This window comes from Ascaphus truei, unplaced genomic scaffold (assembly GCF_040206685.1).
Source record: "Ascaphus truei isolate aAscTru1 unplaced genomic scaffold, aAscTru1.hap1 HAP1_SCAFFOLD_556, whole genome shotgun sequence".
NCBI lineage: Eukaryota > Metazoa > Chordata > Amphibia > Anura > Ascaphidae > Ascaphus > Ascaphus truei.
This window is the reverse complement of record NW_027456888.1, coordinates 1-107,500: the sequence shown is the minus strand read 5'-3', so window position 1 is coordinate 107,500 and position 107,500 is coordinate 1. Positions and strand designations below refer to the sequence as shown.

The 107,500-nt window shown below is 44.8% G+C and overlaps 1 protein-coding gene across 1 annotated transcript; it reads right to left on the bottom strand.

The window, feature by feature from the left end:
- Positions 1-4,363: 4,363 nt before the first annotated feature.
- On the bottom strand, positions 4,364-62,981 carry LOC142485322 (uncharacterized). Its single transcript, XM_075584371.1, is given in 7 exon segments — positions 4,364-4,915; positions 4,917-5,077; positions 15,261-16,753; positions 45,924-46,200; positions 59,781-59,970; positions 62,156-62,519; positions 62,896-62,981. Coding segments are annotated over 3 exon segments (1,896 nt in total). The 5' UTR covers positions 16,647-16,753; positions 45,924-46,200; positions 59,781-59,970; positions 62,156-62,519; positions 62,896-62,981; the 3' UTR covers positions 4,364-4,566.
- Positions 62,982-107,500: the final 44,519 nt, after the last annotated feature.

Genomic DNA, 107,500 nt, shown 5'->3' with positions numbered 1-107,500 from the left:
AACCACTATCAAGACCATCAATCTGGCTAAGGAAGCCTGTACTAGAGACTGCCTTGTTGGTTTACGGTAGTTTGGACTTTTTTCACAGCGCCAGGAACGATTAATTTGTATGTTTATTTGTATTTACAGATTTGGAATAGTCTGTTGTTTTTTTGTTCCATTAGGCTGCTTTATTTATTTATATATCAATTTATTGTTAATCACATATTTTGGTATCACCTTTTCACAATTGTTTGTGTGTAGGTCAGCGCTTTTAAGAGGGCTTATAATTGTTTGTTTGTCATAGCGAAACATATATTAATACAGTACAGTATAATAGTGCTAATACCAATAAATAGGACAGATGGATATATTCTCCATGAGATGTTATATGGTATAATAGCTTTGTTTACCCCATTGTGTGTAATTGGCACATAGAGGTGTTGCATACATTGATGTTGGTTACTCCATAATTACAGAAAAGCTGTGTATGCATACCCTTCATTAAGACCTTGGGGGGCTAAGGTACCCAAAGTATATATCCATCTTGCTTCAGATTTAAGAAGAGCGTTGGCTAAGTCTCCTTTCCTGATTCCTAGTATAATATGGTTAATCCCTTGAAAGGATAGACAGGATGAGTTGCATCCATGCATTGCATGTATATGTCTGACAATTGGTGTATCATTATGATTTTTGATGGTGCTGATACGTTCTAATATCCTCCTCCTAAATTCTCTAGATGTCTTGCCTACATATTTAACCCACAGCGACATGTTGCTAAATACACAATTCCTACTGTTTTACAGTTTATAAACTTCTGGATGTGAAAAGTTTTTGAGTTGTTCCAATTTTGGAAAATCTTGGAGGTGTTAATCAAAGGACAAGCCTTGCAGGTACCACACCGGTAAGTGCCTACAGTTTTAGACTTTAACCAAGTGTCTTTCTGTGATCCCTGAAAATGACTGTGTACTAGGGTATCACCTAGATTTTGGGGTCGTCTATACGTAATAGAGGGGGTTGAGAGGAGAGATGTTCTTAAATCCACATCATCCAATAAAATGTGCCAATGGGTATTAACTACAGTTTTTATCTCTCGCCATTGTTTGTTGTATGTTCATATAAGACGTATAGGATTTTGACCGTTATTTGGGTCCTTTTTATCATACAACAAAATAGTTCAGTTTGTAGTTTTGGCTCTTTTATATGCTTTTTCTATAGTACTGCGACTATATCCCCTCTGTTTAAATTTACGGTTCATTATTAGGGCTTGGTCCTCAAAATTGGTGGAGCAATTTCGCCTTGCTCTTAGGAATTGTCCCGTAGGCATTCCCTGTATTAGGGGTTTAGGGTGGTGGCTGGTTGCCATGAGTAGGCTATTTGTTGCCGTTTTTTGGGTATGGACCGTGGTTTGTATTAGTCCATCCTTGTCTTTCAAGATCTCCAGGTCTAAAAAGACTATTTTGTGAGAATTAATCTCACTAGTTAGTTTTAAATTAAATTGATTGTGATTTAATAATTTTACAAAAGTCTTCAATTGCAATTCTGTGCTACTCCACAACACCAACACATCGTCAATGTAGCGTGACCACAGTTCGATGTGTTGGGTGTGGAGTGACATCTCTTGGCAAAATACATGAACCTCCTCCCACCACCCTAAATAAATGTTCGTGTATGTTCAGGCGCATGTTGTCCCCATGGCCGTTCCCTGGAGTTGATGATAATATTTGTTTTGGAACAGAAAATAGTTATGGGTGACAATGTATTGTAGTAGATCCATAATGAAATCATTATGATTAGATGCTACTAGTCCCCTCATCTGCAAAAAATAGTAGATCTATATATATATCTGTGTTTTATATCAATGTATTTTTAGTTAGGGTGAACTGTATTGTATTGTTTTGTTAGGCCTGTAAAAAGTACAAACCTTATAAGGAAGTATATGTAGTATTACCGTGTAAATTGTTATATTCTGTTGTTGTTCTAATAAATATTAATGTTTACTTAATTGGATCGAACTCTGTCGTGCCATAACTCTCATAAATCAAGGTCTTGCATGTGCGAATGTGTTTCATATTGGAACACATATCTACACATTCATCTCCCTAAATAATAGTTTGCCATATAATTATATTAATTATTATAAGCCAACAATACTTTTATAGATGAATACACTATACATTCATCTATATTTCTATTTCTGGATAAGGCTAAACATTATCGGTAACATTTAAAGGGAAATGCGTTCTGCCTGGCTTGTCCGAGAACAGAACCCTATGCTGTTCTAACCTAGCCCTGACTTCTGCTTGCGGCTGCCTACCTAACTGAGACCCTATTCTAGTGAGGATGGCTAACACTGTCTTAGCTACCCTCTGGAATAATTCACGATTACCAGTAATGGACTCAGGGGTGCCTTCACACAGTCACCCGCCTTACCCACTTGCTAGCAGGCATCACCGGACTGGCAAAAATCTGCCACAGGCTCTGATGCCCCCGGCCAATAGTAATGCTGCAATAGCCGGGCTTTGTGTGAGTGACCCCCTGATGCCCCGCAAGTGGAATGGAGTGGGCTACCTGTAATAATTGCTGCCTATACTCCCTGGGTACCACTAGCTGTCTTCTACTTGTCCAGACTCTGTCTAACCCGGTAGATCCTTGCTCCCTATACAGAAGCCCGCGATGCCACAGAAAGTGGTCTGACCCCTCACTTGCCTTAGACTCGGACGCCCGAAGTCTCATGCCTTCTAAGCTGGGGTCAGCTTTCACCGCATCCCTGAACTTTGTCCCTAACACTGGCCCCCTCAAACCGCAGATCTCGGTTAGCGCTGTGCACGCGCCGCCCCCCCGCCGAGCGCGCGTGTCACAGACATGACTGGGACCGCAGCCTAAGTTGTCCAAAAATAGCAACAGAGTGTATAAGCAAACCGTCAAATGTCTCCTCCTTCCTCACTGTGAGACGTTATTTCCCATTGCATTGTATTTTCTTTCATTCCAGTTTACCTATGCTTATATTAAAATTATTTACTATTCTGACCTTTTTTCAGTAGATTATTTAGCTTTTAGACAGTGAGTGCCGGTACTTTGATAGCTGTGTTATAATTAGCTGAATCTTTGTTACGATGTTACGAATCTTGTTACCTTGGATGAATCTCTTACCTGGTGACACTCAGGCCTGGCCAGCCATCTTGCCCATCTGCCAGACATTACGCAAGATGGAGAGTACTCTATATCTCCACCCAACTTCACACGTTACACTGTCTGAGTCTTTAAAGCTCTGGGCCTCTACAGACATTGTGGCATCTAGCCAGCAGGATGCCTTGGAAGAAGGAATTTCCTGCTATGTATTTCTAAACAACAGTAATTACAAATCAAGTGTTTTCTCTGTCCCTGTTATTTGAATGAAAATCCCCATATACCTAACATGTTGGAACAATTAAAATAGGGGTACTTTCATTCACCAAACTTTCATATAAATGTATAAAAATTGCACGATATGACTTTTCCTGTTTTCATCTGAAACGCTCTCCGCAATTTGCAGCGCGCTAGGAGATTCCTAGCCAAAGTTAGCAAAAAGCCCCTTCCTTTGCTGCCAAGCACTGGGTTTTAAAACCATTTTTCCTTTGCACGGTCACAGGGAAACACTGCTACACATATATTTTACACTTAGAAATGAATGACATTATTCTCGCCACCTTATACCTGGTGGGAGATACTCTGAACCCCCCCAGGGTTCTGGGCCATATACCAGGGAACCTGAATATTCATTCCCCTGCCCGGTCTTAATATTCTGGTCTGTGCTGAAGCAGGAATTTGTCCGCTGCTTGACACTCCTGGAATAGTAAGACACAGTTTTTATCACAGTTACAGTGTTTCAGCCATGCTTGGGTTGAAGAGCTGACAATTCATAATTCCCCAATATAGCTCACGGGCACCCAGCCGGACATAATACCTTTATTAGTGGCCTGGGTACCCCTTCCCATCACAAGTATGTAAAGGCGGCTGCATTAATGTCCCTCACTGGGGACGTTAGTCTGCATCACTGTCCTCCACCTCAATATTCACAGGACATTTGGTCGCAGCCACTTCGTCACTAAGATAAGTGCCTAAAACCCCTATATCCTAAGATCCCTATTACCCTAAAACTCCCTACCCCAAGCCCTTACCCTAAACCCCCTTAAATGAACCCCATACCAAAAACAGTAATAACACTTACATTAGAAGCGGCTGGTGGTGGACAGTCTGTCTGCGGCCTAATGCCTGCGGCCACTTGGTCGCGGCAAAACGATTCCAATTCACAGCTAAGTGAGACTACAGACAGCTTCAGCATAATGGGGAACCCACATTTTATTAGAATCAAAAGCATGGAAATATAAAACATTATTAAGAACATTTTTGTTTAAATAAAACTACAATAAGAATTATACAAATAACCTACATTAAAAAGTTATAATTTTTTTACCCTTTTAAAATGCTCGTTTTATGCACCATAAACCAAAATCACTTTTCATTGTGATTTAGCGTAACACAGATACATGTGTGCACTTATATGTGAGCGTCTTAGTCGCTGGTTATCCATAATCATGTCTGGCTTTAGGGAAAGATATCTCCCTTGTGTTTCCTCAGGCTGGATAAATCCCTAAATCCTTTCCCACATTCCGCACATACATGCGGTCTCTCCGCTGTGTGTGTCCTCATGTGTGTGTTCAGGCTGGATACCCAAATAAATCCCTTCCAACATTCCCCACATACATGCGGTCTCTCCCCTGTGTGTGTCCTCTTGTGTATGTTCAGGCTGAATAACTGACTAAATGCCTTCCCACATTCCATACATGAATGGGGTATCTCTCCTGTGTGTGTCCTATTGTGTCTGATCAGGCTGGATAGGGCACTAAATCCCTTCCCACAGTCCCCACATACATGCGGTCTCTCCCCTGTGTGTCCTATTATGTCTGATCAGGTTGGATAAGTCATTAAATCCCTTCCAACATTCCCCACATACATGTGGTCTCTCCCCTGTGTGTGACCTCTTGTGTGTGTTCAGGCGGGATAACACACTAAATCCCTTTCCACATTCCCCACATACATGCGGTCTCTTCCCTGTGTGTGTCCTCTTGTGTGTGCTCAGGCTAGATAACCGACTAAATCCATTCCCACATTCTCCACATACATGTGGTCTCTCCCCGGTCTGTGTCCTCTTCTGTAGGTTCTGGTCTGATAACATATATGTTTTGGAATGAGAAGCAGTTACATTGTTTATTAAGTGACTTGACTGGTTGAAAGATGCATTTCTGTAATATTCATTGGAATATTGCAAGATTGTTCTGTCCACATAGATGTTTGAAAGAACTGCTCACCTATTAAACATGATGTCCTAAAATGTAAAAAATCACTCTTTTCACTATAAGATTGTTCTGTCCTCATCATTTTCATATTCTCATTTGGGTGTTTGAACAGATGTTTGAGGAGGTAATCCTGACTGTTAAAAGTAACCTTGCAGTGCTGGCATGGGTGGATTATTGGTGCTTGGCTTTGTACTAGACGAGACAAAAAAGTCACTGTTACACAAACTGTCTTACAAAAGGCCATGAAGGAGAGGTAAGTTGGCATATCACAAAAAGTTCAGGCTAAAAGTAAACTGTAGATGTACATGGTAAAAATGAAGGGTTTAGCACAACATGCAGCATTAGGGTTGGGAGAGTAGATGTAGCGGATCATACATTTAAAGTGGATCATAATATTTACCAATTTAAAAGGAAATCTAACTAGCTGCAAAACACCAATTAAAGTGGCAGAAATCTTTTCAAATCCTTTGATAGATAGTAAGTCGATAGTAAGTATGGGGGGGGACATACTGTTAACCGGAGTAAAAGTGCTTTTAATATATTACATGTTTTACGTTCCCTGTTCCTTGTACAACCAGCCCCACACTGATGAGACTCAAAAGGTCGAAACAGCTGTCTGAGAGTGGTTTTACTGGCTTTGCATCTAATCGTATGCTGTGCTTAAAAGCTGTATGAACAGTGAGCCTTGGCGTATAAGGGTTCCATATAAAAATGGATTCCAGGCAAAAGTTGAGTGCTCATTTATATGACATTTCCCAGAATCCCTTGACGCAGTGGAAGCACTGTATACTAGGTAATAATGGTGAAAGGTAGGGTTGCAGACCTGTCAATGTGCTCAAGTGTGTGTGTGTGTGTGTGTGTGTGTACAGTATGTATGTATGTATAAAGATACATTTATATGAGTTCATTTTCCAATTTTTTGTAAGTACACATACACACATATATTATTATATATATATAATAATATATGTGTGTATGTGTACTTACAAAAAATTGGAAAATGAACTCATATAAATGTATCTTTAGACTGTGTTACTGCATGTAGTCCCCGTCAATTGGGGAATCACCCGGTGATCAGCTGTTGGTCCTGCCAATTATTTTCCGCTGCTGAGCAGTGAGATTCAGTTGGTATTTTTCTATAAAATCACACTGTTCATTAATCAGGATCCTGAGGAAGTCAGCTGATGCTGATGTGACTGTTGATGTCGGAGGACTTCAGGAAGCTTGACTAGCAACCCACAGAGCAGGAGGTGCTTGTAATAGCCATCCACAGAGCAGGAGGTACTTTCGGAGCAATCAGCAGACCAACAGTTGATCACTGGGTGATTCCCCAGATGACGGTAACTATATACAATAACACCGTCTAAAGATACCTTTATATGAAATCATTTTCTAATTTTTGTAAGTGGGCATTTACCCCTTTATTTTATTAATAAATTCTATTTGTGGTAATACACCGGGGTGTGCATCTCAGCCACCCACCCCAGTGTGCATCTGCGTTGCCCCAAAGGTGCACAGCCTGATGGGGCTCCACAAGAGCGCCACCCCTCTGCAAAGGACCAGCGTGCTAAGGGTTAACATTTGCTTGTTCTTTGTGGAACTTCAACCCCACCCACTGGAATGTTAATGAGGACACAAAGAGCTTTTGTTCACAGCTGCATTGCATCTCAGCCACCCACCCCAGTGCATCTGCGTTGTGTCAAAGGCGCACAGCCTTTGGCACAGCCAAAGGGTGTGAGCCGTTTGCTGATGTCTGGTGATGTTAAAGCTGCTCTATTTCAATCTGAAACTCACAAGCCTTTTATCCCGTTCCCATTTTTCCAACTCTATCTGTACGTGATTTGACTGTATAACCCCTGTTCTTTTAATGTAACCATGTATTTTTTATAACTTTGTGCCCATGACATACTTGGAAACGAGAGGTAACTGTCAATGTATTACTTCCTGGTTAAACATTTTTATAAATAAAAATAAATAAAAAATAAATATATAGTTATATATATTAAAAAACATTCCCAGCTAGCTCAAACTCCCACACCCACCACATCATGAATATATATTTATGTCAACAATAGAGCTACTGAGCGTGGCAATTGTATATAACAAGAGACAGGGGGTGCCCAATGCTACATCCCATTGACAAAACATATATGGTAAAAAGTATAAAGTTAAATACTTCAATAATAATATTAAATACTTGGTTATTTAGTTAACCCTTTGGCCAAAGCGTCATAAGCCTGCATACCAACGCCAAGGTATAACCAAATTAATGCAGGTCTTACACTACACTGTGAACCCTTCCTTTTACCTCTGTAAGAGGTAAACCCTTTGGCACTTCTGTGCTACTGCGCTACTTTGTGTTTGTTGCGGCTGAGTTTCACATTCTCCGTCTACAACGGAGATCACACATTGCACTGTGCAACTTTGAAAACTCAGATCTGTGGCAGGCTGGGAGATAGATGAAGCAGAAGACCGTCTCCAGTGTTACCCGGATCAGCATCACGTGGTCACCTTACAGCGTGCTTTCGCTGGTGCAGCTGACGGAGGGACGCAGGGACCCTTGGGGTTCATCGTGGTTACACAATCTGGTGAGATCGTTCCTTTATTCCCTACATCTGCCCTTGCCTGTTACCTTTCAGCAATCTTTCCATACAGAGGAAATTTATCAGCCAAGCTACGGGCACTTCAAAACTAAATACACACAGCTACTTTACTCTCATCACTTATAGCATAGACCAATAGCAAATTGATCTATCATCTGCATCACTCATCACTCCTCCACAATAGGTCTATTGAACATTAACTTGGTATTATACCATTTTACTTTTGTCTTGGAATACCCCCCTATTTTGTGTTTATCATTTTACCTTGATTGTCTGTGTGTTTTTTAATGTTTATGTCTAGCAACCAAGCTTTTGTTGTTTTACAATAAATTTTCCAGATATTTTTTCAATTGCTATATGGGATTGCGCTTTTTTCTTTTCTAATCCGTACTGGATAGGCATATCCTAATTAGAGCTGCATCCTATAGGTACAGTACCCTCCTTCACTACTTGTTTTGCACTATATTATTTACAGTATATTCACATTTGCACATTTTTTATCATAAATTCACACATTTTGTTAATCCTAGCGCTGATTTATTTTTGATTTTTGTGTATACACACACACACACACACACACACACACACACACACACGAACGACCTAGGCTCAAAAGGGGGGGGGGGGGGGGGAAACATAGGGTATTATGTAATGACTCTTAGAACCTATAAAATGGTAAGATATGCACTCACAGTCGGTTAGACAATTTAATGCCTTTTATCCACCTTGGGATCTGAAACGTTGGTACGTCAAACACTTCACACAAATCCGCTGTAGTTTCCCCACCGGTTCGTTTATAGGTAGATGTCCTCCATTTTAATCATACACATGTAAAGGAAAGTGAGGGACACAAATATAGTGTAACTCCGTTTTAATAATAAAAAAGGTTAAAATACCATGATTAGTAAAAATAATACACTCACATTCTGTGAGTTTATAAAAGGCAGTTGAGTGAATTCTGAGTATCTCACACTCGTGGTTAACTCTGCACCAGCGTTTCTATGCACTCACGACACTTGCTTATCCTTGAGCATGCGTCCCGATACACTCTCAGCACTTCCATGTCATGTGATTGCACTCCGGTCTCGCGAGATCTTTGCGCTTCTCCGCTGTTGACGTCACAAGTACCGGTCGCGGTGCGTGAGATAGGGATGCGTCTTCTCCCTCCTGCATACAGGGGCACAATAGACCACCACACAAATATATATATATATAGTAATATACCTGCACTATTGGTCAAATGAGGAGTGGTATAGGGTGAATGCAAGATGCCACCATCTTGAGAATGAGCCTCCATTTTGTCTGTATGAAGCTGAATGAAATATTTGCTGCATGCAAGAACTGAATGCTGTTTTTCGCTCTCGGCAAAGACCAACCCCCACTAATTTTCAGAATAAACTATTGCAAATTGTCTGTTGAAATAAGAACCATTCCCCTGTTCTAGTATGTTGACACCCAAGGCCAGATGGTGTTTTGATGTTTGCTGTCTACTCAGGAAACCACATTCCCCCAAATAGAGACAGAAATATATAGAGGAAAGGTCAGCCTGTATAAGATAAGGTTTTTTTTTAGCTTGCACAAGTGTTTTTAGACTAATTGTATAAAAAAAACCTGTATTTCTCCACTTAGTAAGCCCACCCCTTAGGGGAGGGACAAATGTAATAGAAAATATGTTTTTTAGTTATACGGCCGAGTTCAGGGTGGCTTCTGCGCTACATGTGCGTGCGTCCGTCACAAATTTGGGTTGTTCGGTGGGAGTGTTCAAACTGAACACTCCACCGGCGGCAAAGTGCAGCGTTGTCGCTGCGACATTTGCCCGTAACAACCCAATTTGATATTTGGGACGGCAGTCGTGTCGCGTGAGCTGGTTCAGTGAACCAGCTCCGTGACACATTCGTCCCGCACGCCGCGATCCAACTCCTGCAGCCTGGGCACAGATTGCCGGGTTGCAGGAGCACGTGGGGGAGGTGCGCATGGAAGCTCGCATCCGTAACAGCCACCTGAGCTCGGACTAAGACAGATCAGCTACCTGTAGCGGTCTCTTTGTGCATTCAAATGCAATAAAACTAATTTCATATTCTGAACTCTAATTATTTACTTGTATTATTTTACCCACACATACATCTACATATTTAATTTTTTTTCAAAAAAGGAATGTGGTTCCAAAAAAAAAAAAAAATGCAGTTCCCTCTATTTAAGGTGACATTCGAGCACCCAAAAAGGGGCATTCATCACATGGTACATCCACCAATTCCCTTCATTAACTTAGCGGTTAGCAACTAAGGTAATGAAGGGGGGTTATTAATGTATTTTAATATTGTTGATGTATTTATTACTGGGTTACCATTTATCGCTAATGTAGATATCTTGCTTGCGGGGGGGGGGGGGGGCTCGGCCCTCACCACATGCCTCCCATGCGCCAGCTACCTTCATGATGGCGCAGCCGCCGCATGAGGTGGGGGGATGTCGGCCTGGCCCCCCCCCCCCCCCACGAGATTCATGCCGCCGCGGGCTGGGGGAGGAGAAGCAGCCTGCAGCTTGGCCGTGCACTGTGACATGCCGGCGAGGGGAGCAGGGCAGTGGCGGCCACGGTGGGGCTGACTGTCCCCTGGGGCGCTCGGTGGGGGATACCTCGCAACGTGCCTCCCACCAAACCTGCTGATTGGGGGGGGGGGATGTCGGCCTGCCCCCCACACGAGCGGGAGATGGGCGCGGGTGGGTGGGGGAGGAGCGTGGAGATGGGCGCGGGTGGGTGGGGGAGGAGCGTGGTGCTGGTCGCGGCCTTTCCTCCCCTGTGTGTGTGAGAATGTGTATCTGTGTGTGTGTGGGAGAATGTGTGTGTGTGTGTGTGTGTGTGTGAATGAATGTATGGGAGTATGTGTATGTGTGTGACACCAGAGGTATCCCCCCAATCAGTAACCTCCCCCCCAATCAGTAACCCCCCCCAGTCAGTAATCCCCCCCAGTCAGTCACCCCCCCAGTCAGTCACCCCCCATGTCAGTCACCCCCCAGTCAGTGTCTGTCACCCCCACCCCCAGTCAGTGTTAGTCACCTCCCACCCCCAGTCAGTGTCAGTCACCCCCACCCCCAGTCAGTGTCAGTCACCCCCACCCCCAGTCAGTGTCAGTCACCCCCCACCCCCAGTCAGTGTCAGTCACCCCCCCACCCCCAGTCAGTGTCAGTCACCCCCCCACCCCCAGTCAGTGTCAGTCACCCGCCCACCCCCAGTCAGTGTCAGTCACCCCCCCACTCCCAGTCAGTGTCGGTCACCCCCCCACCCCCAGTCAGTGTCAGTCACCCCCCCACCCCCAGTCAGTGTCAGTCACCCCCCCACCCCGTCAGTGTCAGTCACCCACCCACCCAGTCACCCCTGCCCCACCCAGCCACTCACCCAGCAAACCACTCACCCAGCCAGTCACTCACCCAGCCTCTCTCTCTGTGTATCACCCACCCTCTGTGTGTGTCACCCACCGTTTCTCTCCTCTGTCTCCCCCACACTCTCTCTCCCCCCACACTCTCTCTCCACCCACACTCTCTCCCCCCACACTCTCTCTCCCCCAAACTCTCTCTCTCCCTCTCTCCCCCACACTCTCTCTCCCCCACATTCTCTTTCTCTCCCCCACACTCTCTCTTTCTCTCCCCCACACTCTCTCTCTCTCCCCCACTCTCTCTCTCCCTCTCTCCCCCACACTCTCTCTCCCCCACACTCTCTCTCCCTCTCCCCCACACTCTCTCTCTCCCCCCACACACTCTCTTTCTCCCCCCACACTCTCTCTCCCTTTCTCCCCCACACTCTCTCTCTCCCCCACACTCTCTCTCTCCCCACTCTCTCTCTCCCCCACACTCTCTCTCCCTCTCTCCTACTCTCTCTCTCTCTCTCCCCCACTCTCTCTCTCTCTCCCCCACTCTCTCTCCCCACACTCTCTCTCTCTCCCCACACACTCTCTCTCTCTCCACACTCTCTCTCTCCACTCTCTCTCTCTCTCTCTCTCTCTCTCCCTCCCCCACTCTCTCTCTCTCTCTCCCCCACAATCTCTCTCTCTCCCCCCACACTCTCTCTCTCTCCCCAACACTCTCTCTCTCTCCCCCACACTCTCTCTCCCTCTCCCCCACACTCTCTCCCACACACTCTCTCTCTCTCTCTCTCTCCCCCACTCTCTCTCTCTCCCCACTCTCTCTACCCCACACTCTCTCTCTCCCCCACACTCTCTCTCTCCCCTACACTCTCTCTCCCCCACACTCTCTCTCTCCCCTACACTCTCTCTCTCTCCCCACTCTCTCTCCCCACACTCTCTCTCTCTCCCCTACACTCTCTCTCTCTCCCCTACACTCTCTCTTTCTCTCCCCCACACTCTCTCTCTCTGTCACTCACACTCTGGATCTGGATCTCTTATTTACCCTATATATCTTAACTGCCCTATACTACACCAAAATCTTAACTACCCTATACTGCTTTCTTCCAGATCTGGCTCAAGCTTCACACGGAAGACATCGGAACCCCCCCTAACCCAGAAGACAGGTAGGGAACACCTCCCCAATGTATAACATTGCGAGAATGAGCGTACCTGGACATTGAGGGACTGCGGATCAGGTAAGATCCCAGGTGGGATTGCTGCTTTAGATATTGTGAAGCGGGGGCATCCAGACACTGGTTAAGGGGTTCTGGAAACTAGTAATTCACACCTGGCTTTTAATTCTAGATCCGACATTTACACACACACATGTAACAAGGACTAATTGTAGTATAATGTAATACAATAAATACATTTGTCAAAAACGAATGTTGTTCTGACTAGGAATTTATTAAATGTATTTTATTTATATATTTTATTTTAAAGCGGTGTTGGGGGCGGGACTAGGGGCGGACTAGGGGCGGGGATGGGGGCGGGACTAGGGGCAGGGTTGGGGCGGGACAAGGTGGCGAGTAGATTTTTTGGTTGGGCGAGTAGATTTTTGGGTGATTTGTCGAACACTATATATATATATATATATATATATATATACAAAACAAGCAGTCAGCACTCTAATGTAAGCCAAAAGGCAGTTGCTAGTCCCATAGGAATCCACATAGCATTTGAACCAGCCCAAAGACCAGTAAAGAGACAGCAACCAGCAAGGAGTAATCCAAAATAATCTGTATTGAAGTAAACAGATACACGAAAGCCAACGTTTCGGTCTCACAGGGAGACCTTCCTCAGGGCCGTGCAAACACCAAACTAACAGTGACCATACTTATATACCCACACCCCAAGTGCAAACAGTTAAAACTTAACCAATCACCAACAACCTGTCATTAGACACCTGTTAGGCAGCTGAGCACCACACATAAGCAACCAATACCTGGACCAGGAAGGAGCCATCTGGATCCACGAGCAGGGGAAATCAATCACGTGATCAAGGGCAGCCAGCTCTGACGTCCGCAACTAACGTCCTAAATCCACGAGCAGGGGGATCCCTCTCGTGATCAGGGCTGCCTGCTCTGATGTCCGCAACTTGCGACCGGTGTCGGGAGCTGCAGCGCGTCACCTGACCAGCCTGCGCGTCATAGGGCAAAGGGTGAGCCGGGGAGCCAATGGGAAACAACATTGCGCACTGTCAAAGCACACAGAACCCGTATGGAGTAACCCTGGCAACCTAGGACGCCAGCACACAGTCCGCGCAGGCGCAGTAGTAAACACTGTTTGAAAGGGCGACGCTGCACCCACGGCACCAACACAAGGCAGTCATACATACACAGAAGCCTGTGGCTAAACTAATATTAAATAAAGCCACTAGATACAGTAATAAAGGTACCAGGAGCCCCAGCTGCACCAAACATAATAAATAATGACAATAAAGAAGCCATGGGAGTGACAATGTGCAAGGGAAGTGAAGCTATGGAAGGAAAGTGACCACACACAAAAAATTAAATAAAAAAAAACATGATCAAACATCAAAGCAAGTAATATTCAATATGCAAGGTATAATAAACAATTTACAAAAAAACAGCTCAGTTTTAACTCTTCGTTCAGTCCTACTGGTGCCAAGGTACGCAGTTCATAAATGAGTCTGGCCTCCTGTTGTAGCAAGATCTTGCCCCTGAACCCACCACGCGTAGGAACAGGGACCTGAAGGATAGGCATGCATCTAAGCGTTGCCAAAGAATGTCTATGTTCTTTAAAGTGTCTCGCGACGGGGAGACATTTAAGGTCCATGTCATCACCACCACTCACTAGGGCTTTCCTAATTGTAGTGCGGTGCATGGCCATCCGCTCTTTCAACATCCTCACAGTTTTACCAATATACAGGAGTCCACAAGGGCATCTGATGTAATATACAACGAATTTAGAATCGCAATTAAGTGCCTGTTGAATTTTGATAGGAATGCCACTGTGGGGATGATTGTAACTGGGGCCCAATTGCATGAACTGGCAATTTGTGCAGCCGTGACAACGATATGAGCCTGGTTTCTTGGCCAACCAGGTTTTGGAGGTGGCATATTTCTCTATTGGATCAGAGCGGAATATATGCCACATTACCATGAGTGTATCCCTCTAGAGCGCATTTACGCTTAGATACACTCTAATAGAGACAGTCTCTTTTCAGTGGGTATTCTTTGGCTCCTCTCCTATATTTTAGGTCGCTATAATTAATAGCGTTTGATCCCTAGTACCAATCAGGGATCATACTACATCTACCCACCTATACAAGGGTGGGTTACAAAAGGATACAGTCACGTGCTGTTCTACATATTATTTAATCATATTTTAACACCCTATTTTTTATTCATAGTTATAAATAAAGTATTTTAAACTTATCATTATACAATTGTTGTGTACGAGTGCTATAAGACTGGGTTCTTTTTCTTTCATCGATATTATCACGTCTCCATCCAGTCAGCACCTCACAGGTTAATATCAGCAGTGCGGGTTTTCTGTACGTGTAGCAATGGGAAAAGGGGGCAGGCCTGGAGGACTGCAAGGAGTCCTCCCTGATAGGAGGGAGGTGTTACAGCCCAGCTGAGTGTAATCCTTGATTTGCATGGAACTGTGTGATGCTTGGGGGCGACGCCTCACTGCAGGAGCAGTGGTTAAAAGTGCTCTGTTAGGCGTGTGCTCTGTAAGCTGGGAATGCATGCACATAACATCTGGGGCTGGCGTGCGTGTAGGTGTGCGTGCAGGAGGGCGTGGGCGCGCCCGGCGCTGAGCAGAGGAATCACCGAGGGGAGTGATCCCACGACGGCAGCAGGGGCGAGGAGCCGTGGAGGCCGGTAAGGCAGGATTGTTTTGTGTGTCCAGGGGCTCCCTGCGGAGAGGGAGTGCTCTGTGTGGGAAGCGAGGAGAACGCCGATTCCTGACATGTGTGTCCTCTTGTGTTTCCTTAGATTGGATAAGACACTAAATCCCTTCCCACATTCCCCACATACATGCGGTCTCTCCCCTGTGTGTGTCCTCTTGTGTGTGCCCAGGTTGGATAACTGACTAAATCCCTTCCCACATTCACCACATACATACGGTCTCTCCCCTGTGTGTGTCCTCATGTGTGTGTCCAGGTTGGATATCTGACTAAATCCCTTCCCACATTCACCACATACAAGTGGTCTCTCCCCTGTGTGTGTCCTCATGTGTGTGTTCAGGCTGGATGACACAATAAATCCCTTCCCACATTCCACACATACATGCGGTCTCTCCCCTGTGTGTGTCCGTATGTGTGTTTTCAGGTTGTATGACTGAATAAATCCCTTCCCACATTCCCCACATACATGCGGTCTCTCCCCTGTGTGTCTCCTCTTGTGTATGTCCAGGCTGGATGACTGACTAAATCCCTTCCCACATTCCCCACATATATGCGGTCTCTCCCCTGTGTGCGTCATCATATGTGTGTTCAGGTGGGATAACTGACTAAATCCCTTCCCACATTCCCCACATACATGCGGTCTCTCTCCTGTGTGTGTCCTCTTGTGTTTCCTTAGATCGTATAAGACACTAAATCCCTTCCCACATTCCCCACATACATGCGGTCTCTCCCCTGTGTGTGTCCTCTTGTGTGTGTCCAGGTTGGATAACTGACTAAATCCCTTCCCACATTCCCCACATACATATGGTCTCTCCCCTGTGTGTGTCCTCTCGTGTTTCCTTAGATCGGATAAGACACTAAATCCCTTCCCACATTCCCCACATACATGGGGTCTCTCCCCTGTGTGTGTCCTCTTGTGTATGTTGAGGCTGGATGACACACTAAATCCCTTCCCACATTCCCCACATACATGAGGTGTCTCCCCAGTGTGTGTCCTCTTGTGTGTGCCCAGGTTGGATAACTGACTAAATCCCTTCCCACATTCCCCACATACATACGGTCTCTCCCCTGTGTGTGTCCTCTTGTGTTTCCTTAGATCGGATAAGACACTAAATCCCTTCCCACATTCCCCACATACATGCGGTCTCTCCCCTGTGTGTGTCCTCATGTGTATTTTCAGGTTGGACGACTTACTAAATCCCTTCCCACATTCCCCACATTCATGCAGTCTCTCCCCGGTCTGTGACCTCTTCCGTAGGTTCTGGTCTGATAAACAAGTTAGACTCTTCTCTGTTTCTCCAAGATCTTTTCCTGTGGCAGCTGCTAATATATATTTTTGGGAATGAGAAGCAGTTACAATGTTTATTAATTGCCTTGATGGGTTGAAAGATGCATTTTCTGTCATATTCATTGGAATGTTGCAAGATTGTTCTGTCCTCATCTTTTCCATATACTCCTTTGGGTATTTGAACTTCAGATGTTTGAGGAGGTAATCCGGACTGCTAAAAGCAACCTTGTAGTGCTGGGATGGGTGGATTATTGGTGATTGTCTTTGTACTAGACGAGACAAAAAAGTAACTGTTACACAAACTGTCTTACAAAAGGTCATGCAGGAGAGGTAAGTTGGCATAATCACAAAAAGTTCAGGATGAAAGTAAACTGTAGATGTACATTGTAAAAATGAAGGGTTTAGCACAACATGTGCAGCATTAAGGCCCGGAGAGCAGATGTAGTGGATCATACATTTAAAGTGGATCATAATATATAACGATTTAAAAGGAAATCTCACTAGCTGCAAAACACCAATTAAAGTGACAGAAATCCTTTCAAATCCTTTGGTAGATGGTAGATATAATCGATAGTTTCAGTTGTAAAGGTATAATTAAAAAAATGTTTGTACAATGAATAGAATACGTGTCTCGTTAGAAGCTCACATATCAGTCACCGGGTGTTCCCGTTACCGCACCATGTACCATGTAGCAGAGTCTCTAAAAGTTATAGGATGACCCAACTTTCTGCTAAACTGTGTAAATGTTTTAATTGTTTAAAGATTTTTTTATTAAGGGAACAAGGAGTCTGTACTTGTGTTACTGATTCTACCCCATAAAAACATTGCATTTTATTGAACAATATGATATGTAGATATAGATAGATAGATACAGTGTTCGACAAACCTATACATTTGCACACCCCGGGCGAGTGGATTTAACATCGTGGCGAGCTCCTATTGGCCCAAGCAGCACACGTGTGGTACTAGGTGGCGATTAGATTTTTTGGTGATTTGTCGACCACTGGATATATATATACACACATTGGGACAAACGCCCCTCTTTAAGTAGCACTTCCGCTTGCCCAGGCTCTTCCTGACAGTCTTCTAGGGTTTGTTTTGTATAAAGCGAGAGAAACACGTGTATACACAAGGTGCACTCAGCCCTCAACCTTCAGCAGTTTATTTCCCCATCAGTGGCACTACACACATTTAAACACTGTCACTTTAAGGCAAAATAAAACATGAAATAAATTCCTATTCCCGTTAGGGAAACTAACTCAACTTCTTCAGCTCTATCTACCAGGCAGCCAGCTAATCTTGTTCTCTACCCCCAAAACAAGTGTTCCTCATGCAAAGTACAATAACAAAATCTTGACTAAAATTGCAGCAGCAAACAGACTTTTAACATTGCAGAGTGTTATTTATGGCTTATCTGTTTGTAGGGGATTCCTATCCCAGGGTCTTTGTGTCGCTCCTTCAATCCTTTAGGAACGCCGGCTCTCGGGAGCAGGCTGTGTCCAGCTCATAGCAGTCTTTTATTCTGGGTTGGGGGCCCAGCTGGTCCCAGCAGCAGAGCTCTTCGCAGGGCTGGGGGACCAGAGCAACAGCCAGGGGCTTCCTGGCTGGCAAGCACTTTTTCTGTCCCCTTCCCGAGATAAAACAGTCTCTCTCTGGCTCCCAGTCTGCCAGCTTCCTGTGTCTTTTGAACCTGCAGTCTCTCAGGAATTCTGCTTAATTGGGCTGCAGGTGCAGGCAGTATGTTAACTGGTTGAGTGCTGGAAGGTACACTGGCACGGGAGACCAGGACTAATACCAGGGATCAATATCGCCAGACAGAACACGAGAGTTTATAAAATTAATTTATTGGAAAAAAATATCCACAACTATACAAAACACACAAACATCACACATACCCAACTGGGGAACTGGGGAATAATAAAAAATGGGGGAAGAAACAAGTGCAAAAAACCCCCCAAAAAATGTGAGCTAGAAGGATACGTTATAGTCCAAATGTATGGATTTCCTTGATGGGTGCCGCACCGGATAACAAATGGGTTCGTTCTGGGCCACTTGAGTAGTTGAGGAAGAAGGTTCCAAATGCGCAGAATCTCATCAGAATTGGAAATATATATAAAAAAAAAAAATTGGGGAATACCCTGCCTAACTAGTCGCAGGGACCTACTTGCAGAGATTTCCCTGTTCTCTCTTTGCCCAGTGCCTAAAGGACTGTTTTTTCAGGCCTGAGACCAGCACTGGATTGGACACTGCAGTTTCTCCCTGTCACAGCAACACCTCTAACTCTCTGCAGGCTCTGTCTGCTAAGTGTATCCCTCCCTGTCTGCTAGGGGTCTCCCTCCCTGTCTGCTAGGGGTCTCCCTCCCTGTCTGCTAGGGGTCTCCCTCCCTGTCTGCTAGGGGTTTCCCTCCCTGTCTGCTAGGGGTCTCCCTCCCTGTCTGCTAGGGGTCTCCCTCCCCACCTTTTTACTACTTAAAGCATAATATTGCAACACTCAGAGCCAGGAGCTGCCTACCTGCCCGGCCCTGATTGGTGGTTAGAACTGCAACATAACATTTGCAACAATTCTATGCAAACATATTAACCCCTGAATCCTGAGATGCTGGAACCAAGCAAAGACATACATATATCAGAAGAATGACCTAGGCGCACGGGGAGACAAAAGAGAGAAAAAAACATAGGGTAGTATGTCTTAGAAGTTTAACCAATAAATGGTAAGATATGCACTCACAGCGTGTTGAATTAATTCAGGGGTTTTATCCACCCTGGGATCTGGAACTCTGTCAGTATATTAGGAACGTCTTTGAATCTGTGTCCTTGGATCCTACGACACAGATTCAAAGACGTTCCTAATATACTGATAGCGTTCCAGATCCCAGGGTGGATTAAACGCCTGAATTAATTCAACACGCTGTGAGTGCATATCTTACCATTTATTGGTTAAACTTCTAAGACATACTATCCTATGTTTTTTTCTCTCTTTTGTCTCCCCGTGCGCCTAGGTCATTCTTCTGGTATCTTTCCTTTACAAGCTTGTGGAGCTATAGACCTAATTGGCAGCAGACAGAGACAGGGACAGGTAGATTGTAAGGGTTAAATACCCCCTACTATATCAATATGTGGTAATAATTGGTTAGATATCCCTGTGTGATTGCGCTGTATGTTTCTTTTTTCTAAAGACATACATATATACATAACATATATACATAGCATATAAAACAATACCAATGTATTACTGACAGGTAGGGGTAATGGCAGACTTAACCTTTATTAACAGCAGCCATATGTCCCCGTACCGTCACATACACATATCCTTCATTCCAGCCTACTGAGTCAGTGACTGTCACATATCCTCCTCCCCAGCTCATTTCTACTGGGGTAAGCGACCAGTGCACAATTACCGTGCACCCACACCAAAGACGTCCTCTCTTTCCATCTTTTCCTAGTCTTTCAGTTGAAACTTTTCTCTTCGGGACAATTGCCAGGCCTTCTGGGCCTGCAGACTGGTCCTTCGCTACCTCTTTATCTTGTGCCGGCCTGAGTCTAGGGTTGAAGCTCTGCCTTTGTTGTGTCCCCTATTGCAAAGGTTTCTGAGCATCCTGCTGTCTATCTGCTCTGTCTGCCAGGACCCTATGCCAATCTGTGACCTTGATCTGCATATATGAAGATGCATCTTTGTCTTCTTCCTCTTGTGCTCAGAGTCTCTCTTACCCTGTAGAAGAGCCTTGACCTCAGTTATCTCACTGCTTTCACTCGCCAGTGACTGTTTGGCCTTCACATGTGAAGACAGCAACTCTGCTTTAGTGGTGATGGCTTTTGCACCTTTTTCCATCAGTGTACCTTCAGTGTTGGGTTTCACACCATTTATCTTCAGAAATTCAACTTGGGCGGGATTCTTATTAACCCCAAGTGCACCCCATGATGCCTCTATTACAGTCAGCAAATTCATAGGCGTGGGCCTTTCTGTCTTGACTCTTTAACTTACTCCATTGGGAGTGTTGATGGACAATCTATGAGGTCTTTCTCATCTTAGGATCGTGGACACACTTCAGTCCCAATCTCGACTGTCTCTTCACAGCGTCTGCCTTACTGGCAAGGAATCCAATTTGGGTCCCATGGGCACTGCAGTATGACTGGATTCTGTGTTACTCCATCGCAACTTGGCCTTTCCATTCCATGCCTTGTGGAAAGTAGAATGTAGTACTGCAAAGGTATTGCAGTCACGCTTCCTGGAACGTCTCCGTGTCCCTTGTCTTCATGGGCATTAATTTCTGTAGGATACAGACGCTTGGGCTTGGAGCCTTTTTCTCCAACTTCATCTGAGGAACATCCTGCTGGACAGCAGTAGAGTCCAACGTAGCATCTCGCTCATTCTTCAGAACCTCGAGCTCCTCGTTAAGGTCATGCTTTTGTTTCTCAGCCATCTTGCGGCCAGTATGCTCAGACACCAGGTCCTTCCTCAGGTCTTGAAGCTGTCCTTCTCTATTTCTTTTTCTACTCAGTGCGGCAGTGACTTTAACTTCTTTGGAGTGGAATCGCGACTCAACATCTGTCAGCTGGTTCAGAGCAATGTTTAACTATTTCCTTTTTTCTATTCTTGACCTGCAGCTGCCGGTGCTCCTCCCGGACCATGTCCAGCTCCAGCTGCAACCAGGCCCTCTCATTGGCCGTGTGGTCCAGCCACTTGTGGATATCAGCCATCTTGGTTTCATAGTGCAATGTCGGGTAGGCCACCTGATGGACGGACACCTCCTCCCTCTCAGTGAGCTGTATCTAGCACTCAGAAATTTGTGTCTGCAGCTCTTCAATTTGATCCTGCAAGTCCCCTCTCAGGGCCTTCACCTCTTCCCGGTGCTTGCTCTGAGTTTGCGTCAGCGCATCCTTCATACTACCTAGTTTTACGTGAGAGAGCGTCTTGGCCACACTTCTGTATGAGACAAGTATGTTAGGTCTACAGCTACAGTGGGATATGATTTGCGGGGTATTTTTACCTGTTTTTGTGTGTGTCACTTTTCTGGTTTGAGGGATACGCATATTATCCCCGGTTTTAGACTAAATGTTTTTATAAATGTTTTATGAAAGACTTGTATAATTTTGAAAGGAGTCTACGCACATTCAATCTCAAAAGGGAGTTCTTGTGCACTCTTCAAAAGGAGTTCATTTGTTTTTGATTTTTTTGTTTTGTAAACTTGTTTTTTATTTGCATTTTTTGTTAAGACCAATGGGGAGTGGGGTACAGAACATAAAAAGGGGAGGATGTTACTTTGGAATTACATATCTTTGTATCAGGCATATAACATCTTTTAGTGGAGAGACAATAATGACATCACTGTTGTGACAGCGTATAAAATAACTATATAACTTAAAAAGACTAGAGGAGGGAAAAGGAAAAGACAAGAAAAAAGAGTGGCATTTTCCACTTGTCGGTGTACCCTCACAGTACTACTAATATAACAGTATATAAACACACGTACCTTTGTGGACTATTGAGTACTGAATACCCTCCAGGCCCTCCTCTTTGTTTTAGACCGATACGAAACATATCACACCAATTTGTCCTCAGGAGTTATGTGTTTTTCCCCCCACCTATCTTTAACTCATGTGTTTTTAGGGTACTTCTATTATGTGCTTTTCAGATTTGGAGAGTTTCCCTAGTAATATATTGTGACAAACACCCCTCTTTTGTAGCGCTGACGTCTGTCTGGGTTCTTCCTGACACAGTCTTCTAGGGTTATTTATACAAAAACAGGATCATGCAAAGTATTACGTTGCTTAACTCAGGCTTCTGCCTGCTTTATTTTCATCCAAGTAAGGGACTGCAGCTTTAACATAGGCAAGAGGCACTCAGATATTTACATTCAGCGGTTTACTCATATCAGTGTTATAGTATTTCCCACACTGTTATTTCAAGAAACCAAAACCAAATTATATAAAAAAAAATCCTATCCCATTCAGGGATCTAACTACACATGTTGAATCGGACTCTCCAACTGCTGCTGGGCCAACTAACCTGGTTCCCCAGCTTAAAATAATGCCCTCTCATTTAGGGTCACTAGATACAGTATAGTCTTTTAGAAAAAGCAATACATTTTTGTTTGGCTTATCTGTTCGTGGCGGGAACACTGTCCCAAGTGTCCAGGCAAATCCTCTGGTACTGTGATACTTGAAGGGGCCGTCCACCCCGAACTGGATGCAGGGGAGCAGCGAAACCCCTAGCCTCCAGGCTCTAATGAGAGAGACTGAAAAGCAAACCTCTCTGCTCTAAATACCTGTGCTAGTGATTAGGAGAGCAGGTGAGGGAGAACTAGACCCATTGTAATCTGAGGTCTGGATTTTCCATCCACCAGCCTGAGTTAAAATGAAGCTGTGGAATGGATCATTTTGAACTATTCCTGCACTTTATGACCTAAAACGGGGCAGAAAGCTGCCTAACATCTTTGGACTATGTCACATATCCCCCTCCCCAGCTCACACCTACTGGGGTGAGCGGCCATGGACCTCACTGGGGTGAGCGTCCTACCTGAAATACTTGAGCTAACTCCCCAGTACAATTTTAAGCATTCACATGACACGAATATTAACTTTTTTTCAGGGCAATTATGGACAATAGTTTGTCATAAGAGACTATACTTGGCAAACATATTTTGTTGCTCTCTATTAGGGAACTATTTTGAAAAATAAATGTCTAGCACAAATTCTTATAACCCAGGATATGCTAAATATACTCACAAAACCAGAAAGTTTCTATTACCTCCCTGGGTTTTTCTACTCTAGAATATGAACCCCATTATATATTTACCAACCGAAAAGGGCATTTTTTTTTCTATATTGTAAGCTACCAATATTTTTTTTTTTTTTTTTTAACTACAGCCTTGTAATCTTAAGGGGGCCATCAACCCAGTATATTAATTTGTAGTTTTACCTACATTTTCAATGAAGAGAAAAAATAACATTGCAATATTTCAAAATGCTTATTCTAGAGGCCTAATATAGCATAACTACACTAGCTTATTTGCAAAGTTAAGTGACATAGTCCACACGTATAACATAAAAATCGGTCAGTTCCCAAACATTTTTTCCTTTTTTTTTTTTTTCTTGACTTCCAGTCCATTACATCCTCTGACTTTATTTCAACACAGCTGCAACCTGCAAATGACTGGACTGTTTCTTCAGCCACTGACGAGACACTCTGACCAGATTCTCCTTGGCTCCACACTGTGGTCCAGAGTAACGAGATCTGGAACTATTCAGGCGTAGAGTTGACCTTAGTCGCTTTTTCTTTTCAATCTTTGAACCTTCTAGGCTCTTCTTACTGAGATGTCTCCTCTCATCAGAAATCTTTGATTTCCCTTTTGGGTCCATTGCCAGGCCTTCAGGTTTTGGAGACCTAATTGCCTCTGTATAAACGTAGTCCATATTAACAATGTCATCAGGATTTTTCATCAAGTTTGTGTTTTCAGGAACTGCCACCCACTTGGCTAAAACATCTTCTGTGGTGGCCTGGGTGTGTTCACTAGTTTGATAATCATCTGGACAACATACATGAAATTGAGGATCTGGATTTTTGAATCCCAGATCAGGAAGTATATTCTCAGTATTCTCAGGAGGGTGCCTATCTGTTTCTGGAATAACAGCAGCACAATCAAAGTCAATTCTTTCTCCTTCCTCTTTGTCATCAGTGAGGGCATTGAGTTTACTTTCCCTGGTCTCCTTTTGTAACCGTGTCTCTTTTAGCCTTGGAATCTCTTTCTCCAACTTCATCTTTATAGCAAATTGTAACATTGCAACAGCATTGAAGATATACGTATAGGAACGTACAGCTTGCTTGGTTAGGAGGTAGGATTGATAGCCCGACTGAACCACTCTGGCAGCTTCTCCCATGTCCTGGTAGCGTCTTTGTTGCTGTCCTTCTGTATTTCTTTTTCCACTCAGTGTGGCTGCTAATTGAACTTCTTTGGAGTTGAGCACGATTCCATGTCTGTCATCTGTTTCAGAGCAAGGTTTAACTCTGTTTCCTTTTCTCTCTTCTTGACCTGCAGCTGCAGGTGCTCCTCCCGGGTCTTGTCCAGCTCCAGCTGCAGCCGGGCCCCCTCATTTGCCGTGTGGTCCAGCTGCTTGTGGATATCAGCCATCTCGCTTTCATAGCGCAATGTCAGGCAGACCACCTGACGGACGGACACCTCCTCCCTTTCGGCGCACTGTATCTCGCGCTCAGCCATCTGCTTCTGTAGCTCTTCCTGCATTTCTTACTTTTCCTGGATCAATTGCTTCTCCACTTTTCCTGCTTGTTGAAGCTTCTTATCACCTTCACTGATCTGGTCAGTCAAGTCTGAATTTTTCTGTGTCAGAATTACATTCTCTCTCTTTATAGTCTCTAAATTACTCATGGCATTCTCTCAGGTTTCTTTCAATATTCCCAGCCCTGTGTTCAGACCGTGGCCCTCCAGGCGTAAGTGTTGCACCTCTGTGCTGAGCGCTTGAACCTCTTGTAGAGCTTCCCCGTATTTCTGTTTTAGGATAGCAATTGATTTGTCAGACTTAATCTGTTTTTCATCCATGGTGGCAATTATGGTGTTGGCCTTTTCCAGACTAGTCGTCACCTCTTCTAACTCACTCCGTAAGAGAGACTCTGTTTTCTTCAAAGCCTCGTACTCCTGTAAAGCTGGAAGTATACACCTCTGTAACTCGGCGTTCGCTTCTCGCTCCTTATTTTTAGATTCTCGCTCCTTCTTCCAACATTCTCGCTCCTTCACCAATCCCTGCCACAGGACTTCATAATCATGGCGGGCAGCTTGGAGTGCAGAAACCAAAGCCTCTTTATCCTGGTTCAAGGATTCAGCTTCCCTTTGCTCCTCCTTTTCCTTTGCCACTGTTCCCGTGACAATTCTGCCGGTCACTCCGGTCTGCAGCACATCTCGGCACCTTTCTGACGCATGTCCTGACAGCGCAGGTTCAAGTGGCTCGGTCACTTCCCCTGTGACTTGAGGAACACTTTTCTTTTTCTTCTTCTTTCTTTTTGCTTTTCTAGCTCCACAGATATCAGTGGTACTGGGCACACACTCACTGGTTTCAGCTTCCACATCTTGCTTGCACTCACAGGGCGTTGCTTGCTTTTGCAGCTGTTTGTCTTTAAAAATTTGGGGGCACACATCTTCCATGTGACCTACTTCATGACAGGCCGAGCATACTAAATTTATCTGTGGGTACGGCTCTCTTCCAGGGGCCACATACGAGTCGTCATCATCATCATCATCATATGGCCTGAAGGGATACTGTTTTTCATGGTTATGTACGTTACAAAACAAACATTTCACGTCGGCCATTTTAGAAACCCGACAGGGACAACTTGCTAGCTGCAATTTTTACTTTCTTCAGCAAAACATTTTGGTTTTCTGTTTGGGTTCAGGGTGCTATTGCAACCACACTTCGCACATTCTCTGTGTATTCTGGAAGCACAACTGGTTATACACAGTGGGACAGACTTCACTCATAGCATCTGTACTTTTACTTCGGCTGGGTGGCCATTTTAAACCCCCGCATTTATTTGCAAACCCACAGACCTTTTTGTGTCGACCCACATTCTCCACCATATGTTACAAACGCCCCTCTTTTGTAGCGCTGACATCTGTCTGGGTTCTTCCCGACACAGTATTCTAGGGTTATTTATACAAAAACAGGATCATGCAAAGTATTACGTTGCTTAACTCAGGCTTCTGCCTGCTTTATTTTCATCCAAGTAAGGGACTGCAGCTTTCACATAGGCAAGAGGCACTCAGATATTTACATTCAGCGGTTTACTCATATCAGTGTTATAGTATTTCCCACACTGTTATTTCAAGAAACCAAAACCAAATTATATAAACAAAATCCTATCCCATTCAGGGATCTAACTTCACATGTTGAATCGGCCTCTCTAACTGCTGCTGGGCCAACTAACCTGGTTCCCCAGCTTAAAATAATGCCCTCTCATTTAGGGTCACTAGATACAGCATAGTCTTTTAGAAAAAGCAATACATACACTGGCGACACACTTTATTCGAGCTCGGCTAGTCCCACGAATTCGGGTATACCCGGGTGTATTGAGGTTTGTGACTGTTTTCTGCCCGAGTGCATTGGGTTATTTTCCAGCCAGGGATTGAAGCATTTTATTCCCGCTGGCTGCAATACTGCACAGTATATATATATATACTGCATTACAATTCATGAATTTATGCCATCTGGTAGACACGCGAAGCATTGCAGCCTATTAAATCCTAATCATTATCATTTAACAGATCAGCCGCCCATCAGCCAGGCATGAACCCAGGCTGGGAAGGCAAACACAACGGGGCTTGTCAGAGGTGAGGAGCGGCGCATTCCAGGTATCTGCCAGGTACATACTGGGTATTTGCTCGAATAAAGTGTGTCGGTGCAGTATTTGTTTGTCTTATCTGTTCGTGGCGGGAACTCGGTCCCAAGTGTCCAGGCAAATCCTCTGGTACTGTGATACTTGAAGGGCCATCCACCCCGAACTGGATGCAGGGGAGCAGCGAAACCCCCAGCCTCCAGGCTCTAAGGAGAGAGACTGAAATGCAAACCTCTCTGCTCTAAATACCTGTGCTAGTGATTAGGAGAGCAGGTGAGGGAGAACTAGACCCATTGTAATCTGTGGTCTGGATTTTCTTTCCACCAGCCTGAAGCTGTGGAATGTGAAGCTGTGGAATGGATCATTTTGAACTATTCCTGCACTTTCTGACCTAAAACGGGGCAGAAAGCTGCCTAACATCTTTGGACTATGTCACAATATCTATGTCCTATATAAGCTCTCCACAGTTCCCAGACTTCTAGATGTTTCTGTACTGCGTTGTTTTGTATCCCCATCAGTTTTTCCATAAGACAGATCCTCCATAACCTCGCTTTAATAGCGTGTATGGCCGGCTGCTGTTCCTGTTTCCAGGCCTTGGCTATTTCGCATCTGGCGGCTGTATATACGTGTGTCAGTAGTTTATCGTCAATTTTGTCCATGTTTTCAATTGGTCTGCATAACAGTACCTTCCAGGGGTCCAGGGGGAAGGTATAACCAAGGATTGTCTGTGCCATATCATGTGTGGCCCTCCATAGCTTTGTAACCTTCGGGCACGTCCACCACATATGTACAAACAATCCCTGCTTGCCACACCCCGTTGTACACAGTGGAGACATGTTTCTGAAAAATTTGGACAATCGTAGTGGGGTGTAGTACCATTGGTGGAGCATTTTATATGCATTTTCTTTTATTAATACACATGTGGAGCTCTTTGCTATTCCTTCAAATATGTTATCCCACTGCTCCTGATCTAGTTGTTCTCCCAACTCCTCCTCCCACTTTGTCATCAATTTGGGTTTTATCTCCGGTTCCGTTTTACCCTCCGCAAGTATGCTGTATACTTGAGAGATCAGACCTTTTTTGTCCTCCCCTATGAGGCACAAATCCTCAAATCAAAATGAAAACTGGGGCACTCCCTACTGTGTATAGGATGTATAGGGTACTGTGTATATATGGCGTATAGGAATGGAACGCTTAAGAACTCATTAAAACCAGGCAAAAAAAAGGAAATATATATATATATACTGGCCCTTGTTGTATTTGCTGCAGATGGACCTTGAAGAAGATAAATCCCAGGATCTTCTTATAGCGGCAATGGAAGTATGGTAGTGGTCAGCGCAAAGTGTGGAACTCCAAAAGATAAAAGATAATAAAATACACAGGATTAGTGCATATATAAAATAAACATTCGTTGCTTCTGAAGTGAAAAGATGGTGGAAGGGAGGGGGAAAGGGAGAGGGACATAAATTTATGTCAATTTATCTGGTGTTCACCTATGCTAGTGAACACCTACTAATGCGGCATTATGAGACCGATATGGGCCATAAGAGCTCCGGTGTTCAACTTGGTATTGCACTTTTTATTTGTTGCATCCTTAACAATGTATAGCGACATCCACCGTTCATGCTAATCCACTTGGGATTTACCTATGGTATCGAACCCACACTAATGCGGTAATGTGAGACCGATAGGAGCTATAACAGCTCCGGTTTTCAGCAACCCAACAAGGAAGTTATTGTGCTGTGACAATATAAACACTATGCAGGCTGAATGCGTGTTTGGATTTATTTGCATAGACAGCATAATATTGGTTTTATACTGTATACTGCTCCCCCACAGTATGTAAGAGGGAGCAATTTTAACAGTAGAATATATGATCAAGATACGATGTTGACTGAAAATGCATACAAATGCATACAATTGAAAAATTGATTTTATTAAGTACGACAGATTTAGGTGTAGCCCTTTTTGTGCCTGCATGCACTAAGGAACTACGGGTGTTGCATGTACCTGTGGCTTCAGGAGCTCTGAGCCTCCGCTATTTTGGAGCCTGGGGTCATACCCTTACTTATCACGGTGCAGCGCCTCCACTTGCCCAGGATCCCCATGATAGAGAATATACCCTAAGCAAGAACATAACAACCTTATTGTGCAACAGCAACCTTTTATGTATTATGCATACTGAACGGAATAAATGCAGAATATATATCTTAACGTTACACACACACAGTGGCTCGGCCACACCTTATCAGGGATAATGTTCTGTACACAGGTGGCTCTGCCACTCTCCCTAGGAGTATGTCCTATAACCAGTATCTGTATTGTACCATATGGTTTCACACTGATGTCCCAATTAGTTAGTGGGAGGCGGGATCAGCGCCTGTTGACCGGTGTAGGTGCACTTGTAGACAATGATACCTTCCAGTCACTGCGATGACCGTCACACTCCACACAGGGTCCTTAGCGTTGTTCCAGCCTTTCGCCGACACTCCGTTATGTTGCGCCGTCTGTATCCAATCCAAGATGGCGACCGCAGCTCCGCAGCTCAAACCGCACTAAAGGGAAACGTCCCTAACAGCTATGGCCGTCCCTACAAAACGGCACTCTACGATGACAGGGGAATGCTCCTCGGGCCTGGGGAATGTCTCTCACCTAAGCAGGAAGGTCACTGACCCTCCGCTCACGCACACGAGGTTCCGCCAACCTCCTCCTTCACCTCCCTCTCGTGTCTGACCCACCGCCCACACGCATCCTGTTCCTCTATCCAGAGTCTCACACCCGATTGGTCCTCAGCCTCAGCTGACTCTCTCACAGTTCAGAGTTCAGAGTTCAGAGTCTCTACAGATTGGTTGCCCTTCGCGCGCTTCTCTCGCGCATGCGCAGCCTAACTGTACACAGTGACCTTGCTGGCAAAAGGACAATATGGCGCTTCCTTTGCAAATGACAGCGCGGAACCTTTATATATATGCACATCCTTACATTCTCCCCTCTCCAGAATCCAACGTCCCCGCTGGTCTACCTAAACCACATATATATAACTATTTACACGACCCTCTCTTTCCTAGATTAGGTTACACATTTCGTTAAACAGTACCATCACAGCTTGCATCCTATGCCGAGCCCACTGCTGAGCCTCATAATGGGGTGCCCCAAATTGATCATATGCCATCCGCATAGGAGGCTGACTGGTTCTTTGACTTCGCCGAGGTTGATTCTCCTCTGCTTCCTCTGCAGAGTATCCAGTCTCAACTGGTATTTCCATCTCTACCCTTGAGGGGTTTTCAGCATTAGTACAGTCTCTCTGGGGTGTGAAACAGGGACTTTGTGGATCTAGGGACTGACTCGCTGGAGTCAAATGGTCAATGTTCGGGCCAAGAGGCTCTTTACCCGTGGCTCCTTCGGGAGATGCCCCCACGGCCGGAAGGCCCCTTTGAGAGGTTCCTTCCATTGGATCCTCAGAGGTGGCAATTTTTACAGTCTCTGGGCCATCCTCTGTGTGTTCAACTCCTCCATCTATGGGCGTGGCTGGAACTTCCAATTCGTCAGTCCCTACTTGAGGTATGGGAAGTAGATGATTCCTATGCCACACTTTTACGCGGCCTTCGGAATCCTTGATCCGGTACACAGGAAGGCCAGGCATCTGTGACTCCACCTCATACACACCTTCCCGCCACCGGTCCGCCAATTTATGCTTCCCAGGAACACCTAAGTTGCGTAAGAGGACCGCATCTCCGGGGTGAATTTCCTTGTGACGTACTTTGTGATCGTAGCGCCTTTTATTTCCCGCATTCAATTGCGCTGTCGTCCGTTCAGCCAATTTATAGGCCAGCTGTAAACTGTCCCTTAGCCGCTGTACATATCGAAAATGCGTTCTATTGGATACCCCATCGGTAGATATCCGCAGACGCACATCCACCGGTAACCGGGCTTCTCTTCCGAACATCAAAAAATACGAGGTATACCCGGTGGACTCATGTCGGGTACAATTATACGCATGTACCAAGGCCTCGACGTGTTTACCCCACTCCGTCTTTTGCGGGCTCGTCAAAGTTCCTAACATATCTAACAAAGTGCGATTGAACCGTTCAGGCAAAGCATCCCCTTCGGGGTGGTACGGGGTAGTACGCGACTTGGCAATGTTCAGTAGTGTGAGTAACTCCCGTATCAGTGTACTCTCAAAATCCCTGCCCTGATCAGAGTGAAGACGATTGGGTAATCCATAGTGTATGAAATATTTCTCCCACAGTACTCGGGCCACCGTTACGGCCTTCTGGTCTTTCGTAGGGAACGCTTGGGCGTACCTAGTGTAGTGGTCAGTGATCACGAGAACATTACTAACGCCCCGACTGTCGGGCTCGATACAGAGAAAATCCATACACACCAAGTCCATGGGGCCCGAGCTTTTCAAGTGTGCCATGGGGGCCGCCCTGGTGGGCAGTGTCTTTCTTTGCAAACAGCGATTACACCTCCGACAATGTCGCTCCACGGACTCCCTCATTCTAGGCCAATAGAACCTATCCTGTAGTAGCCCAAATGTCTTGTCAATGCCCAGGTGGCCATGGTCATCGTGAAGGGCCCGGAGGACTAGGGTTCTCAAGCGTTCCGGCAAAAACAGCTGGCGCCGATCGGGATGGTTATGATAGGGTATCACCCGATATAACAAACAATTGTCCATTTCGAACTTCCCAAACTTATTTGACAGGAGTTTCACCAAGTCTTTGGGGGCTCGCTTCAGTATAGAACGGTTGTCTTGTTGTACCGCTTGACGGGCTAGCTCCACTATGGGGTCTTGAGTTTGATAATGCACTAGATCCCTCCACGAGATGATATTATCTTCAGTGATGTTCATCCCTTCTCGACCTTGATAGGCCAGAGGAATAGCCCGCGACTGACATCCCAACGAGTCAACAACCCGTAATTCCGAGAATGCTACTTGGTCGTCGACTACCGCAGCCACGGAGCAGAGGGCACGAATCCCGGGACCCGGTATCTCTTCCCAGACTTCCTCATCAGGGGTGGATTGAAGGCCAGGTCGACGAGACAGGGCGTCGGCACCTATGTTGGTGGGTCCGGGTTTGTATTTAAGGTTGAACCTGTAGTTGGCTAGAGCAGCTAACCAACGGTGTCCCGTGGCGTCTAATTTGGCAGATGTATTTATATATGTCATGGGATTGTTGTCCGTACGTACTTCGAACTGTACCCCATACAGGTAGTCATGCAGTTTGTCCACCACAGCCCATTTTAGCGCCAAGAATTCCAGTTTATAGACCGGGTAGTTCTGTTCGCTAGGGGTCAAGCTTCGGCTCGCATAGGCCACCGGACGTAGCCCGGTCTCATACTTCTGATGCAAGACCTCTCCTAAGCCGCTAAGGCTAGCATCGACATGTAGGACATATTCTCGTTCTGGGTCCGCATAGGCCAAGACGGGAGCCTGAGTGAGGCTGGCCTTTAAGTTCATGAAGGCCTGTTCACATTCCGAGGTCCATGTCTCCCCAAAGGGCGTCTGTGCCGTGATTCCCTTCCTCTCGGTTTCTCCCGGATATACCTTTAGAAGATCGTTCAATCGCTTGGCCTTGCTAGAATAGCCCTCAACGAACCGGCGATAATAGCCACAAAATCCCAAGAAGGACCGCAACTCTTGGACATTATGAGGTCTAGGCCAATTCACCACCGCCTCTATCTTCCCTGGATCGGTGGATACTCCATCAGCCGATACAATATGACCCACATACGTCACGGAGGATCGACAGAACTTGCATTTGTCCAGAGACAGTTTTAGACCCTCCCCCTGAAGTCTATCCAGCACCTTCATCAGTCTCTCGGAGTGCTCCTCTAGAGTCCGCCCGAACACGATAATGTCGTCCAGGTACACCAAGCATTCTCGCGGGTTCAGGTCTCCGAGGGTTTTTTCCATTAATCTCTGGAACGTGGCCGGGGCCCCGAAGATCCCTTGTGGCATGCGGGTAAATTGGTAAAACCCTAATGGACAGATGAAGGCCGTTTTTTCTTGGTCTTCCTGGCCCATGGGTACTTGGTAGTATCCGGACCTGAGATCGAGCACACTGAACCATTTACTTCCCGTCAGAGCGTTCAGGAGATCCTCGATTCGGGGCAGTGTATACTGATCGGGGATAGTACGGGTATTCAGGGTTCTGTAATCCACACAGAGACGGACCGTCCCGTTCTTCTTGCGGACTACCACGATGGGTGAGGCGTAAGGGCTCCGAGATTCCTGCACGATGCCAGCCGTTTCCATCTCGGCGAGTAATCTCCTCACTTCTTCAACATCCCTGGGGGCAAGCCGGCGGGAGCGCTCCCGGAAGGGGGTAGCGTCGCTCATTCGGATGGTATGGTGGGCACTGCGACTGCACCCCACATCCATATCACTAGTGGAGAACACACTCCTTCGGTCGTGTAGCTCGTTCTGCAGTCTCTTCCTCCATTCATCCGGGAGTGGCGAGTCGCCGAAGTCAAATTCCAACACTGAATCAGAGGTAGTAGGGGAGCACCTAGATTGTCTCATTGGGACCTTCTCCTCGGGAGTCACGGGGTATATTCTTCCCAGCGTCTGCCGCCGGTCAATAGTCATGGGATACAGGGATATATTCTGCACGTACACCCAGGTGCGACTCGGAATCTTCCCGGGCCATTTCTTTACGGAGGCCAGTACTTTGTAGCCCAACCGTTGTTCGTCTTGGGCCACACTTTCCACGGTGAAGAGTTGATCCTCCGACCGTCGTCGGGGGTAGTGGCAAGCAGCGACCATCATTCGTCCTTCCCCCGGGGGAATTTGAGTCAGCCCCCATTCTTGGCTGTAAAGGACGCCATACTCCTCTTCAGTCGCAATTTTACCGCAGACCTCTTGGAGGGCGGGGCAGGCCGCTAGGGCCAGCAGCGGGGCTTCTCCCGCTTCCTGCAAAAACTGGCGGAATACCGCGCGCACAATGTCAGCGTTGGTCCCCAAGATGATTGGGGCGCTGGGGTGGTCCTGAGGTTCGGGGCACACTAAGGCCTCCACTTCCATGGGATGATGTTTACCCGTGTTCAGCTGGAGAATATCTAACTGCACCTTTACTACTCCGTCTATGGGGTAATCCTCAAGACTCAATCCCCGTAGTCGCAAGGCATCCGCAGATAGCAACGGCAATTGGTGTAGGTGTTGGTCGTAGAAGGGCCGGTATACGATGGTCACTTGGGATCCCGTATCCAACAATGCGGCGGCGTAGATGCCCTCGATAACTACCCGAATAATGGAGGCGGGGCCAATTCGGTGGCTCTGAGAGGGCGGTGATGCCTTTTCATCCTCCAGAGTTTGGCACGGCATTGACTGCGCCGGTCGGGACGACGTCCTCCGCAAGGTGGGGCAGCGGGCCCGTAAATGTCCCATCTTTCCGCATGCGTAGCACTGCATTTGGCTGAGGTAATCCTCGCCTCTCCTGGTTGGTGAACTTCGCCCGGTCGGGGGACGAGATCTGGGTGTCACTGGGGGGGTGACATCCTCGGGGTCGGGATCCCCAGATTCGGGCACGTCGGGCTTGGGTTCCACTTTCTTGACTTCCTTACTCCCGGGCTGTGGCTTCTTCCCGGTGGCTAGGTCACGCCCTAACAACACCGTCTCGTGCGCTTGGACCCGATCCATTAGGTCGTGAAACGACAAGGCTTGTCCGGGCGTTAGGCAGCTACTGACCCGCACCGACACGGGGTGTAGGGGTAGGAGCCCCCTCAACAGCTGAGTGGTGCGTAGTCCGTTGGCTTCTATCCTCGGCAACACGCCTTTCCTCACCAGATTCCAGAGGTCCAGGTGTAGTCGCCTGAGAAAATCGGACACCATTTCCCCTTCCTTCTGGGCTAACGCATGGAATTTGGCCATCAAAGCATACGTGTCCACCGGGGCTCCATACGCCTTTGTCAGGCAGTAGATGAGATCTGCCGCATCAGCTTCCGGATTGTCATCTCGGTAGTAGTGCACCATGTGGGACGCGGGGGGCCGTAAGCACTCAACGATGCGCTGTCTGCGGACCGCGTCCGTGCAGGTCCATTCAGGCAGTACCTGTTCGGTATGATCCAACCAGTCCTCTATCCCTACTTCCCCTTGGGGCGTGGGTTTCTCACCGGAGAAGGCCTTTAACTTCCTGTACTGGAGCGACTGGGTGGTGTTGTGGAGAGCGGCGGCTATGGCGGGAATAGAGGTGTCTCCCGGTAAGCTATCCCCGACTGCGGGGTAAGTGTCCAATCTTGATAAGCTAAGTCGGTTGAGGCCAGACCGCAGGCCGGACGGGGTGGATGAGGAGCCTAGGCTCAGGGCTGCGGGCCAGCGAGGGTGCAGGCCACGGTCAGGGGAGTGGTCGGGCCTCCGGTCGCGGCACCTACGGCGGGTGTATACTCTCTCTGTGGGGTGGAGGTGGCCAGGGGCGCAGGGGTGTCCGCCTGGACTATGGGGCAGTGCACCCCCGGGGCCTCGGGCAGCAGCAGTATACGGGGCAAAGCCTCGGGGCATATATCTTGTTCAGTGGCATACAAGACCCGGCGCCAGGCCTGGTCGCGGTCATAGAAATGGTCTTGTACTTGGGCATTGTCCAGGAGCGGAAGCTTTCGGACCTGCTCGGTCACTGTGCCTAACGAGATCGTGGCGGGGACATGGCCCAGCGCGAAAGCACGGTTCAAGGGAATCCCGCGCCGCTGGGCCCACTTGCGCACCTCGAGCGCCGAGGGCACCGACATGATGTGGGTTGGTTGCACAATAGAGACAAAAAAAATGTGGGGGCACCCCAGGTCTAAGATCTCAGCAGCGCCTCCAAATGTAGCCCTTTTTGTGCCTGCATGCACTAAGAAACTACGGGTGTTGCATGTACCTGTGGCTTCAGGAGCTCTGAGCCTCCGCTATTTGGGAGCCTGGGGTCATACCCTTACTTATCACGGTGCAGCGCCTCCACTTTCCCAGGATCCCCATGATAGAGAATATACCCTAAGCAAGAACATAACAACCTTATTGTGCAACAGCAACCTTTTATGTATTATGCATACTGAACGGAATAAATGCAGAATATATATCTTAACGTTACACACACACAGTGGCTCGGCCACACCTTATCAGGGATAATGTTCTGTACACAGGTGGCTCTGCCACTCTCCCTAGGAGTATGTCCTATAACCAGTATCTGTATTGTACCATATGGTTTCACACTGATGTCCCAATTAGTTAGTGGGAGGCGGGATCAGCGCCTGTTGACCGGTGTAGGTGCACTTGTAGACAATGATATCTTCCGGTCACTGCGATGACCGTCACACTCCACACAGGGTCCTTAGCGTTGTTCCAGCCTTTCGCCGACACTCCGTTATGTTGCGCCGTCTGTATCCAATCCAAGATGGCGACCGCAGCTCCGCAACTCAAACCGCACTAAAGGGAAACGTCCCTAACAGCTATGGCCGTCCCTACAAAACGGCACTCTACGATGACAGGGGAATGCTCCTCGGGCCTGGGGAATGTCTCTCACCTAAGCAGGAAGGTCACTGACCCTCCGCTCACGCACACGAGGTTCCGCCAACCTCCTCCTTCACCTCCCTCTCGTGTCTGACCCACCGCCCACACGCATCCTGTTCCTCTATCCAGAGTCTCACACCCGATTGGTCCTCAGCCTCAGCTGACTCTCTCACAGTTCAGAGTTCAGAGTTCAGAGTCTCTACAGATTGGTTGCCCTTCGCGCGCTTCTCTCGCGCATGCGCAGCCTAACTGTACACAGTGACCTTGCTGGCAAAAGGACAATATGGCGCTTCCTTTGCAAATGACAGCGCGGAACCTTTATATATATGCACATCCTTACATAGGCAATTAACTTTATTGGGTTAACAATTAATCTGCCTATATATATGGGAGACAATGAGCATCCGGCAGGAACCTGACGAAGCATCACTGCAAAACGCGTAGTTCCCTGCCGGAGCTCATTGTGTGAAGGACCTGGGCAGCCGCCGGACTTTCGGAAGAGATCCTCCCTCCCGGTCCCGCTGTCGGACGCGCTAGTGGGAACACAACCGGAAGAAGAGGGTCTGCCGGATAGATTCACGGCTGACGCTGGGCAGTTTGTCCATATGTGCCTGCTCATGCACCTGCCCCACTGGGAAGAAAAACTAAGACGTTACTGATCTGTATAAGACTGATGACAACATCCACTGAGGGAAGGGGCTCACACATGGCCGTGTGAGTTTTCTTTTCTTTCCCTCACCAAGCGCATTCTCCTCTGAGGGTGAAGTCTCACACTAGCCCGTGTGAGTCGTTGAAACTTATGCTTCATGTTTCATAGATTGTTTATTTATTGACATCAACTGTTTATTTGTACACAGTTCCCCTTTCTTCCCCCCCCTCTCCCTTTCCCCCTCCCTTCCACTATCTTTTCACTTCAGAAGCAACGAATGTTTATTTTATATATGCACTAATCCTGTGTATTTTAATATCTTTTATCTTTTGGAGTTCCACACTTTGCGCTGACCACTACCATACTTACAAATCCTCAAATGCTGTGAAGTCACTATATGGACCTGTCCTCTGTATGTGATCCCTCAATTGAAGATACCTAAAAAAGGCAGAGTCATGAAGGCCATTTTCTCTCTTTACTGTCTCAAACTTTTTAATGTCTTTGTTTGCCCATAGATCTTTTACCCTTGTGATTCCTGCCTTGCTCCAGTCCTTAAACGCTGTTGGTTCCGTGCCCGGGATACAGCTAATATTGTCAAATAGTGGTGTCATCTGAGATTTGAAGTTGGATAGCCCATGTCTAAGTTTCAATGAATCCCACATGGTTGGTGAGTGTGTGTGATAGATTCCAGGGGCACCATCAGAGCTGGTCTTTCTTTCTTTGTTAACCACAGTATCATTTCTATAGATGACCATGATATCAAATCGGACTCAATTTCCACCCACTTTTTCTTCTGTTTATGTGCATGCCAGTGAACCAGTTGGCTTACATGTGCCATTTGATAATATTGCCACAAGTGTGGCAAGGCTAGCCCTCCTGACTGTTTGGATCAATAGAGTGTGGGCAGCTTTATTCTCGCTTTTTTGTTATTAAATATGAATTTTGTGATTTTTTTCTGTAGTTCGTGAATATCCCTAGCTCTGACCTGTACTGGAAGTGTGTGGAATAGGTACAAGATTCTTGGTAGTAAGTTCATTTTAATAGCGGTTACTCTGCCTATCCATGATATATGATACCTGGACCATTCTTCTAAGTCTTTTTTCAGTGTTTTTATTAGTGCTGGGTAGTTTGTCTCATATATAGTGTCAGTTGTGTTGGTCAACCAGATTCCCAAGTACTTTATGGCCTGTGTCTTCCATGCGAAATGAAAGTTTATTTTTATTAGCTTTAGTTGTTCCTGGGGGAGGTTTATATTTAGGGCTTCGGATTTTTAATTATTTATTTTAAACCCTTATAATTTCTGGAACTCTGACAGGCTACTAAATAGGTTTGGGAGTGAGGTGAAGGGTTTTGAAATTGTTAACAATATATCATCGGCAAACAATGCCAGCTTGTATTCTTTTTGTTTTACCTTAATCCCCCCCGATATCTGCCTTTGCCCTGATTTGGGCTGCTAGCGGTTCTAATGCCAATGCGAACAATAAGGGTGACAGATTTTGTTTTTGATTTTTAATATACTTCTGAGCAAATATGTGATGCAAGTACTACTGTTTTAGAATGTCAGGACACATATGACTTGAGCACAATGGATCTCTGAGGCACTCCTAAGGAGGGTGGGAAGATCACATGCAACCCTGCAGTTATATCTCACTAAGAGGAACGGAGGCGGGAGGACGGTGGGCGGTCAGGTGCGGTGAGGTGAGCGGGAGGACGGCATGGTTGTAAGGGGGAGATTGCGAAGGAGGATGGGGAGGTCAGGCGCAGTGAGGTGAGCGGGAGGATGACGCGGGTGGAAGGGGGAGAGAGTGAGAGCATGCGGCGGTGTGCGGGAGGATAGCGCGGGCGGAAGGGGGAGATCGCGAGGGAGGATGCGGATGTGGCTGTGTGAGCGGGAGGATGGCGGCACAGGGGGAGGGGGGAGACAGTGAGGGAGGCTGCGGAGTGTAGTAGCAGTAACTGTGGGGTTCTGCCAGTCAAAACAGCGTGTCTGGCCGCAGTTATCAGAGCGGCGTGGCTTAGGCTGATTTAGAATAAAGGCTGGCGCAGCTGTATATGGGGAATGTGGGAAGGGATTTAGTGTGTCTTCCAGCCTGAACACACACAAGAGGATATCTTTGTCCTATGGCAGGGCACTAGAACGCACCTCGATGCTTTCATTGGCGAGCTGAACACCAATCCCCTGAACCTTAGATTAACATCGGAAGTTGACGGGGCGAGCCTTACATTCCTTGATCTTATGATCTCTAAAACCACACATGGGACACTGGCCACATCACTCCATAGGAAGTCCACGGCTACGAACAGCCTCCTCAGAGCGGATAGCCATCACCCAAAACATCTGCTAAAGGGGATACCAACTGGCCAGTTCTTACGCCTGAGGAGGAACTGTTCCTCTAACGAGGACTTTGAAACCCAGTCATCAGCCATGAAACAAAGATTCATGGAAAGGGGATACAGTAATAGGGTCATTAAGAGAGCGTATCAACGAGCTAGGCACACAGACAGAAATACATTGCTGGATGACAAAGCCACATCACCTATTGAAAAACAAGTGATACGCTTCATTGGTACGTTCAACAACCAATGGCCAGAAATCACCAACATTATGAACACACACTGGCATGTATTACGTGAGGATGTGGATCTGAGAGAGGTCCTGAATGAGAGGGCGACCATTGTAAGCAGGAGAGCCAGTAGTCTACGTGATCTGTTGGTACATAGCCACTATCAGAGACCATCCACAGGGACGTGGCTTGCCAACAGATCAAATGGCTTCTTTAAACGTTACAAATGCACCGCATGCACCTCTTGTTCTTCCACAAAGACTTTTAATAACTGGAATGACACACGTAGTTTCAACATCCGTCAGTTTATTAATTGTAGAACCGTGGGCGTGGTCTATCAGATTATCTGTGTCTGCAAGAAAAAATACATTGGGAAAACAAAAAGACAGCTGAGGCACAGAGTGCTTGAGCATCTAGGGGACATCCGTAATCATCGGGATACCCCTGTCGCTAACCACGTCCACAATCAACACCATGGACTACCCTCAGTTATTCAATTTGTAGGTATTGAGGCCGTATCCAATCACAGCAGAGGAGGGGATTGGGACAACGAGATCCTACGACGGGAATCTCGTTGGATTTATACTTTGGGCACCTTAGTCCCTAGGGGACTAAACGAGGAATTTCTCTTTTCCCCGTTTATTTGATGTCCCTGTGACCCACCCTTCCCCACCCCACACACACACACCCACGAGTGTGCTTAATATCATCCAACAGTGTATCCGTTGCTATTCAATCTATGTTTCTGCCCTCTGAGATGGGTGGTATTTCTGTATGCATCTTTACCACTCGCTTCCCCTATGCTAATATCTACCCTCTGTAGGATACCCAGGATTCCAACTGTAATTATCAGCAGGCAGAATTTTTTCTGCAACTTATGTTGGGGATGGGGCTACTTACCTCATGTCTTTCATTCTCCTTTATCCCCTACCACATACCCTAAACCACCATAATGTGTCTTAACTAGGGATACTGGACCCCCTATAACACTTTACTGTGGCAAACGTGCAGCTAATGTACCTATGTGGCATAGCCACTTTAAGGAGAACCACCTATCTCCTTTCCTTCCTTTTGCTAGTTTACCCCTTGTTCCATACTGTCACAATGTGCTCTAACAATGGGCAAGGGACCCCTTTTCACTCTACTGGGGCCAGTATATAGCTACTGTGTATATATATTAGTCTGTCACTGCAAGGGGAACTACAGTATGACACAACCTTATAGGGACGCATGTTTACCTGCATCCGCAGTATCCACATAGCACATAGGATACTCAAATACCCTGGACTGCTCCATGGTGAACTACCAGGGTTAATAATACCCCTAGATACGTGGAGGTCATGATATGATTCACTAATCTAGAGCCGGCTGTGTAGCAGACAGTGCAGCAGTTCAGGCAAGCGAGCGACGAAGGGGAGACACGCCCCCAGCGGTCGCTGTGGCAACCACAAGCTACTTAAAGTGCACTCCAAGAGCGTGCACGTACCTTTGATAAAGCGCGATCCCGCGCGAAACGTGCGTCAGGTGACTACGAGCGTGGTGACGTCACCGCATCCAAGATGGCGCCTCCTCGGCTGTAGCTGTCGCCTCGAGACCGGAACACCCCTCCCATGGTATCCTGTAGCCGTTCCCTTCTACCCACGATGGTGTAATGGCTTCTATATGCACCCATGAGCTAAGTAGCACCCCTATTAGGACCTTAGACACTTTTTAGGTCCTGATATTATATTGTGCATTAAGGGAGGGAGGTGTAATCAGGGGTACTGGTCACTGACCATGATCAGCCCTAGCAATGTATACATGATATTTTACTTGCTTAGAGGGAGACTCAATATGATTTATGAGTCAGGCTGTTCCTTACCCCATGTACCTATCAGTAACTTATAATTATTAAGTCTGATTAGTGATTATTACCGGACTCTAGAGAGGCTACCTGTGATTTTGATCTCTGCATTAAACATCAATCAGTACACAGAGGCTATAACTGGATACGGTCTTTGAACCGTGCCTCAGGGCGTTTTCCGGTAGCACACTTTGTGCTTGCCCTTTGCAGAGCGCACACACGATTCAGCTACGCATCCCACTACTACATGCATGAGGCTATAACTGGATACGGTCTTTGAACCGTGCCTCAGGGCGTTTCCGTTAGCACATTTTGTGCTTGCCCTTTGCTGAGCTCACACACTATTCAGCTACGCATCCCACTACTACATGCATATGGTGGTTGAGTTTCCATTTTTTATGATCATCTTTGTTGCGTTGTTATTGTTTTCATCATGTTTTGTTTATTTGTTGTACACACCGTTTAAGTGGACTAGGGACATCATCCAGATATATACCATCTGTCCATTCGGTGTAAGATAATTACCCCTCCAGACTTAGCTTCAATGACCTATACCATTTTAGGTTCATTGAATTATTGACAAAAGGATTTCCATATGGTTTATGGGCCTTCTATTCTGGTATTATAGTAATGGGGATTGTCTGAGCGACATAGTTCCACATTAAGGTGTTGTCATACCTATATCTCCTCTCAAGTGAGGACGATTTTGTTTGGTTTGCCTATTAGGGGCTGGCCTTGGATATTATATATACCATGCCCCTCTATACAACTCTGTTTTAAACCTTCTCTTGTGACTAAAAGGTTTTGATTAAATAGTTTTTTATATACACTCATATCATCTATCACTGGCTTATCCGAGTGCATTCAGGGAGGATCTTTTTCTCTTTTCTTCAGTCACACACAAGAGGACACACACAGGGGAGAGACCGCATGTATGTGTGGAATGTGGGATGGGATTAAGTCAGTTATCCAACTTGAATTGGATTCACACAGGGGAGAGACCTTTCTCTAAAGCAAGGCAAGGCATGTTTAGGGATAACCAGCGTCTAAGAAACTCACATATAAGTGCACACGTGTGTCTGTGTTACGCTAAATCACAATGAAAAGTGACTTTAGTTATTTGTGCATAAAACAAGCATTTTAAAAGGATAAACAGTTAACTTTTTAAATGCAGGTTATTTGTGTCATTCTTATTGTAGTTTTATTTAAAGAAAAATGTTCTTAATGTTTAATATTTCCATTATGTTGGTTCTAATAAAATGTACGTTCCCCATTATGCTGAAGCGGTCTTTAGCCTCACTTAGCTGTGAATTGGAATGGTTTAGCCTCGACCAATTGGCCGCCGGCATTAGGCCGCAGATGGACCCTCCGCCACGAGCCGCGTCTTATGTAAGTTTTAATAATGTTTTGGGTATGGGGTTAATTTAAGGGGTTTTAAAGAGGGTGCTTAGGATATATGGGTTTTAGGGTAGGGGGTTTAGGCACTTACCTTAGTGGCGAAGTGGGCAGCGGTGTGGTGAGTCGCGGCGAAACGGCCGCGACCAAATGGCACAGACTAACTAATGACAGACTAATGTCCCCAGTGAGGGACATTAATGCAGCCGCCTTTACATAATGTATTTCATGTTCATTTAATATCTCTAGAGAGCAGCAAGGGCTGACCATCTATTTCACAGGTTATACGTAGACATGAAAATGCACCTGAGGGGGTTAGGTGTCCCTTTATAAATGACATATACATATGCAGTTATGATGCAACAAGTGGTGCCACCTCACACAGGGACCTTTCCCACTGATGGTTACACTTGCACACCTCTATGGCAGAGATTCCTGTTACACATGCGCTGGCGTTACCTCCCCACAAGCACATTGCCAGGCTGAGGGAGGTGTTCATATGGGAATATGAGGTCAAAACTTATGGTAAGAGTCCAGGAGGCATACACCGAACTTTATTTTGTATTTGTAACTATAACCCAGAATGAAAAGCATTTAGCTGAGAGGGGCACGGGACTGTGGGGGAACAGGGGGGGGAGGGGTTAACGGGACTGGTAGCACCTCGTACACCTCTGGGTTTTGATTTGGGTTAGTTTAGTTTTGGCGGGAAAATTAGCTTTGTGTTACCAGGCAGATGTGAATCAGAGCAAAAAACTGATCACGCTCGCTCTATACTGTAAGGGTGCTACCTAAGGATAATAGCTTCCTAAGCAGCTGATATGGTCAAAAGAGAGAGGAAAGGAGAGAGTAATGTCATTTTGGTGGGTGCACTCCTATGTCAATCCCAGCGGGGGGTCAAGTATACTCAGTCTGTTGGCACAAACTTGTGGGTACACATTGCGTGTATCTCTCAGAGAAAAACCACACTATGTGGAAATAGGTGAAATTGGAAGATTGATTCAGACTATGGTAGAGACAAAAATCTACTCCAGGTGGGTAGATGGGTATTGAGGAAAAAAACTAAGGCGCTCTCTCTAGACCAAGGGTAAGTATGGGTAATATTGCTGTGATGTTACCCTTACATGTACATATAGTCTAGTGCAGTGTAATAAAGTCCAATGTCCGCTGATCAAACCCAGTAGGATCTTTTCAGGATCCTCAGACGTGGGTGAAGAAAAGTTAGGGAGCACAGAGTCAAATATATGAAAACTAAATGGATGGGAAGGAGAAAGGTATAAATATGCACACGTTCAATCAATCAGTCCATGTATGTAATAATATACACAAGTATGTAGGATGGAGATGGTGGGGAAATATAATATATTTACTCACACGGCCCAGTGTGAGCATGAGAATCCTGATTTGTATCTTTAGACGTTATCTCTCAGGGTTTCCTCTATCCCTGGATCTGCAGCTTGAAACATCAATGTGTCATTCATGTGACATTTTCACAGCGCGCCTCTGGACACGATCTCCCTCTGCTGTGTGGATCTAATCTACTATTTTACTGGCTACGAGAGGGGTCTGACACGGTTTGAGTGGCTCAGGTGATTTGGAGACTGCTATATTAACTCTAAGGCCTTGGCCAGGGTGGCGATTAGCGGGCGCGCTCACGCTGGCCGCGATGAAATACATTGTGGTAATGTATGTGGCCAAGGTGAGCAAGCGCCTACTTGGCGCTTAGCCGCTTGTACAGCAAGCAAATTTGGTTTTGCTGCTCGCAAGTGTGTCACGTGAGCGGTTCACCCAATGAGGACGAACCAGCTCCGTGACGTCGTGGCCGCGCCCTCAGACGATTGCGCACCTAGCCGGCCACAAATTGCCCGGCCTAGCAGGGCACCGAGGACGAGCACGCCGGTTCCCTGCCTGGGCGCAGCCTTATTAAGCATACAGGGCTGACAGCTAAGACAGAGGGTCTGTTTAACTAGGATCACCTGCCCATGTACCATATAGTATACAGGCAGTTTGACTCCAATTACAGCTAAACCTCTTACTTTCACTTTAGAGCTCTATTCGCTATACAGCAGGTCCCCGCTTCTCGGCGCTTCGCTTCTCGGCGATCCGCTGATACGGCGGCACCGAGGAGGGGGCCGCCATGTTGGTTTGTAAATCGCGCATGCGCAGAACGGGTGGGTGCGCCCGGTGTGCATGCGCAGACCACAGGTTGATGCGCGCGCATACCATAGGTTGCACATGCGCAGAACGGCTAAAATGCCGGTTTGCGCATGCGCAGATGTGAAAATCGGCGGATCCCCTTTCCGGCGATTTTCACTATACGGCGGGCCTCTGAAACGGAACCCGCCGTATACCCGGGGCCCTGCTGTATATGAGTGAATCACCTCTCGATGTGCTCTCTCCACATAAAGCTGCTTCAGTTCCTGGATATGAATATACACTCTCTTCTCGCCTCCCTCTTTTCTCTCTCTCCCCCCTGCTCCCTCACACAGAGCCCCCCTGCTCACTCACACAGAGCCCCCCTGCTCGCTCACACAGAGCCCCCCTGCTCCCTCACACAGAGCCCCCCTGCTGCCTCACACAGAGCCTCCCCTGCTCCCTCATACAGAGCCTCTCCTGCTCCTTCACATACCCGTAGAGCCCCCCCCCTGCCTCACACAGAGCCCCCCCCCTGGTCCCTCACATAGAGCCCCCCCTGCTCCCTCACACAGTGCCTCCCGTGAGTCTGAGCAGAGCTGAACTGCAAAAAAAAACATTCTGCATGTCCCAAATAACACTCTCACACCATGTTTGTGAGACCTAATAAATGGGCAATTTTTTTACGGTTCTTAATCATTAAATATGTGAGTAACTATTAAAAAGCTTCTGTTTCAAATTCACTATACTTTTGTGTCCGCTTCCAGATACCAGTCTGCCTACAGATCTCATTACTGATCTAACCAAAGCCTACTCTGACCACACCGTCTGTTCTGATCACAAGACTGGCATGTATCTATAGGAATAGTTATGCCGGCTATTGATCTCCATGTATGAAGCTCTGTTTAAGTGGGTCACTTCTGAGTAGTACATGTATAGTGTTGTGTCACTACATATGCATTGAGACTGTTTTCTATGGTGATTACCCGTGTCATCTGCTTCATGTAAACCATATCTGTGCATAGGGGTACCCACCTGTATATATTTATATGACCGACCGGTCGGAATTACACAGTGAGATTCTGCTCCCTGTGTCATCTGTGTGTGAGGAATTGCCATCCTGGCGGCCGCAGACCATCTCCTCACCTTAAAGACCCTTCTGCGACAGACATCCAGAATGCGCAATCTCATGGCCCAGTCACGCACACCCGCGCAGATCTTGCATGGTCTGACCCTTGGGCTCTGACTCCGCCAACCGCTCCGGCGCGCGACGGGTGCGCTCGTCCAGCCTCTAGCAAACCCCCTTTCTCCTCTGCAAGAAACCAGCGAGTTAGCATTAACCCCCTACTCAATTGCACATCATAACCATCCACTGCCACCACCTGAGGTTATGCAGATATGATAAAAGATCTTAGACTAAAATATCCGCCTGGGCCTCAGGTCCCTGTTTATTATAGGAAAAACTATGCACGTTAACACAAAATCCGTTGTAGTAACATGTGCCTGAATTTAGCACGTTATTCTCTCCAGCGTGCACCAAGTTCATTCAGAGCCCAAAGCATTACTTATTAAATGGTTTAATATATATAAAAATACAGTGCTTGAATTACAGAAAAGGTATTACAAAATAAACATACAATTACAATATAAGGCTGACAAAGTTGAGACATTAGGGGTTCTGGCATAACAACATAACAGCATTTAGGATGAAGCCATTTTGTGTGAATATTTCAATCCGTCATCTTGTCTTGTCTCTGTGAGTCTTAATTTCTGTGTTTCATTTCTGTATAAACAAATGTGTGAAGCAGAGAATGGAATGTTTTCGCTCTTAGCTGACTTTATTGATCTTTCCTCATCCAATCAGCTTCAAATTAAAAGTGTAAACAGGCTAGAACCCATGAGATAAGCTTAGATTCTTGCAGTGAAACTGTTTCCCATACAATGTGCCAAGTGACAGAACTGACATCACATTTAACCCCATAATGATTTTTAGCTTACATACAGTTATTCAGTATTATTATGTATTACAAAATGACATCAGCTTTAGTATTGTTATGTATTACAAAATGAGGTAATATTAGTGACGCGCAAGCCCCCATTGAGGGAGGACACTTTTAAGTATTTAGGGTATAAATATATGGCATACCATGTTTATTGTTGAGAGAGAGCTTTTTTTTCCAAAAGCTGTCTCCGTTGTGCACTTGACTTGAATAAATTCACGTGTTATTCTGTTTCAAAATAACCTCAGACTGTGTTTTTTATTTACGCTTTTCTCAGATGGTGCATTCCGGATAGGGATTCAATATCATCGGAATCGAGCACCCGGATGAATCACTCCTCCATCACTCAAACCTGAGTGTTCACATATGAATCAAGGTAAGGCTACCTGCATTTTTAAGACAAACAGCCTGTATAAACTGTTTTTGAGTGGTGAGTGGAGCTGATTTTTGAACGGTGTCTTATCTGATGTGACGAGTAAGAATCTCTAGCAGTTTCACGTGAATTTATTATTTTCTGTTCCTGTATTCATTTTAAAGTGTAAGATTTGTTAAGAGTTGTTAGGGGCTAAGGTAAGAGTCCCGTTAAAAGTTTTGGTGTTTTGGTGATGAAGGTGAGTGTTTGTATGCTTAAAAAGATTGTTTTCAGACCGTCCTGGGTTGTTATAAATATTTTTGTTGTCTGAGCAGGACGAGTCCCTGATTGTACATTTGCTCTGTTTTGTCATTTAACATACCAAGTAAGTTCATGGATATCTGGTTAGAAAGTCTTATCTGTATCCATGTTATAAAAGTATAAGGTTTATCAGGACTGGGTTGGACCCGCTGAAGTTATTCAAGTTTTTCTTTGGTATAGTTATGGTGAGAAAATGTGATTGGGGAAAAGTCTTGTGACAGGTCCTTATTCGCATATTTACACTATTCAGAACAATAACATGCCAAAAGAGTTGTACGTAATCAGCTTGCGCTGATTATTGTAACGCTAAATTGTACAGGTCAATTAACAGTTGATTGCTGTAGCCGAAGTATTGTACATTGACAATTAACAATTTGATTATTGTAGCCGAAGAAGTATTGTACAGGTCAATTAAATTTGATTTCTGTAGCCGAAGACGTATTGTACAGGTCAATTAAATTTGATTTCTGTAACAGGGGAATAATGGGAAACCAAAAATTCTCAAAGGATTGTGTGTCTGCAGACGAAAATAATAAAGAATGAATACAGAGAACGAAAAGAGACAATATAAATATATTTTGTTGGCCAGTGAATGGCACTGTTTTGTTTGTACTATTATCAACTAATTGCGCAGATGTTTAAATGAAAGAGGGGTCTTTTTCTGTGGGATTGATAAGCTCAGGGAGTGCCGTCTCGTGTGTTTTTAAATCCCACAGGGAAAAAAGTATTAATATGGGTCACAAGAATTCTGTTGAGGGACAGGAGGGTCCCGCTGCATTTATTTTACCATTGCCAGGACAGAAGTTAATATAATAACAAGTGAAAAATAAAGTGAATAGGAAAGAAATAGCAAGTGAATTTGCTGATAGATAATCAAGGCATACGATGGTGTTGAGGAAGTAGATATTGAGGGTTATTTTTATGAAAGGTTTATATGCAGAAATTGGGATACAATTAGAGACTGTGTGTATATTGTTTGGAAGGGACAGAAAGTGTTATAAGTGTAAAAAGGTAGGACATGTTGCCAGTAATTGCAGAGCAGCCCTAAGAGAGAGAGAGTAGAAGAAAAAGAATGGAATTTAAAAGGTTTGTTTGTACTGGCCACACGAATAGGTCTTTTAAACCAGAAAATATTATTTTTCCTTCTGTTCTAATGGCAACTAGAAAGAGAATCAGAATAACAGCAGCACAGACCGCACAAACCCCTCCCTTTTTTCTCCAAAAGGAATGTGCAAAAGATACGAAAAGTTAACTCAAAAGCTCCGGAGCATAAAAAAAAATATTAGTTTTTAAAGCAGGTTATTTATGAGAAGTTGATTCGCTGTATAGGAGAGAAGTTTGTGTCTATGTTCTTTGTGTGTCTGTATTGTGGTTTCTGTATTGTGTGTAAACCAGTAAAAACACGTCAATTGCATTTCTATAGGATTAGGATATGTTGCAAAGAGATTTTTAAGCTCGCATGTATTGTTTAAATTATATATGGTGTGTTCATAAGTTGATCTAACATCAGTTTAGTTAATTGTCCCATTTTTATTTTTGAGAGGCCACATTTTTATTTTTGAGAGGCCACATTTTTATTTTTGAGAGGCCACATTTTTATTTTTTGAGGCGCAACATTTTTATTTTTGAGAGGCCACATTTTTATTTTTAGAGAGGCCATAAATTTTTTCGTTTTTATTGCTGTGGAGAGAACTCCATTTTTATTACAATCCAGTAATTAATATTTAGAAGACTGAGAAACTGTTTTGTTATGTGCTCGGCACTCTCAAGGCCTTTTGGCGAAACGCCCGGGCGGGCAAATTGCCCAAGATAAACAAGCTCTGAAATTTTTCTCTGAGTGTCTTTAAAAAAAATAACGCTGTCAGTGTGTACGGCACTGTGCAAAGAGCTTATATTACAAGAAATTTAGTGTGAAGTCCTATACAAAAGCATTTGACTATTATCTGAATATGTGATGTATTTTAGAACTTTTAACCATTTATTTTTTCCATAGGTGTTCTATTTTATTATAAGCAGTAGCTATTGTTAAAATATTTGTAGAATGTTTTGCCAAAGTGGTGCATTGGGAGTCACCTCTCATTTTTGGATATGTTCTAGGTATAGAGTTAAAAGACAGGTGATACATAGTTGCAAATGCAGTTACATAAGTGAGCAGGGTATATATTATATGCAAGGCATTTCACATTTTTAGCAGAATAGTTACAATGGAGTGTTTGGGGTGGAGGCCAGACTGGAATTGGCTAGGGGCATTTGTCTTAGTATAGTAATTGTTTAATTGGGAGTGAACACATTTTTGTCCATGACTTTGGAGAGTATTGTATTGTAGTGTATGACTTTATGTATAGCGTCAAAAAATGTACTCAGCACTTCACAAAGAATACAGTAGAGGGAATTATAATAGAATAGTAGGTGCAGCAAAATCAGACAATAGGAAAGGAAATCCCTGCCCTTAAGAGCGTACAATCTAAGGTTTGAGGGTAATTTACACAGATAGCAGGTGAGGGAATAAGTGCTGTAGATAGCAGTGCTTGGCCACAATGGGTGGTAGGAGTGACTGTGTGTGGAATAATAGCCATGAGTGCAGGCTATTGGGATGTTTAATTTGTGGGGCAAGTTTTAAGGTTAGTTAGTATTTTATGAAAAGGTTGATACCATTTGCATTGGAGGAGATGACAATGAGGCATGAATGAGAGCAAGTGTGTATTGGGAGAAGAGATATTGGTCTGTAGTTTGAGACAGTGTTTTTGTCCCCACTTTTGAAGATTGGGACAGCTCTGGTAGTTTTCCAGGTCTTAGGGATATGGCCTGCAGACAGGATAGAGTTGATTATGGAAGCAATTGGTTTGACAATGGCTGAGGCCCAAAGTTTTAGGAATTTAGATTGTAGTACAGTCAAGTCAACATTAGCTGCTTAGTTTTAAATATGAGGAGCATTAATAGGAGATACCTCTGTCTATATGCAGATGTTAAGACAGTAGTAAACACATTGATACAAGAATTTATTCCTAGGTATAAATTATCTCCCTAATAGACACTAATGGGATGACTTATGACTATCAGTAGTTCAAAAGAACAAATGAAGGACCATCTATTGGTAATAAAACAATTAATAAGTATTGTATGCCACTAATATATTTTTTGAGTCTCTCTAGGCATAAGGTATGATAAAAGTGCACCTGCACGAGACGGAGTTAAAGATCAAGTAGTTCCTAAACAAGCATGCACTTCATCCCAGATGAAAGAGCCCATACTAACCACCAATACAGCAATTAAAGTGTCAAAGATTCCTGGATCCACGTGACTCACATAAAACTCATTCCAGCTCCACCAAAGTCATCTAAAGCACAGCCGCATCAAGTTAACGTCTTGCCGAGTCAAAACTCTAACCGTTAACCAACGAGGAAAATAAGACACCAGGCTGAGGCCTGATCTTATCAGGAACATTTAATTTTTTTAAGACTCTGAATATTTCATTTTTTCAAAGACTCAATATTTTTATTCTTTTATAGTGTGTACAGTATAAGTTAGAATTTTAAGATGTTTGCACCATTGGGTCTGCGAAGGTATAACCCACAGAGAGATGACAGGATTGTCATGATGATGCTCTGCGGAGCTTTGTCAACAATACTCATCTGCCTGTGTTCCTTATACATCGCAGATATCTATCACCATGGTTAAGGTAACACTACACTAATTCACCATCTCACCCACAAACATCACAAATTCTCAGTAATAGAATGTTGTGCTAATTCTCCAAATATATGATGGTAGAGATAGATGCCATTTTCTTTAGCTAGCAGCAGAAAGGTCTAGCATTTTTGTATCCATTTTTACACACTAGCAACACCAATCATTTATGGGTCAAGTGCCTCCAACAACCAGAAACAAGAGAAAAACACCAAATATTGCAGGACTGAAAAGTAGTTTATGGAAAGAACAATTTTGGGTTAGTTTAGTTCTAAATGTAGGAGTTGGGTTACTATATGACAAGCTTAATACATTAACAGATGTGTTAGATGATGTCCTCAATCACACCACTACAGCTATTGCATCACTAAACCAAGAACAGGTTCAGATCAGGCTTATGGCCTTACAAAACAGAATGGCTTTAGATTACATTTTAGCATCAAAAGGAGGTGTATGTGCCCTAATTAAAGAACAATGTTGTGTTTTCATCCAAGATCAGAGTGGCAAGGTACAGCATGAGTTAGACAAGATAGAAGAAATTCAAGAAAGACTTAGGAAGGAAGGTGACACAGACTTGGACCCTTTGGGGCTGACTGGATTGGTAGGATCACTAGGAGCGAAATTTTTGAATGCGGTAATGTGTGCGATTGTGATACTCGTTGTCATCTATGTTTGTGTTACGTTTGTCAAAGGCATGATCCACAAATGTGCCACCCCATCTGAAGACATAATGCCATTGTTTGCAGAACCAATTTACAGCAATCCCTTGAAGAAAGAAGATGCCAAGTACAATGTTCTAACTCTGGAAAAGAATTTGGCTATAACGCCATACGAGACTATGACTACATTTGGCAGGCACCCTCGTGCACTGTCCTACACCCTCAAGCAGCATTATGAGATGATGGAGCACCCTTGTGCCTCCCAACATGTTTCTGGACTAAAATCATACCAATAATTCTCAAAAAACAATGTTTTAAAGAATCAGAGGAGGAACTGACAAAGTTGAGACATAAGGGGGTCTGGCATAACAACATAACAGCATTTAGGATGAAGCCATTTTGTGTGAATATTTCAATCCGCCATCTTGTCTTGTCTCTGTGAGTCTTAATTTCTGTGTTTCATTTCTGTATAAACAAATGTGTGAAGCAGAGAATGGAATGTTTTCGCTCTTAGCTGACTTTATTGATCTTTCCTCATCCAAAATAGCTTCAAATTAAAAGTGTAAACAGGCTAGAAGTTGTGAGAACCCGTGAGATAAGCTTAGATTCTTGCAGTGAAACTGTTTCCCATACAATGTGCCAAGTGACAGAACTGACATCACATTTAACCCCATAATGATTTTTAGCTTACATACAGTTATTCAGTATTGTTATGTATTACAAAATGAGGTAATATTAGTGACTCGCAAGCCCCCATTGAGGGAGGACACTTTTAAGTATTTAGGGTATAAATATATGGCATACCATGTTTATTGTTGAGAGAGAGCTTTTTTTTCAAAAGCTGTCTCCGTTGTGCACTTGACTTGAATAAATTCACGTGTTATTCTGTTTCAAAATAACCTCAGACTGTGTTTTTTATTTACGCTTTTCTCAAGGCAGAACAGCTTCTTAAAATAAAAGGGGTAAAACAAAAAATCCTATACAGTACATTACCACATGCCATGGATTTTCCCAGAGAGGCACTGGTTCAGAAGATGAGGTCTGCCCTGCTTTCCAAGCATACCCCTGGTCAGATCTGACTTGTAACAATCTCCCCTAGACTTAGATACAATACTTTCTTAAGGCACCTTCATAAGCCCATCCCTTTCTACAGAATACTTTGAAGCTGCTCTTCTTTGATTAAAACAATTGACACCTTGAGTGGGCTATCCAGGATGGAACCCCGCCCCAAGTAAGTTCCTTTGAAATTCAGAGCAGACAGAAACAGTCCTGATCAGTTTCAAACCCAGCATTTGGTATTTTGTTAAACAAATGTAGCTCATTAACCCCTCAAGCACCAAAGGGATTAAAAATACCCAATATCTCATGACATTATCATGACAATGTCTATGAAGGGAATGATGAAAATGTAGAGACTTTGTGGATAGAAATTAGCAGTGGAGGTAAAAGTATAAAGAAAATGTTTGTGGGAATATGCTATAAACCACCAAATATCTGTGAGATTGAGGAAGCTAAAATACTTTTGCAAATGGAGAATGCATCAAAACTGGGTCATGTTTGCATAATGGGGGATTTTAATTATCCAGACATAGACTGGGGCAATGAGATTAGCATTACAACAAAAGGAAACAGGTTTTTGGGGGTGCTTAAAGACAATTATATGACCCAAATTATTGAGGAACCAACCAGGAGAGGGGCAATACTGGATTTGGTCATATAAAACAATGTAGAAGTAATAACAAATATTCAAGTCCTGGAACATTTGGGTAACAGTGATCATAACATGGTCTCATTTGAAATAAATGATCAAAAAACAGATCACTTGTGTTCAACAAAGACTTTAAACTTTAGAAAGGCAGATTTTAATAACCTGGGGTCTAATCTAGTAGTAATACAATGGGATGATGTTTTTGCAGGGAAAAATGTAGAAGATAAATGGGCAGTCTTTAAAACATTGTTAGAAAAGCACACTTACCAGTGTATACCCTTGGGTAATAAGTATAAAAGAAATAAGTCAAAACCAATGTGGCTAAGTAAACAGGTAGGGGAGGAAATGGACAAGAAGAGGAAGGCGTTTAGATTCTTTAAGTCAGTAGGGAAATAGGGAAAGAGACATCGTATCAGAATTATAAGGAATGTAACAAAAATTGCAAAACGGCAATCAAATTAGCAAAAATGGATAATGAAAAAAGGATTGCAATAGAAATTAAGGTCAACCCTAAAAAGTTCTTTAAGTACCTTAATAACAAAAAAATGAGAAAAGAAAATATACTGCACCGACACACTTTATTCGAGCAAATACCCAGTATGTACCTGGCAGATACCTGGAATGCGCCGCTCCTCACCTCTGACAAGCCCCGTTGCGTTTGCCTTCCCAGCCTGGGTTCATGCCTGGCTGACGGGTGGCTGATCTGTTAAATGATAATGATTAGGATTTAATAGGCTGCAATGCTTCGCGTGTCTACCAGATGGCATAAATTCATGAATTGTAATGCAGTATATATATATATACTGTGCAGTATTGCAGCCAGCGGGAATAAAATGCTTCAATCCCTTCCTGGAAAATAACCCAATGCACTCGGGCAGAAAACAGTCACAAACCTCAATACACCCGGGTATACCCGAATTCGTGGGACTAGCCGAGCTCGAATAAAGTGTGTCGCCAGTGTAGGACCCTTTCAGTGTGAGATGAGTAGGTAATTATTGGAGATAAGGAAAATGCTGAGCTATTAAACAAATTCTTTGCCTCTGTTTTTACCAGGGAAGAATCAAGTTCAATAGTAGTGCCGCAGGAGGAAGCCACAACCTCCATATTAATGAACAATTTGTTAACTGAGGAAGAAGTTCATAAGCGACTTGAAAAAATTAAAGTAAATAAGGCACATGGCCCCGATGGCATACATCCAAGAGTTCTCAAGGAGTTAAGCTCAGTAATAGCAAAACCCTTATATTTAATATTCAAGGACTCCATTTCCACAGGCTCAGTACCACAAGATTGGCGTAAAGCAGATGTGGTGCCTATATTTAAAAGGGGAGCTAGATCACAACCGGGAAATTACAGATCTGTAAGCCTGACATCAATAGTAGGGAAACTACTTGAAGGTTTAATACGGGATAATATTCAGGAATACCTAATGGAAAACAAAATTATTAGTAATAGTCAGCATGGATTTATGAAGGATAGATCATGCCAAACTAACCTTATTTGTTTCTTTGAGGAGGTAAGTAGGAATTTAGACAAGGGAATGCAGTGGATGTGGTTTACTTAGATTTTGCAAAGGTTTTTGATATGGTTTCACACAAGAGGTTGGTGTACAAAATAAAGAAAATTGGACTCAGTAATAATATATGCACCTGGATTGAAAACTGGTTAAAGGACAGACAACAGAGGGTTGTCATAAATGGAACTTTTTCAGGTTGGGCTAAAGTCGTGAGTGGAGTACCTCAGGGATCGGTACTGGGACCCCTGCTTTTTAACTTGTTTATTAATGACCTTGAGGTTGGGATCGAGAGCAAAGTCTCCATCTTTGCTGATGATACTAAATTGTGTAAGGTAATAGAATCAGAGCAGGATGTAATTTCTCTTCAGAAGGACTTGGAGAGACTGGAAACATGGGCAGGTAAATGGCAGATGAGGTTTAATACAGATAAATGTAAGGTTATGCATTTGGGATGCAAGAATAAAAAGACGACTTACAAATTAAATGGAGATATATTGGGGGAATCCTTGATGGAGAAGGATTTAGTTGTGCTTGTAGACAGCAGGCTTAGCAATAGTGCCCAATGTCATGCAGTAGCTGCAAAGGCAAACAAGATCTTATCTTGCATCAAACGGGCAATGGATGGAAGGGAAGTAAACATAATCATGCCCCTTTACAAAGCATTAGTAAGACCACACCTTGAATATGGAGTACAATTTTGGGCACCAATCCTAAGAAAAGACATTATGGAACTAGAGAGAGTGCAGAGAAGAGCCACAAAATTAATAAAGGGGATGGACATTCTAACTTATGAGGAGAGTGTAACAGGGGACTTATCCCTGTTCAGTAATGTGCCTTTAATCTAGCAGTGTGGTGGTTAACTTATGGTAGTTAATTACTAAACACCACCTGCCTGATTGAGATTGCTTACAAAAGCCTGTCTGTTCAGACAGGAAGGGACTCCTTAGCTCTGACTGAGAGCTGAACTTTGGAGAGACAGAGCAGTGTTCTTGAGTCTCACAGGAGAGACTGACCAAGAGAACACACATCTCTGGAGCTGACCGGTCTTGAGCTCTGCCCAGCATAGCTGATTGCAAGACACCAAATAAGACTTCTAAACTTGGATGCTGATATTTTCTGTGCACGCATGGGTGCGGTTCCAGGAGAGCAGAGAAGCTTACTCTACAGCAGCTAACAGATAAGAATTACATTCTTAAAAGACTGCTTATATCTGCTTATTGCATGCTATGTGTTTGGGGCTGGGAGAAATGCTTAACTAACGGAGGTGTGAATTAATTGCATAGGATTTCACTATAAATACTCCCAAGTGGATAGAAGCTTTGTTCCCCCCCTGTGTTTGGATAATTTCCTGATGAAAAGGAAAAGGCACAATAAAGCCTATTATAATTTCACCTTATAAAGTCTCCCATTGTGTACCTCTGTGAACGTCCGTCTACAGAGAGGCTAGCTAAATTAGATTTATTTACATTACAAAAGAGGCGTCTAAGAGGGTATATGATAACTATATACAAATATATTCAGGGACAATACAATGAGCTTTCAAAAGAACTATTCATCCCACGGGCAGTACAAAGGACTCGGGGCCATCCCTTAAGGTTGGAGGAAAGGGCAGTTAAAATGTGGAATTCATTACCCATGGAGACTGTGATGGCAGATACAATAGATTTGTTCAAAAAAAGGTTGGACATCTTTTTAGATGGGAAAGGTATACAGCAGGCCTGCACAACTCGGAAAGCGTGAAGGGCCGAACTGCTCCAAGGAAAAAAAATTTGGGCCGCACGGGTTAAATCATCATCATCATCCTCATCATCCTCATCATCCTCATATCTCCCCCAGAACCCATCACTATCAACCTTTGCGATACTCCCCATCTATCTCTCATACCCCCATCTCTCCCCCTAACCCACACACATAATACTCCCTCTCCACATCAAACACACAATACCCCCCTGCACAGCACACACATCCCACCCCCCTGCACCTCACATCCTTCACCCCCCCTGCACCTCACATCCTTCACCCCCCTGCACCTCACGTTCTCCCCCCCTGCACCTCACATCATTCTCCCCCCCTGCACCTCACATCACTCTCCCCCCCTGCACCTCACATCACTCTCCCCCCCTGCACCTCACACCACTCTCCCCCCTGCACCTCACATCACTCTCCCCCCTGCACCTCACATCATTCTCCCCCCTTGCACCTCCAACCACCCTCCCCTGCACCTCCAATGACCCCCCCTGCAACTCCAATGACCCCCCCGCACCTCCAATGACCCCCCCCTGCACCTCCAGTAACCCCCCCTGCACCTCCAGTGACCCCCCCCTGCACCTCCAATCACCCCCTGCACCTCCAATCATCCCCCGCACCTCCAATCATCCCCCGCACCTCCAATCACCCCCCCTACACCTCCAATCACCCCCACCCTTCACCTCCAATCACCCCCCTTCACCTCCAATCACCCCCCCTTACCTCCAATCACCCCCCCTGCAACTCCAATCACCCCCCCCTGCACCTCCAATCACCCCTGCACCTCACCCCCTGCACCTCCAATCACCCCTGCACCTCAGCCCCTGCACCTCACCTCCCCTGTACCTCACCTCAATGCACCTCACATCACCCCCGGGACCGCGGGGAATCGGGGCAATTTTTTTTTTTTTTTAAATCTCATTGCGGGCCGCACCACACCTTGAATATGGAGTACAATTTTGGGCACCAATCCTAAGAAAATACATTATGGAACTAGAGAGAGTGCAGAGAAGAGCCACAAAATTAATAAAGGGGATGGACATTCTAACTTATGAGGAGAGGCTAGCTAAATTAGATTTATTTACATTAGAAAAGAGGTGTCTAAGAGGGGATAGGATAACTATATACAAATATATTCAGGGACAATACAAGGAGCTTTCAAAAGAACTATTCATCCCACGGGCAGTACAAAGGACTCGGGGCCATCCCTTAAGGTTGGAGGAAAGGAAATTTCACCAGCAACAAAGGAAAGGGTTCTTTCCAGTAAGGGCAGTTAAAATGTGGAATTCATTACCCATGGAGACTGTGATGGCAGATACAATAGATTTGTTCAAAAAAAGGTTGGACATCTTTTTAGATAGGAAAGGTATACAGGGATATACCAAATAAGTACTGCACCGACACACTTTATTCGAGCAAATACCCAGTATGTACCTGGCAGATACCTGGAATGCGCCGCTCCTCACCTCTGACAAGCCCCGTTGCGTTTGCCTTCCCAGCCTGGGTTCATGCCTGGCTGACGGGCGGCTGATCTGTTAAATGATAATGATTAGGATTTAATAGGCTGCAATGCTTCGCGTGTCTACCAGATGGCATAAATTCATGAATTGTAATGCAGTATATATATATATATACTGTGCAGTATTGCAGCCAGCGGGAATAAAATGCTTAAATCCCTGCCTGGAAAATACCTCAATGCACTCGGGCAGAAAACAGTCACAAACCTCAATACACCCGGGAATACCCGAATTCGTGGGACTAGCCGAGCTCGAATAAAGTGTGTCGCCAGTGTATACATGGGAAGGATGTTGATCCAGGGATTAATCCGATTGCCAATTCTTGGAGTCAGGAAGGAATTTATTTTTCCCCTTAATGGGGTTTTTTGTTTGCCTTCCTCTGGATCAATAAGTAAGTATAGATATAGAATAAAGTATCTGTTGTCTAAATTTAGCATAGGTTGAACTTGATGGACCTACGTCTTTTTTCAACCTCATCTACTATGTAACTATGTAACTATGATAAAAATATTAACCCAATGCAGTATGTAACATTATTAACGGTAGCTTTAATTCCCATATAGCGATAATGGCCCAAATCGCACCCAGTAAATTATAACCACAATCTTGCTATATACCACATAAAAATTGCAGTAATAACACCCGTTGGTTTATTATTTCCCCGGTGTGATATTAACTCAACTTTAACAGAATTGTATGTATCTGAGCCATAGTGTTTTGTTTATGCCTGCGGGACAAACCAAGAACTAACCATGCTTTACTAGCCACAAAGGTGGCAAAGGGGAGTAGGAGTGTAGTGTAGTGTTTATATTATCCTGTGTGGTCAGCTTGTCATGGAAACCAATGACTAGTTGACCCGTGGACTACTAAGGGGTTAATATGTACTATAATGTATTTTAATAACTATTTTATCATCTATTCCATGTTGGTTTAACTACTAATAATAAAAATAATAATAGTTTGTTCTTGTATAGCACTGCTATTTTTACATGTCAGAGTCAGTGTTTTTACTCACTGAGCCGCTCCTTCTTCCTCTCTCTTATCTTGCCTATGTATATAATGGGCAGTATATGGGCCATTATATACATAGGAAAGACAAGGCTAACACCATCCTGGAGTAGGTTATAAAATATTTGCGGTATTTCTGCCGTTCATCCAGTTCTGATGAATATCGGAACTTGATGTATGGCAGATTTTATGGGCGGTAATACGGGATTTTTGGTTACTGCAACTTGATGTATCTGGCCCTTTGACTCAAGTCAGGTTTAGTGATTTTAAGTTCTAGTTGACCAGTAATGGTGTATGCAGATCTATCAATATTTGCAATTTAACTTCAGTAATAAGACAATAGAGATGTAAAAACCACACAACACACACATTCCTGATTACCTAGTGCTGACGCGTTATTTTTCCACAGCGTATCCCCTTGATACCAAGCTCTTTCCCATATTCATCTCCATACCAGACCAGGAGCTCTGTGTGTGAGGGGAGGTCTGTGCAGGTTCTGTAGTAGATTTCCCTGTGGTCCTGCAACGCCACAAGGTTCTGTTCTTCCTCGTTTCTCACACAATTTACAAACCTAAAATTGGGACAGTTAGTGAGGTCTCAAAGTAATGTCTATTTTATAAAGAGCTGAAAAAAGATACAAGTTGTTAATAATGTGACTTGCCTTGTCTTTCTTCTCTACAGTTTTTGAGGTGAACAGTAGTTAATGGAGAGTAATGTATATACGATGGCTCACTTGTATGTACCCACAGTTTGAAAGGAATGGGAGCCACAGGCCACACCAGTGAATACTTTCTTACTACTTAAAAAAAACAAAAAAAACACTTGTAATTAAAAAGTCCCCGACACGATGACACAAGTGAGTTTTCTTCCGGTGGAACTTAACAGAAACAGATAGTGGGGTTGATGTAACAAGGTGTAGCAGGAATGTGTCCTTTAGCAACCTGAGCGTATAACTGGCCCTGGACTGATTTGGAAACTGGACTATAGAAAAAGCCTTGAGCCACAGTCTAATGAGGTAACAATGTTGGTTTGGGCTTGAATAAGAAAACTAAAACTACAAAAGTGTAACCAGTCCATGTAAGAAAAGTGTAACATTATGCTCAAGTGCAGGGTCATGAACATATATGATCAAACACAGAAATGCTGTTTAAAGCTTAAAAGGAGTCAGTATGAAAAGGTATCATGTAAAAAGGGGAAAGGTGTATGAAAAGCGCTAATGTTTAAATGTATTTAGTGACAAATTACTAAAAATACTTCCAAAAAATCCTTAAATAAAGGACTAGGCAGCCTGATATAAGTGACCCACACAGATCACAACACAGTCACAAGAAACACAGAATAACGGCGCCCAGATTGGTATCACCTGAGTGATTAACCCTAGATTGTCCAGCCCTCACAGTCCAAGTAAATCCAAAGGTGGCTTGCTTGATGGCTCATAGCATGTGGGGTGCAATCAAGCAAGCCACCTTTAGATTTACTTGGCCTGTGAGGGCTGGACAATCTAGGGTTAATCACTCAGGTGATATCAATCTGGGCGCCGTTATTCTGTGTTTCTTATGAAAAGGTATCATGCCAAGCACACCTCTGAGGAAGGCAGCATGGCCTTGATGTCTCTGATTTAGAGAAGGAGGGCATCACACTATTAAAGCAGGAGAATAAAAAGGTGAGAGCGCACATGCAGTTTTACTTCCATCTTTTTTCCTATTGTCTCCTCAGCTCTTTTTGTCTGAACATTGTTTGAACAGGCCGTGTAAGGCCGTGGCCACAGTGCCCGCAAGAGACCATACGCGTGGCACGATCAAAATGCCGTAAGGCAATGCTCGCGGACATGTGACACGTGAGGAATCAAATACATTTTACGTCAAGGGGACCCCCCCATTGCACAACCCTGCAGGCAAGTTATTGCCCCTGCTTCTTCAGCGCACGACGTCAAGCGCTCGCGGGCACTCTGGCTGCGTCCTAAGGCTACATAAGGGCAGCAACAGCGCGGAACAAGGCTGTGAGGAGAAGACAGGAGTGAGGGGAGAGGAGCAAAGAGCTGCTGTGATCACATGCTCATTGCCATTTACTGGAGTGGCTGTTAAAGTGCAATTGAGGCTATTGCACTTTAGTGAATCTAGTGTTTGGTAAACAGAGGAGGCAAAGTGGATAAGGAAAAATAACCATCTGCAGATCAGTACCTGGGAGGCAAATAAAGGGTGTGGGGGGGAAGGGGGATACAGAACACAAACAGTAATAAAAACACAGTAAGAGAAACCATGTGAGACGGGTAACTCTTCTCCTGAGGGGGTATTGGGGAAATAATTTGACAAGCTGTTTGGGGGATAAATTAAATGAATATTTCTGTTTCGGGAGGTTTTGCAAGGATTTGGAAAGACAATAAGTGTTGGTAATGGTCACAGAGTAATAGTCTGGAGAATATAGATGTGGCATTAGCTGCCCAGTAAACTAGTGTAGGTGACAGCAACCAAAGTTATCCATAATGTCACCAGCTGCTCTGGTTAAATAAGGCTTAGAGAAATATGACCCTGCGCTCCTAAGACGGGGAAAGACTTGTGAGGGGTGAGAGGAAAAGGAGCGCTTAGGAGAGCTGGGAAACAGAAATGTAAAGGGCGCAATGGAAAGTTTGTAAACTTTATGCAGCACTTTATGTGACCAAAAACAATAAAAATACAATGCTCCAACCCTCACACAAATAGCTAAATACAAAGAAGGTAAAGTAATAAGTAATGAATATTGATAGAAGGAATAATTGCCTGGAGAGTGTGAATCTCACTCCCTCTGCACGTCTGCTGCTGGCGTGGAGACTGTGAGGACGGTGCTGTCTTCTGGGGTTTCCCCCGGACTGCTCAGCTGCCCCGGGCAGTAATCCGTTGGAAGTCCCGCTACCTCCGGTGATTGACGGGGGCTGCTAATCTGCTACACGGGTGCCGGCTGTTTGCTGTCCTCCGCAGGGTGTGTTTCCCCTCTACACTGTGACGTCAGCAGACCAGGCATCCGGTGTCCGTGTCTGCCTCCCAGCCAGTGCTGCAGCTAATGGGCGGAGCTCTGGAGGAGTCACTGTGCTCTGTGCTTAGCTCCTCCTCCTCCTCCCCACGTCACGTGGCTTTGTTAGGAGAGCTAGCAAGGAGAAAAGGCGGATTGTACAAACTCTTATGGGTTTGTAATCTCAGGATTTATTTAAACTGAAGCAGAGAAGGAAAATGGTATTTAAAGGTACAGTCCCTCCTAGGAAGAACGTGAACCAACAACATCGGCATATTTAATAGGTTAAATGTAGCCAATTGTCAAGTTAAAAAACTTGTCTAGCAAACAAAAAAAAACATAACACTTCCATACAAAACAAAGTAATTATAAAGTCCTCATTAGTCAAACACACAAATGTTCCTGGAGAAATACAGAACAGGATTTCTTTCACAATACACAAATAAGTAAAACGGTAATTTTAACCCTTCGGAGGGTGTACGTGTGCGTACACATACATATGTACACCTACCACGAGGCGCCTGTGCTCTGCGCGCTGCGCTCTGAGCTCTTCTGTCTGCTGCAGTCGGAGCTCAGGTTCACTTTCCCGGAAGTAGAGACACTGACTACATCCAGGTCACAGCTCTGTGTCCTACTGCGCATGCTCACACTAAGGGGATCATGGGAGTTGTAGTTTTTAGACTTCAAAATGGATCAAGCGTCACCTACTACAGGGGAGCGCAAACTTTTGAAGCTGCGCCCCCCTGCCTGGCTTCCCCCGGTCTCGCGCACTTTCTCCTACCTGCCAGCTGCGTCAAATATCACTCCGGGGACGCGTGACGTCACATGACCCCACAGCGTCAAATGAGGTCGCGTTGCCATAAATGAGGTCGCGTTGCCATGGAGACACGTCTGAATCCCAATACGTTTTATTGTTGCAGAGGCCTCACGCAATCCCCCGGCATTTAATTTAAATGGCTTGGGGAGGAGCACGTGACGTCTGCAACCGCCCACGCCCCACCAGACAAATCTCCACCCCCTCCCCCCCCCCAGTTTGGGCACTGCTTGAGACCGGTGACGTCACCAACTCTCCAAGCATGAGCGCAGGCTGTCCTGCAAAATGTTGCGAGCGGGGGGCGTGGATCAGGCTGTGTGTGTGTGCTTATTCACTTTCACTGAAGAAAACGCATCAAGCGCGCTCAGCGCCAGCGTGGACGCAGCCATATAGATTCACCCTTTTAAAAAACAAACAACCAAAAAAAAAAAACAATCTCTGAAGTGCTTGATGACTGGGAAGGGGGGGGGGGGAGGGGCAGGGACCCATCTATACATCCCTTGTGTTATGAAGCTGCACCACTGATGGGGTTAACCCTGGCTCTTTCCACATTTGTAAATGCCCCATATTGGAACAAACACTCCCTAATCTGGTTCTTATTAGGTAGGTAACTATCTCTCACCCCCTCCTACCTCTCTCCCTCCCATCTTTCACCCCCTCCACTCTGCCCTAATCTCTCTCGTGTCCCACCTCCTCCCCCTCCCATCTCTTTCACCCCCTCCTATCTCTCGTTCCTCCAGTCCCTTATTTTTTCTTACGATCCTTTTTTTAGTTATTTGTGTTATATTTCCAGACCCCGCTGGGCAGCAGTGGAGCCACCGGTTAGAACAGAACTAACCGCAGTCAGGTGTTTAATGGGAGCAATTTGGCTGTGCTGCTTGTTTGTAAGGAGCAGGCGCTTTGTTGGGTTTATACAATCTTCAATTTCTTTTCTGATAACTTTTTGACACCAGGAAGTACCCCCTCCCTCCCCTACAGAGGTTTATCATAATGCTGTCACCAGCCAAACAGATAATGTGGCAGGACAGAAGTGGCAGTTAAGACTGAGAATTACAGAACTTTGATTGGAACGAAAACCATACTCATTTTCCCAAAGGGGATTAATTGTTAAGGCAGCTCTTAAAATGGTTGTAAGGAATTGCATTGGTATAAAAAGAAATGTCCGCTAAGTTGAGCTTCCCAAAAAAATTGTGCGGGTGAGTGTTAGCTCCTGTGGTTCTCGTGCTGCATGAGTTACTGGGTAAAGATGCGAGACCCTGATCTTTTTCTCCCTAAATCGGGTTTGTGTACTAAACTCACAGACCGAGACACATATACATACAAATGCACAAATACAAATCAGTGCATAAAGCCTCGGCCACGGTGGCGCCGAGCGGGCGGGTGCGCTCACACTGGCCACTATGAAACATTGAGGCAATGTGCCTCTCTGTGCATGACTTTTCTCTTTCACTTCCTGCTTCTCTTTGCTATAACTGAGACCTGGCTCACTCAGTCTGACTCTGCTCGGCCTATGGTGGCCTTTCCTTCTTCCACACTCTGCACCTTGATGGCAGGGGTGGAAGCGTGGGGATACTCCTCTCCCTGCCGTTACAGTACCCTTCCTATTCCTCCCTCGCTTTTCCCTTCTTTGAGGCTCACACTATCCAGATCTTCGCTTCTCTTCCTGTCCATGTGGCGGTCATCTATCGTCCACCTACGTCTACTCATCCCCCTTCTGCCTTTCTCACTTTGAATCCTGGCTCTCTCTTTCCTCAGACTCCCCTGTTCTTCTCCTTGGGGACTTAAACTAACCACATTGATGACCCCTCTCTCCCTTGGACTTCTCGCATTCTCTCTCTAACTTCTTCCTTTGGCCTTCGACAGTGGACTGCAGCTAGCACCCAAAAGGATGGCCACTACCTAGACCTAGTTTTCACCAAAAACTTTTCTCTCTCTGGTTTCTCCATTTCCCCCTTTCCTCTCTCTGACCATCACCTCATCTCAATTTCTCTCTCTCGTTTCTCCCCTTCTCCATCTCCATCTACCCCTCACTTCTGCAGAAACCACCGCTCTATTAACCTACCAGGATTTGATTCCGCTTTACGCTCCTCCCTCTCCTCTCTCACTTCTGCTACAGACCCTGACAACCTGGTCAGGAACTACAACTCTGCCTTATCCTCCTCTCTTGATATCCATGCCCCGCTTTCTCTCTGCCACCCTCGCCTTTCTAAACCCAGACCCTGGCTAAATTCCCACACACGCATGCTGCGCTCATCCACTCGTTCCTCTGAACGCCTTTGGAGGAAATCTCACACTCTCGCAGACAAACCTACTTTACTTATCAACACACACAAGTCTAACCAACGCTGAGTCTTCTCTGTCTTTGACTCTCTACTCAAACCACCCCCAGCTGCCTCTTCTTCCATTTCACCTCAGGACTTTGCTGGCTATTTCAAGGGAAAGGTGGAATCCATTTGTCAGAACATCCCTTCTGTTTCCTCCTCCCACCATAGATTGCTTCCTAACTCTCCTCCTGCCTTCCTTGACTCTTTTTCCACTGTCACAGAGGAGGATGTATCACTACTGATCTCTTCTCCCTCTGCCACGTGCCATCTTGACCCCATTCCCTCAAATCTCCTAAAACATCTTGTTCCTACTATAACCCCTATGCTCTCACACATATTTAACACCTCCCTCTATTCTGGTACCTTTCCCCCCTCCTTCAAACATGCAACCGTTATACCATTACTCAAAAACAGCAAGCTTGAACCTACCTGTCAATCTAACTATCGACCTGTCTCCATCCTGCCTTTTGCCTCCAAACTCCTTGAACGTCTTGTATTCTCTCGCTTGCTCCACTTTCTCAACACCCATTCTCTCCTAGACCCTCTACAATCTGGCTTCCGCACTGCTCACTCGACAAACAGCCCTCACTAAAATAACTAATGACCTCCATGCTGCCAAAGACAGAGGTCATTACACACTGCTCATATTCCTCGACCTCTCTTCAGCATTTGACACCGTGAACCACCCTCTTCTCCTCCACATTCTCCATACTCTTGGTATTCGTAACAAAGCTCTATCCTGGATCTCCTCTTACCTCTCCCATCGTACTTTCAGTGTCTCTTCTGCTAACACCTCCTGCTACATAGATCTCTCTGTGGGGGTGCCGCAGGGTTCTGTCCTGGGACCTCTTCTCTTTTCTCTGTACACACTTTCTCTAGGTGACCTAATCACATCCCTTGGGTTTAAATATCACCTCTATGATGATGACACACAAATTTACTTTACACCTGCTGTACAGATCAAAGTTTCTGAATGTCTCTCTGCGATGTCATCCTGGATGGCCCTCCGACGCCTTAAACTTAACATGACAAAAACAGAGCTCCTCATACTTCCTCCCAAACCTGGCTTACTACCTCCTTCCACATTACTGTTGGAAGTACCATCATTCACCCAGTAGCCCAAGCACGCTGCCTAGGGGTCACACTCGACTCCTCTCTCACATTCAAAACGTCTCTAAAACCTGTCGCTTTTTCCTCCGCAATATTAGGCCTCGGACATGGTAGGATTGACAGCGCTCAGAAGCGCTGACGCTCATGCTCTCCTGCTCAAGCAGGAGGTTTTTTTTGTCCCTGCATAAGCGTCAGCATGCGCGCTTGTGTGCTGGGTGGGAGCTGGGCGGGAGGCGGGGCTAGCGCGCCATGTCACGGTGCCAACGTCACGGACAGCCATTGGTTTCTGGCAGTCACGTGACCGGCCCTGCGCTTCCCTCAGCGGCAAAATTTAAACATGCCTGTCGGCTGAAATTTCACACGCCTCTGTACGCCTGCGGAAGCGCCATCTAAAGCTGTGCTGACAGGGATAATGTTTCCCCTCAGCGCGGCTCAGCACGGTCTTTTTGACCATGGCTCTGGCCTTACAATGATTCACCCTTTCCTCTGTTGCTGACCGCTAAAACTCTGACTCAGGCCCTCATTCTCTACCGTCTCGACTACTGTAACCTGCTGCTGTCCGGCCTTCCTGCCTCTCACCTGTCTCCCCTACAATCTATCCTAAACGCTGCTGCCAGAATCACTCTACTTTTTCCTAAATCTGTCTCAGCGTCTCCCCTGCTGAAATCGCTCTCCAGGCTTCCTATCAAATCCCGTATAACACATGCAATTCTCCTCCTCACTTTTAAAGCTCTACACTCTTCTGCTCCTCCTTACATCTCATCCCCAATTTCTCGCTATGCACCATCCCGACTCTTGCTTTCTGCTCAAGGATGTCTTCTCTCTACCCCCTTTGTATCTAAAGCCCTCTCCCGCCTTAAACCTTTCTCACTGACTGCCCCGCACCTCTGGAATGCCCTTCCCCTCAATACCCAACTAGCACCCTCTCTATCCACCTTTAACACCCACCTTAAGACCCTCTTGCTTAAAGAAGCATATGAGTATCACCGTAGATATTACTAGACACATGATACATAAAGCTTGGCCCCCTGCAGAAGCACTTACCAAAATGCCCTCCTACTGTTTCTGTACGTTCCTCCTACATACCAATTAGATTGTAAGCTCCTCGGAGCAGGGACTTCTCTTCCTAAATGTTACATTTGTCTTAAGCACTTATTCCCATAACCTGTTATTTATATTATATTATTTTTTATTTATATGATTACCACGTGTATTACTACAGTGAAGCGTTATGGACATTAATGGCACTATACAAATAAAGACATACTATATGTGTGGCCAGCATGGGCAAACGCTTGCGATTGCTCGGCGCTTAGCTGCTTGCAGAGCAAATTTAAATGTGCCTCTCGCGCATCGCGTGAGCAGTTCGCCCACTGAGGATGAACCTGCTTTGTGACGTCGTGGCTGCGCCACCCCGTGCTCGCACCTTGCCGGCCACAAATCTTTCGGCCGAGCAGGGAGCGTGACGTCACTGCGCATGAGCGCCAGCGCGCTCTCTCGCTGCCTGGCCGCAGCATTACAGTTTCCAATACATACCTGGCAGACAGTAAACTTGAAGCAGGGCAAGAGAAGCAGGAGTCAGCAGGAGGGCGACAGCCAGAGAGGACGGAGTCAGGACTCAGAAGAGCGTGGCGCCGCAATGGAGGACAGGACAGACCCAGATCAGTGACTTGCAGTGCAAACAAAGGAAGACTTGACTTCCGTGTCGGGGGTACTTGGGAGCGCGCACCGCGCACCCCATCACAGCCGCCCAATCTTCTGCCGCTTGGCTCCGTAACTTCTCATTAACTTCTGATCTCCTCTCCCTGCTGCATTCTCAGGTTCACTTTCCCAGAAGTGGAGACACTGACTGCATCCAGGTCACAGCTCTGTGTCCTACTGCGCATGCTCACACTAAGGGGATCATGGGAGTTGTAGTTTTTAGACTTCAAAACGGATCACGTGTCACATACTGTAGAGATTAGAAACAAGACAGTAACATTTCCCAGGCTCTGTGCTAGGGGAAGATTGTTCCTGCTGCATGTAGATGTGTATACTCCTCTTAGTCCTTAATATATATCGCAGTAACAGGGTTGCCACCTTCGACTGACCACCAACCCGGAGATTTTTTTAAAAAAATGACACGGTGTTGCCATGACAACGGGACGCCATGTAACGTCACGCGGTGTCAAGTTGCCATAACAACGTGGCACCGCATGACGTCGTGACATCATGTGGCATCTCATGGTCATGGCAACGGGCATCACGTGATGCTGTTACGTCATGTGACGTTCCCGTTGACATGGCAACGCAGCGCCATTTGATGCCCCGCAGCCATATTGACAATACATATATACAACTGTATGCTCATCTGCATGTCTTAGGCAGGTCTGCAACCCTGCCTTTCACCATTATCACCCAGCACACAGCACTTCCACTGCAGCAAGGGATTCTGGGAAATGACATGCAAATGAGCACACAGTGCCACTTTTTGCTTCAAAAAACATTTTTAACATGGTTCCCTATAGGCTTAAACTTGCTGCATGGGCACAGCTTTGAGCACAGCCAGGTCTAAGTTGCATACCCAGAAAACCCACCCACAGACAGCTGTTTCGACCTTAATGGGTCTCATCAGTGTGGGGTTGATTTTAACTGGGATGCAACAGAGGCTATATATATATATATATATATATATATATATATATATATATATATATATATATATATATATATATATATATATATATATATATATATATATATATATATATATATATATATATATATATATATATATATATATATATATATATATAGTTAACTGGGTATGCAGAGAAGCTAAAGGATGGGGTTTACCATATTGAGTTAAGTTATGGTGAGTAAAAAAAGTGACAAAAACCCTCCTTAGCAAAGCAAATATGCAAATGTAAATACAACTGTATGCTCATCTGCATGTCTTAGGCAGGTCTGCAACCCCGCCATTATCACCCAGCACACAGCACTTCCACTGCAGCAAGAGATTCTGGGATATGATATGCAAATGAGCACACAGTGCCACTTTTTGCTTCAAAAACCATTTTTAACATGGTTCCCTATAGTGTGTGTGTATATATATATATATAGTGCAGAATAAATTAGTTCAATTGGACTAACACGGCTATTTTCTGCTATGTGACCAGGGACCTGGCATAGTGAAGTATCCCTGCGGGGATAGGGAATCCCTTGATTAGGAGGAGACACCTTGCAAAGGGAAGTACTGCGAACAATGGAGGGCTGAGTACACCCCATTGTGGAGGGCAGTCTGCCCGCCGTACAATAAAGATGATGTTCTTGATTACCAACGCTCTCGTGTGCAAGTGTGGAATTATTGCACAGAGAGGGGCACCACCGAGGAGTTCCTCACCAGGACCATCCCCAAGTCTCCGAAGGGATCCTGATGAGGTGGAGGCGCTGCACTGGATCTAGGTAGGACTCAGCACACTACCTCAGCTGCCTGTCTGGGTTGGCAGATCCCCACATACCATCATGCGGGAGACTCAGGAGTCCTGTAGCCAACAGGTGCACCACCAGACACTACACCGTAATGGGGACTGGTTAGACCACAGGGGCCAATGTGAGATTGGGGGGGTCAGAGCGGTTCACAAAAACCGTTACATATATATATATATACACACACACACACACACACACACACACACACACACACACACACACACACACACACACACACACACACACACACACACACACACACACACTATAGGGAACCATGTTAAAAATGGTTTTTGAAGCAAAAAGTGGCACTGTGTGCTCATTTGCATGTCATATCCCAGAATCTCTTGCTGCAGTGGAAGTGCTGTGTGCTGGGTGATAATGGCGGGGTTGCAGACCTGCCTAAGACATGCAGATGAGCATACAGTTGTATTTACATTTGCATATTTGCTTTGCTAAGGAGGGTTTTTATATATATATATATATATATATATATATATATATATATATATATATATATATATATATATATATATATATATATACATACATATATAGCAGAAAATAGCCGTGTTAGTCTAGTTGAGCTAATTTATTCTGCACTATATATATATATATAATCAAAAAATAAATAGATGATACCGTTCTGTGGCTAACGAAATGCTTTTATTTGTGCGAGCTTTCGAGATACACTGATCTCTTCTTCCGGCGATGTTACAATGAATGATGCAAGGGTATACTTAAAAACAGTGTCTCTTGGAATGTTATCTATGCTGGTCCTTCCCCCGGTGTGGATGTGTTTTATGGCTGTAGGTGTCAAAAGGTTCCTGAAAGCAAGTGAAGAAATAGTGTGTATGTGTAGCAGTGTGAATAAAAATGAATGGAGAGCCCACAGTATATACAGTGCTGTACACAAGGTGTGTGTGGAGTGGGAGTGGATATAAATGGTGTGGGTTGGTGTTGAAATGTGAGAGTTTGTAGCACAACTACAAGTGTGTGTGGATACTTTGTGGTCCCTATAGGTGTATAGGGATGGAAAAACAAGGAGTATAAGTATGTGTGAGAGACAGCTGTGTATGCATACATATAGCACAGTATGAACAGGCATGGCCTTTAGCGCTCATGGGAAGATTTTTAGTTGTGCTACAAACTCTCACATTTCCACACCCACCCACACCATTTATATCCACTCCCACTCCACACACACCTTGTGTACAGCACTATATATACTGTGGGCTCTCCATTCATTTTTATTCACACTGCTACACATACACACTCTTTCTTCACTTGCTTTCAGGAACCTTTTGACACCTACAGCCATAAAACACATCCACACCGGGGGAAGGACCAGCATAGATAACATTCCAAGAGACACTGTTTTTAAGTATACCCTTGCTTCATTCATTGTAACATCGCCGGAAGAAGAGATCAGTGTATCTCGAAAGCTCGCACAAATAAAAGCATTTCGTTAGCCACAGAACGGTATCATCTATTTATTTTTTGATTATCGAAGCTCGGCTAACACGGTACTGATACCTCTACATGTGTGTGTGTATATATATATATATATATTTATAGTATGTGTGTGTGTATATATATATATATATTTATAGTATGTGTGTGTGTATATATATATATATATATATATATATATATATATATATATATATATATATATATATATATATATATATATATATATATACACACAAACACACTATAAATATATATATATATCTCAGTGCACCTTAGCACGCTCCACCACAGCCGTCCAATCCTCTCCCGCTCGGCCCACCCGGAGATTTCAGGGACAAACCCGTACCCAGAGATAGGAATGCCAAACCCGAAGTCTCCGGGTCAAACCCGTAGAGGTGGCAACCCCACTCAGTAAAGCTGCTACAGTTCATCACTATGTATACCTGTTTTCTCTGTGTCTCACAGAGGGCTGGGGCAGCACAGGCTGCTGGTTTTGTCTTTGAAATGTAGATTATCCTGATTTTATCATTTAATTTATTTTCCAAGATAATAACAAGTGCCCCCCCCCGCTCCCTCACACAGAGTGCCCCCCTACTTCACACACAGAGCCCCCCTGCTCCCTCACACAACAGAGACTCCATCCTGCTCCCATACACAACAGAGCCTCCCCTGCTCCCCACACAGAGCCCCCAGCCCTGCTCCCCACACAGAGCCTCCCCTGCTCCCCACATATATCCCCCCTGCACCCCACATATATCCCCCCTGCACCCCATCCAGAGCCCCCTGCTCCCTCACACAGAGCTCCCCACCCTGCTCCCCACACATAGCCCTCCTGCTCCCTCACACATAGCCCTCCTGCTCCCTCACACATAGCCCCCTGCTCCCTCACACATAGCCCCCCCGCTCCCTCACACAGAGCCCCCCCGCTCCCTCACACATAGCCCCCCCTGCTCCCACACACAACAGAGACTCCATCCTGCTCCCTCACACATAGCCCCCCTGCTCCCTCACACAGGGCCCCCCTGCTCCCTGTAAGGGCCGGGGGAACACCTCTCCCTAAGGGGGTTCCCCCCCGCGACCTTACCTGTCTCCACGCCAAATCCGTCTTCTCGCCGCCGCGGGCGGGATCTCCCTTCTCCTCCGCTTCCCGCGGCGGCTACTGAGCTCGCGCATCCGCACGCACGGCCGGGGAACTTTACATCCTCCCCAAACTAATGGGCAAACCGAGAGAACGAACCAGACTCTGGAACAATACCTCCGATACTTCATTGCGGACAGCCAGAATAATTGGGTAGATTTACTTCCGTGGGCAGAGTTCTCCCATAATTCTTTAAAGAACAGCTCCACGCTGAAATCCCCTTTTTTCATTCATTATGGTTTTCACCAAGGTCAGCTGCCCATCACCTCAGTTCCTTCAGGGGTTCCAGCGGCCGATTACCAAATCAAGGGTCTTCAGGAATCCTGGAAAAAGATCCAAGAGGCTTTGAGAAACGCAACCCATAGAAAAAAGGCACAGGCAGATCGTCACCGTCGTCAGGCACCAGTCTTCAAACCAGGGGATAAGGTCTGGCTCTCTTCCAAGAACATTAGACTGAAGACTCCAAGCCACAAACTGGCTCCTAGGTTCTTGGGTCCATTCTCAGTAGTAGAACGGATCAATCCTGTGGCATATTGTCTGGAACTTCCTCCATCCATGAGGATACCCTCCGTGTTCCATGTGTCACTGCTGAAACCTGTGTCTCAGAGTCCACGGTTCCATAGGACACCGATTGACCCTAAACCAGTCATAGTTCAGGGGCAGGAAGAGTTCGAAATCCAGTCTATTCTGGATTCCAGGAGTACGAGGGGTTCAGTGCAATACCTGGTTCACTGGAAGGGCTTTGGCCCAGAGGAAAAATCTTGGGTACACTACCATCAAATACATGCCCCCAGACTGCTGAGACTCTTTCTCTCAAAATTTCCCCAAAAGCCATATTGGAGTCGTCCTGAGGCCACTCCTCAAGGGGGGGTACTGTAAGGGCCGGGGGAACACCTCTCCCTAAGGGGGTTCCCCCCACGACCTTACCTGTCTCCGCGCCAACTCCGTCTTCTCGCCGCCGCGGGATCTCCCTTCTCCTCCGCTTCCCGCGGCGGCTACTGAGCTCGCGCATGCGCGCGCACAGCCGGGGAACTTTACATCCTCCCTCAGGAGGAGTTCCCGCCCCAAGCTGAGGCTGTGCGCGTCTCTCCTGCGTGGCGCACACGCCTGATGCGCGTGCACCGCTCACAAGCTGCACATTCAACACAGCTGTAGTAAGTTTTCTCCCTACCAATCCCTATCTTTCCTGGGGTTGCTCCCTCGTTACTCCCCCTCTCCCTATTGGTCCTTTCTCCTACTTATACCTTGCTCAGCCATTCATTCTTTGGCTGAGCATAGCTTTGTATGACCTGTGTTTCCCACGGTCGTTCCTGCCTCAGTCCTTGTCTCTTTGTCTTTCCTAGTGATTCCCTTGTGTACCAAACCGGCTTGGCTGTGGACCCGCTCTGGATTTCTTCCCGTGACTTGTATCCTGATCTCCTGAATTCTCCGTCCCTTTGCCTCGTTCTGCGGACTCCAACCTTCCTCCCGGCTCTGGACCCCAGGCTCTCGGTACCAGCTATCTTCTGGAATCTCCCTTCTCGTCTGGCGAGTATCTTACTTTATCTTATACTCCCAGACGGTTCCAGACGCCTATTTTCCACTTTCCAGGCGTGTCCCCGTAGCTGTGGGTGCAGTTTGTTATCCATCTCACCTCAGTTTCGGGGTCCCTCCTTGTCCGTGGTGAGCACAGAGTAACACTCTCACACACAGAGCCCCCACTTGTCCCTCACACAGTGCCCTCACTGCTCCCACACACAGAGCCCCCTGCTCCCTCACAGGCAGTCCCCCTGCTCCCTTACACAGAGCCCCCCTGCTCCCTTACACAGAGACCCCCTGTTCCCTCACAAAGCCCCCTGCCCTGCTCATCACACAGAGGTCCCCTGCACCCACATAAATCCCCCCTGCACCCCACCCAGAGCCCCCTGCACCCCACACGTAGAGCCCGCCCTGCTCCCTTACACAGAGCTCCCCGCCTTGCTCCCCACACAGAGCCCCGCGCCCTGCTCCACACACAGAGCCACCCACCCTGCTCCCCAACACAGAGTCCCCCACCCTGCTCCCAAACACAGAGCCCCCCCCCTGCTCCACACACAGAGGCCCCCTGCTCCACATATAGTGCCCCCATACTTCCCTCACAAAGCCCCCCCGGCTTCCCACACAGAGCCCCCATGCTTCCCACACAGAGCCCCCATGCTTCACACACAGAGCCCCCCTGGTTCCCACACAAAGCCCAGCCCTTCTCCCACGCACAGAGCCCTCCCTGCTCCCCACACAGAGCCCTCCCTACTCCCCACACAGAGCCCCCCAGGGGTCTGATACTGAGCAAAGCCGCAAAGTGCTTTATCAGAACCCCGACCCTGCATTCTGCCTGCCCCAAATAACACCCTCACACCATGTTTTTGGGACCTAATAAAGGGGCAATAAATGGGAAAAGTGCAATAACATATCGGGAAGAAAAAGAAATGATGATTGGGATCTTTTTTTTTTTTTTACGGTTCTTAATCATTAAATATGTCATTAACTATTAAAAAGCTTATGTTGCAAATTCAGTATACTTTTGTGTCCATCTACAGATCTCATTACTGATCTAACCAAAGCCTACTCTGCCCACACAATCTGTTCTGACCGCAAGTCTGACATGTATGTATAGGAATAGTTATGCAGGTTATTGATCTCCATGTATGAAGATCTGTTTTAACTGGGCCACCTCTGAGTAGTACATTTATAGTGTTGTGTCACTGCCCACAATTTTCATTTTGTCCCAGTATCTGAAGAGATTACACAAGTGTTCCTCAAAATAAAACTAAGCAGTCAATGTTGACCTGACTTACTGCAATCTAAGTTCCTAAGACTTGGTGCCCCAGCCATTGCAAAACCGATTGCTTCCCTAGTCAACTGTATTCTGTCTGCAGGCCATATCCCTAAGACCTGGAAAACTGCCAGAGTTGTCCCAATCTCCAAAAGTGGGGACAAAAACACAGTCTCAAATTACAAGCTGCAGGAAGGAACTCCCAATTGGGAAGAGAACAGCGGTGCACAGCCGCAAAAATGGATGGAGGCTGGGTCACATACAAAAATGTATTAACTACTGTAGCAATACAATAAAAATATCCTTCAGGTGAACGGAGGGACTTTACCTTTGAGAATATCATTAACTCTTAGGAGTCCTTTTTGGACCCAAAGGTTGGATTGTTGGTTATTAGTTAAAAAGGGAGGGAGGGATCTGAAAACAGGGGTTGCATGAGGGATGGGGTACCAGTCAGTTGGAACCTAGCTTTAAGGGAGTCCCAAAGATTACATGCAAAAGATAACACCGGGTTTGTGTAAACCTCAGCTGGTCTGGATTTTCTATTAAGCCAGAAGAGGGTCTTAATTTCACATGTTGAGCATGTTCGACCCATCTTGTTTCGGTTGGGTTTGAATGCCAACTAACTAGTTGCCCTAGTTGTGCTGCTCTATAGTACTTTTGTAGATTTGGAAGGGCTAAGCCTCCTTCTAACTTAGATTTATAAAGGATATCTTTGTGGACTCTAGGGCGTCTATTTTGCCATACAAATTTCAGAATTTTATTTTGAATATTATTTAGGTCCTTCTGACAAATCTTTACTGGGAGAGTTTGGAAGAGGTACAGTATTCTAGGTAAGATGCTCATTTTAATAGTGGCGATGCTTCCGAACCAAGAGATGATGTATGGATTCCAGGTGGACAAGTCCTTTTCAACTTGGTCGAATAGAGGTTTCAAGTTTATTTTATATAGGGATGAGTAATCTTTTGTTATTTGAACCCCTAAATATTTAATGTGGGTCGGATTCCACTTGAAGTCAAAATTAAGTTGAAGTAATTTTACCGTATCCTTGGGAAGGTTTAAGCTAAGAGCAATAGATTTAGAGTGGTTAATTTTGTATCCTGAGAGGGAGCCAAACTCAGATAGAGCTTGGAAAAGGTTGGGGAGTGAGATAAGAGGGTTTGAGAGCGTCAATAGTATGTCATCTGCATAGAGAGCTATCTTGAATTCCTTCTGTCCAACGTTGATACCCGTGATATTGGGGTTCATTCTTATCTGGCAGGCTAATGGTTCAATTGCCAAAGCAAACAACAAGGGTGACTGTGGGCACCCCTGTCGTGTTCCGTTCGATATTGGGAAAGGGTCAGACATGGAGTTATACGTTTTTACTATGGCTGTTGGAACAGAGTACAACGTGTTTATGCTGTTTAAGATTTTGGGAGTAAATCCCATTTGTGAGAGTGTGGCCTTCATAAACTGCCAATCCAGCCGAGCAAAAGCTTTTTCAGCGTCTAGTGAAAGTAATAATGATGAGCGTGAGGTTTGTTTTGCTACATGTGTTAAGTTCACCGTCCTCCTTGTGTTGTCAAGGTCTTGTCTGCCCAAACAAAGCCAACCTTGATCAATCTTGGAAGAATATTGTTTAATCTAGTGGCCAAGATTTTTGCGTATAATTTTAGATCTGTATTTAACAAAGATATAGGTCGGTAGCCCGAGCACATCATGGGAGCCACGACATTCCCTCCTCTGAATTTTTCAGATTTCTCCAAGTTAGGCAATATATCCAATCCATTTACAAGCCAAACCAACCACATGTGTTAACGCTATATGAAGACTGGTGTGTACGTCAGCCTTTTATGAAGGGCATTACTTCCAGGCTATACCATAGTTTGACTCCTGTCAAAAATAGCCAAACTCCTGATAAATATATGGTGTCCTGGGAGGAGGAGTTAAATACCAATTTGAACCTTGATGTCTGGAAAGATGTTTGGGAGGCCGCCACCAAAAATTCTTCCTGTGTGGTGATTAAGGAGAATATTAACAAGCTAATATTTAGATGGTACAGTATATGACTCCTACCAGGTTGAACTCTTTTCTCCCAGGTGTCTCTCCTTTATGTTGGCGTGGTTGTGGCGAAAGGGGGAATATACTGCACATATTTTGGTCGTGTCCAAAAATTCAGCAGACTTGGAGGGAAGTGTTTGCTTTAATAAACAGGGTTCTGGGAATCACTGTCCCACAGGACCCAATATATACAGTATTGGGAAAACCAATGGCCAATCGTAACAAAAAAGAAATTAAAGTTATCTCCCAAATTCTAAATGCTACTAGATGCACCATCGCCAAAAACTGGAAACAACCGACTCCCCCATCCTTAAACCAAATCAATAACAAAATCTGGCATATAGTCTATATGGAAAAACTCACTGCCTACCTAACTGGTTCAACTTCACAATTCTCAGAAACATGGGCTCTTTGGTTTCGACATGCAGGTATATCCCCATATTTAGACTAGATTATTCTGAACAGAGCGATTTAAGATTTATGAGTTTTGTTGTATTTCACCTGTTATTTATCTATTCATATGTTACATGGTTTCAAATGCTGTCCCCTTCCCCCCTTCCCATACTCTCCTCCCCTCCTAATGTGTAATCAGAATAATTGCAATATTGTACCGTTGTATTGTTCCCCTCCTTTTTTCTTTTTGTACCCCTCTTACTTTTGGAAAAATTATTAATAAAAAACTTAAGTAATAATAAAAAAAAAAAATATCCTTCAGGAGCAGGAACACTCTAATGCGTTTCGCCAACCAGCGGTTTGTTGAAGAAGGACAATGCTCATGTTAATACAAAATATATAGCAATCCTGATGCCGGTTGACAATGTCCCCTGTGCATGGACATAACTGTACCCAAAAGAAATGGGATACCAAAGCTAGTCACACCGTAACTGGTGGAGTGGCAGCTATAAGGGAACTGCCACTATGATAATCACTTGTCTGAGGTGTATGATATACATCTATGCACTTATATCTACAGTTGCTGTTTTTCTGATGCACTGATCTGGACTCTCTACTCCGGAATTTGTTATCTCAAACTACAGGCCAACCTCTCTTCTCCCAATAGTACCCAAAGTCATGGAAAAATATGTTCACTCCTAATTAAGTGTAGCCAAGCCCCCTTCTACCTCTGGTGCTAGGGGGGAGCTGCTGGGTTGATCGGAGTCGCCGGAGCTCCGCGACAGACCGGGAGTGCGAGGGTGGCCATCGTGTATCTCGCACATATGCAGTACCAGCGAGTCGTGCATGCGCAGTGTAAGTTGCGATGGCGGCAATCTTAAAACAGCTTTGCAAGACACTACAACAGGACTACATGTCCCAGCATCCTCAGGGTCAGATGCAGGGAGGAGGAGAAGATCTTTGGAGCGCAAAGACTCGCGAAGCAGAGAGTCATAAGGGAGCGAGCAAGGAAGCAGTTAGTGTCCAGGGAGCAAGTGGCTCCTGGACTAGGCCTAGGCTTGCCCCATAGGCCCCAGCTAGGCCTTGATTCACAACCAGCTGAGTATTGTAGGGAAAGCCCCAGATAGGGAAGCTTCCCCATTAGCACATAGAGGTACTGTTGTACCAGTGAACGGACGGCCACATTGTGCCCTGCAGTCTGGGACCAGGCCACAGGACATTGTGTGTGACCCTTCAGTTGGCTCTCGCCCCTCATACAGTGGATCAGGACGCATAAGGAGAGAGGGGATTGTGGGAGGCCCCACGTCGTGGGACCAGAATGATCCTCGATTTCACCAGCTGCACCTGGGTACAGGAGTGCCCAGGCAGGTATAAATTGCACCAACATTTCACAAGGGTAGCGCTACCTCATACATTGGGTGGGACTGACACTTGGAAGGACACCAGGGATATTGGTGCCACCGCACCTTAAGTACTTTGGGGGTACTCACCCATGTTATTGTTGTGTTATACTGTGTGGTACAGTTATATAGTTATTATAAGTGTGTTCAGTAAATACTCATATCATACCTTGTGTGTGTATTCATTACTGTATCAGTTCCTGTGAGGGGTTATCCCGCCAACCCTGGGATCCCTCATAGGTGGAGGCACTGCACTAAGGAGAAAGTGCTCACCACAGGCTCCCACTGGCTGATGCTTAGGCTTCCTGTGAGCAACAGGTATAGCAGCAAGCGTAGTCGCCCACATAGTTTCCCATAGGCATAGGGAAAAGGGGCTACATAAGTGATTACTATACCCAGACAAATTTCCCTAGCCAATTCCAATCTAGCTTTCACCCCAAACACTCCACGGTAACTATCCTGCTAAAAGTTTGCAATGAGATCCAGTGTGGAATAGAACTGGGACAACATACTTTTGCAATATTAATAGATTTTGTAAAGGCTTTTGATACTGTTGATCATGTTATCTTGCTTAACAACAAAAAACAAAGGCAGCACTAATAAAAAAGCTTCTAAGGAAGACCAGCAGCCTATGATATAACTCTGACAGATAGATATGTCAGATAAGGAAGAGGAAAAAAAGGTTATATCTATGGCGCTTAGCCCCAAAGTAAATAAATAATAAATTAATATACAACCAGATGGAAGATGGTGTCCACTGGGGCTCTCCTCATGAAGACGGTCAATCATGTAAAAAATAGAAAAGCAAACATAGTGTAATACAGTAACTAAATAACATACAACAACACTGACACATACAGGACAACGGAAAGCTGGGACAATCAAATGACTGATTTAAATAAAAAACATTTAATACCACAACTCAATGTATACAATTAGAACACTAAAAAGAATAGGTCACATGTGCACTCCAACACTAACTAGGCTGTCCGCTTACCAGACATGAATAGTAAGAAGGCAATGGATAAATCTGAGTATCCCCTCTCGTGTTGGCAAATATCAGCTCCCAAACGTCTCGCACGATCAGCACGGGCTTCCGAGGGGGATTCTTCTTTCCTTCCACAACACAGGGGAAGGAAGCGCAGTCTTCCGAAATGCGTAGGGTGGTCTACGTGTGCACTGCTGTTGTTACAGTACCCTCCACATCTACAATATCATCTCCACGGACAATTCCCAGCCATCGTGCTGTCCACGGTTAATCCTGTGTTGTGCTGGACACTGACGATCCTGCAGGCTTGTTGCTGCTTGCTTGCATCTTGTGCTGCTGCTGCGCATGTGGTGACGCTAGTTCCTGCGACACGCTGCCCGGTTCGTCTGCCCAGCGGAGGTCTGTGTTGTGGAAGGAGAGGAGAATCCCCCTCGGAAGCCCCTGCTGATCGTGCGAGACGTTTGGGAGCTGATATTTGCCAACATGAGAGGGGATACTCTCAGATTTATCCATTGCCTTCTTACTATTCATGTCTGGTAAGCGGCCAGCCTATTTAGTGTTGGAGTGCACATGTGACCTATTCTTTTTAGTGTTCAAAAAAACCCTTTTACTTTGGGCATAAGCGCCATAGATATAACCTTTTTTTCCTCTATATTATCTTGCTTAACAAACTCCAGTGATCTGGAATATGGAAACAACGAAGCAAAGGTTTGGCTGGTCAGCAGACCCAAAAAATGCACTTACTACTCACCGGTATAGGAAAATGGAAAAAGTTTTATTGAACTACATAATAAAAACTAAAATAAAAAGTGAACAAAACAAGGGAATTCTCCTCCCACGCGTTTCACACTGTAGGAGAATATGGAATTACCCAGTATACCGAGGCTGCTAACAGGTAGTGCACACACTTTATGGCAACTTGATTGAAGAGAGACCCAGCAATGATTAATGAAACAATAAGCCTCCGGTATTGAAAACAGGGAGTTGGGTAATAGTAAGCCGGATAGAGGTACAGGGGGACACCTCCCTAAGGGGCGCCCCCAAGTAAATCACAGCCTGGCACTAACCGCCTCAATAATCTCCCTGAAATACCGCGTGGAGGTTAGGAGTACTCACGAAAAAGCCGTCCCTGTTGGTGCAGGGAATTCTGCAGCGGCTTCCTCCTCTGGTGTAGCTGGCGTCAGCGTGCTCCTCCGGAAATGATGACACAGGAAGAAGGGGGTAAGATGGTCCGTGGTTCACAGCAACTTCAGCAGCCAACGCATGGATGTCTAAAAAAAACTTTATTGATCGCTAGCAGCAAACATCAGGCAACCACTCTAACATGTTTCGTCCAGGCTATTGACTTTTTCAAAGAGTGCTGATAGTGTATGGCAGCCAAATAGATATAGGGAGTGGTGAGTGTATGCCACCAATAGAAGCAGGGAACGTATTTAAACCTCACCTGTGGTAGATTAATCATTAAAGTGGATAACTATCTCCCCAACAATCCCCATAGCAATGGCTGCACAACAAGGTATTTACAACATACACATGAAAAATCTTAAAAACAAAACAGAACATATAATGGATACATTTAAAAACACAACTACTGATGTTTTAAGTTACCAGCATCATTATTATTATATAAAGCTATATCAATTAATGGAAGTATACAGATGTATAACAAAGGATTTCATATATCTAGTACTTATAAAATCTTTTTTGTACTTATAAAGCATTTTCAGTATCAAGATTCACTTTAAAGGGATATAAACATTTTATCAATTTATTCACATAATTCATATCCATGAATACAGTGGCAACCGCATGACAGACAGTAACTTAATATGTCACCTCCCAGATCACAATGTAATTGGGTGAACACTGTGAACCCACCCCAAAACTTAGCCATTACCCCATCAGGAAGTATTTCAGTTCCCACTCCTGATTGATGCCGGCCGGATGGAGTGTGTTCAGAGTGTACACCCAATACATTTCCTGTTTATTTAATACCCCCTCTCTATGGCCTCCTCTAGCGTTACAAGGGATATGTTCAATTGCCATATAGGAAAAGTTGGCTATTCCCCCTTTAGGGCATCTGGAGAAGTGTCTGGGAACTGGATGAGACACATCATTCTTTTTAATAAGCCTGACATGCTCGGCAATGCGGGTCTTGACTGGCCGAATGGTTCGTCCCACATATAATTTTTTGCAACCACATCTCAAAAGTGATCTCTCTGTATTCCATCATTAATCACGACCACTGGTTATTAGCTATCACGCACTTTTTAAATTTATCACATCTGTCCACTTCACTTTGCACTTTTCTATTAGAATCTATTAAATTTTTATTAACTCACAATTATTTCTTATTTGATTCACGTTTTTATTTACAATTATTAGGCACTGCAATGGGCACAAGTTTTGCACCATCATATGCAAACTTATTCATGGGGTTATGGGAAGCACAATATATATATCACAGTAATAATTCTTATCGTTCACAAATTATTTACTATAAAAGATTCATCGACGATCTCATTATTATATGGGACGGCGATGAATCATCACTTGTAGCATTTATAAACACACTTAATATCAATAATGTTAATATCAAATTCACTTATGAACAAAATATAAATTGCATCAATTATCTGGACCTGCTCCTTTACATAGACCATGACATGCTAATCCAAACTGACATATTTCGCAAGCCAAACTCCCGAAACACACTACTGTCAGCCAAAAGTTGTCATCCACAATCTTTAATCAAAAGTATTCCGAGGGCCCAATTTGTAAGGTTGAGACGGATATGTTCTGATGACGAGAATTTCTCTTTGCAGTCACAAGCACTATTTGAGAGATTCCAAGCCAGGGGTTACAAATATACAGATATCCAGACAGCATACGAGTACGCTATGACTTTGGATCGCCCTGGAATCCTCGATAAAAAGAAAAAAGACAAACATCATAAGGGGTACATACAATCTAAGAGCAAGTATAGTGATATGAGTCCATTATTCATCACGACTTATAGTCGCCAATCCAAGCTTATATGCGACATTGTGCATAAACATTGGCACACCCTGTGCCTTGATAAGGATATTGCTGAGTTTACCTTGAAGGGACCAAAATTTTTATTCCGTAGGGCTAAGACACTAGCATCACACCTCTCGCCAAGTCACTTTCAAACTAAAACTGATCTTAAAAGAATTGGTAGTATTCCTAAAGGTTTTTATGCATGTGGAAATTGTTCCATGTGTAAATATGTTCATAGTACAAAATTTGTCCAAACTGACATCAATGGAAAAAAATATTTTATTAAAGAATTTTTGAATTGTAATACATCCTACACCATTTATCTTTTGAGATGTGGTTGCAAAAAATTATATGTGGGACGAACCATTCGGCCAGTCAAGACCCGCATTGCCGAGCATGTCAGGCTTATTAAAAAGAATGATGTGTCTCATCCAGTTCCCAGACACTTCTCCAGATGCCCTAAAGGGGGAATAGCCAACTTTTCCTATATGGCAATTGAACATATCCCTTGTAACGCTAGAGGAGGCCATAGAGAGGGGGTATTAAATAAACAGGAAATGTATTGGGTGTACACTCTGAACACACTCCATCCGGCCGGCATCAATCAGGAGTGGGAACTGAAACACTTCCTGATGGGGTAATGGCTAAGTTTTGGGGTGGGTTCACAGTGTTCACCCAATTACATTGTGATCTGGGAGGTGACATATTAAGTTACTGTCTGTCATGCGGTTGCCACTGTATTCATGGATATGAATTATGTGAATAAATTGATAAAATGTTTATATCCCTTTAAAGTGAATCTTGATACTGAAAATGCTTTATAAGTACAAAAAAGATTTTATAAGTACTAGATATATGAAATCCTTTGTTATACATCTGTATACTTCCATTAATTGATATAGCTTTATATAATAATAATGATGCTGGTAACTTAAAACATCAGTAGTTGTGTTTTTAAATGTATCCATTATATGTTCTGTTTTGTTTTTAAGATTTTTCATGTGTATGTTGTAAATACCTTGTTGTGCAGCCATTGCTATGGGGATTGTTGGGGAGATAGTTATCCACTTTAATGATTAATCTACCACAGGTGAGGTTTAAATACGTTCCCTGCTTCTATTGGTGGCATACACTCACCACTCCCTATATCTATTTGGCTGCCATACACTATCAGCACTCTTTGAAAAAGTCCATAGCATGGTCGAAACATGTTAGAGTGGTTGCCTGATGTTTGCTGCTAGCGATCAATAAAGTTTTTTTAGACATCCATGCGTTGGCTGCTGAAGTTGCTGTGAACCACGGACCATCTTACCCCCTTCTTCCCGTTTCACACTGTAATAGCGCTTTCACAAGGAGTATGGTTGGGCTGATACACGAGTGATTTATAAAGCCCCTTCTATTGGCAAACACATCTGATAGTAATTGTATAGCGTACTCAGATGTTTAGAATATACAAACATGACATCACTGCATTTGATTGAATGCACCAACTATGTTAGTTAATTGTAAAAGTTATATGGTAAAATATATGATATATATAAATCAGAAAAAGATCTGATCAATGATTAATGTATAATAGATATTTAAAGATTTAAATATTCCTCTGTAATAGGGAAGCATGCTTTAGGCTGGTTTCATTCCTACCTATCAGGTAGATCCCAACATGTGTCTATCTCAGGCTCTAACTTCAACCCCTTGGATATCACCTGCCGTGTCCCGCAAAGCTCTTTTCTGGGGCCCTATTTTTCTCCATGTTCATCAATGATCTTCCTACATCTTTAAATGTATGATCCACTACATTTACTCTCCCGGCCCTAATGCTGCACATGTTGTGCTAAACCCCTCATTTTTACAATGTACATCTACAGTTTACTTTCATCCTGAACTTTTTGTGATATGCCAACTTACCTCTCCTGCATGACCTTTTGTAAGACAGTTTGTGTAACAGTTACTTTTTTTGTCTCGTTTAGTACAAAGAAAAGCACCAATAATCCACCCATGCCAGCACTGCAAGGTTGCTTTTAGCAGTCAGGATTACCTCCTCAAACATCTGAAGTTCAACACCCAAATGAGTATATGGAAAAGATGAAGACAGAACAATCTTGCAACATTCCAATAAATATGACAGAAAATGCATCTTTGAACCAGTCAGGACAATTAATAAACAATGTAACTGCTTCTCATTCCAAACAATATATATTATCAGCTGCCACAGGAAAACATCTTGGAGAAAGTGGGAAGAGTCTGACTTGTTTATCAGACCAGAACCTACAGAAGAGGACACACACAGGGGGGAGATTGCATGTATGTGAGGAATATGGGAAGGGATTTAGTCAGTTATCCTACTTGAACACACACATGAGGACACACACAGGGGAGAGACCACATGTACTGTATGTGGGGAATGTGGGAAGGGATTTAGTCAGTTATCCCACCTGAACACACACATGAGGACAAACACAGGCGAGAGACCGCATGTATGTGGGGAATGTGGGAAGGGACTTTTTCCTGGAACCAGGGTCACGAATGATGTATGATTAGTTCCAGTAAGCTTAACTCGTGTCTCACCTCTTCCAAAGCACAAACAAGTCCTTTTCTCTTCCTTAATTTTATTGAGGGAAAATCACAGGGAGATAGGTGCTTGTAGATGTAATGTAGATAGAGAGTGCGTCTCTGTTTGAAGTGCAGTGTATCAATGATAAGACAGTGTAAAACAAAAAGGCCTTGCTGGGGTAAATAGCAGGCAGTTACTCACTCAGAGTCCAGGGTGAAAAGGAAGTGAGGAGCAAGGGTCACACTAGATGGGAAGTGAGACTATACTAACTGTCAGCAAGGACAGGGGGGCAGGAATTGTCCACTCTCAGCTAGGAGAATATGAGCTGCAGGCAATAAACACAGGCTATGTAAACAACATGTAGCAATAATGTTGCCTTTTCACATGCAGCAAGCTGCTGAGACAGGGAAAATAACAGACAGCCTGTGGCAGGACGGCCTGTAGCCGAGGTCAGGGAACAGTTCACACGTGTAGTTTCAGGGTAAATGAAAACGTTCAGTGGCTTTATTTCTCCACAGCAACATAATATGCGGATGCACTGTCCCTTTAAACAAAGCAAATCCTGCTCCACATTGGAAGGACTGACTAACCCAGCAGGCCTATCTAGCAGGCTGGCTGGCTAAACCATACCCAAACCGTGAGAGTCTTTTAAGCAGTCAGGAAAACAAATGAACAAGTCTTACTTTGGTTGCAGTAAGTAGTTTAATGTATCCGTCTGGCTAGCAGCACATATATCCTGGTGCTCTGGTCTGAGAGAGCCAGCTACTGCCAGTTACAAGAACCTTTTCTACCTTGCTGGCTATCAGGTGTCAGCTTACCTCCTGATTACCTAGCTTCCACCTGAGTTAACCCTTATGAGTGCTGGATGAAGCACTCAGACATATGTCTCCCAGGCATAACTGATAGGGGTTGACTTCACCCTGTCACATACCTCCCCTGTTTGTGTGTGGCTAGTGTCCCACACGGCTGAAGCCCGACCCTCCACTCCTTCTCTTGACAAAAAATCAGCATTTCCATGGTCCTGTTCGTTGCTTCTTGCGGCTGTGTCTTGAGTCATGGTCCAGAGACTCGTGGGCACTCCTTTGCGTACCCCCACCCCCCGGTGAGAACTGCGGCCAGACAGGGACATCCATGGGTCTCGGGGACATTGAGTTGTTCCTAAAGTGCTTTAGGCGGAAAGGGGATCCGTAAACGAGCAGTCCCTTGACAAGTACTGTTCTAGGATATGAGAGTGGTGGTAGAAAAACCATTGGTACGTGGCTTGCCACGTGAAATGGCCTGGAAATCGAAGGCTGCGAAGAACCAGCGGGTTCCGGAGCAGAAACGGCAGAAGGCCCCCCGCTGGGAGCCCAGTCCCTAGTAATGGTACCAGAGTTCAGGACAAGCGGCTCCGATAGTTGATCAAGTATACCAGGGCGACCATCCAGACAGACAAATTCTCCCCTGACATCTGCACGTAGGAACTTGAGAGGATCATTTCCTCCAGAGGCCCTCGAGGTAGAGGTCAGCGAGGGCATAGTGTGGGTGGGAGCACCGCCAGGCATTGGTATGGAAGATGACAAGGCAAGCAGCAAACCAGGTTTAGAGACTGAAATCTTGGGGTACGTACTGAGCACTTCCAACACAGAGGAAATAACAGGAGCAACAGAAGGTTCCGAGAGGGATAACAATGGGTTCGCAGAGGCAGAGAAGCAAGCAGCAGTGGAGCTCCGAAATACTGTAAAACCCTCAGTGGGAGATAGTATTGTCTGGGGAGTAAAGATCACAAAGTCAAAGGCAGCGTGTAAAGTTCTAGCGACAATAGGGAGAGAAACCCCATAATTAAAGTCATTCTGGGGTACCTCAGAGACCACCGAATGGTCAGTGAAAAGAAACTGCCTTCCCACACTGGGGGTTTGGAGCGCGGCAAGGGTTACTTCAGATAAGGCATCAGAGTCCGGGGAAGGTATGCTGGTCCTTGCAGAGATTAGAACAACCGCGTTGGGCGGACTACGTGCTGCAATGAACTCCAAGGGCATCGTATTTGTCATAGGAGTGGGAGTAGGAATAGGCTCTGGGGCTTTAATATCTGGAACTTGAGAATCAGGCAGTGCAGGGGAAGGGGAGGGAGGGGAGCTAGTGTCTGAAGCTGGTGCTTGGGAATCAGTGACGGGCACTGGGGAAGTAATGGTAGATGTTAGAGAGTCAATGAGCAGTAAGTTGGACCCGGGGAAACTCTTAATAGCAGAAACTTTAAAAGAAAAAAGAGTTTTATCCAAAACTGCAAGGGCCCTAACCACAGGGGTACTTGTCATGACAAAAACAGAAATAGGTATGTTTACTAGTGCGAAAATTCTGATAACGGAACTGCTAGTCAGTGAAGTGGGTGTTTGGGTTTCACTAAGGAGAAAATCAGATACAGTGGTAAGTGACTCCGAATCAAACACAAAAGTTCTAGGTTTGCTGGACATGTGTGAGAAAGTACCCTTTAACACAGGAGTTTTAATTTTAACCCCAAGTACCCAAAGGTTGCTGGAGCACATTTAGATGCAGTGCTAAAGGACTGAGGTTTAGCAAGGGAAGGAAAACAAAATAGCTCAGATTTAAACACCTGAATTTGTAATGTAGGTAGGGTGGTCTCTGACTGTACTAAGGGGGTAATGACAGATACGCTTATCTCCGGAGGGGTTGCTTAGGCAGAGGCATCAGGGGGACCAAAAGCAAGGACGGCCTCTATGGGAAAAGATTCTGAATCTGAAGGAAGAATTTTACCTCTCTGAGTAGCGGGACCGACCAAGGCAAATTTCAGAGAGGGGGGAAATTGTGTACAGGCTTCTAGCTAGTACATAAGAAAAAGCATCACTTTTGAGTGGGAGCAGTGTGTCAGCAAAAATCCCTGGGAACTCAACAACTTGAGCATCAGGAGGGGCATAAAGACCACTGTTCGCTTTTAACCCTAGGGTTTGAGAAGAGAACACAGACAGTACAAGGGGGCAATCACAATTGTGCTGGTCTCTGAAGTGGGTACTTGGGAAGGAGTGTCTGGGACACCAGAAACAACTTCAGATTCCATTACAAGGGGACTATGTGCTGAAGCAGGGATCTCAGCTCTCTGAGTGACAGACTGGGGCAGCGAAATACCTAGGAATGGGGATACTGCAAACAGGCTTAGGGAAACAAACGGTTCCTGAATACTTTTAACTGGAGCCAGTATTCTTGCCGTAGGTTCAGGGGGCGCAGCTCTGAGAATTTTAGCTGAACTAGGGGACATAAGGGGTTCATCCTCTAAAGCTAAGGAGGTGTCCTTGACTGGCGGACTATAGGGATTTACCAAGGGGGGCTCATAGGGCTGACCCGGTGCCTGATAATCAGGAAAAGAGAAGCTAACCTCCGAAAATTGGGTCATAGGGGTTTCAGCCTCTTGCCTTAGGGACCTAACATTAGTCTGCGGAATACAAGGGTGAACAATGGGGACCTTACAGAGCAGACTAGCAGGGGTTAAAACAGAAATAACCTCGGGGACAGATCTTACAAATTCTGGGTTAGAAAGAGAGGGCAAGCAGGATGTATTCTCTGGTGCTAGGAGAGAGACGCTGACCTGGGGAATGCTGGGATTTACAGTGGGGAGCTCATAGGCCTGACTAGCAGGGGTTAAGACAGGAATAACCTCGGGGTCTGAACACAGGGAGGTTAAATCAGGGCAGCTTTTCCCTTAGGCTTAAGAGGAACAAAATCAGCTTGGTAATTTCCAGGAGAAGGAGGTAACTCCACGGGTTTAGCAACAGGACTGGTAGTGCAGGGAAGCAGTCCTGCTCTCTTATGTACTGGTCCAAAGATAGGGATAATTCATGAACCATATTTTGAGTCTGCGCCAGTTTCACAGGATCCATGTTTTCCCAGGTCACAGGGGAGCCAGGGGCAGGAACATAGGAGATCATAGTTTGTTTTAACTCTCTAAGGCGCTGGGCCTTTATCAGGAGATCTTTACGGAGCTGTTTCTCAGACGGAAAAATAGGGTTGAGGCGGTCACAGCACTTGGAGTCCAGTCAAGGAATGATGAAGATAAAATCAGCTTTATTAGAACATGCTGTACATCGCAGAAGACAACAGTCTCTCAAATATATACTGATCTTTAGACAGGGGCTGGTTTACAGACTGGGACCAGTTTTCAGAGAGCAGCTGGTTTTCAAACTGGGACTGGTCCGCAGGCCGGGACAGGATTTCAGATAGAAACATACCAACCCTCACCACAGGGCAGTCCGGATTTGTGGGGCCGAGCGTACTGTCACGGTTGTGCTCGCCACAAACCTGGGTTGGACCGCGTGGCTGAGGTGGGGTTGTATAAGCACCGACCTTAGACCGCGCAGGCTGATCCGGATTGCGCAGTTCGTAGTCGTACATAGCAGGATCAGGACTCGAGAGAGCAGCGTAGTCAGTGGACGAGCCAGGGTCAGGATTGGAGACATCATGGTAAATGTAGTCCAAGCAGGGAGTCAGCAACAGGAGATCAAGCAGGTCTTCCTGCTTCAGCAAAATTGCTGCAGGTCGGGAACAGGGTTTGCGCGAGTGGCGTCCACGGCCCATGGCACCGGTCTCAGGAAGGAGAAGGCTGACCGGAGTGGGCACACCGCCAGGCAGTGCAAACAAAAAACCGGGCGCTTACCTTTATAATGTTAAGTCAGGGTGGAGAGTAAAATACAATACCTAGTTCAAGCCAATAAATGTAATCCCTCACAATGGAGTTCGTTGATCCTAGTAAATCCCTCTGCTCAACCCCAAAAAGGGGTATCCAAAACCCTTAGTAAACGTGGAAAGGAAAAAAGACAGGGGGAGCAAAGGGTTAGATCATATCACACCAAAGACAACAGTATTGGGGTAAGTGATTAAAGCAACTTGTCAATAGTCTCCCAAGTGGACGTGGAGTGAAATAACAATAATAATAATTAAATACTCACACGGCCCTGTGTGAGCAAAGGTGCGTAGGGGTGTCTTGCTGATGAAAATTCTGGTCTTCCCAGATAGTTGGTTAGATTGGGGATGGATGGGAAATAATAAAAAATATATGGCAATAACCATATAATACTTACACGGCCACGTGTAAGCACAATAGTTGAAAGGTTTCTGTAGGGTACATCTTGTTAACCCATCCGAGATGATTTCAGGGGCGCAGCGCACACATCTGCTGGCAGGCAGGGTGTTATATGGGGGTTCCCCTTCACAATCCTCACGTTCTAAGGCTCCTTTCCTCCCCGGTTCAGCAAGCGGGGGTGGGTGAAGTAAGATGACAGCAGGGGATCAGTAGTGGTCTTTAAAATGATGTAAGTTTATTGAACATTAAAATACACAGAAAGGCAATCACATGAAAATAATAAATCCCCGGTGCGCTCCCGTTGCTGTGGTTAGAAGTCGCTTCTCAACCGCACTGTCTTCCGCGTCCAGAGTCAGAAGAGATGGTAACTTCTTGCGTGGCTGTGACTGCAACTCCTTCCACTAACTACGGAAGCCCCAGTAGTCCATCTCCCTTGGGCCTCCTCTCTGTTGTTTAAGATCTGCCCCTAATGAATAAGGTTTTTTTTTGACTCCCCCCCCTTTTTTTTTGTTTATCCTAGGTACGTGGAATATCACCAACTGAATATTAATCACATTTTGGACTATATTTGTCTCTATGTGTGTTGTGGAGTTGCAGTCACAGCCGCGCAAGAAGTTACATACAAAGGCATTGAACACATCCCCACACATTAGAGGGGAGGTGACAGGCTGAATACACTAGCTAAACGCGAAACATTTTGGATAAATAGAATGAACAACTTAGTTCTCAAAGGTTTAAACAAAGATGTTGATATAGGAGCGTTCATTGTATAAATATCAACATTAGGACATACCCTTCTGCAATTATATACATCTTCCTTATTCGTGTCTTAATGATATGCTTTTATACCCCTTCTCCATTCCCGCAGAATCCACTTGCGTCTCTTATATAATTTTTAATTACTCCTTTTTTCTTATATTATTATTACGTTAGTATCTTCATTAAATTTGTATTACCCTATTTCCTCGATTCTAAGACGCACTTTTTTTCGATTTTCACGTCTAAAATCGGGGTGCGTCTTAGAATCGATGTGTATAATTTTTTTTTTTAAAAACAAGTGTCTATAGCTCTAACCCCCTCTTTTCACATACCATGTTTCAGGAGAGCTCCCATGTCAGTGGAGGACAAAGCGGGCGGCGGGTGTGTGGCGGGAGTGGTACCAATTCTGCAGGTGAATGAAGATAAGATGACAGAGGGTGGGAGTTAGGTGATCATAATAGCAGGAGAGCCGAGCAGGAGCAGAGCGGCATAGGGGAACGGCTTGGTAGGTGCACACTGTAACCGGAAGTCAACCACCTGTCAACTTCCGGCGTTACAGTGTGCACCTCACAAGCCGTTTCCCTATGCCGCTCTGCTCCTGCTCGGCTCTCCTGCTATTATGTTCTCCTGCCACTGCCGCTGCCGCCACCGTACACCTCTCCGCTGTCTTCTTATCTTCATTCACCTGCAGACTTGGGACCTAAGCTGCCGCACTCCCGCCCAATATCCATCTTCAACCATCTGCAGACATGGGACCTCTCCTGCCGCCGCCACTGACATGGGACCTATCCTGAAAACATGGTAAGTGAAAAAGAAATTTTCCTCGATCATAAGGGCCAAATCGATGGTGCGTCTTACAATCGATGGCGTCTTACAATCGAGGAAATACGGTAGGTCATTATTTAATCTTTTATTGTATGTAGTATCTGTTGCTAGGCAAGCAATTGTATTAGGCTTTTTGGAGGTGATACTATATGTGAGTTTCAGCTTTAACGCATTAGAGACAATTTAGACAATTAAGGGGATCTTTTGCTATATACCCAGAGTACACCTGGTGGAAATAGATTCCTGAAGAAGCTTTTTTGTGAAACGCATAGAATCTGGTTCCTGACTGCAGCAGAGAAACTGTCGCTACGGTGACAGTGTATCCCGCTCAACTCCACCCTCAGACGAGTCGTCACCGGTAGTGACGTAGGAGTTCGGGACGGAGATCCACGCCATGTATCCAAGACGCCGGGGATCCTGCTCTGCAAATTTCATACCATGCCCGGGATTGTACTTTAAAATGTGAGTGCATATGCAATTGTTATTTTGGTACTTGCAATAGATATCTTGATATACTACACCATTGTGAGCCTTCTCCTTTTTACATCGGCGGGGCACACATCCCTGATTGAGCTGGCCACGGTTGGAACGTAACTACACATTCTGAAGCAACCCTGCTCCTAATAGAGAGAGAAGTGTCTCTATACATCCGTTACATCCTCTTACATGTGAGTGTAAAATTTTTCAACTTGCCCTACATTCTCATCAGACATCAGACGATACAATACTATGCTGTATCGAGTGGATGACATCACGCAATACACAGATTGAAGAAATACAACTTAATAGATTTCATACTCCACCCAGTACTACTCCAGTTGGAGACAGAAGTGTCTCCAACACGCCTACATGCATCTAAAAATTTGTTAGTGCTTAGCATCTACACTGGCGACACACTTTATTCGAGCACGGCTAGTCCCGCGAATTCGGGTATACTCGGGTGTATTCAGGTTTCTGATATTTTTCAGCCAGAGTGCATTGCGTTATTTTCCGGCAGGAATTTAAGCTTTTTATTCCGGCTGGTTACAATACTGCAATGCCGTCAAAATACACATGGTGGCGCTTGCGAGCTATTCTCTGTGAAGCCGTCCCCTATAATGAATTGTAATGCAGTATATATATATATATATATATATATATATATATATACTGTATAACAACAACCCCTGTAAGCCCTAACATACAGTACTGTACTGTACTGTATATGCACATACATAAATGATACTACAGTACTGTATGGGCGGCGGGGGCGAGATGTGTTTGCAGCAGAGAGAGATCCGCTGCTCTCTCTCTGCGCAAACATCCACACATTAAAAATTATTTGAAATACATTTTTATTGATAGTGTAGATGTGCAGGGGGTCTCCGGAGCTGAACCGCGGTGGTTTTAGGTCTGGGGACCCCGTGCCCCCCGAGATACAGGCCCCTTTAGGGGGTGCCGGTATCTAGCTCTGCGTTAAAAGCCCCGATCACGTGACCGCGGCCTGTAAACCAAGCAGAGCAGAGGGATACCGGCACCCCCTAAAGGGGCCTGTATCTCGGGGGGCACGGGGTCCCCAGACCTGAAACCTGTGCGCTTCTGCTCTGGAGACCCCCTGCACATGTACACTATCAATAAAACACATACAATATACAGTATAAATAAACACTCGTTCTTTACCTTAGCGTCTATGCGCTATGGTAAAGAAGCATCATTTCTGTATTTTAATAATATTGTACAGTGAGCAGGGGGTTCCCTGAGCCAGAAATTAATGCTCAGGGAACCCCCCTGCTCCTGATCAATATTATTAAAAATACGGAAAATGCTGCGTCATTACCATAGCGGATAGCCGCTAAGGCAATGAAGGGGTTAACCCACCGTGCCCGCTTTATTGTGTGTAGTGGGGATGGGTGAGGGGGGTATTTGGCCCTTGGTGTGAGTTTAGGACTTGCGGGAGGGGGGGGGGGTTGCGGGTGCACTTAACCCCTTCACGATCGTAGCAGTTAATACCGCTACGGTCATGAAGGGGTTAAGCCCTCCCGCTACCCCACCCCCCCCCCCCCGCAAGCCCTCCCCAACCATCGTTGGGGCGAATACCCCATTCACCCACCCTCCCGCTACCCACAATAAAAAAATACACACACACAGCAGCCGCCAAAAAATAAATAAATAAATGACAATAAATACATTGGAAATACATTTTTATTGATAGTGTAGATGTGCAGGGGGTCTCCGGAGCTGAACCGCGGTGGTTTTAGGTCTGGGGACCCCGTGCCCCCCGAGATACAGGCCCCTTTAGGGGGTGCCGGTAGCCCTCTGCTTGGTTTAAAGGTCCCGATCACGTGATCGCGGCCTGTAAACCAAGCAGAGCAGAGGGATACCGGCACCCCCTAAAGGGGCCTGTATCTCGGGGGGCACGGGGTCCCCAGACCTAAAACCACCGCGGTTCAGCTCCGGAGACCCCCTGCACATGTACACTATCAATAAAAATGTATTTCAAATGTATTTATTGTCATTTATTTATTTATATTTATTTATTAATTGTGCTGCTGCTGCTGCAAGTCGTAAACTCACACCAAGGGCCAAACACCCCCCTCAACCCCAATAAAAAAAATTCACGCACAGCAGCCCCACAATTAATAAATAAATCTAAATAAATAAATAAATAAAATCTATGTAAAACCCCCTCCCCCTATTCTCGCTTTTAAAACGCCCTGCCTTCTCTCTAATCTATGTAAAAAAAACCTCCCCCTATCCCCCTATCCCCCTATTGTGTGTGTGCGTTAAGCTTCCCTGCAAGCTATGTAAAAAAAACCTCCCCCTATTGTGTGTGTGTTTAAATCTGGCTGGCCTGTGTTTCTGAGTGCTGAGTGCTCTGCGTTTAAAGGTCCCGATCACGTGATCGCGGCCTGTAAACCAAGCAGAGCAGAGGGATACCGGCACCCCCTAAAGGGGCCTGTATCTCGGGGGGCACGGGGTCCCCAGACCTAAAACCACCGCGGTTCAGCTCCGGAGACCCCCTGCACATGTACACTATCAATAAAAATGTATTTCAAATGTATTTATTGTCATTTATTTATTTATTTATTTATATTTATTTATTAATTGTGCTGCTGCTGCTGCAAGTCGTAAACTCACACCAAGGGCCAAACACCCCCCTCACCCCCAATAAAAAAAATTCACGCACAGCAGCCCCACAATTAATAAATAAATCTAAATAAATAAATAAATAAAATCTATGTAAAACCCCCTCCCCCTATTCTCGCTTTTAAAACGCCCTGCCTTCTCTCTAATCTATGTAAAAAAAACCTCCCCCTATCCCCCTATCCCCCTATTGTGTGTGTGCGTTAAGCTTCCCTGCAAGCTATGTAAAAAAAACCTCCCCCTATTGTGTGTGTGTTTAAATCTGTCTGGCCTGTGTTTCTGAGTGCTGAGTGCTCTGCGTTTAACCAAGCAGAGCAGAGGGATACCGGCACCCCCTAAAGGGGCCTGTATCTCGGGGGGCACGGGGTCCCCAGACCTAAAACCACCGCGGTTCAGCTCCGGAGACCCCCTGCACATGTACACTATCAATAAAAATGTATTTCAAATGTATTTATTGTCATTTATTTATTTATTTATTTATATTTATTTATTAATTGTGCTGCTGCTGCTGCAAGTCGTAAACTCACACCAAGGGCCAAACACCCCCCTCACCCCCAATAAAAAAAATTCACGCACAGCAGCCCCACAATTAATAAATAAATCTAAATAAATAAATAAATAAAGACATGAAGAGAAATAAATATATACTGTACAGTATATACACTGTATATATATATATATATATATATATATATATATATATATATATATATATATATATATATATATATATATATATATATATATACAGTATACATATATACACTGTGTATATATACTGTATATATATATATATATATATATATATATATATATATATATATATATATATATACATACTGTATGTGAGTGAAAAGAGAAAAAAGTAACCCGTATGGGAGCACTCAGGTATGCAATTGATATATTTGTTTATTTATTTGACACAGTGCAAAAAGGGATGAATAAACAGTACATGATTTAAAAACACTTAAAAAAGAGGCATGGACCCTTAAACACTAATGAACAGCACTAGGGAACGACACACACTGTCAACCCTAAACATGAAAAGGATAGTGACTCAAAAAACACTAGGGAGAATCAAAGTGAATCACAATACAGTAGGTTACTGGGTTTAAAGGCACCTACAGTATACAACGCTAAGGATAATGCACACTACAATACCAAAAAGTATTTTAACCAAGCAAGTAAACCAAAATCAATATATACTGTAAGTAACAACCAGAAAAGACAATTTAAAACCAAACTAACCCTTACAATACCAAGGATTACATCTATCTAATTGTAAAAAACCTTATACAGTACATTATACACAGCATTGTTTAAAAACCCCTTCCCCCCTAATGTTTGTGTTAAGCAGATTACACTGAAGGGAGAGAGATATAAAGGCCTAAAGCCCCTTCCCCCCCTAATGTTTCTGTTAAGTAGATTACACTGAAGGGAGAGAGATATAAAGGCCTAAAGCCCCTTCCCCCCTAATGTTTGTGTTAAGCAGATTACACTGAAGGGAGAGAGATATAAAGGCCTAAAGCCCCTTCCCCCCCTAATGTTTCTGTTAAGTAGATTACACTGAAGGGAGAGAGATATAAAGGCCTAAAGCCCCTTCCCCCCTAATGTTTGTGTTAAGCAGATTACACTGAAGGGAGAGAGATATAAAGGCCTAAAGCCCCTTCCCCCCCTAATGTTTCTGTTAAGTAGATTACACTGAAGGGAGAGAGATATAAAGGCCTAAAGCCTTACCTGCATTGGTAAACCCTCCCTGCATTGGTAAACCCTCCCTGCATTGATGTCGTGTAGTGTACAGTACAGTATGTAAATGTGGGGAGGAGGGGGGCCCAATGTGCATAATGTACTGTGAGGTCTAACCACCCTCACCCCCTACCCACATACTGTACCGTTACCCCCCCCCCCCCCCCCCATCCTGGCCATGGCCCCTCACGCACAGCAGCTCCACAATTAATAAATAAATCTAAATAAATACAGTACATGAAGAGAAATAAATATATACTTTATATATAAATGTGAGTTTATAACTAAAATAAAGAATATTATTTCTAGGGGCCCTAGAACAGAAGTTCCCACGCCAATTTCGCGCTCATTGCTCTTTTTTTTGCTCTTTTTTTACAATGTTGCTGGTCTTGCGGCTTTGCAGTATGCAAGCAAAAAGCGCAGTGTATGAAGTCTGGGTGAGCGCTTTCCACATTTGATGCCTACGGCACCTTCCCATTTCTACACACTTCAATACCTGCACAGTTGGTAGCGCTTTCCATCCCAGCTACCATTCTGGATTTTCACCTCTCACAGGCCATTCTTGCCCGAGTCTGTCCTATCAGACAGGGGCATTAACCTGTATCCACACCACCTGGACAATTTCTCTCTGTCAGAGACTTGTGCTATTTATTTTATATATTTTTGTGTAATTATTCATGCAAATTTATGCTCATTTCATATGTGGTTTTCAACATAAAGTGGCTGCTGGGCCTGATCCTAACTCATACAGTATACAGTAGCGCTTCCCTGTTTGTTAGTTTATTGCAAGCAAAAAGCAGTTTGTAGTACTGAGTGTGAGATAAATTACTGTATTTATCAGTGTTGTTCAAAGAGAGTTGATCAGAAGGATTCCCCTTATATACAGTACGTAGAATTAATAAAATTGTATTATTTTCCGATATCCGCAGTGATTCTGGTCAACCTGACAGATTTTTAGTAATACAGTATACTGTACTGCAAGACCATGTGTTGTCTACCTTTTACTACAGTATACTGTACTGTATGAATGACAATAGAGTGCTGTATACTTTATAAGGGGAATCCTTCTGATCAATTCTCTTTGATCAATACTGATAAATACAGTATCATATTTATACCCCTTTAGCACCTGTCGTTCCATCCTATGCACCCATTTACTGTACAATGGTGATTGCGGTCGTATTCACGTACTTTATGTGAGATAAATTAACCAGTTCTTTTATTGCTGAAGTCGCCACAAAATACTTTTATTTACAAATACAGTACAATACAATGGTGAAACATTTCAAGTTAACAGCAATTCAAAACATCAACACACAATAATACATACTTTACAGTACTGTATACTGTACTAGTATATTTGGGCCTTGTCTTTGGGGGTTTATTAATGCAATTATTAGGGTGACCTGGCGTTGGAAATACTGACACAGTACAATCCTACAGTACAGCTACACCACCCACCCCCTCCCTTAGAGTTTTTAATCCCTCCCTGGCCAAGCATCAATCGTCTGGCTAATCCAATCCAAGCCATTGTTTTGTTAAACTGGCCCTGGGCTGTTCAGAACAGCCACTGCTTCTAAATTACTGAAAATATACAGGATAAATATACAGTGATGTGAAATAATCCTTTCTGTGTGTCTGAGAGTGTTGAAAGTCACCAGGTCCTCATCTAGTAGAGTACATTCTCGAATACCTTTAGAATAAAAATACAGTATATATAAATATACAGTATAAATATTGCACAGTATACTGTAATGTTAAATAACCCATCCTGTTCTTTTTCCCTTCATACTGTAACAGTATCCTCATTGTGTCTGCGGTACAGTAGTTCATTGAGAGAGGAGAGGTTTTGTGTACATCATTACTGCTGTTTATATACTGTACATTTGACTGCACAAGCAGATTTGACGAACACAAGGCCCCCCCTCCCCTCTGGTGCACCCTTTTTCCTGGAACGACAAGAAAACAAAAACTTTGTTCAGTTACTGTACTGTACTGTATGTGCGTACTGTATTATGGTAGACCTACTGTACAGTAGGTGGCTGGTGCAGCTTTCTCTGGAAAGAAAAAATGGAGCAGTTAGTAGGCAGTTACTGTAGTATGTCAAACTAGTCTACTGTACTGTATACTGGAACTACTGTAAACTCTGACTATTGGGAAAGCTAAAATCTGTGCCATACTTACCTGTATCATAGTGTACCTACTGTACAATACTACAGCACTGTACTACTTTCCTGATGCTTGTCCATTGCGCGCGATGACAATGGGCAACACAGTGGCAATATGGTCTATATATTTATTGCATCGTTCCTCGGTGAGTACATCGTTCCAAAAACTCATTATGGCTGTATACAACTCGTCCTTCTTGGAGGGTTTCGCCACTTTACGGATGTGGTCCTTCAGCTGATGCCAGACCATTTCGATCGGATTGAAGTCTGGTGATCTGTGATTGGAAAGAAAGGACAATTAGTTTAAGAGATACAGTACACAGTAAAAACAGTGGGGAACATATAAATGGGACACGGTCTACTACACTTACTCCGCTGGCGTCTTCACCCAGTTGATGCCGCGCTCAAGGATATGCGCCGTCGACGCGGTGTGCTTGGGATCATTGTCCTGGTAAAAGCGATGACCATTGGGAAAGTCTTGTGTGATGTATCGCACTATCACGGGCACAATGTTGTCTTGGAAGAAATCTTTATTCATGATTCCTATAGCAAGAAAAGAAAAGTGCTCAATAGTACAGTACAGTGCATACGGTAAGGCAACACTAGTCAAGTACAGTGCATTAGGCGGCATTATATTTGAGAAATTGTACCTTCAAAGACGACAATGCATCCCGGTCCACGCCTAGAGATGGCACCCCACACATGCAGCTTCACAGGGTGTTTTGGCCGTGGCTTCAAAGTTATGCGGCCTTTTTTGTGGAACGCAAATCTTGCAAATCTCTCCAGCGACACAGTAGACTCATCAGTGAAGATGCAATCCTGGAAAGTCTCACCGCTGTCGATCCATGCCTGGGCCTGGAGCACTCTTTTGATTTTGTTTGCGTCCCGTATCATGGGGTACGCTCTGTAATGACAATGAATAAAAAATGTTAGCGTCACAGCGCAGTACAGTTTGCAAAACAACATTTTTACTTTACAGTACAGTACCTCCTGTACTGTCCACTACTAACCTCACACGTCCATATTTCCATCCAATTCTGCGTCTCATCTTCTTTATGCTGCTCTCGGATACAGTCAGATTGTGGTTTTCCTGAAGAGTGTTTTTAACCCTTAATGCGCTCCTCTCATCATTCTCCTCACTTATTCTGTCCACCAGAAGAGTAGTCTCCCTACAATGCAAAGAAATTATATTGTGTTATTAATATGCAGCAATATAAAATGTATACTGTATACTGTACATGTAATGTTGTAATATACAGTAAATATAAATATACAAAAAATGTATACTGCTGTACTATAAATATAAATAGACAAAATATACAGTATACAGTACTGTTGTAATATAAATATACTATATAAATATTCCGTTGTCAGATGAATTGCAATATACCAAAAGTGTATACTGCTGCACAAAAAATATAAATTGACCACACATACAGTACACTACAGTATATACTGTTGTAATATAATAAATATACTATATAAATACGGTATACTGTTGTTATATCATAATAAATACACATCATATACTGTATATTCCGTTGTCAGATGAATTGCAATATACCAAAAGTGTATACTGCTGCACAAAAAATATAAATTGACCACACATACAGTACACTACAGTATATACTGTTGTAATATAATAAATATACTATATAAATACGGTATACTGTTGTTATATCATAATAAATACACATCATATACTGTATATTCCGTTGTCAGATGAATTGCAATATACCAAAAGTGTATACTGCTGCACAAAAAATATAAATTGACCACACATACAGTACACTACAGTATATACTGTTGTAATATAATAAATATACTATATAAATACGGTATACTGTTGTTATATCATAATAAATACACATCATATACTGTATATTCCGTTGTCAGATGAATTGCAATATACCAAAAGTGTATACTGCTGCACAAAAAATATAAATTGACCACACATACAGTACACTACAGTATATACTGTTGTAATATAATAAATATACTATATAAATACGGTATACTGTTGTTATATCATAATAAATACACATCATATACTGTATATTCCGTTGTCAGATGAATTGCAATATACCAAAAGTGTATACTGCTGCACAAAAAATATAAATTGACCACACATACAGTACACTACAGTATATACTGTTGTAATATAATAAATATACTATATAAATACGGTATACTGTAGATGTACACTACAGTTTTCTATATTTTTTTTGGTTAAGTTTTATAAATACAGTATACTTACGCATTTGTTACCCTTGGTGCCTTTTTGCGGTCTCTGTTTTTTCCTTGTGCATGATAGCACACAGTGCTTGATGGCACAACGAGGCCAGAAGCAGTTAACCAGCGCTGGATATCTGCAATTCGTTGTCCGCTCGTGTACATCTCCTTCATTCTCATGCTGAGATCCTTTGAAATCTTCTTAACAGGCATTGCTGCGAGTACTGTAGAAAGAAATACAAACACAAGAATGTGTATTCGATGTTTAGTCGATGTGTATTCAATGTGCAGTGAATCCACAAAATGGATGGTGTATTTATATGTTAATGACTCACATAACAGACCACCCACTTTCAACACCTGTACCTGGCCACCATGCATAAAAGGTTGTACACGTTGCATAGCCCACCACTTGCTGATCTTTATCTGAGGCATTGTCCAGATACTGCATTGTGTCTCCCGCTTACATGGAGCATCCCCGGTTCTATGGACGAAAGAATCATCTCACCTCTGCTGTGCCTGCCACACTGAAAAAAAGAAAGGCAGTTACCGTTCCCAAGCCAAAGGCAAAGCGACAGGCTAAGGCCAACAAAGAAAACCTTCTGCTGACCCCAAAGGCTAAGGCTTTTAAAACACGTCAGCCTTATTATGTGAAGAAGAAATACGGTACTGTGCTCGGTTCGCAAGACGCATGGCAGCCAACTCACCGAATCCGCAGACCACTTGCTCCCATAAACTTCGACGACTCTGCTGTAGCTGTCCCGGAAATCTTCAGCCCGGCTTCTCCACCCCCATCTTCTCCGGTTCCATCTGAAGATGCTGCTGCCTCTGAAATCAACGGGTCACTGTCTCCTTTGCTCTTGGACGACTCTGCTTCTCTCCCGGAAATCCAGCGGTCACCTTCTCCATCCCTCTTCCACCACGCTGCAGCTTCTCCTGTACCGGGCATCCCCAGGTCACCTCTTCCACTCTCCATCGATGCCGCTTCTCTCCAGGGAACCCCCATCTCATCCTCCGTTGCACCCATCCCCCCAGATCTCCAGATGCCATGCACAAGCAGCTCGTTGGACCGGATCCTGAATGGGCTAAGTGTGGATCTCCCCGGGAATTCTAGTGTGCTGGCAAAGCTAGATCTGCTTCTGGAGTCGGTGCTACATATGGAGCAACGGCTGGATCAACGGATGCTACATATGGAGCAACGGATGGATCAACGGATGGACAAGATAGAGGCAGACATAGCGGGCATACATTATTTGCTCGGTGTTAATGCCCCTGTTTCCCCGACGCTGGAGCAGGGGGGTGACATGGATGTGATGCATGGTACCTTCGACCCCCTTCCATCACCAAGCACACACCCTCCACCAGAAGATACAGTGTACTATGCTATTGAGGAGGACATGACAACCCCATCTAGACCACGCCAGGAGACAACCCGGCGACCACTACCGGAGGAAAGCTTCCTCCCAGACACCCTACCATTGCCCATCGCCTCAAGTACACCCGCTCCCAAAAGACTTCCTACACCCGCTCGCATACAAACAGTGCCCGACATCTCCCTGTGCGATCTGACACCGGTGCTGAGGGAGAAGTATAGGGTGAGGAGTGCTGGTATACCACACAAGTATGCCTTGATCATATTTAAACACCATGTTCCCTACACATTGTACTGCGAGTGGGTGTTCAAAGTGAACTATGATGGGAATCGCCAAAAAAATGCCCTTCCTGCCAATTTAAGGAAAAAGATTGTGGAAGAAATGCAGCGCTATTACCCTGTTACAGATCCTGTAATGAGAGGCGTTAGAGACTGCATTAATGGCGTTTTGCGCCATGCAAGGCATCGGCCATGGCTGGAAAATGGGGAGGACTTTCAGTGAGACCATACTGTAATGTTGTGCTGTACTGTACAGTACATGTTTTACCCTATAGTACCTGCTGTACTTAAACAAAGGATACTGAATGTTGTTGTGTGTTGCACGTTTTTTGTACTGTATTTGTAAATAAAAGTTTTTAGTGGCGACTTCAGCAATAAAAGAACTGGTTACTTTATCTCACACACAGTACTACAAACTGCTTTTTGCTGCCAGACTGCAAACCCGCAAGACCAGCAACATTGTAACAAAAGAGCAATGAGCGCGCAATTGGCGTGGGAACTTCTGTTCTAAGGCCCCTATAAATAATATTCTTTATTTTATTTATAAACTCACATTTATAAACCCCGTCACCCACCCCCGCTAAACACAATAAAAAATAATCACACACAGCAGCCGCCAAAAAATAAATAAATAAATGACAATAAATACATTGGAAATACATTTTTATTGATAGTGTAGATGTGCAGGGGGTCTCTGGAGCTGAACCGCACAGGTTTTAGGTCTGGGGACCCCGTGCCCCCCGAGATACAGGCCCCTTTAGGGGGTGCCGGTAGCCCTCTGCTTGGTTTAAAGGTCCGATCACGTGATCGCGGCCTGTAAACCAAGCAGAGCAGAGGGATACCGGCACCCCCTAAAGGGGCCTGTATCTCGGGGGGCACGGGGTCCCCAGACCTGAAACCTGTGCGCTTCAGCTCCGGAGAACATCTACACTGTGAATAAAACACACACATCATTAAAGAATCATTCTTTAGCTTAGCGGCTATGCGCTATGGTAAAGAAGCAGCATTTCTGTCTTTTTAATAATATTGTAGAGTGAGCAGGGGGTTCCCTGAGACAGAAATCTAATCTCAGGGGACCCCCTGCTCCTGCACAATATTATTAAAAGTTCAGAAACGAGGCTTCATTAGCATAGCGTATAGCCGCTAAGGTAATGAAGGGGTTAACGCATAATAACCAATAAATACATTCAATACACTACCCACTACCCATGGCAACCTCCGCTGCTGTACAGTAAAACAGAGAAAAAAAATAACACTTTCAAAGTAATGTCCCCTAACCCCTTAATCACCATAGCGGTTATTAACCGCTACAGTCATGAAGGGGTTAACCCGCCCTCACCCACCACTTGGGACGCCTACTGTACATACCCTCCCACTCTAACCCCCCACCCCGTGAGGCCTAACCACCCTCAACCCTCACCCACTAACTACCCACAAGGGAGGCCTACCCACATACCGTTGGGGAAACACCCCACCCCCACCCCAGTACCCACAATAAAAACAGTACAATCACCCACAATAAACAGCATTCTATTTATTAAATACATTACCCACCCCCTGTGCCCCCCCCCCCCCCATAAATACAAGATTTATTCTTTTACATTCAGGGTCCATAACGCAGCCCCACGCTAGTCCCCGGTGGGCTGGCAGGGCACCTGGACAGACCTACAGTTTACCAGCAGCATTCCACAGGTTCTGGAGGCCTGCTGGTGGATCCTGCCAGCACCATGGCGCCCAGGTGGTCTCCTTGGGTCACCGTGAGCCTCAATTGGGTCCACACGGTAGGCCCAAGGATGTCTGGGAGCCCCGGGTCAAACCCACAGGTGTCTGCGGGGCCTCGGGTGGTTCCCATGGGGGTCTGGGGAACTCACGGGTGCTCACTACGGGTCCGCGGTGCCCCCACAGAAGTGGGACCACACATCATCATCCCCGCACCTACGGCTCGGAGGTGCCCCCACAGAAGTGGGACCACACATCGTCATGCCCGCAGACTACGGGTCCGCGGTGCCCCCACAGAAGTGGGACCACACATCATCATCCCCGCATGTGTCACCCGTGGAACCACCAGCCTGCTACCCTTTAGGATACCCGAGGATTCCCCGCGGGTGGTCTCCAGAGGTCCCACGCAAAACCACGGAAGTAACCCTGAATGTAAAAAAAATAAACCTGGCCAATACATTCAATACATACACCCTCCCCCCCAACACCTACAGTACAATAATGTGCAAAATAACTATTATCCAGATATGGATAATAGATTAATTGCCCATTATTAAAAACATTAACTAGCATATACAAATAAATAAAGTACTACTGACCTCATCAATACGAAGTGTCCGATGCCAGCGCCTTCCTTCTCTTGCCCACACAAAACATAGCCAAAACCAAGCCAATACATTGCAATTACATTCAGATATCAATTAACCCCTTAAACACCTTATCGGATAATAACCGCAAAGGTAATTAAGGGGTTAAGCCACACAGGCACGATACCCACCCTTCACCCATGAATTTGTACTGTGGCTTCATCATGCAACTATATATATATATACTGTATATATATACATACAGAGAGACAGAGAGAAAGAGAGAGAGAGAGATATATACAGTATATATATATACACACGTTATATACACACCCATGATAAACCAAATATACAGTACAAATAAATGTAGAAGGGTTATCAAAACCATACTGTTCTACAACCAAACACTTCTCCATACAGATACTACATTAAAATCAATTTCCTTTAAAAATCCTAACTGATCTCACAATCTACTGTACTGTATATGATCACAAACCAATGAAAAAAAAGTCACATTCCAAAATGCATAAAATCTATGCACCATACTGTATACATTCTGCAAATTAATCAAACGTAAACAAAAATCAGTTAGCAATCATTATTTACACCCCTAAACATTTCACACTCAATCAAGAACAATGAGACCATTAACAGATTCACGCCTAGAGCAGAACAATTAAGCCTTTGAAAAAATATAAGTACCGACAAAAATACAACCTTTACAGTACAGTACAACCAAGGCTATCTATCCCTGACCTTCCTCAAACACACAATACAATACCAAGGAATAATACATCTATCTAATTTTAAAATACTTTAAACTCACAAAATAATTAAAAACACATCTAATCCAGCTTTTAAAACATCATCATTTCTTACCCTGAATGTATACTGTACTGTATATCTCTCTAGACATATATATTGTACATACATACATACAGTGGCAAGAAATGATATACCACAAAAAAATAAAAATACACAGGTTAAAAAACCTTTTGAAAAAATTAACAAGTTAAATAAAATACATTTCTTTACTGTAGTTCACTTACCATTACTTGCCCCCACCGACTCCCGTTGCCCAGCTTACTCACGAACCAATCCACGATCAGGAACCCATAAAATAATAAACCATTGAAAATAATAAACATTAAACTAAAAATCCAAACCAATCCACGGGTCTTCTACTTGTAATACACCTTCATCTGTATTCTTCTTTCTTCTATCTCCTTCCGGGCGGGGCAGGGCGTGGTCTTCTTTCCATCATCGGCCACGCCCTTGTCTTTTTCCTTCTCCGGAGGTCCTTCCTCCGCGGCGTCTGGCTGCAAAATGAGACGACATAGGCTTTTAAAGGCCTATGACGTCACATTTTGCGTCATGGTTCCCACGGTCCTGATTGGACCGTGAAAACCATGTGTGTTGGCCGATAATAAAAAAATGATGACGTCACTTAAAGGGAATGAAAGCACAGCCAATCAGAATGGCTTTGCTTCAATTGCCTTTAAGATGACGTCATGAAAAGGCACATGGCCGTGCACACATGGTACTAGAGCCAATCAGAGCGTGGGAACTTTATGCCTACTCTGATTGGCTCTGGTATACCATGTGTCAGGGGCTTGGGGGAGAAAGGATGTGACGTCAATGAAAACCTGTCACGTGGTACGGTAGCCAATCAGAGCGTGGGAACTTTATCCCTACTCTGATTGGCTCTGGTATACCAT